Below are 144,179 nucleotides of genomic sequence, written 5' to 3'. Positions count from 1 at the left end.
TCGGGAGGTTGTGGGAGGTGAACTGCAAGAATGAGAGGTTGGACCCTACATACTTTTGGGTCAAAATATTTGAATGTGGGTCACTGAAATCCATATTTTGGAACCTAAACAAAAGAGGCCAGATTTTCAGAGGTGCTGACCAAGTCTGGTTCCCAGTGGAGTTGACAGGATCTGCCACACCTCTGAAAATCAGACCACTTCCATTTAAGTGTCTAGGGGATTGTCTACATGGAGACACTTTGGACAATTAATCCAAATTAACTAAAGGTGTGAATTTAAAGTAATTAGTTAAACTGCATTAAACCCCTGTGAATACTTTCATTCAAATTTGAGGGACTCTCTTTCCACAAAAGCAAAACATTTTGGCAAAGTTGTTAGTTCAGATAAATGACATCAAATTTCCACCATTCAGTCCCTTGACAGGAGCCAGGGCAGTTCTGCTGCACATGGGTGGTGGGATCTACGTAAGGATGTCTCCACCCAGGCTGGGCAGAGGTCCATAGATGCCAGAATACACTGGGTGCGCAGGGGTAGAGGTGGAGATATACAAATAAGAATAGCAAGACATTCCAAATGCAGAAAGGCCCAGCCCCAAATGATGTAATCAGTGGTTCTCAGACTGTGGGGCAGGACCCCAAAGTGGGTCGCGACCCTGTTTTAATGCGATCACTAGGGCTGTCTTAGACTTGCTGGGGTTGGGGGCTAAAGCTAAAGCCTGAGCCCTACCACCCAGGGTTGAAGCCCAAAGACTCCAGCCCTGGGTGGCGGGGCTCAGGTTGCAGGCCCTGTGCCTGGGGCTGAAGCTCTGGGGCTTCATTTTTGTCCCCCGACCCCCACCCAGGGTGGTGGGGCTTGGGCTTTGGCCTCTCAACCCTCAGCTATGGGGCTCAGGTGGTCTCAGGCTTCGGTCCCCACTCCTGGGGTCATGTAGTAATTTTTGTTGTCAGAAGGGGGTCGTGGTGCAAAGAAGTTTGAGAATCCCTGTGTTAACCTCCTAAGCTTACTTTTACAAGCTTAGGTTAAAACTTCCCCAAGGTACAAATTAATTTTATCCTTTGTCCTTGGAATATCCACTGCCACCACCAAACTCTAACTGGGTTTACTGAGAAACGTAGTTTGGACACGTCTTTCCCCCCAAAATCCTCCCAACCCTTGCATCCCACTTCCTGGGAAAGGTTTGGTAAAAATCCTCACCAATTTGCATAGGTGACCACAGACCCAAACCCTTGGATCTGAGAACAATGAAAAAGCATTCAGTTTTCTTACAAGAAGACTTTTAATAGAAATAGAAGTAAATAGAAGTAAAGGAATCACCTCTGTAAAATCAGGATGGTAGATACCTTACAGGATAATTAGATTCAAAACATAGAGAATCCCTCTAGGCAAAACCTTAAGTTACAAAATAGACACACAGACAGAAATAGTCATTGTATTCAGCACAATACTTTTCTCAGCCATTTAAAGAAATCATAATCTAACACATACCTAGCTAGATTACTTACTAAAAGTTCTAAGACTCCATTCCTGGTCTATCCCCGGCAAAAGCAGCGTACCGACAGACAGAGACCCTTTGTTTCTCTCCCTCCTCCCAGCTTTTGAAAGTATCTTGTCTCCTCATTGGTCATTTTGGTCAGGTGCCAGCGAGGTTACCTTTAGCTTCTTAACCCTTTACAGGTGAGAGGATTTTTCCCCTGGCCAGGAGGGATTTTAAAGGGGTTTACCCTTCCCTTTATATTTATGACACGCCCCCCAAATCTCAGCTAGGGTGAAACACTGGCTGGGATTTCTTCCTGGAGCTCTAGGAAAAACAGAGTTAATAAGACACATGCATCTCTAAATATACTACCAAGTACATAAAGACTAACAATATTTTCCACATCTCAAGGACGATTTTAACCAGTTGATTCTGGGAAACTTTCACGGGAGAGTGCATCAGCCACTTTGTTAGAAGCTCCTGAGATGTGTTGGATGTCGAAATCAAAATCTTGGAGAGCTAAACTCCACCGAAGAAGTTTTCTGTTATTTTCTTTGACGGTGTGAAGCCACTTCAGTGCAGCATGCTTGGTTTGCAGGTGGAAACGCTGTCCCCAAACATATGGGCGTAGCTTTTCCAGAGCGTAGACAATGGCGTAACATTCTTTTTCACTGACTGACCAGTTGCTTGCCCTCTCAGACAGTTTTTTGCTGAGAAACATTACAGGGTGGAATTCTTGATCAGGTCCTTTCTGCATTAAAACTGCTCCCACACCACGCTCGGTCACATCTGTGGTTACTAGGAACGGTTTGTCAAAGTCTGGGGCCCTTAGTACAGGGTCAGACATGAGTGTCGCTTTAAGCTTGTTAAAGGCCTTCTGACACTTTTCGGTCCACTGAACAGCATTTGGCTGTTTCTTTTTGGTTAGGTCTGTCAGTGGGGCGGCGATTTGGCTGTATTGCGGTACAAATCGTCTGTAATAACCGGCCAAGCCTAAGAAGGATTGAACCTGTTTCTTTGACTTTGGGACAGGCCACTTTTGGATAACATCCACATTGGCCTGTAGGGGGCTAATAGTTCCTTGACCCACCTGGTGTCCAAGGTAAGTCACTCTGTTTAGGCCTATTTGACACTTCATAGCCTTAACAGTTAGTCCTGCTTCCCTTATGCGCTCAAGGACTTTTTGTAGATGTTCCAGGTGGTCTGCCCAGGAATCCGAAAATATGACCACATCGTCAAGGTAGGTGACTGCATATTCTCCTAATCCCGCTAGGAGACCATCTACAAGTCTTTGGAAGGTGGCGGGTGCATTTCGCAGCCCGAAAGGGAGTACATTAAATTCATACAGCCCGAGATGTGTGGTGAAGGCTGACCTTTCCTTGGCAGATTCATCTAGTGGTACCTGCCAGTACCCCTTGGTTAAGTCCAAGGTAGAGATGAACTGGGCCCATCCCAGTTTCTGTAATAGTTCATCTGTGCGTGGCATTGGATAGTTGTCTGGGCGAGTTACAGCATTTAGCTTACGGTAGTCCACGCAAAAACATATTTCCCCATCTGGTTTGGGAACTAGAACCACTGGAGATGCCCATGCACTTCCAGAGGGGCGGATTACACCCATCTGTAACATATCCTGGATCTCCCGTTCTATAGCAGTTTTAGCTTGAGGAGACACCTGGTAAGGTTGGACTTTAATTGGGTGAGCATTACTTGTGTCAATGGAGTGGTATGCCCGTTCAGTCAGTCCTGGGGTGGCTGAGAACGTTGGCGCGTACCTAGTGCACAGCTCCTTGATCTGCTGTCGCTGCATACGCCCAAGAGTCATGGAGAGGTTCACCTCTTCCACACCACCAGCACTTTTCCCTTCATAGTAGACACCTTCAGGCCACGCAGCGTCCTCTCCTCCCTGAGCTGTAAACTGACAAACCTTTAATTCTCTGGAATAGAAGGGCTTTAGAGAATTAATATGGTACACCTTAGGCTTTCGGTTGGAGGTGGGGAATGCTATGAGATAATTAACAGCTCCCAGGCGCTCCTGGACCGTGAATGGGCCTTCCCACGATGCTTCCATTTTATGGGCCTGGAGCGCCTTTAAGACCATGACCTGGTTCCCTACTTTGAAGGAACGCTCTCTGGCATGTTTATCATACCAAGCTTTTTGCTCTTTTTGAGCATCCTGTAAGTTTTCTTTAGCAAGGGCTAAAGAGGTTTGGAGGGTGTTTTGTAGGTTGGTTACAAAGTCCAGAATGTTAGTTCCTGGAGAAGGTGTAAATCCCTCCCATTGCTGCTTCACCAACTGTAATTGCCCCTTAACCTCACACCCATATACAAGTTCAAATGGGGAAAACCCTAAACTGGGGTGTGGTACAGCTCTATAGGCAAAGAGCAACTGCTGCAACACTAGGTCCCAATCATTGGAGTGCTCATTTACGGATTTACTTATCATGGCCCCCAAAGTTCCATTAAACTTCTCCACCATGTCTTTTGTTTGATGGTGGTAAGGAGTGGCAACCAAGTGATTTACCCCATGAGCTTCCCAAAGGTTTTTCATAGTTCCTGCCAGGAAATTAGTCCCTGCATCTGTGAGGATGTCGGAGGGCCAACCTACCCTGGCAAAAATGTCTGCTAGTGCCTGGCACACACTTTTAGCCCTGGTGTTGCTTAGAGCTACTGCTTCCGGCCATCGGGTGGCAAAATCCATGAAAGTCAGTATGTACTGCTTTCCTCTGGCTGTCTTTTTTGGAAAAGAATCCAGAATATCCACAGTTACTCGCTGAAATGGAACTTCCATGATGGGGAGTGGCTGGAGAGGGGCTTTGATCTGGTTTTGGGGTTTTCCCACTCTTTGGCACACCTCACAAGACTGGACATAGGTAGAAACATCCTTGCCCATTCCCTCCCAGTGGAATGACCCCCCCAAACGGTCTTTGGTCCTGTTCACCCCAGCATGGCCACTAGGGTGATCGTGGGCTAAGCTCAAGAGCTTGGCCCGGTATTTAGTTGGAACTACCAACTGTCTCTGAGGATGCCAGTCTTCCTGGTGTCCACCAGAAAGAGTTTCCTTGTATAAAACAACAAACCTGGATCGATTAGAAGAGCTGAGAGGCAGTGGGTTGCTCCGTGCCGCTGTCCAAGCTCTCTGGAGGCTTTCATCTGCTTCCTGTTCAGTCTGGAACTGTTCCCTTGATGCTGGAGATATCAGTTCCTCATTGGATTGTGGACCTATGCTTGGTCCCTCTGGAAGCGAAGTAGGGGATGGGGCTGTTTCCGTTGACTGTGAACCGCTTTCCGCTGGTGCACTATGTTGGGATTCAGGCTCCGGCTGAGCCTCTTGTGTAGGGTTATTGGCTGCTGCCGGTTCAGGTTCGGTGAGGCCCTCTGGTGTTGAGGTTGCAAGTACTGGATTCAGTGCTGGCAAATGGTCTGGTGCTGGTTGTTCCGCTGGTTCCGGTTCTGGGACTGGTTCCGTCTGGGTCTCTGGGACTGGATCCACTACACAAGTTTGAAAAGGAAACTTTTTTTCCTTTGGGCTGCTGGTAAGCAGGTTTCCAAGTAGTTGGAGGTTTTTTGCTTTGATTTGGGGCCAGAGCAGAGACAAAGGGAATTGTCTTTTTCTGTAGACTGACAATCACTATCAGAGAATAGGTATTCTCGCTGGCACCTGACCAAAATGACCAATGAGGAGACAAGATACTTTCAAAAGCTGGGAGGAGGGAGAGAAACAAAGGGTCTGTGTCTGTCGGTACGCTGCTTTTGCCGGGGATAGACCAGGAATGGAGTCTTAGAACTTTTAGTAAGTAATCTAGCTAGGTATGTGTTAGATTATGATTTCTTTAAATGGCTGAGAAAAGTATTGTGCTGAATACAATGACTATTTCTGTCTGTGTGTCTATTTTGTAACTTAAGGTTTTGCCTAGAGGGCTTCTCTATGTTTTGAATCTAATTATCCTGTAAGGTATCTACCATCCTGATTTTACAGAGGTGATTCCTTTACTTCTATTTACTTCTATTTCTATTAAAAGTCTTCTTGTAAGAAAACTGAATGCTTTTTCATTGTTCTCAGATCCAAGGGTTTGGGTCTGTGGTCACCTATGCAAATTGGTGAGGATTTTTACCAAACTTTTCCCAGGAAGTGGGATGCAAGGGTTGGGAGGATTTTGGGGGGAAAGACGTGTCCAAACTACGTTTCTCAGTAAACCCAGTTAGAGTTTGGTGGTGGCAGTGGATATTCCAAGGACAAAGGATAAAATTAATTTGTACCTTGGGGAAGTTTTAACCTAAGCTGGTAAAAGTAAGCTTAGGAGGTTTTCATGCAGGTCTCCACATCTGTACCCTAGAGTTCAGAGTGGGGGAGGAACCTTGACATGGTGGCAGAGTGGTGGGATTAACCTGAAATCATTTTGAGATCAATTTGAGATTTTTTGAACTAGAAATACAGATTTTAAAAAGGAAATTTTTTTTTCCTTTGGAGCTGCTGGAAAGCAGCTTGTTTTTTCTCTGCTTTGGGGCCAGAGCGGAGACAAAAGGGGATTATCTTTGTGAATTGCCGGTTTTCTTTGCCTGGAGGCAGGGTACTTAACCTCTTGCAGGGAAATTCACAGTCTTGATAAACCAAAAGTTTTTTTTTTCCCTAAAAGTAAATAGGGGGGGTGTTCTACCCATTTGCCTGGAGACAAAAGTGGCAGGGGCTTTTTTTTTTTTTTTAGGATTTTGATTTTTGTTGCCAGAAGGGGGTCGTGGTGCAATGAAGTTTGAGAATCCCTGTGTTAATTGATGCAGCCCTATTTCCATTCCAACATACTTAGAACTTTAGAACAGAAAAGCTCAGTAAAATAAAATTAGTCTGAATGCTACTGGAGTACTGTGTCCAGTTTTGGGCCTGACACTACAAGAAGGATGTGGAAAAATTGGAGAGAGTCCAGCAGAGGGCAACAAAAATGATTAAGGGGCTGGAACACATGACTTATGAGGAGAGGCTAAGGGAACTGGGATTATTTAGTCTGCAGAAGAGAAGAATGAGGGGGGACTTGATATCTGCTTTCAAAGGGGGTTCCAAAGAGGATGGATCTAGACTGTTCTCAGTGGTAGCAGATGACAGAACAAGGAGTAATGGTCTCAAGTTGCAGTGCGGGAGGTTTAGGTTGGATATTAGGAAAAACTTTTTCACTAGGAGGGTGGTGAAGCACTGGAATGCGTTACCTAGGGAGGTGGTAGATTCTCCTTCCTTAGAGGTTTTTAAGGTCAGGCTTGACAAAGCCCTGTCTGGGATGATTTAGTTGGGGATTGGTCCTGCTTTGAGGAGGGGGTTGGACTCGATGACCTCCTGAGGTCCTTTCCAACCCTGATAGTCTACGATTCTATGAAAAGAGTTTTTGAAAATTAAAATATATTAAAATTGGATATAATGTTTTAAAGAGTGAGAAATGTCAATTCCTTTAAAAAAACCTTCATATTGAATACATTTAATAAAGCAGGCTTTTTTGCAATGTTTTGTATTTAAAATTTTGGTTTGTTCCTCTCTCTTTGTGTGTCTGTGTGTGTGTATAATATTATAAAATATGTCTTCTGACATAATCACTTTAAGGTTAGCTTCAGAATGGTGACATACCTGCAAGCATTTCTGTGACACAGATATTAGCCACAAAGACTGTTAGGTTGTTGATAGAAATGGGCAGCTTGGGTGGAATTAAGTGACAGCAGAATGGCAAGTTGGAAATAGCTGAGTCTGTTGTGATTTTGGTTTGGCAGGACAGGCTGATTGTGTTTTCTTTCTTCCATAGCACTCATTCATTCTCTCAAATTCAAAAGGATAACACAGGGGAGAGAAAAATTGAACTTGGGTCTCATGTTACAATTGCAGTACAACTACAGCTAGTCGTGTGAGGTGTCTCAAAGCATAGTAAGTTTGAGGATGCTCCCTAACATATTTCAGAATCAGGTGAGTGTAACCCCAAGGAGCTCACCTACGTCCCTGGAACTCTGTGCGCTGGTAGCTCAGGGAGAGGTGCACCATCCCTGGTAGGAAAGGGGAGCCCAGGGCAGACTCAGAGTCTTGGAGGCAACCAAGAGAGAGAGAGAGAGAGAGAGAGAGAGAGAGAGGAGAGACACTATTTAGAAGCAAAAGGGCCCCTGCCAGCTCGGGGGAGGATAGCAGGCATATCTGTGTAACCTTTGGGTGGGCTAGAGTTTACTTCACTCCCCTTCTCCAGTGCCTAAAATAAAACCCAACTCCCCTAGAAAATCACTGGGAGACTCAGAATTCAGTCACTGAGGATTTTCAGCAAGGATTGCACAGAGTCAACCTCCCCACATTCAGGTTCAAAGAGAACAAAAGGAATGAAATTAATTCTTAAGTACCAACTTTATAAAGATAAAGAAACATAATAGTAATAATAACAATAATAGTAATAATAACTACTTAATTTCTACAACATAACATGGCTACTTTATAATCCACATACATTATCGTCACAGGTGTATATAAACAGAAATAAAGAAAACAATTTAAATCTGAACAGGTCAGTCCCCACAGAAACACACTGAGCTGTAACTTAGAGTTCCCAAAAGCTGAGGTTGAGTTCACCTGAGTCTCAGTTACAGTGTTTGACCACCAAAATCTATACAGTCTGCTGAGCCAAATGCACTACAACAACATCTTCCCACAGCTTCCTCGTAGAAATCTTCAGCTGGAATCCAAGCGGACTCTCCCTCCTCCTCTGCTGAAATCACCCAGATAGTAAAGTCAGCTACCTAATTAACCAACCACGCAGTAAAGTATACAGAGTTAAAAGCCCCTGCTGCAAAATGCTTTAAAGTTAGGAGAAAACAGCCTGCTTTCTGATCCTATGGCTCAGCTTCTCCCAACCCACAAAGGACAAATGGTCTTTCATAAAGCCACTGCCCTCACTACTTGCCCTTATGGTGTCTGAGTCAGACAGCGGACAGCTGACCCTGAGAATAGAGTTTTACCCTGTTATGTTATAGTTACCTCCTGTTTAATATTAATTGCTTTGTTGAATATATTGTGTGTGTTTGTGTTATTTCTTGGGAGTCTCCAATTATCTGGCAAGCAAGTGGGGGTTATCCTGTGGTTAGAATTTTCCTTCCAAGTTGCCCTGGCGACCCTGCCAGGAAGGAATGATGGGAGTGGAGGTACCGATAAATAAATTCACTTGGGAAGACAATAAACAAATTACACCCTGCTGAGCAGGAGGCTGGATCCAGATGAACCCAGGCTTGCCCATCAAAACCTGTTAGGAGATTGTCACTAAAGGAGGAAATCAGGTGGATAGGGGGTGCTACATGAGCGTTTACATTGAAGGAGAAACTTGCCCTGAAGTCTATTTGATGTCATTCTTGCAGATTTTTTCCTGAATGTCTGAGTAACCCATTTGGTCCAGAAGCATCATCCACAACCCAGGATTTCTGTTTTGTAACTACACTTGGTATTACTCACAACTTTCCTATCAGCCTCTCATGTTACTGATGGGGAAAAAGATCTGAAATGGACCAAATAATGCTCAGAGATAATGGCAAAATGCATTCCTTGTGCATGGGAATGATACATGGTGATGGTGGCAATCTCTGGTGTGAAGGAGCAGATAATATTGCTCATAGTCTTCCAAAATGTCAGTCTGAAAGAGGTACTGACTCAGTTGAGGTGATGCATCCACTTCGGCCATGGGATCTGTGCTGCAGCCTAGAATACAGGTAAGGAAGTGAGAAAGGTGAGGAATAGGAACTGGGATAAAGGGGCAGGATCCCCCTTCACATATCATTCTCCTTGTGAGGATGGTGAGTAAAGAAGCCCTCAAGGTTAAAAGCCTGGGAGCTTCTTTAGAAAAAGAGTTTATCAAACACCGGTGCCTAAAAAGGAAGGGCCCATTCCCTGACTTCTAATGAAGGTCCTTGGGGATCATGGGATCTCTGCTGCCTGTCTGCTGCCTGCCCTTAGCTGAGGTGTTACGGCTCTGAAGAAAAAAGGCAGCTGGATTGTCACAACCTGATTTCTAAAAAAATGTCATGATCTCCAACATAAGCTAGTTTGAATCTACACCCTGGATTCATCAGCATTGGATTATTTTTAGGGCTGTCAAGCAATTACAAAAATGAATTGTGATTAATCTCACTGTTAAACAATAATAGAATACCATTTCTTTAAATATTTTTGGATGTTTACTACATTTTCAAATATATTGATTTCAATTAGAACACAGAATACAAAGTGTACAGTGCTCATTTTATATTTATTTTTGATTACAACCTAATACAAGTACTGTAGTGCATTCTCTTTATAATGAAAGTTGAACTTACAAATGTAGAATTATGTACAAAATATAACTGCAGTCAAAAATAAAACAATGTAAAACTTTAGAACCTACAAGTCCACTCAGTCCTACTTCAGCCAATTGCTCAGACAAATAAGTTTGGTTATAATTTGCAGGAGATAATGCTGCCAATGTCTTGTTTACAATGTCACTTGAAAGTGAGAACAGGCTTCCGCATGGCACTGTTGTAGCCAGCATCACAAAATATTTACATGCCAGATGTGCTAAAGATTCATGCTTCAGCCACCATTCCAGAAGACATGTATCCATGCTGATGATGGGTTTTGCTTTAAGATGATCCAAAGCAGAGTGGACCGATGATGTTCATTTTCATCATCTGAGTCAGATCCCACCAGCAGAAGGTTGATTTTCTTTTTTGGTGGTTCGGGTTCTGTAGTTTCTGCATCGGACTGTTGCTTTTTTAAGACATCTGAAAGCATTCACCACACCTTGCCCCTCTCAGATTTTGGAAGGCACTTCAGATTCTTAAACCTTGGGTCAAGTGCTGTAGCTATCTTTAGAAATTTCACATTGGTACCTTCTTTGCGTTTTGTCAAATCTGCTGTGAAAGTGTTCTTAAAATGAACATATATATATACTCATGCTCCGAGACTGCTATGACATGAAATACATGGCAGAATGTGGGTAAAACAAACAGGAGACTTACAATTCTCCCTCAAGGCATTCAGTCAAAAATTTAATTAATGCATTTTTTTAATGAGCATCCTCAGCATGGAAGCATGTCCTCTGGAATGGTGGCCGAAGCATGAAAGGGCATATGAATGTTTAGCATATCTGGCAGGTAAATACCTTGCAAAGCCAGCTACAAAAGTGCCATGCAAACGCCTGTTCTCACTTTCAGGTGACATTTCAGGTGACAAATAAGAAGCAGTCAGAAGTATTCCTCATAAATGTAAACAAACTTGTTTGTCTTAGCAATTGGCTGAACAAGAAATAGGACTGAGTGGACCTGTAGGCGCTGAAGTTTTACATCGTTTTGTCTGAGTGCAGTTGTGTCACAAAAAAAAAATCTATATCTGTAAATTACACTTTCACGATAAAGATATTGCACTACAGTACTTGTATGAGGTGAATTAAAAATAGTATTTCTTTCGTTTATCATTTTTACAGTGCAAATATTTGTAATAAAAATAATAATGTAAAGTGAGCACTGTACACTTTGTATTCTGTGTTGTAATAGAAATAAATACATTTGAAAATGTACAAAAACATCCAAAAATACTTAATAAATTTAAATTGGTATACTATTGTTTAACAATGTGATTAATCATGATTAATTCTTTTAATCGCAGTTAATTTTTTGAGTTAATCGAGTGAGTTAACTGTGACAAATAGACAGCCCTAATTATTTTCCTTCTGTGTGACTGAAATCTCTCTAACCTTTATTGTCTACTTAGGCCTGACTGAGTAGTGGGATGGGGAATACCGGGTGGATTTTCACTGACTCCTCAGTTTTATATACGCTGATATCAGGGTTCATTGGATGGGGGTACCCGGTGATTTCTATTGGCCATTTGCCAAATGGCTCTCAGCTTTCAAGTTTCTCAGTTTTTGTGCTGTTTCTGTTGCTATCCAGTAGATGGTGTCAGTGTATAACAAACTTCTTTAATGCTTGTTTTAGTCCGAAGGTTTAATTCATTTAATGGATTGTAGTTCACGTTCCCTAACTATTAATTGGGATCCCTCTTTTTAAACAAAAAGAAAAGGAGTACTTGTGGCACCTTAGAGACTAACCAATTTATTTGAGCATAAGCTTTCGTGAGCTACAGCTCACTTCATTGGATGCATACTTTTTATACACACAAATCATGAAAAAATGGGTGTTTATCACTACAAAAAGTTTTCTCTCCCCCCACCCCACTCTCCTGTTGGTAATAGCTTATCTAAAGTGATCACTCTCCTTACAATGTGTATGATAATCAAGGTGGGCCATTTCCAGCACAAATCCAGGGTTTAACAAGAACATCGGGGGGTGGGGGGGGAGTTTAGGAAAACAAGGGGAAATAGGTTACCTTGCATAATGACTTAGCCACTCCCAGTCTCTATTCAAGCCTAAGTTAATTGTATCCAATTTGCAAATGAATTCCAATTCAGCAGTCTCTCGCTGGAGTATGGATTTGAAGTTTTTCTGTTGTAATATCGCAACTTTCATGTCTGTAATCGCATGACCAGAGAGATTGAAGTGTTCTCCGACTGGTTTATGAATGTTATAATTCTTGACATCTGATTTGTGTCCCTTTATTCTTTTACGTAGAGACTGTCCAGTTTGACCAATGTACACGGCAGAGGGGCATTGCTGGCACATGGTGGCATATATCACATTGGTAGATGTGCAGGTGAACGAGCCTCTGATAGTGTGGCTGATGTTATTAAGCCCTGTGATGGTGTCCTTTCAGAGTAACAGCCGTGTTAGTCTGTATTCGCAAAAAGAAAAGGAGTACTTGTGGCACCTTAGAGACTAACCAATTTATTTGAGCATAAGCTTTTGTGAACTACAGCTCACTTCATCGGATTCATACTGTGGAAAATACGGAAGATGTTTGTTTTTATACACACAAATCATGAAAAAATGGGTGTTTATCACTACAAAAGGTTTTCTCTCCCCCCACCCCACTCTCCTGCTGGTACATTAAACAATGGCTCTTAATATTCCAAAGTTATACTCTGGTTAGGTGATTATCTTTCAACATTCCTTTTTCCTTCTTGTGCTATCCCATTCCTATCTCTTCTGTTTATGACTTGCATTAGAGAACATACAGACTGGGAGTGGATGGGTCATTACCCAAAGTAAAACTATTTCCCCCCCCCCCCCCACTGTTCCTCAGACTTTCTTGTCAACTGCTGGAAATGGCCCACCTTGATTATCATTACAAAAGTTCCCCCCCCCCCCCAGCTCTCCTGCTGGAAATAGCTCACCTTACCTGATCACTCTTGTTACAGTGTGTATGGTAACACCCATTGTTTCATGTTCTCTGTGTATATAAATCTCCCCACTGTATTTTCCACTGAATGCATCCGATGAAGTGAGCTTTAGCTCACAAAAGCTTATGCTCAAATATATTTGTTAGTCTCTAAGGTGCCACATGTACTCCTTTTCTTTTTACAGTCCTTTATATAGTTCCTCTAAATGCAGTAGACACAATTCATATATTCTTTCATTATATCTAACACTCATCATATCTTTCAAGACTTACGATAGACTGAGACACTATATTAGAGGAACAAGACAGATAATTGAACAAAGAGATATGTCTATCTGATTCATCAGGCAAACAAAATGTGTATCTTCTAAACTGGGATGAAAGATAGAGTCCTGCACTTGGGACAGAAGAATCCCATGCACTGCTACAGGCTGGGGACCGACTGGCTAAGTGGCAGTTCTGCAGAAAAGGACCTGGGGATTACAGTGGACAAGAAGCTGGATATAAGTCAACAGCGTGCCCTTGTAGCCAAGACAGCTAACGGCATATTGGGCTACCACAGTAGGAGCATTGCCAGCAGATTGAGGAAAGTCATTATTCCCCTCTATTCCGCACTGGTGAGGCCACATCTGGAGTATTGCATCCAGTTTTGGGCCCCCAACTACAGAAAGGATGTGGACAAATTGGAGAGAGTCCAGCAGAGGGCAACGAAAATGATTAGGGGGCTGGGGCACATGACTTATGAGGAGATGCTGAGGGAATTGGGGTTATTTAGTCTGCAGAAGAGAAGAGTGAGGGGGGATTTGATAGCAGCCTTCAGCTACCTGAAGGGGGGTTTCAAAGAGGATGGAGCTAGGCTGTTCTTAGTGGTGGCAGATAACAGAACAAGGAATAATGGTCTCAAGTTGCAGTGCGGGAGGTCTAGGTTGGATATTAGGAAAAGCTATTTCAGTAGGAGGGTGGGGAAGCACTGGAATGGGTTACCTAGGGAGGTGGTGGAATCTCCATACTTAGAGGTTTTTAAGGCCAGGCTTGACAAAACCCTCACTAGGATGATTTAGTTGGGGATTGGTCCTGCTTTGAGCAGGGGGTTGGACTAGATGACCTCCTAAGGTCTCTTCCAACCCTGATATTCTACGATTCTATGATTCTATGATACACAGAGACTTCTTGAGGTATCAGGAAGTTTGACCGTTGGAACTTTCAGGTTTTTGGGTCACCAACTCCTAACTGATTTAAACCTACATTTTGTTTTTCCACTCCTCTGGTTCTTAATTAACATGTAGGAAATAGTAGGGGTCTACACAGGAAATTGAGCAGGTATTCTTGTCTGTTGTCTTGCAGTGGTTCTCCTTTCTAGACTAAGGGAGATGGAAATTTTGCCCATAAGTAAATTACGGGAGTCTTTAGTTTGAGAAAATAACAATAGTGGGAAACTTACTTGTCAAGCATCAGTGAGTTCCTTTCCTGGGAATTGTATATTTTAGCTTCATTAATGCTCCCGAGTCAAGATGTCCCACTTCTTGGGGGTGATTGCCACCAGATAGCTAAAAGACAGAGAGAGAGAACTGTAGATTTCAACAACAGATTTTCAAGAAATATTTTAATGTCTATAAACCTTAAAAATCTCTTCCTCCTAGTCCTACAGCTCATATTCCCCTGTTTCCTAAGCAGCAGCAGTGAAAAGCTGAATTTAATGTGATGCTGGGGAGCTCTGCATGGCTTCTACACAAATCTCTAGCCAGGATTGTAGTATAATGAGTGGAACTGGAGGAAGGGGGTCAGGTTTGAAGACGGACCTAGTTTGCTGTGATACCAGGACCCTCAGGAATGCAAACCGGTATCAAGCTGCTTTGTCTCAAATTGTAGGGCCCCAGCCTGTAGCACTGGCCATTCCATATACTTCTATACCTCTGTGTGCTGGTCACACCATTCATGTCTATTAAAACAACTCTGTTCTCCATAAGGCCCCTGTATCTCCTCAATAGGCCCAAGCTTTCCCCACTATCTCTTGATTATTTTGTTGTGGGGTGGGGGGTGGGGGAAATCACCCATTCCCTTCATAACTTATCATAGGACCTAATTCATTCATGATAGCACAGTACATTCTGAAGCCCCTTTTAGGTCTTGCCACTGCTGCCTACTTGAAGTGAAAAAACAGACTGTTTCCCTGAAGGTCCTCCAGGCAGGCTGCACTAGCTCTGCGAAGGCTGATGATGGTGAAGAGGTTGCGAGTGGGTCAGCTAATTGCCTCTTAAGATAGCAGCAGAGAAGAGCTGCAGGACACTGGGCACCCAAAAAGTCAACAGAAGGTAAAGGGTGTGGGAGGACCTGAATGGGGAAGGAGTGAGTAGACCAAAATTGGAATGTCTGTCCAGGTTTTCCCAAAGCTGATAGATCCCAGAAAACCTGGATCAATTTTTGATTGGTAACATGTTTCACTTTGTTTGCCTCTTTTAATACAAATAGTTTCCCCAACTCTCTTTACCATATACAATTCCATTGCTATAAGAAATGAACCAGATGGTGGCAGCACAACCACATACATTAGTAATTAGATAGTAAGCTACGACCAAGCAATTGGTTTAAAAGAGAATTGGATGAACGTAGCCAGAATGCTGAGCAACAGTAACAAATGGAATAAAAGAGAGAAAAGGTTACATTAAAATTAATAAATTACCTTGCTAACATTTACAAGGAGTGACGCTGGATACTAATTTTTTTTAGGCATGGGATTTGGAGTCTAGAGACATGGATTCTGCCAGAGACTTTGTGTGTGATATTGGACTTAAACCAGAGCCAGCTCTAGGGGGGCTCCAGCCAACCCAAAATTTGACTTAGCCCCCCAGTAGTCACCCCTCCCAGTGCAAAGGTCAAATATTAGGCAGACGATACCACCAGCAGCAGCATGGAAGTAAGGGTGGTATGGTATGGCATTGCCACCCTTAATTCCGCAGTTCTGCACTGCTGTTGGCGGCGGTGCTGCCTTCAGAGCTGGGTGCCCGGCCAGCACCCGCCACTCTCTGGCTGCCCAGCTCTGAAGGCAACGCCACCGCCAGCAGCAGTGGAGAAGAGACAGTCAGAGGAAGCAAACCAGACCTAGTTCTGCTGAGAAGGCCTGCCAGATGGCACCCAGCTCAGGGATTTTCCAAGCACCCCAGGGCACAGCAATTGACGGGGGAGCTATTGGGGATCCTCATGGTAAAACGCACAATTGAGCCACGACTGCAGGGTTTGTGCTTCCCCCCTACTATGTGTCACTGAAGGGCAGAGCCGGAGAGCAATGCTGGGGGAGTGTTCAGTGGGCTGAGCTCTCTCTGAGACTGTAGCACCCTTCCTCTGAAGCTCCCCAGGCCATCACTCCAAACTCTTCCCTCTCGCTCCACCTCCTCCAGTTCCCAGTGGCCAGCTCCTCCCTGGCTGGCCTCCCTCTCACTGTCTCTTTAAACGGAACTTGCAGCCATGCTGGGCTGTACCTGTAAACAGCGCCCCCATCTATCAACAGCAGTCTTGCTAATTGTGTCAATATAGCACAGCCCCCTCCAATGTTCTGTCTAGCCCACCTCAGCCCCGCCCACCAGAAGAGGCTGGTGCCGCCCAGACCTAAATCAAAATTTTCAAAAGTGTCTATTAATGTAGTGTGCTTAGATATCTGAAATCCCAACTTGAGACACTTTAAATCTGAGTTTTAGTAGCCTTAGAATCAAAAACACTGAGTTATTTGCTTCCCTCAGTTATAACTGTTTTATATAAATACAACCACATAGTTAATTTTATTTAGTATCAGTGTTCTTTATTGATGCATAAGACACAGCTGCTTTATTTCCAGGACATTTGAGGAGCTGATGTGGGGTCATTATATGGCATTTTGCTTTGCAGTATCCAAGCCTCAGTGCAAATGTTTCTTTTAAATAATAATACATTCTGTAGTGTAAGCCTGGATGGAGACCCATCTAGAAAATCGAACAGAAGACAAGTTGGCAGGACTAAACCTGATTGAAAACTGTAGTGGTGCAAATAAATCTTCCTCACCTCTAGCTTCAGGGCCACATCAGTTTTTTTTTGGATATGCAACTACATTGCAAGTCAGCATGGACCAAACTGACAGTGGCTTTAGTTCTGCAAAACTTTTCAGTTGGTTATTGGTTTTGCACAGCCAATACCAATGGGGGTTTGGAAGTGGGTCTCAATTTATCCAAACCTCTGAAGGTGGGCATTAGGCGTTTCAGAGTTCACTCCTTGTTTTGGCTGATCTTTAAGTACACCATGTGGAGGATAGCATTCCACTTGATCTATTGCTTAAAGAACACAAATGTAAAATGTTGTTTCTTGGTTCTTCCAGTTTTCAGAAGATTCCGTTTTCCAAGATCTCTATCAAGCATTCTTACAACTACAATACCCACTTGTGGAAGTGAAGAAACAGATTGATAGGCCAGAAGAGTTCCCAGAAGTCACCTATTACAGGACAGGCCTAACAAAGAAAATAACAGAACTCCACTAGCCGTCACCTTCAGCCCCCAACTAAAACCCCTCCAATGCTTATTAAGGATCTACAACCTATCCTGAAGGATGACCCAACACTCTCACAAATCTTGGGAGACAGGCCAGTCCTTGCCTACAGACAGCCCCCCAACCTGAAGCAAATACTCACCAGCAACCACACACCACACAACAGAACCACTAACCCAGGAACCTATCCTTGAAACAAAGCCCATTGCCAACTGTGCCCACATATCTATTCAGGGGACACCATCACAGGGCCTAGTAACATCAGCCACACTATCAGAGGCTCGTTCACCTGCACATCTACCAATGTGATATATGCCATCATGTGCCAGCAATGTCCCTCTGCCATGTACATTGGTCAAACTGGACAGGCTCCACGTAAAAGAATAAATGGACACAAATCAGATGTCAAGAATTATAACATTCATAAACCAGTCGGACAACACTTCAATCTCTCTGGTCACGCGATTACAGACATGAAAGTTGCAATATTACAACAAAAAAACTTCCAAACTAGACTCCAGCGAGAGACTGTTGAATTGGAATTCATTTGCAAATTGGATACAATTAACTTAGGCTTGAATAGAGACTGGGAATGGCTAAGTCATTATGCAAGGTAACCTATTTCCCCTTGTTTTTTCCTACCCCCCCCCCCCAGACGTTCTTGTTAAACCCTGGATTTGTGCTGGCCCACCTTGATTATCATATACATTGTAAGGAGAGAGATCACTTTAGATAAGCTATTACCAACAGGAGAGTGGGTTGGGGGGGGGGGGGGGGAAGAAAATCTGTATTTGTGCTGGAAATGGCCCAACTTGATTATCATACACATTGTAAGGAGAGTGATCACTTTAGATAAACTATTACCAGCAGGAGAGTGGGGTTGGGGGAGAGAAAACCTTTTGTAGTGGTAAACACCCATTTTTTCATGTTTTGTGTGTATAAAAAGATCTTCTATACTTTCCACAGTATGCATCCGATGAAGTGAGCTGTAGCTCTCAAAAGCTTATGCTCAAATAAATTGGTTAGTCTCTAAGGTGCCACAAGTACTCCTTTTCATTTTCCAATAAGTGCTTTTAATTTTTTTTTAACATCAGATGGAGTTTGGTACAAATTATCCTCCCCTTTGCCTTGACATAGATTGTGCTTATGTACCACATGTTGCATTGGCCTATCATATTTGGAAGTTAATGTTTCCATAGAAACTAATGGCAACAAGAAGGGACACCCTGTTCTGGTTGACACAGTATTGTGTTCCTGTTATCTTCCACTACTGAACACGCTAGTACTTGCATTTCATCAGCAGGGTACTTACAAAATAGAGTTACCGCTAACAATTAGTTAATCAAAAGCTTCAATATAGTATAGTTTGAATGTGTATTAGAATTTTTATGTGTGCTTTGGAAAGGTATATGCTTTGACTGTATATGCTACTTAAGGAGTAAGGGCCCATTACTGTAACCATTACATGAGTAATCTCATTGAATTTTTTGTGAATATAATATAAAACATACAAGCTGAAAGAATGAAGTAGAGAAGATATAAAAATAAATGTTAATAAAACATTTCTACCATAAATAGAGGTGCTCAAGTACTACAGTGACGAAGGCCAGATAAGCATCTACATAGATTAGAGACACCCACAAAATTAAAAACAAACTAAAAAACCCCACAACCTCCATCCCCAAACTCCTTACCCCAAGAAAGGTCTCAATAACCAGGGACAGGAGAAGACTACAACAAGTCTACTAGAAACCCTCTATGCCCATCTAGTTTATCTGCTAAATTCTTACATACTATGATGATGGGCACTTTAGAAAAATCCTAAAATAGACATTCCCCAATGAGTTATTCACAAAACAAAATTATACAAGAAAGAATCAGAGCAGGTACATTTTTCTTATCACATAGTCTTTGCTTAAGATAAGAATGACTAGACAGTTGAACTATGATCAGATTAGCTCAAGCACCCCAATGAATCTACAGGTTTCAGAGGGGTAGCCATGTTAGTCTGTATCAGCAAAAACAATGAGGAGTCCTTGTGGCACCTTAGAGACTAACAAATTTATTTGGGCATAAGCTTTCGTGGGCTATAACCCACTTCATCAGATGCATGGAGTAAAAAAAAGTAGGCAGGTATAAATATACAGCACATGAAAAGATGGGAGTTGCCTTACCAAGTGCGGGGTCAGTGCTAACGAAGCCAATTCAATTAAGGTGGGTGTGGCCCATTCCCAACAGTTGACAAGAAGTTGTGAGTATCAACAGTGGGAAAATTATTTTTTTAGTGACCTAGCCACTCCCAGTCTTTATTCAGGCCTAATTTGATGGTGTCAAATTTGCAAATTAATTCTAGTTCTGCAGTTTCTCTTTGAAGTCTGTTTTTGAAAGTTTTTGGTTGAAGAATATTGTTGAGAGCAGGAAAGTCTCTGCTTAAAAATTTAGGAAAAACTTGTGCAATTGAGAATGTCTTGTGGAAAACCTTTTCTTTACTTCTTAATTGTTGAAATGACAAATACTTTTGAAAAGCATGTATTTTAATTAAGTTCAAAGCATTTAGTGTAATTTCCTAATATTGTTGCTATGTAAAATGCTGTGTACACCAACCTGAAATCTAATGACCTTGCTATGCTGATTACTAATATAAGAAGCCATTAAAGTATAGAATATTTTTGCTCCCTGAGAATTTATTAGTTATTTGGCAAATTTAAGCCTCTCTTCCCCCACTTGTCAGAAGAAGAAGAATCACGTCATCAAAGATTGTTAAGGAAGTCATTCTTTTTCCTTAGTGGCTAGTTGGATTTGAAGGCCCTCTTGGAGAATTACTGAATTTGAAGGACTATTTTGTGAACTAAAAACTTTTATATAAAAAACAGAAGTGTCTGGACTTTTTTAAAAAGAGAATTTAATTTTCTTGTGAACCCTAGTGAAACTGAAGAAATCTCAGACAATGGACTGAATAAAAATAAAGCGTTACAACTCTAACTTTAAAGGTTATCTGAGACTTTCCTACCAGAAAAGAACAAAGCCAACTAGAAGCATGTTGCATATTCATTGGGCAGACTGCATATTCAGGAGCTGAAGATATCACCAAAACCAACCCATGAAGAACTGAGCCAATGCAAAAAGAGCAACCGAAAATATTTAAATTCAAACCAGTCCTAAAAAGGTGTGTCTTGTGCCTCCAGTAAAATTATGAGAGGGAAAAGGTATAAAATTCTCTCTGCTTTCACATAAAACACACACTCAAAACAGCTCATCTCTGCATGAAAAACTGAACCTGAAAAGTGAAAGCTAAGAACAGGGAAGCCTCAGGAAGCCATCCTGATGACAAACAAGACTTCAACATGGTGAGATGGAAGTAGCCAAAGGTACTGCCAAGGGGTTAGATGTAAAAATCGGATAATGATTTTATTGGCATATGGAAATGCAGTTGTAATTTAAGATGTTAACAGTTTCTCCTGTTAATATCAAATGGTTTGACCCGGGTGACCAAACTTACTGAGCAGCATACGATAATCTTCAGAAGTTCGAGAGCTGGGCACACCTGCCAAGGCTCAGGGCTTCTGCCCTGTGGTAGGGTGAAGGGGCTAGGGGATTCAGCCTTGTGGAAGGTGCCTGCTGGGGCTCGGGGCTTCAGCAAGAGTGGGGCTAAACTCCCGAGTCTTGGCAGGCACCTCCCATGGGACTGAGCCTCAAGACCCGCCCCCCCCCAGGCTTGGCAGAAGCCGCTAGCCCCACTAATCAGCTGCAGGGAGAAGCCCTGAGCTCCCCTCCAGTGTGGTAGGCGGAGAATGGGGGCGGGGGAGGGGGGCTCTGCAAGCCATACTTTAACTGTAAAAGAGCTGCACGTGGCTCGTGAGTCATGGTTTGGCCACCCCTGGGTTAGACCATGTATTCCTGAAGAGGAGACAGGGGCTAAACATTGGTAAACAGAAAAATGGCAGGATTTAGTTGGATGTAAGATGCTCAGTATTCATTAATTGTCCTGTCTTAAGACAGCTCCTTAGATGGCTTCTTCTAAGTAAGTAGTTTAAATATTTTCTTCAATTTCCAATTTAGTTAAAATTGCTTATCTTACCCATTTATAAATTGTTTGTTATTTCTGATGACAAAACAGGATCCACCTGCCCTTAAATAAAATTGTTTTGCCCATCCATAGATAGTTTTAGTTATGTAAGGATATACCAAGAATGGATTCACAAAATCTTTGGGAAATAAGACCTGGGTCTCAATTTACCCAAAGTGTCACCCCAAAGGCAGGCCTGCTCTAAAAGGTATAATCTAAGTTGAAAACTCTCCATAGAGAGGCATACAGAAGAAATAGTAATGGATGTAACCATTTGTGTTGTTTAATGTTTTATTTTCCTTTCTTTAATAATAAAATAGCTCTCGTTAACAAATGGGGTGTTTTATCTTAGTTTTTGTCACGGTGTCCCCAGGGGTGAAAGTGAGCCAGTATGGGCTGGTATGGCGAACGAGTAAGAAGCTGGTACCCTAGGCACAGGGTCAATCAGGGAAGCTCCGTGCACTGTCCCCTTCCCAAGTGCTCCCTCTACAGCTCCCATTGGCCGGGACCCACAGCCAATGGGAGCTGTGGGGGTGGTGCCTTCAGGTGCGGGCAGTGTGCACTGCACAGAGTTGCCTGGCTGCACCTCCACCCAGGGGCTGGACATGGCAGCTACTTCCAGGAGCAGTGTGGAGACAGGGCAGGTAGGGAGCCTGCCTTAGCCACGCTGCACCACCAACCAGGAGCCACCTGAGGTAAGCACTGCCTGGCCGGAGCCCACACCCCGGACCTCCTGCCCCAGGTCAGAACCCCCTCCTGCACACAAACACCTTCCCAGAGCCCACATGCCGCACCCCCTCCCGTACCCCAACCCCCCTGCCCCAGCCCTGGGCCCCACCCCAGAGCCCGCACCCACAGCTGGAGCCCTCACCTGCTCCCACATCCCAACCCCCTGCCCCAGCCCAGTGAAAGCGAGTGAGAGTGGGGGAAGAGGAAGTGATGGAGGGAGGGGAGTTGGAGTGAGTGGGGAGCATGGCCTCAGAGAAGGGGCAAGGCAGAGAAGGGGGGCCTCAGAGAAGGGGTGGAACAGGGGATGGGGCAAGGGTGTTTGGTTTTGTGCACTTAGAAATTTGGTAACCCTAACCTGAGCTCATAGACTGCTTTGCCACTCTGCCCTGATTGCAGGCCAGAGCCTACCCATTGCTTTCCTGCCCTGTCCTGCCCTGGCTGACCTGGGGCTCATAGACTGCTTAGCTGCTTTGCCCTGATTGCTGGCCAGAGCCTACTCATTACTTTGCTGACCCACTCTGGCTGAGGGCCCGGGGCTCATAGACTGCCCTACTGTTCTGCCTGGGCGGAGCACCAGAGCACTAAATGTAGCTAATTCCCCCGTTTGAGCTCACCTTTACAAGCACGTGACAGGAAGAGGCGTGGCCTCCCTCAGCTACTGACAGGGAAGCATGGCCATGCTGCCTACAATGGGCTTTTATCTTCCAATATTTTGAATATTCTTGTTATCCATATAAACATCCAATTGCTCTTTGAATCTTGCTAAATTCTTTGCCTCACAAATTCAACAGTCTAATTCTATATTATGTGAAAACAATTTCTTAAAATCAACTTTGAATTTGCCATCTATTTGCCCGTTGCAGGGTTAATTTATTGTCAAAAAAGCCCCATACACAAACCATAACTCAAATCCCATAACCATAGTGCAGACAGTACGTCACACAGAGCCCTAGCATCCCTCTCCACCACCCAACTTCCAGTTTTCAACTTTCTTTGGTCCTCTAGCTTCAGCTTTCCCGCTCAGAGAGCCAGCAGATATCTTCCTCTGATCCACTCAGCCTTCAGCCATCTCCAGTCTTCTTTGGCCATTGCTTTCTGGCTCAGGAAGTTCAGCTGGCTAGCTCCTTGTCTGGCTTCCTAGCCCTCAGCCCTTCTCAGCCTCCCAGTGCTGGCTTTGGCTCAGGAAGATCAGCAGGCTAGCCCCTCCACTAATTCCTCCTTCTTTCTAGGGAGGTCCTGCAGAAAGTAGAATGCTCTCTTCAGCTTTCCCCAGAGACGGTCTCCTGACTCCAAGGTAGCTCTCACCTGCCCCTTTCTGACTGAAGAAAGGTAACTCTGACTCACCAGGTCTCCCTGTATGTCATCAGGCACTCCCCACTTTATATGGCTGAGGTGCCCTTTCTTAAAACCCAATTGGGGTAAGCTGATGAGTCACAGGTGCATGGGCCCTACTCCCCTTTATAGGACCAGTGTCACCCTGTGACAGACCCAATTACATATTCATTCAAAAAAGAAACCCAGTGAATGGCCAGATAAGGACCCACATGCCCTGCCGTTCACCTGAGCCACCTGTATGACTCCCATCCAAATCCTCCCTGTAAAGAATGCAAGCCACACTGTTTGTGTGACTATGGTAAGAGTGGGGTGCAAGTGTTACACTTGGACTTACTCAAAAGATTAAAAATCAGAACTCTTGAAATCTAACCACTAAGATTATTGTGTCATATTACTCTGGTGAAACCCTATTGCCTTCCTTTGAAGGATGAATTTGGCCTAATGAGTTTGATGAGAATAAAAATGTTTTTAAATGTTAAAAATAGAAATATGTTTTCAGATTGTCCTGTGGATTATATTGAAAAGGTTCATGGAGTGGAAATATTCAGGTCTTCACCCCTGTCAAGATCTTTTCTACAGAGTACAAAGGACCAAGAAAGGCAATAATTTCATTTAGATTTTATCTCTGCTAATCTCTAGCAAATTCAGTCTTTAACAGTGATCTCCGGCCAATATTTTAACAAGAGACTCCTACAAAAGTGTACTCAATTAGCTTGCAATAAACCCTGTATTAATTTTTTTCCTATTAGTCTGTGATAAAGCACACAATGCATGCCATTTGTGTTCAGGAGGAGTGAGAGACCAGGGGATCCATTAATTTGCTTTGGCACTTAAATAATAACTCTCTGATGCCTGTAATCAAATGAGGAGGCAGCAAATTAGGCAAATAAGCTTATATAAAGATGCACTTTGCTAGAAAGGCTTTTTTACTTTTTTTCTTAAAAATATACCAAGGGTATAGCACAGTGTTTATCTTTTGTAATTGGAAGGGAGGGTGGAAACTTTGTAGGGAACTATGGGGTGTCTGCCTGTCCAACTTTTTTTTTTTTAAATGTTGTTTGGTGCTATCTGCTCATCAGTAGCTTTTTATGAGTCCCAGGAAAAAATAATCACTGTTGGGTAAGTTTAGTGGTATGCAGATGAGGGGAAAAGTACATAAAACCAGAGAAATCACCCCAATCCTCCCTTCAATATGGTGGTAGAACTTTTGAGGGATTTACAAAAGGTCTCCCACATCATATCATTGGTTGTATGTGTGTATGTATTTAGAGAAAGAGTATTGTCCTTAACTGAACTTGCATTGTTTTTGAAATGATCAAACAACAGAAGTGTGGAGCTCAGTACTTGTAGCATACATTAATGCCGAAACTGGATGCACAAATACTAAGCGTGCCTTGGAGCACTAGTGACAGATAAACAATACTACCACAAAAATTGTTGGCCTGAGACCTGTCTCCCTCTTCACTTTCTGCCTAATTGCTGGTGGAGATGAAGTCCTGTTCCTGCAGCCTGATTTCCTATGAAAAATATGATTAAGACATATAGACAGGCCAAAGCCGAGGGCTGAATTGTTGAGAATGCAGCTCCATAAATATACCCCAAAGACCTTGGAGAGGTCTATAAATATCAACTCTACATGCTATAGTTGTCCTAAGGTACAATAGACTGTCTATACAGATTGACAAGGCAATTTGGGTAGTCTAGGACTACTAAGAATTAGATGTTATCATATCCTGTTAGCTACTAATTTCTTTCTTTCTTTCTTTCTTTCTTTCTTTCTTTCTTTCTTTCTTTCTTTCTTTCTTTCTTTCTTTCTTTCTTTCTTTCTTTCTTTCAAGGAAAGGAACAAAGATGTGGCCTGATTGTTTCTAAGAGTCTTTTTGCTTTATTACAGTTCCAGTTTCAACATACTGGAATCAATTAGAATTGTGACTGGAATAGACAGATTAAACAAAACCAGTCAAGGGCCAGATTTGTAAAGGTGTTTAGGTGCTTCAGAATGCAGATAGGCACCTAGTGGGATTTTCAGAAGTGTTTTAAAGGAGTTAGGCACTTCTGAATATCCCGCTAAGAGCCTGTCTGCATCCTGAGGTGCCTACACTGGCCAATAGCAAGTAAGAAACACAGGTTGAACAAAGTTCAGGAAGTATGATTCAACCCACTCTAAAACACTTGGAGGGAGGGGGGCAGGAGGAGGAGTAACTAGGATGTCAGAGCAAAGCTGATTGGCTGAATGAGTTGCCACCCTCACAGGGAGGTCTCAGCTTGAAATGTTAACCAATCAGAGAAGGCCATAAACTGAGTATAAGGAGTCAGCTGTCACATTTGTGTGTGGGTAACCTGACAGCAGTGTGGAATTGAGAGTGGAGACTGAAGGGAGAGATCAGAGCAGAGACTGACCGAGCAGAGGGACCCCTGACAATCAGAGGGATTGGTGAAGGAATGTCAGTCTGATTTTTTTGTCTATTTTAAAAGAGTGCTTATGTTTTGTATCTCAATAAATCTGGATGCCTGCTTCTGTGTGTGATCTGCCCCACCCCATCCTGTGAGCGGCTGGCCACTGCTCACAGAATGATAATTGTTAATTGTTCAATGTTTCTTTAATGCTATGTTGTAGTGCTGTTTTATGCATCTGCTTTGGGTACTTGTATGTTACGTTGTAATAAGTCTAATGTTATTATATTAGAGGCCTTATGCATATGTATGAAAAGTTCAGTGTGTACCAACTTGCAACATTGTATTTGTCTCATAGACTGTTTAATCTTCTGAGTCAATTGAATGTCTGAGCTTTAAAAGTAATCCAACTGAGCCTTGTTACTAAGGCTAAGGTTTTGTCCTGGTTATTTTTAGTAAAAGTTAGGGACAGGTCATGGCTTCTGTGAATTTTTGTTTATTGCCCGTGACCTATCTGTGACTTTTGCTGCTGCGGTTCCATGGTTTCCACAGCCACTGTGGTAGCTGGCAGCTGTGGGGATCTCCCTCTGCCCGTGGCAGCTGGAAACTGCAGCGGCGGGCTCCACCCAGGGCAGCTGGGAGCTGCAGGATGACCATATTTCCCAAAGAGAAAATGGGATACTCCCAGCTGCTCGCTCGAGGCATCCCCATTCTCCCCCTGCATGGCCTGTCGCTGGAACCTTGCAGGGGACCCCCAGTTGCTTGTCGCTCCTGTTGCCTGTTGCTGGAACTCTGTCAGGGCCCTGCTGGTTGCCAGCTCCAGAGTCCTGCAGCCCTTGGGGCTGAAGCAGAGAATGTCATGGAGGTCTCTGGAAGTCACGGATTCTTATTCACACCCTTACTTATTACCTATGATACACTGTAATTTTTTTCCTTTCCTTTCTTATTTTACTGAATAGTATACATTGTGACCTTTTCTTTTCCTTTCTTTCTTTCCTAAATATATTGTAATCACCTACTTTTCTCTCAAATAAATAAGACTTTGTTTTCAAAGTATTTCTGTTTGTGTGCCATTCTTGATCTGAAGGCTGTATCCGTGTCCTTTCAAGGGTTAGCAGGATTATCTGGCTCTGGGGAGTCCTCTGTGGGTCAGAGACAACCCCCTTGGCAATATCCTGGCAATTCCTTTAGGGTGGATCACCACTTTTCTCCCCATTTGGATAGGCAGGCGAGTACTGGCATACCTTAAGTCCAAATAGTGTGGTAACATTACAGGGATGTTTCTAGGAGGTCTTGTAGGACCAGTTCTTGGCTTAGTGCTGTTCAATCTCTTTATAAGTGATCTAGAAGAAAATACAATAATATTGCCAGTAATGTTTGCAGGAGGTCAGTTATACAAAGGAATCTGGATCACTTGGTAAGCTGGGCTCATTTGAACAACTTGTATATTAATACAAGGTCACATATCTAGTAACAGAGAACATAGGTCATACTTACAGGATAGGGGAACTGTGTCCTGGAAAACAATGACTATGAAAGGATCACGATGGATAATCCAACTTCCCAGTGTAATGCAATATTGCCAATTTCAAGTGTTCAGATATCACTAGATAAGCCCTCAAAAGATTGCATTAGCTCTTTTTGCCACAGCATCACACTGGGAGCTTGTTTGAGTTGTTTGTCCACAATGACCCCAAATCCTTTTCAGCGTCACTGCTTTCCAGCATACAGAGCCCCATTCTGTCAGCATGGCCTGCATTCTTTCTTCCTAGATGTATAACTTTGCATTTGGCTGTATTAAAATGCATTTAGTTTTCATGGACTCTCAGGTTTCCAAGCAATCCACATTGCTCAGTATGTCTGCTCTTTCCTCATCATTATTTACACACCATCAATCTTTGTGGAATCCACAAATTTTTATCAGCATTGATGTTATATTTACTTCCAGACCATTGATGATAATGTTTAAAGAACGTTGGGTCTAGTATCAATCCCTGTGGAACCCCTGGTCCAAAACACCCCTATTTAATTATGGTTCCCCATTGATGACTATTTTTGAGATCTGTCAGTTAGCCCATTCTTAATCCATTTAATGGGTGCTTTGTTGATATTGTAATATGCCATGCTTTTAATCAGTGTGGTGTAGTACCAAGTCAAAGACCTTACAAAATCAAAGTATAATATTCCATCTGCCCAGTTACCTTTATCAACCGACCTTGTGAGTGCATCCAAAAATGAAATCAGGTATGTCTGACAAGACCTATTTTCCATAATACTATGTTGACTGGCATTAATTTATATTCACATGCTTTAATTCATTATAAATTGAGTGCTATTTTGGCTGGTATTGATGTCTGGTTAACCAGACAATAAATATCTGGATCATCCCACTTACTCATTGTGAATATTAATACAAGATTAGCACTATTCTAGTCTTCTGGAATTTCTTTGCTTTTCCAAGGTTTTTTGAAAATTAACATTAGTGGGACAGAGAATTCCTCAATTCTTTTAGGACTCTTAGATGCAAGATATTCAGGACTTCTGATTTTAAAATGTTTTTCCCTAGTAGATATTTAACAGCCTCCTTAATTACTAATGGCCTAGAATGGTCTTTTGCAACATGTGTTAACTCATTATGCTTAACAATCTATTCCACCTTGTATTTAGCAGTGACACTGTGCATACTTTTCTCAGACTTGAAGAAGAGCTCCATGTAAGCTCAAAGGCGTGGTCTAATAAAATATATTCCCTTCAGCACCCTATGTCTGGAAGATACTTCATCATCTGTATGTGGTATGAGTACACCATCCTGATCTTGAGCTTGGATTGATTTTTTACCTGGAGCCAGCTGCTTTTCTTCCATGTGCTTATTTCTCTCAGTCACTGGGACATCAAGCTGATGACACTATACAGCTGGATGTAGTCAGCATATTGGTGATTCTGGGGCCCACTGAATCTCACAAAAATCTGTCCGTGGTCTTGCATATATATTGAAAAATAAAGGACACAGGATTTAGCTTTATAGAACTCCTCTTGGAAGATGAGCAATTGTTCTTTCTGAACAGAAGGATTGATAGCCCTCGTAATTTTACTCAAGCTATTGTATCTGCAGATTGAGAAATATTTATCCTGAAAGAATGTCTTAAATCTGTAATCTGGTAGTAGAGCATGTTTTTCAGCTCATAAATCCCATGGGACAGGATCATTCTGATGCTTGAGTCAGGCCTTCCATGGAAAAACATGTCAGATTCCTCTTGCTGCTAGACTTGATCTCAGTTTGTCATATCTTTAAGTAATTTTTAAAAGAAATCTTATAAATGGAGAGGAAGTCAGGGAAGGGATCAGAGCAGGCAGGAGCCATGGTCAAGGTAGTGGGGCTGAGGTGGAAGCCAGGTTTCCTTTCCTTTTCCATTCTAAAGCCTTGATAAAGCCAAAGGGAAGGAGTGAACTGTCTGTGATTGTCATATTTGTCATTACCCATAGCTAATAAGAATGTATTGTCATAAAAAGGGCTAAATTGTACTGTGGTATTTAAGGTTATCAGTCCTATTTTATTTTTTCTTTCAGGGAATAATAAGCAAATTGCCATTTCTAAAATTATCCAGGCTGGGAAAATATTCGTCATGAGTTCTCCTTTAGCTTTGCCCAGATAAGAGGATGTTTCCTGTTACTGTCTTCTTTTTCCCAGGGGTTATTCTGACCCCGTCCACCAGATTTCTGCCTGCTATGAAAAAAGCTTTTATACACTCACTCATTTTCCAGTGCGTGCACTCGTGCGCACACACACACACACACAAAATAAATAAATAAACCCCAGCCCGCCACCTCCCAAGAAATAGGATCAAACAAACAGTGTATAGTTTGGTAGAGTCCCTAGGAAACACTAACTTGTTGAGATGCCATAACTTTAATAGTGGAGATACCTATACAAATTGAACTAGGGTGTGTTGGTTCCTAACATAAACAAGTATAGAGAGAATGTTGATATTTAAGATTAGCTGGTTCCTGAGTTTAGCAACTAAAACTGTGGATTGATTTTAATATTGTATTATAACTGCAATATACAAATACTTCTAGCAAATTATATATATGTACACACATGATACTGTCCATTTGTGTTCAATACAAAACAGCTTTACTTTGTACTTTAACAGTGAATTTACAAAATTAATTTCTATCCATCCAATTATTTAAAACTTATAGGCAAGAGAGAAAAGATCTGGTTTGAGATGAGATTTGGAAAGAGGTGGAGGTGACATGGAGACACAGGAGGGCTGCTCCATGTAGCAGGAGCTGCAGAAAAGGAAGATTTTGAACTAACAGTAATGATGTGGTGGAGCAGGAAAGAGAGGAGGTTTTTTAATGCTAAACAACATCAGTGTAAGGGTCTTGTTTCGTAATCAAATGTATAAATAATTATATCCAAACAGACATTTAAAAGAATACTATAGTTACAAAGTCAAGCACTTCAGAGTTAGGAAATACAAAAATTAAGGTTGCTTGTGACATCATAATTAGACCTCTTGTATGTATGCTTTATGTTACAGTCTCAAGTTACATGATCATATACTATTTTGTTCCACATGGCCCCCAGGCCTTATTTCCTGCACACTCTTCAAACTCTGCTCTGAAGGCAGAATGATTAATTTCCTCCTGGACATTTCTGTGGCACTCATGACTACGGTATCTGAGTGCTTTACAAACACTAATTTATTTTCACAAAACCCCTGTGCGGTGAAGGGCTAGTATTCCCATTTTACAGATAGGGAACTGAGGCACAGAGAGGTTAAGATTAAAAACTGTCCATTAATTGTAAGTGCCCAATTTGAGACCTTGGGCCTGATTTTTCTGAGTACTGAACATTATATAGCACTTTATATGTTCAAAGCACAGCTCCCTTGGACTTTAGCTGTAACTGTGAGCGCTCAACATTTTTGCAAGTCAGACGGTTGCATCTCAAGTCTGGCATCAAGAAAATGAGAAACACACTATTAGTGGCCATTTGTGAAAAGTTTGCTTTATGTCAGTTGACCAGCATCACACAGGAACCCTCTGGCAGAGGCAGGGGACAGAATCCAGTTCTCCAGGGCAGCACTGAACTGTCTTAACAATAAGACCATTCTCTTTTATATGCAGTCCCATCCCTCATTTACTACCCACCTCTGAATTTCTGCAATAGATGAAGCAGGGGATCCTGTTTACAAAAACCTGTTACACTGCCCAACCCTGATTCATCCCCAGCACATAGTCCAGCCTGCAGACTGAATAAGGCTGGGGTCCTGTGGGAAAAAATGATATGTGATCATGTAACTAATGACTGTCATAACACATAGGTGCAATGTGGCAGGACGAATTAAGGTTGCACAAGCACTTACACCTGTGCAAACTGAATGTGAAATGCTCCAGTTCTGATTTGAACTCCCTTTGCACTGGTGACAATGAAGACACAAGGAGAGGAGCATCAGGCCCAGTATGTTCTGAATTCCAGAACAGCGTTCACACTTCTGAACTCATAATCATTTGTGACTTGGTTCTGTAGCCCTTGCTCGTGATGGATAAATACTTACAGAAATGGCTTGTTAATGCACGGATATGCTTGTTCACGAGTGATTTTTACAGCTATTCATATGGGAACAGCCATCCCCATACTCATGCAAACTGAAACCTATTGAGGCAAATGCTGATAAACAGCAACTAATAAGGGGAAACCCCTTTGGGGACCGTCGAGGGATCGGCAATCAATAAGGGGAATCAAAATGGTCAGTCAACCATTCAGAATTCAAATGAACATTCATGAACGCTGTTTTTTCAGTATTCAGCCAGCTCTATGAGTTTCAATATAGAATGCTGAACGGTAAATAGTTTTAACTATAGCAACACAGTAAACATTGAAGGTATCTGAAAGGGTGTGTCTATACTGCAATCCAAGGTGCTGTTGCAGCTCTGGAAGATGTACCTATACTAGCTTCACCTATATAGCATGGACAAATCTAGCCGTGTAGGTGTCGTGGCACAGGCTTCAATGAAGGCTGTACAAACCCAACCAGAACCCTGGGTACCCTCTCTGTTGCTGAAGCATATGCTGTAACATGTAAGCTGCTGTTCTATGCTCCTCAAATACTTCCCACACACAGCACTGGGTGTTCAGCAGAATTGGCTCCAGTGAGAGAGGGAATATTTGCCAGGACATTGTAGTTTATTCCTTCCTTTTTTAGCTGTGTTTCATGGGAGTTTTGATGTCCAACTGGACAGACCCCAGATACATTATTACTTAAGATTTTATTAACAGGTATGTCTGGTTCTGTACAGGCATTTTTTAAAAAATGACTGTTGCTTGCCTCAAGTTCTGTGTTTAATTTCTTCCACTGCTCTGCGGTTAGTGCTGTCAAGTTGCATTTTCGAACACCTTGTGTTTATAAAAACAAATAGAAAAGGAGTACTTGTGGCACCTTGGAGACTAACAAATTTATTTGTGCATAAGCTTTCTTGAGCTACAGCTCACTTCATCAAAAGCGTATGCTCTAATAAATTTGTTAGTCTCTAAGGTGCCACAAGTCCTCCTTTTCTTTTTGCAAAAACAGGCTAACATGGCTGCTACTCTGAAACCTAAAAAACAATAGTAATTGATTTGCTTTGTACTTTTAAAAAAGTTATTGTCTTTTATTATTATTTCTTTTTTAATGGCATCCAGAAGTGTGCTAGATGCCTCCCAGTACAGATAAAGACAAATCCCTGACCTAAGGAGCTTACAAAAGAAATATAGACATGATGGTACAGTAGGATCACAAGCCATCATTACTGGCACCACTCTAGTAACAAAGTCCTTGTGATGGGAAACACAAAAAGAGGACAGTAGTGGTAAGGGACTTGGCTTAAGGACCGATCCAAGGGCCATGCTTTATAGTTACTCTCATATAAGGCTTCTATTTCAGCATGAACTCATTTATCCAGTGACCACCTTCTAACCCGGTTTACCAGATGCATATTGTAGCGATAAAGGGAAAGGGTCTGATTCTCCATTGACTTGTATCCTGTCTGGTTATTTATGCCTGTGCACTGTGATTATAAATGCTACCAAATCAGAATTCACCACTCATTTATACTGGTGGCAATGTTTTCCAGCCACTTTGCACAGTTGTAAAAGACTGCACAAGGTGCAAAATAATAGAGAATCAGGCCAGTGAGGCCATTCTAGACTTTTAAAGGTGGGAGGGAATAATATTGAGCAAATCATTGAGTGGTATTAGGCCAAAAAAGCTTCTCAGCAGAGCTTTGGTTTTATTTATGTTGAATTGTTTCTAATGCTAAGAATGTACTTTAAATGCGAGAAAGGAGAGAAGAGATGGCGCTTTCTCTGTAAATAGCTCAAAGAAACTTGTGACATATAATTTATGTACTGATGCTGCATCTCACTTTAGTGAAGAGACTATTTACAACAAAATGGCTGGAACACAGGGGGACTGCTATAAAAGACAAGTAACATCCAAATCCTTCTAAGATAAGTCTGGGAATGAAAGCTTGACAGCCACTTTCAGTCCAAGGAAATGTCTGAAGAAGTAACACAATCATTAATAATAAATAATAATAATAATTAATAATAAAAAGCAGAGACACAGCAGTAACAAAACATCAGTCATCCACCAGTAAAGGAAATAAACAGCATATATAATTTCACCAGTATAGGCCAGCACTTTGTAAGGAGAGGTAATATTTGACCAACATGAATAACTATAGCAGCAGTTCAAAGGCAGACCCATTAATTTCAGCATAATCTAGTAACTGTTACGTGCTTTAATAAATTATGTCCATCTTGTGTGTAATCTGGATGGACTGCAAATCAGGCATATATTCAGCCTGTATTTTAATACTCAAGTATCAGAAGGGTAGCCATGTTAGTCTGGATCTGTAAAAGTGGCAAAGAGTCCTATGGCACTTTATAGACTAACAGACATATTGGAGCACTTCGACATGCTTTCGACGAAGTGGGTATTCACCCACGAAAGCTTATGCTCCAATACGTCTGTTAGTCTATAAGGTGCCACAGGACCCTTTGCCTATTTTAATACTGGCAGTTTAGGAGCTGACAAGTGCAGATCATGGTCAGACGCAGTGTGTCAGACTCCCTGCGAGCTTCCCCCTTGAAAAACCCCTTGCTGTATAATTTCAGGTCTACTTATGCTGGTGTGGAAAATATTCATTATGAACAAGATGTGGCCATCAAAAGTCATTTCACTCATGATCACTTGCTGAATAAATGTTTTCATCTAGTCTGATACCATGGAATAAGGTATCACCAATGATAAAACACTTAACGTCTTAGAGCAGTGTTTCTCAAACTGGGGTTTGCGGACTCCTAGGGATCCCCAAGTGTACCCCAGGGGGTCTGCGCGTTCACTCCCTCCCTCTCCCTCCCAGCGCCTCCGGCACACTAAAAGTCTGGCAGCGCAGTGGGGCTAAGGCAGGCTTCCTACCTGCCATGGCTCTGCACTGCTCCCAGAAGTGACTGGCACATCCCTGCATCCCTGGGGAGGGGGCAGGGACCTCTGTGCACAGCCCCCATCCCAAGCACTGACTCCACAGCTCCCATTGGCCCCCAACTGCTGTCGGGGTGGTGCCTGCAGATAGCGGCAGGGCATGAAGACCCCCAAGTCCCCGTGCCTAGGAGTTGCTGCCAGAGGGATGTGCTGGTAGCTTTTGGGAGCCGCCCGAGGTAAGCGCTGCCCGGCTACAGCCTGCACCCCTCATCCCCTCCTGCACCCCAACCCGCTGCTCCAGCCCAGAGCCTGCATCCAAACTCCCTCAGAGTCTGCACCTTGCATCCAAACTTCCTCCCAGAGGCCGCACCCTGAACCCCCTCCTGCATCCAAACTCCCTCCCAGAGCCCACAGTCCCTCCTGCCCCAGACTGGTGAAAGTGAGTGAGGGTGGGGGAGAGTGAGCGATGGAGGAAGGGGGGATGGAGTGAGTGGGAGGGTGGGGGCTCAGAGAAGGGGGTGGGAGAAGGGCTGAGCAGGGAGGCTAGAAGGTCCCCCAAAATTTTGAAATCAAACTGGGGATCCTCGATTGCTAACATTTGAGAACCTCTGTCTTAGAGGATCTGGGTTAAATCAATGGAAATTAGGAGCACAACTAAATATAAATAAGGGTGATAGAACTAACTCCGCAGAGTACAGCAAATCCATGAGTAGCTCACTCTGGTCCAAGCGATGTTCTTTGAGATATTGTGAAATTTAGTTTTTATTAGTTCTGGGAAACCAGTTTCATGATAACACCATTAGGAGATGGCTTCAAACATAATTTCAGTGAAAATAAACCCAATGTTATCAGGCTTTGTACTGCCAAACTTCCAAAATTAACATACTGTGAACTTGCTGGAGAGAAGAAGATCTGCATAGCTTATGCTGGCATGAGTCTAACCTCTCTGGTTTTATGGCAGTTTAACTCTATTACCTTCAGTGGAGTTGCACCTGACTTACAAAAGTGTGAATGAGAGAAGAATCAGGCCCACTGGATTTGTTTTAATATCAGTTAGTAGATTTTACCCATTTCTTGCTCGTTCCTATTACAACTTGCATTTAAATAACAAAAAGAAAAGGAGTACTTGTGGCACCTTAGAGACTAACCAATTTATTTGAGCATAAGCTTTCGTGAGCTACAGCTCACTTCATCGGATGCATACTGTGGAAAGTGTAGAAGATCTTTTTATACACATAAAGCATGAAAAAATACCTCCCCGCACCCCACTCTCCTGTTGGTAATAGCTTATCTAAATTTTTTCATGGTTTGTGAGTATAAAAAGATCTTCTACACTTTCCACAGTATGCATCCAACGAAGTGAGCTGTAGCTCACGAAAGCTTATGCTCAAATAAATTGGTTAATCTCTAAGGTGCCACAAGTACTCCTTTTCTTTTTGCGAATACAGACTAACACGGCTGTTACTCTGAAACCTGTCATTAAATAACAAAGGTGTAGAGAAAAATGTATTTAAACACGGAACACAAAAGCTCTAGATCTTGCAGTTCTTACTAAGGTTAGCAGAACTCCCATTTGCTTGAGTCAGTATGAATAGGAACTTTAGGATTTGACGTACCCAAGGTTTTCAAGTGACACCTTTTAATCTCATGGATTTTTGTCAGTTTTGGTAAAGTGACTGTGCCCAAATAATCCCTTGTTTTAGAAAGTTTTCATCTACCATTTACTTGCAGTTAATTCTTAACAGCCAGTTTCACCAGCATACTCTCTTTGCATGCTCTGAATCACTCTGGTGAAGCAAAGCTGCAACAAACCCCTCTTATCCTGACAATTCAACTGGGTTGACAGCTCCGCTGTGGCCTGGATCCACAAAGGGATTTAGGCACCTTAACTCTGTGTGTTGAAATGCCTAACTTTTAGGCACCTAGAAGAACACTGGAATCCACAAAGCCTGAGTTAGGTGCCTAGGCTTCCTATATAATGCCTATGAATGCAATCCGCAAAAGCCAGCATGCTTGACAGGGAGCCATTTAAGCTAGTCAATGGGAGGTGCCAAGGAAATGGATATGATCTAACCCTCCCCCTTACGTAAAGTTAGGTACTTAGGCTGGTGCTGCAGGGAGGCACGTATCTCTGCTTAGCAATGCACAGCCAGGAATCCTTTTCCTGGAAACAGAAGGCTGAGGTGCCTACATTTTTGCTTGTGAGTGTGAGTTAGAGGCTTGCCTTGCTCCACACAGAACAGCCAAAAAAGGAGCAGGGGTGATGGCAGCAGTGCTTATAACTTTAAAGCCCAGTGATTAAAGCACTCATCTGGGCTGTGGGAGACCCATCTTCAATTCCCCCATCTGCTTGATAGGGAGAGAGGATTCCTACAGGGGTCCCTCATACCTCTTAGGAAAGGACTCTAGCCACTGAGACATGGGATATTCTGATGTGTGTGTGTGTATGTGTGTGTGGGGGGGTTCCTGATGATTAGGGCACCCACTTAGGAGGTGGATGACCCAGAGGCCAGTCCTGCTACTCCACTGATTCTGTAATTATTTATCCAAAGTAGAATAGCTTCAATGTGAGGCAATGAGGAAGCCCCACTTCAAACTATCCTATAGCCCAGTAGTCGGAGGACTTGCCTGAGAGGTGTGGAAGACCCCTGCTCAACCGTTTTTTCCCCATCAAGCACAGTGGGGAATTGAACCTGGCTCTCCTAAATCCCAGATGAGTGCTCTAACCACTGTGCTAAAAATTATGAAGTGGGTAACACCACCTCCTCTGCCCAGATTTTGAATGGGGTCTGATCTGGTAAGTGGTCTCTGAGCACGCCTATTGGATTGAGCCCCACAAGTGAGGTGAGCAGTGGGGCACCGATCTTTCCCCAGTTTGTGGATCACAGTGAGGTCTAGATGGGACATAGGCATCCAGATGCCTAGAGTCAGGCATCAGTGGATATGCCCGGAGGCAGAAATGTAGGTGCCTAGAGAGTTTTATCCTGAAAATGTAGGTGCCAAATGAGTTGAGGCAGCTATAGCGTTAGGCAACAACTGAGTAGGGGTTTTGTGGATTGCAGTGGAACTTAAAACTGGGATTTAGGTGCCTAGTTACCTTTGTAGATCTGGGCCTGTGTCCCTGCACTGGTGGGACACAGTTGGAGTGTACTGTAGAATTTGGTCTGGAATACTTTATTGGGTCCCCATTTACTACTGGACAGTTCCTGAATACTCTGGATTGGTATTTTAGAGAGTGCTGTAGTTTACTTTCTTTTCCCATCTAGAATAACAATGAAGTCTTTGTAACTGGGTGATCTGCTCCTTTAAGGGTCAGGGGATCTGGGACCAGGTCCTGTTGGATTATCAGACCCAGCTCAGAACAGGTCAGGTGATTCCTACAAAGGGCTGAAGAAGCTCAGTTGAGGAGAGGAGCTGTAGGAAAGAAGTTGGGTCAGTTGTCTTGTCCTGGACAGAGGGAAGAGACACCAGGGGCCTCTGGGCCCCTGCAGCCTGCTTTAGTCAGGGGAATAATGATGTCTGTGTTACTTTCATAGACTCTTAGAAATGTACAGCTGGAAGGGATCTTGCAAGGTCATAAAGTTCAGCCCCTGTACTGAGGAGGCTGGACCAAGTAAACCTAGACCACCTTTGACCGGTGTTTGTCAAACCTCTTCTTAAAATCCTCTGGTGATGGGAATTCCACAGCCCTCTCTTGGAAGCCTATTCCAGAGCTTAAGTACCCTTATAGATAGAAAGCTTTTCTTAATATCTAACCAATCTCTCTTGCTGTTGATTAAGTCCATTACCTCTTGTTCTACCATCAGTAGATATGGAAAACAATTGATCACAGTCCTCTTTATAACAGCCCTTAGCATATTTGAAGACTTATCAGATTCCCCTCTCAGTCTTCTTTTCTCAGGACTAAACATGCCCAGCTATTTTAACCTTTCATCATAGATCAGGTTTTCTAAACTTTTTATCATTTTTGTTACGCTTTTCTGGACTTTCTCCAATTTGTCCACATCTTTTCTAAAGTGTGGTGCCCAGAACTGGATACAGTACTCCATGGAGGCTTCACCAATGCCAAGTAGAGTGGGACAATTACCTCCTGTGTCTTACACATAACAGTCGTATTAATACACCCCAGAATGAGATTTGCCTTTTTCACAATTGTATCACATTACTGGCTCATGTTTGATTTGTGATCCACTATAACCTCCAGATCCCTTTCAACAGTACTACCACCTACCCAGTTATTCCCTGTTTTTCAGTTGTGCATTTGATTCTTTCCTTCCTAAGTGTAGTACTTTGCATTTGTCTTTAATGAATTTCATGTTGTTGATTTCAGACCAATTCTCTAATTTGTCAAGGTTGTTTTTAATGCTAATCTTGTCCTCCAAAGTGCTTGGTTTCATCTGTAAATTTTATAAGCTCTCCACTCCATTATCCAAGTCATTAATGAAAATATTGAATAGTACCTGTGATCATGAAGGGGTGGGGTAGCTCTCTTTTATGGACACCCAGCCAACCAGTTAGCTATAAAGTCCCTCTTTGTGGCTGTTCTCTTCTTGTTTTACCTTTAAAGGGTTAACAGAGTCCCCCAGGTAAAGGAAAGGGAGTGGCCACCTGACCAAAAGAGCCAATAGGAAGGCTAGAACTTTTTAAAATGGGGAACCAACTTCCCCTTTGTGTCTGTTGTCCTTTTGGAAAGAGGGGAACAGTTATGCTATGAGAAGCTGAAAGCCAGGTATGAGCATAGATCATACCTAGAACTACTTATTTGGAACTCCCAAATTTGTAAGTAGATCAGGATTGTTTAGAAAGATGTGATTAGGTTTATTTCTTAGGGCTTGTGGACTCCTCTGTGCTAACCCCAGATGCTTTTGTTGGCTTGTAACCTTTAAGCCTAACCCCCAAGAAAGCTATTTTTGGTGCTTAATTTTTGAAATTGCTCTTTTAAAATCTAGCGAAAGCCGAAGTTCCAGATGAATTTTCTTTCTTTCTTTTTGTTTTTAATAAAATTTACTTTTTTAAGAACAGGATTGAATTTTTGGTGTCCCAAAGGGTTTGTGCATGTGTTGTTTAATTAGCTGATGGCAACAGCTGGTTTTCTTTGTTTTTTCTTTCTCAGCTCTTCCCCGGGGATGGGTGTGAAAGGGCTTGGGAGGGTACGCAACAGGAAGGAATTACCAAGTGCACCTTTCTGGTTTCAAAGGGTTTCTTTTTTTTTTTGCATTTGGGTGGTGGCAGTATCTACCCATCCCAGGTCAGAGATAAACTGTAACCTTGGGAGTTTAATACAAGCCTGGAGTCGACAGTATTAATTTTTAGAATCCTTGTGGGACCCCACCTTCTGCACTTGAAGTGCCAGAGGGGAATCAGCCTTGACAGTACCGGACCCAGGACTGACCCTGGTGGGATCCTGCTAGATACATCCTTCCACTTTGACTGAAAAGCATTGATTTGTCCTGCTTTTTGAGGACAGTCTGTGATGGGGGTGACTACTCCCACACTCACCCCGCAGGGTTTAATGAAGGGCAGAGGGGTCAATTAACCCATTAGGCAGCTGATTAAGGAGGCTTAGCTGGGCAGGAATAGGCCTGGCCAATAAAGCCCAGGAGCTGAAAGCATAAGGGGGTGCTGTAGGGTTGCCAATTTTCTACTTGCACAAAACCGAACATGGTTGCCCTGCCCTGCCCTGCCTTGCCTTGCCTCTCCTCCAAGACCCTGTCCATTCCCTGAGGCCCCACCACCTCTCACTCCATCTCCCTCCCTCTGTCGCTTGCTTTACCCACCCTCACTCACTCATTTTCACCAGGCTGGCTCAGGGGGCTGGCATGCAGGAGGGGATGAGGGCTCCAGCTGGGGGTGTGGGCTCTGAGGTGGGGCCAGAAATGAGGAGTTCAGAGTGTGGGAGGGGGCTCCAGGCTGTGGATGTGGGTTGGGATGCGAGAGGGGGTGAGGGCTCTGGGTGTGGGCTATGGTGTGGGGTGGGGATAGGGGATTTGGGGTGCACGAGGGGGCTCCAGGCTGGGGTTGAGGGGTTTGGAGTGCAGGAGGGGGCTCTGGGCTGGGACAGGGACTTAGGGTGTGGGCTCTGGGTGGGGGTGTGGGTTCTGTGGTGGTGCTGGGGATGTTGGGTTTGAGGTGCAGGAGGGTGCTCCAGGCTGGGACTGAGGGGACTGGAGGCATGGCCAGGTGGCTCTGTGCACTTCCCCTTCTGCAGGTGCCACACTTACAGCTCCCATTGGCTGTGGTTCCCAGCCAATGGGAGATGTGGGGCGGTGCTTGGGGCAGTGTGCGGAGCCCCCTGGCCACCCCATACATAAGAGCCACAAGGGTGACATGCTGGCTGCTTCCTGGGAGCAGCACGGCGTGGAGGCTAGCAGGGAGGCTGCCAACCCCGCTGTGTGGTGCCGCCAACTGGATATTGAATGGCCTGGTCAGCAGTGCTGACCAGAGCCACCAGGATCCCTTTGCAGCTGGGAGTTCCGGTTGAAAACCAGACACCTGGTCACCCTAGGGTGCTGGGAAAAGACAGCCTCTGCTAGGAGAAAGAGAGGCGTGAGTGGGTCACTCCCTGGGAAGAGGCTTTGAGAAATGGTAGACCTAGGGAAGAAAAGGGGAACTAGTGGTAGGAAGAAGCCTAGAGAGAAATCAGTGATGCCAGAGAGAGAAGGCCCAGACTGCTGAGCTGGGGGTCACTGGACTGGAACCCAGAGAAGAGGGCAGGCCTGGGCTCCCCTACCAGCCATTGGCAGTGAGTGGGAAGACTGCCTAGGACTAGTGAGGAGCTAAACTCCCCCGGAAGTGGGGGACATGGCCAGTGCCGGGACATGGCCAGTGACATGGCTGGAGGGCCAAGCCATGAAAAGGACACTGTGGTTCCTGAGGCTGTGAGAGGAACTGCAGGCAAATGGAGTGTTGCAAATGACAGATGGGGAGTGTCAGCCTCCAGCAAATCCCCAGAGTATCAGGAGGCGCAGGTCTGGCAGTGAGCGATGTGTCCCATGACACAGTCTTTCAACAAGTTTGTGTGAGTTTTGTTTATGAAGAATACAACTGTAATCTGAGGGATGGGCCTGAATAGAGTTTGGGGTGTAATGTTAGTCCTTAATGGCCTGGTGGGGGCAGGCCAGTGGCCCTAAAAATCTCTCTGAGGAAAGATAAATAGCTACCAACATACTCCATGTAATGTCTAACCATGCATAATACCACTTGCCTTTAATTTACAGTGTATTCCTCTGTGATTTGTCTTAGCAACATGTTTGCTCACCCTCTTACCCTGAACAGTAGCTTCCATAGGGCTAGAGGCAATGGAAATACTCTGGTTAAACAGATGTTTTTGATTTCCCCTGAGTGAATGTTGCACAGAGAAACATTTCTTGGATTGTTCCATACCAAAAAATATCTTCAAATTGTTTATATTTAGATCTTGATAGAACTAAAAGAGTTACTGCTTAAGAATAGCCTACCAGTGTATTGAGTCTTTGTGCTTGGAGTCTAAACCATTAAATAATGGTGCTTTGAAGTGTACAAAAACAAAACTCTTAGCAATATATATATCATACATTTGAATTGCCAGTAGTATTTCTGTCTGCAAAGTGAACAACAGTGTGATATTAAAAGACCAAGAACTGATATGTTTGTTGTTTTGTTTTTCAGATTCTGCTCTGTTGTTCTCTAAGGACAAATTAAAATGAAGTGCAGTAAACCACAGGGTAACTCACTGGTGAGTGTGTTATAGCTCTGCTCTGTGCCAATCCGGAGTGAACGTGAATCTTTTACATCCCCAGCCAGTGAGGTTTAGCTCAAGCTACAGCAGCTTGTGCTTTTAGCTCTGGAGGTCCTTGGTTCAATCTGCGTGTGTTGGTATGATAGTGGCGGCACCTCAGGCTCACTCTGATGAGTTTCAAAACTATATAGCCCAACTACTGAGTCAGCATTAGCTTGTGGACACCATCTGTCTGCCATAAGTACTTGTATGTCCCCCATGACCAAAGTATCTGAACAACTCATAGCACTCCTGTGAGGTAAGGAAGTGAGGTTATTCCCATTTTACAGATGAGGAAATTGAGGCAGCAAGAGGCTAGGGAATGTCAACACTGCCCTACAGTTCAAAATACAGGGGGTGTGAATAGCAGTGTACCACAACTCCCCTGTGTGGACACTGCAGGGGCAAACTAAAAGATTCCTACTTGACATTAATGTTATCCGGATGGAAGAGGACTAAGTTAAGGCTATCTAGGAATCTTTTAGTTCATGTCCACAGCATCCACATGGGGAAGCTACAGTGTAGCCCTGCTATTCACACACCTCTACTCCAAACCGGGGAGGGGGGTGCGAGGGGAAGGGGGGAGAGTATAGACAAGCCCTAAATGGCATGCCCAAGGTCACAGAGGAAATGGGTGGTGGAGCAGGGATTTGAATGTAGTTTTCTCTAGTTCTAGGGTAGTATCTCTAACCATTGGCCATCCTTCCTCTCTACAGAATCAAGCCTCATCTTCCTCAAGAAGAGGGGAGGCATATGTAATTCAAATAGGACTGAATTCCAAGTTCCGTACTCAGTTTATATTCAGTAATTGGTCCATACAGATGTTTCAAAGTAATTGATACATGTCACAGGTCTAACCATTTTTTTGGTTATGTAGGGTTTGTATGCACAAAGTCTGATGTACCAGGATCTACAAACAAAGGAGGGGGGGAAAAAAATGAACAGGGCAGTTTCTTATGGAATTAAAAGTGAGACTGTACCATTTAGAAAACTTGGATGTGGAAATGATTCCAAAATCCTGCAGACTTTTTGAGGTCCCTTCCAAATCTACATTTTTATTAGTCTATAATAAATACAGTTGTGTACTTTCTTTACTTACAAGTCTAACACACAGTCATATTTTAACTTTCATTCTAACAGTTTAAATGCACTCTGGCAGCTGTATGTAAGATAAGGCATGAAGGGTGAGTGTTTGCTGGAGAAATGGAAGCTTTCCCTATATGACCTCAAGTGGAAAATCATTATTTGAAGTAATCCTATTGTAGATCTTCCAAGACTCCTTCAGCACTAATAATACACCTAGTATCCCCAATCTTTTGTGAAGTCTTGGTGCTGATGGACTTATGTATGTATTTTCACACAGAGGTGTAGCATAAATTTGTTTTTAACTTGCTTCTCCAAACAATTTTGTATTTGGAGGTATTTCACATTTATTAATCATGTTTATTAATGTGAACCTAGGGAACCAATCAAGATCAGGTCCCATTGTACTAGGTAGTGTACAAACACAGAGCAGTAGCTAGTCTCTGCCCCAAAGAGCTTACAATCTCACTAGGGAAGACAGACGTAGGAGACAGGAGTATAACACAAAAGCAGAGTGAACAATGTGCTGGTGGTAAATGGTACTTTAGTGCCATTATATTTGGAGATGTCTGTGGGCTGGAAGGGGGGTTTAGTTAGGAGGGGATAACTGAAACACAATGAAAAGTAAAGTGAGAGAGGACATTGAAGGAAAGGGAGTGCGAGGGACAGAGCAGGGGGAAGAGGAGGGCCGGTGTGGAGTGATTATGAGATATCTGAAATTCTTGCTACACTGCAGCAAAGGAGTGGAAAAGATCACTATCCTGCACTTTCTTTTTGTGCAGCCACTAAAAGAGATCTCTCCAGGATCCTTTTAATACTGGGGAGATACCAACTTTCTTCAGGCAAACAGCTATAATTTAACAACTGAACACAAGAGTGGCCATACTGGGTCAGATCAAAGGTCCATCCAGCCCAGTATCCTGTCTACTGACAGTGGCCAATGCCAGGTGCCCCAGAGGGAGTGAACCTAACAGGTAATCACCAAGTGATCTCTCTCCTGCCATCCATCTCCACCCTCTGACAAACAGAGGCTAGGGATACCATTCCTTGCCCATCCTGGCTAATAGCCATTAATGGACTTAACATCCATGAATTTATCTAGTTCTCTTTTAAACCCTGTTGTAGTCCTAGCCTTCACACCACCTCAGGCAAGGAGTTCCACAGGTTGACTGTGCGCTGTCTGAAGAAGAACTTCCTTTTATTTGTTTTAAACCCGCTGCCCGTTAATTTCATTTGGTGGCTCCCAGTTCTTATATTATGGGAACAAGTAAATAACTTTTCCTTATTCCCTTTCTCCACACCACTCATGATTTTATAGACCTCTGTCATATCCCCCTTAGTCTCCTCTTTTCCAAGCTGAAGAGTCCTAGCCTCTTTAACCTCTCCTCAGATGGGACCCGTTCCAAACCCCTAATCACTTTAGTTGCCCTTCTCTGAACTTTTTCTAATGCCAGTATATCTTTTTTGAGATGAGGAGACCACATCCGTACACAGTATTCAAGATGTGGGCGTACCATGGATTTATAAAAGGGCAATAAGATATTCTTCGTCTTATTCTCTATCCCTTTTTTTAATGATTGCAACATCAAGAAACACCCCAACATATATGTTCCAGGCTCCTGCCTTCCCTATCAGAGTTGAGCCCTGTTGAACTATTTCTGCTCCAAACATAAGCCCAATATGTCATACAAGTGGGGCTGGTGAGTGAATAGATGCTGTGGGGCTGGTTGCTCACTGCCTTGAACAATGTGTCATCATTTGTACCTCTGTGAAGTGGACGTAAAACTCCACTGTTCTGATCTGGTAACGTTTTATGTCCACTTTGCACAGAAGTAAACTCCTGCAAAGGCTGCAAGGCAGTGGAAAATCAGGCCCGGAGAGGCTGAACAGTGATGAGAATGTAATGTGTGATGGAGGTTTGATTTCCAAGTGTGATGGTGGCACCATTTATGCAAATGAGACAGGCCTAGCGACGGAAATGTGGTTCTTCGTTTTTTTTTGTAATGAGTTGATTTTTCTCTTGCTATGTAAGCTTAACAAATAAATTAGAGAATGTGATCCTTATTCACCACTACATTACTCCAGTTTTATGCTGGTGGTGTTTCATCCATTTCAATGGACCGATATCCGTGTAAAACTGGCGTATCTAAGTGGCGAGTCAGGCTCCTGTTTCCCACTTATCTGGTAACAATGTCAAATGTGTGAATGAAAGCAGTAGGCATTAGTGATGAATGTACTGTAATTCATTTTACGTGAAAAAGAAGGAAAGAGCTAGGTCAAGCAGAAACATTCAAAATGATCTTGTAACTGGAATTAAAAAAAGCAATTGATTCATGTTGAATTTTCATATTTCAGCTTGGATAACTAGCAAAAAATGTTGCTGAAGCTGAGATTAGAGTCAGATGATGTAACTCACTACATGTTTTCCCGTGCTTTGAAAATAAGGAATTTGCTTTCTTCTGACATGGAAGCTAAATCAGAGGAACTTAAAAAGAAAATACGTCTGTTTATGTTGTTTGTAAATTGGAACATTCTTGCCCCAGCAACTCATGCTGCCTGAATAGACTATCTTCACATGGACGTGCTTCCCTTGACAATAAAATGAAAACATAAGTTTGTATCATTCTCTAGAATCTATTTAAGGAGTATCTTGGTATTTAAGGTCACTAGTTTTCAAACAGGAAGTGGAGATACGCTGTGGGAAAAATCTCTAATGTAAATATTTGAATATTGATATAGTAAAAAAATCAACCCAACAGAAAGGGACCAAGAAGTAAGCTCAAATTTTATACCCTCAGACAAATCTAATAGCCATTTTAGATACATCAGATGACTTAATGAATGAAATATAGTGGACAAGGTACCATATTTGGATTTCCACAAAGTATTCAGTTGGTAACTCACAGGATATTGTGCCACACAGAAAATGTATAAGGAAGGTGAATAAACAGTAGCAGCAATGAGAGGAAAAACACTATAATCTGTATTAGAAATTGGTTGATGAACAGGAAACAGAGAAATCTTAGTAGTAATGACACATATTTTTATGTATTTATATTGCAGTAGCATCCAAACTGAGTTCAAAGGTGTGATCAAAAGCAGCATGGAGGTCAAAGGGATGAGGATCATTAAGAGGCCCTGAGATTTGACCAGAAAGAGATCTCTAGAGAGTTTGATAAGAGCAATTTCAGAGATCTGATGAGGATGGAAGCTAAAGTGGATAGGGTCTAGTATAGAGCTGGAGAAGATGAACTCAGAGCAATAGCTGTGCCTAGCATGCTCAATGAGTTTAGAGGTGAAGGGAAACAGGGAGAGAGGGGAGGGGAGGGGAGGGGAGTTGAGGGAGAGCTTTTCAGGCTGGGGAGACCTGTGGATGTTTGTATAGTGAAGTAAAGGAGACATGACAGTGAAAGATAAAGGAGGGGGTGAGAATGGTAGTCAGTGAAGACAGTAGGTAGGAAAGGCTAGGGGATGAGAAGGTAGTGGGGAGAGGGGAAGGGAAATTAAGGAGGGAGATAGTGGAGGATCTTGTATATCTCTTTGAAGAAGGTGGCAAGATCCTGTGTGGAGTGGGAGGAGGGGTGAATGTTCAAGGAGGGAGTCAATGATCACATATAAAGTGGTGGGAGTTGTGGGAATGAGATTCAGTGAGGGAGGGAAAACATTCCTCTTTGGCAAGGAATCTGATAGAAGTGAAGGAGAGATTCACTTGGAAGTGAAGTAAGTACAGGCGGTCAGAAGTGTGAGCTACTGCAATGGGCAGTATTGGATTTGGGACCCATCTTTAACATTATGTTAGTAGGAGAAGGTGTACATTTAACAGTCATCAAATTTGTTGACACAACCCCAAATTGGTAGGGCAGCAATCACACAAGACTGAATAGCAGTGTTCTAGAACAGTGGCTGTATGAAGTGGGATGAAACTGAGAACTAAGAAATGTTAAATCACTCACCCAGAAAGGAGACAAATAATAGACTCATAGAAATGGAGGGCTGGAAGGGACCTCAGGAGGACAGCTAATCCCTCCCCCCCAACACATTGAGGCAGGATTAAATATACCTAGGCTATCCCTGACAGGTGTTTGTCTAATCTGTTCTCAACCTATTTGCCATTGTGGGCCGCATCCACACAATATATATGCTACCTGTGTGGCCCTGAGAATGTCACATGGACTGCAGCTGTGTGCTGACTGGGCTGTAAGCAATCCCCAGGCCGCAGGTTGAGAACTACTGACCTAGACCATATCTGACAGGGGTTTGTTAGAAACTGGGGGGCATATCCACAAAGCATCAAGTCCAAGAAACACCTGGGTGAGAGTAGAGAGCTTGTAACATAACATCATTGTGAACAAATCTTTTTGGAAAGTATACGTAGGGAAATAACACATAACCTAGGGTCCTTATCCTACACTTTATAATGTAGGCAGGCTGCTGTGTCCATGTGAAGTCCAACTGATAACAGTAGTCTCTCCTTGTGTTGTAAATTTCTGGTTCAGGGCTTAAGACAGCACTGGGGCATAGGCTGTGGAGCCAGCTGGGCTATACCCTGACCGCTTTGTGGCCCGGCCAACTCTGAGCCACACTGCAATCTGTCATGCAGGGTTACAATGTGACTCCCTCAGATTTGGAGGGGGTGAGGATAGGGACTCATTGGCCAGGTGGGTCAGGCTTCTGGGATGGGGATGGCAGTGGAGGGGCAAGAGAGGGGAAGAGGAGGGTCAGTCGGTGGAGAGGAGGGTAAAGCTATGAGCCCCCCCCCCACTCTAAAAGGCACTGCACAACCTCTGTTGGAGCCTTCAGACAGACTGCTGCACGGTATTGCCAACTCCCTCGATTTCATCATGAGTCTTATAATATTTTGTGCTTTTCTTAAAGCCCAAGCTCCTTGAATCATATGACTATGAGAAGCTCAGCTTTCTTTTCTTTTTTTCTCTTTTGAAGTGAGACTTGGCCTGCATGGGTGCAGAAAAAAACTGGAAAATATGATCCATAATAACTGAAAACCAGCAGGCAAATAAAAGGAACCCAAAATGTATTATTTTAAAACCAATCTCATGATTTTTGAACACTTGGGTTTAAGACTATGGTTTTGGTGTGATTGTAATACAATGTACACTATTGCCTCTCAGAGTTTATATATACGCACTTTGACAAAATACAAAGAATGGCAACAAAAATATACAGTTTTATATAAGGACTAAATTTATATAAGGAAACTAAATTTATATTGACTAGAAAAGACCTAACAGACTGATATGATCACTGCTTATAAATACCTCCAAGGTCACAGTACAGCTGAAAGAAGGGAATTATTCACTGCTTCAGAAGATGGTAGGACAGGGATCAATTGCCTGTAGAAAAAGCATATGAAAAGTTCTTAACAATAAGAATGTTAGTATAGTATGTCAGCATAATAATTAGTGGTGGTTGAATTGCCGTCGCTACAGCTATATAACAGATGGCAACCTGATGTACAGGAAAAACAAAGGATTAAAAATCCTAACTAAATATATTCAGAGATTCTCTTTGGAAAACTCTAGATTATAACTGTGTGGAGTGTGAAGCATTAATTGGTCATTGCATAGAATAGGCAAACGTGGTCATTCAGACTTCAACAATGGAATAAATATGCACAGTGAAGGTTTGGGAAATGGTGTGTGGTTTGGGTGTATGACTGCATGTGCCCATGAAATGAGATAAGGAGAAGGAACAGACAGGTTCCTGGGAAGGAGCCTATGTGACTTAGGTGACCAATCATACAACCCAAATAACACATGGTGAACAGCAAACAGTCAGAGCAGAGAGTCTGCAAACAACCCCCAGCCTGGAATTAATCATCATTAAACTACTCAGTGAACAACAAGTATGGTATGAAGAATCGGTTAGCAACTGATTCACACACACCAAAAGAAGGGCTATATAATTCATAATTAATAGTTCACCAATTTTATACCACAGCACATTAAAACAAAGAGTTGACTCAGCAAATGCTGAGTTTTATTCCTCAGAAATAAACTTTTAAAACAGTGCAGCATTAAATAGAAGGGATCAGCTTGCTTTCCATTATATACTATATCTATCGACTGAGTTATCCTGTTCTCATTACATTTTCAATTTTTTCCTCCGACCTCATCATTTGGTCACTTATATCAACTTAATTTGCTGTTGATCCTTTGTATTGTCTGTTATAAATGTGTGCTTCTAAAATAGGATTTTTTTCCTGCGTTAAGCTTTTCCACTGGTAGCTTCAAATCTTTGACCGCAATCATTTGCTGTTGGCCTACTGGGATTGCTTAGTGCATCACAAGTCTGGATGTACACCAGTTATTATTAGTTATAGCCCCTGTGGGGTCATCCACACAAACAAAAAAAGATTACCCAGAGGAATTTACAACCTAATTCTCATCTTTCTGGAAAATCCTCTGCTGTTTTGGATGAGGAATATACTAAACAATACTATTACAGTAAATCGTGACAGATTTGGCAATTTCCTGCAATATGTTTGAATTAAGTTCGTTTCTTTGGGATCCATTGGTTTAAATGGTTTATATATTATTGTGGGCCAGGATTGTATGTAACCTCTTGAGGGGGGAGACATGACAGATATGAGACCTGGAGGTACAGAAGACTATATGGAACACTGTGCCAGACAAGATTGGACTTTTGGAACAAAAAGTGTGAAGTGGATTTCCTGAGGAATATCTTGGGGGAGGTAAATGCAAATTCCCCCCATCTGTTATGCAAAAACTCAGCCTTTTGAAGCTACATGATAAGGAGTGAGCTATTGTCTGCTGTTCCACATGAGGCCAAAATCAAAGGCCCTAGTTGTATAAAGGAAAGATTGAACTATTCATGGTGGTTCTGGTTCTGAATCTGAGACAGTTATGAACTTGTAACTATGGGGAAAACCCAGCTGGGGGCTTTAAAGGAAGAACTGACACCTACCAGTGCTTTTTTTAGTATGCATGTAGGTTCTTTTATTGCTTTTAATATATTTTCTCTGTAATGCTTTCACCTTAAGAATAAATGTGCTTACTTAGAAAGATCTGCATGGTAACTTGCAGCTGCTGACAATTACAACTGTTCAAAAACTTCAGAGAGAAAGCAAAGCACTCTACCCAAGAGAAGTGAGGGTCGGAGAGCTAATAGCTTTGAGTGGGTGCTCTTGGTGGGCCACAGAGGGAGAATATCAGGTGCAGTTGCCCTGAACTGTGACAATTCACATAATGGTGCAATTAACAGGCCATACCTCAAGTACAATACAGTATATATATTAAAGGTCTGAGGATCAGGTATTAGCAATGCCCAAATTACTGTGATTTCAAGGTCATAAGAGGAATTTCAAACATATTGCAAATTTATAGAAAATGGCTTTTCCATTGCTATATGGCATGACCTGCGGATCCTAAACATCTTGGTGGAGTCAGAGTGTGACTATGCATTTCTGCATAGTACTATACATTCAGAATCGCCAAGTTATATATATGATAATAATAATAGTAACTCCAGTAATATAAAATATTGGTCAAGGGTTTAATAGTTCATAATCAACTTTTAATCTGCCCATAAGACTTTCACTCCTTTTCCTGATTGTTGTGATTGTAATGAAACTTTTAATGTTTTAGTAACAACATGAACTGTTATGCTCAGTAAGAAAAATTACAGGAAGTAATCTTTGCTGACCTACAGTGATGAGATGTAGAGTTGACATATTAGCTTATTAATTTCAACTGTGCAAATCTTTGGAGGCATAGTGACTCACAGCCCTCCGCAGCTAGCCCATGTTGTAAGTTTGATTCCCAGCATCAAGTATGACATCTGGAACTCATGTGATAGTTAGAGGCAAGTGTCTGGATTGTTGGCGGAAGGAGAAAGCCCAGATTTCATTTTCTTAATGAGAAATGATTCACCTCCCGCAACTTGCAAAGAGGATGCTCACATTTGCACTGTTGATAGTGGAATATAATTTTACATATCAGCAGTTACTGGGTCTGAACTTTCTCTAATTTATGCTGCTATAAATCAAGATTAACTTTATTGAAGTCAGTGAAGTTACACTTGTGAAAGATATGAATCAGGGTCATTGTATTTATGGTTAAAATTTTAGGAAAGTGCAATTATTATTTTTAAACAGATGTCTTCATTTCCTTTAAACAATCATTGTTGGCTATTTAAAATCAGCAATTCCATGATAAACTCTGTTTTGAGAAATTTAGAACTCAGCCACAAAGATGACTATAGTTCATTACAACTTGGTATATGAATTATCTGACAGACCATTTAGAAAAAAAAACATTCAAATGAGCCAGTTTATCTATTTATGTCTATCTTGAATAGAAGGGTAATAGCACTTCCTAAGTAATTAGTTTACTGTTCTGACTAATCATTTTTGGTATTTAAAATACTAGAGGCCTGAGGTAGTAGAATTTAGAACCCACTAGTAATATTTGCACAGAGATGTGTGCCCTACAGCTGGTCAATATTTTTTTGACAAAACACTTTTTCATTTAAAAAAAAAGTAAAAGGGTTCCATCAAAACCAAAATGTTTTCATTTTGTGGTTGCTGAAAATTGAAACATTGTGATTTTTCAAGTTTTTGTTTTTTTGATGAAATCCCAAAACTTATTGTGGGTAACCAAGTATTCCCAGACCTGTTCTAGTGTCCCCTACCGATTTGCTATTATGCACAAGTAAGCTGCATTGGGCATGATGCTACAAACATTCCTGTGATGAATGTTACTCAGAGGCATAAATGTTTCCAAGATTGAGATAATTAAAACATAAAGCAAAAATATAATCCTTTGAGATCAACAAAACCTTCTAAACATTTATAATAGACATTACAAAATGTTTAAATAGGGTAAATATTAATAATTCCCTTTTTGAGAGGTCCTGTGCAGAGGAGTCACAAATACCATGTTAATACCACAATTCCCCTCCCCCCCATTTTTGTTTGCTTCTTCCTAATGTTATTTAAAAATATCAAAAGAAATAAAATCTCCTAGAAGCCAAAGCTGTAGGAAACCTTGTCACCGCTGGCAAAATATCATGTTATCACAAGAAACCCAAAGGGGGCAAATTGTTTTTCCTTTTTGCCTTGAGAGGTTTTTTTGTTGATAAAGGAGGGGAGATTTCTGCAGGCAAAACCTCCAGTCATATAGTTCGTTACAGCTCCTTGTAGTTACTGGTGTAGTTTACAACCTCAGAGCCCTGTTGTGAACCCCCAAACTCTCATCAGTGAGCAATTGCTCATGAGTAGTCTCAGTTCTGCCATTGACTTCAGTGGAGCCAGGATTTCATGCACTGACTTTCACTTGAACATTTTTGAGTCAAAACATGACATGTAAATGAGTAAATATTAACCATTTCCTTTATGTAGTGTCCCGTATATTATAAATTACTTGTAAGAGCAACTGCTCAATGACTTAAATTAAGTCACTGTTGCTTTGCATTAGTTTGACTGTTCTTATGCATATTCCCCATTGTATGTACATAGGAAGTATCCCTCAAGTGGAATCATTCAAATTGGTATTTTTATGCAAACACCGTATATTGTGATACAATCATTGGTTATCTTATGTGTTAATTTGTAACGCATTAGGGTTGAGGAGCATGAAATGACATATGAAAACAGCACGTTCACTTGTTATCCTCAAAGATCACATGGTGTCCTGTCTCCTTGGTGGCTGTCTCTCAGCACACTATGGAAGAAAAATGTACTGGAACTTCTTACATTATGTGTCTGGTTCTCTATAATCTGAGAGAGTGAGCAAGGAACTTGTGTCACTGTAGCTTCAGTCAGTGAGAAAGGAACTTGTGAGTCATTTCTCTGGAACGGTAATTAATTCCCACTGAAAAAAGTCTCTGACTAATGATCTCTCAGGAAGTCAGTCCTTAAACGAGCAAGCAAGCAATGGCTTAATAAACCCAGGGAATTAATGAGCCACGATCTATAAAGAGTGCTTTAAAAGATTCTCTAAAAGAAACTGTTACTGTGCTCTAAAGTAATTCTTTTTGGTCATCTGTGGCCAGAAAAAAAAAAACGTATTTGAAAATAGATCATATTTGGATATGAGGGAAATTTAATAAATGTATACTTGTCTTCTACTGAACAGTACAGATCTAATCATGGTGGTGGGTTTAGAACTATGAATTGATATGGCTTACATAGACACATGATTAACACCAAACTTTACCATAACTTCAATCAGTGTTTTTCACTATAGTTAAGATATTCTGATAAAAGTAAGAGCTAGAAGCAGGATATCTTGCTGTTATGTGTATGGCTGCAAATAAAGATGGATCCAAACCGAGATCCAAATCCTCCCCAGATCCCCAGACTTTGGTAGTGGGGTTCCAGAATCCAAATCAACCTATGAATTTCACAGCTGTATCTATTGTGGGCTGACCTGGACAACATAACTGAACAGCCATGAACTTTGGAGGTGAGTGATTAAATCCAGATCTGGTTGTAGATCTGCATTTATCAAGCTTGGCTCCACCTCTAATTTCAAGTTATTGGATAGAAAAGCATCCTCCAGTGGTAACATCTTGGCTTAACAAAATTTGAGAAGTATTGTCAAAGGAAATGCCCATTGCAAAACGCAATCTGGAAAAATATTCAGAAATTTGGTTTCTGAATTCACAGGAGTCCCCATGGATTCAGTGGAAGGCAGGAACTTCGCTGTTTTCACAGCCTGTAGCTCTTCTTTGACTGATTGCCCTTGTGCATTCTGCTCTTGGGTGTCTATATTGGGTGGATCCAGTGCCCTCTTCTGCTGTGCACCACTGTGTGCAGATAAGAGGGCAGAGAAAGCTCCCGAGTTCTTATGTACTGCGTGTGATGGTCATTGGTACCCCTGTTCTTTGCCAGAACAGTTTTCCCTCAGTGTATGTAGTACAGTTGCAATTTAGTAGTTATAGTTAGTAAGTTTAGTTGGTTTGTTTAAAAAAAAGTGTTTTGATTCTCCCACCTCCGCATTTCGGAGTTCTGCCACCAGCATCACGGCATGCCCCGGTCTCCAGGCGTGAAGCTGTGCGTTTTTGCTCAAAGTCTATGCTGGTGAGCAACCTGCACAGCAGTTGTCTTAAGTGCCTGGGCGATGCGCACATGAAAGATTTGCCAGAAATTCAAGCCTAGAATGAAGAGGATAGGGAGGCTAGGCAGAAATTCCTGCGTCGATAGAGGCAGCACTCAGACCACCCGTGGAGCCACCTGGATCTGACTTGGTGCCGAGGGGTGCAGTTTCAGTGAAAAGCACGCCTTCAGTGTTGTCAGAGTCCCAACACCATTCTTCTTCACCTATGCCTAGGAAGAAATATGTCTTCCAAAGTGGCGCCGACTGGTGGCAGATCTCCACCCTGCAAACCTGGAAAGTGAGGCGAGAAGGAGTCAAGTAGAGTGCATCTGAAATCTAAGCACTCCTCCTCCGAATCAGTGCCTACGCTGGCATAGTTGGCTCCTGCGCCGGAGAGGGCACCATTGTGTCCAGTGTCAGAAGTGGTGCTGTCAGCTTCAGCAGCACTGCAGCAGACAGATACGCTCTCAGAGCTGACCTCCCTGGAGGCATTTCTAGTGGTAAGGAATTTGCTCGGCCTCAGTGCTGGTATCACCGATAGTGCAGGAGTTGGCTGCCTTGGTACTGTTGAACCATGTGGCACCAACATCAGCCGTGCAGCACATGGTACTGCACCACCTGCCTATTACCGGGACAGTCAGCCCATCATTGCCAGCTAAGTGGAAGCCAGCAATGTTGGTGATTCTTGGCACCGGTCCCCAGCACTGACTGGAGCAGCCCTTCCATGATTGGAGGAAGGGGACTTTTCTTCATCAGACTCAGAGGTGGGATCTTTTATCTCACAACCATGGAGCAGAACCCTCCAGTCCTCACACAGATCCTCCCTCTCTGCATACCATCGCAAACCCGCCAGTGGAGATACCATGGGAATGTGGCCAGGAGGTCACTGGGATCCAGCTTCTTAGCAGTGGCCCTTTTGGAATCCCTGAGGATTTCCCCCAGCTTCTAAATCCTCCCCTCATCATGGCTCCTCAGTGCCCTTGTCCAGGCAGGGTCAGTCTTCGCACCCAGCTGCCCCATAGCCAGTGTCTGGTACCATGCCCAGTACTGAGCATCAAGAAGGCCTTGTCTACATTACTGCTTAAGTCAACATAAGTTATGTTGCTCAGTGGTGTAAAACCCTCACCCCCCAAGTGATGTAACTTGCATTGATTTAATACAGTGTCTACACTCTACTACCTTGGCGGGAGACACTCTCCCATCGACATAACTTCTGCCTTTCATTGAGGTGGATTAATTAGGTCAATGGGAGAGCGCTCTCTTGTCAACTTATCACATCTTCACCAAACCTGCTAAATCATTGCCGCTGTATCGATTGCAGCAGCACTGATTTAATGCGATAGTGAAGACAAGCCCAAAGAGGCACTTGAGGAACCAGAGGAGCAGCCTGTGGAAGAAGTTGAACCACTTCCAGTCTTGGCTTCCTCTTCATCCTTTCTGGGCAAGGCAGTTTCCTCAGAGGCAATTTCACCTCATCCTGATGATTACAATTGTTAGAGAGTGTGGTTTCAGATTTGGGCATTCAGGTCAAGGAGGGCATTCGTATCATCTCCTGGTAGATGTGTCTTCACTAAAATGTCTATCTAGGGTGGCACTGCCAATCAATGAGATGATATTGGAGCCTACATAGACACTATGGCAGAGCCCATCTTCATTTCCTCCCACCTCCAAATGGGCGGAGCACAAGTACTATGTGCCCTCTCCAGGGTTGGATTATCTTTACTCCCATCCACCTCCGGAACTATTAGTTGTTACAGCAGGTAATGAGAGAGACCTTTTGGGGTATCAGGCTGCCACCAACTCAATAGGACCTGACAAAAAAGAGGTCCCGGGGTTATCGACACAGGCCTCCCCCCATTGCTGCTCCAACTCCAGGCCCTTCAAGACACGTGGGAAGTGCCACACAATCATTTTGATGAGCCTCTTGAGGATGCCATGCAAGTTTCCATGTTTCCAGGCCCTATCTCCCCAACAAATGGTTTGCAAATGTCCCACTTCTTCAGTCCTTGGCCTGGATTACTTTGGACTAGTGGATCGTGAACACTGTGGAAGTGGGATATATCCACCAATTTGTTTCTATCCTTCCCTCCCCATCTCTCTTCAGGGACACTCTCATCAGGAGCTCCTTCACCAGGAGGTATTATTTCTCATTTGTCTGGGGGCTGTAGAGGAGGTTCCACACTGTCTCAGAGGGAAGGGGTTTTATTCCGGCAATTTCATGATCCTGAAAGTGGGGTGTATATGTGTCTCAGACCAGTTTTAGGCCTGCATCAACTTAACAAATTCTTAAAAAAGATGAAGTTTTGCATGGTCACCTTCACTTCTCTTGTCCACTCCCTGGAGACTGGTATGCCACCCTCAACTTAAAAGATTCCTACTTCCATGTGGCAATCCACCAAGCTCTGAGGAAGTACCTCAGATTTCTGGTAAATCAAAATAATTAGTGGTACTACCATTTGGCCTGTCAGCAGCTCCCAATGTTTTTACAAAAGTTATGGCAGTAACTGCCTTCCTCAAAAGATCAGGAGTCCAAATTTACTTTTACTCAGATGACTGGCTTGTCAAGGGTTGATTCTGTGTAGCTCTGATCCAGTCAACTCAGGCCAGACCTTTTCTTCCAGACTGGAGGTTTCAGGGAATTCAATCACTGTAGATCTCAAAGCTCTCTCGGTCACTACAGCACAAAACTGTTTGAGGCTCCTGGAACATATGGCCTCCCGCATTTATGTGGTTCAATACACTAGACATTGCCTCAGAATTCTACAAGGCTGGCTGGCCTTAGTCTACCCATTGAGCCATCACCATCTAGAGTCGGTGGTGAGGGTGCCTTCTCATATCATCACCTCCCTAGATTGGTGGACAACTCTGGATAATGTATGTCTAGATGTTCCCTTTGGCCGCCCACAACTGATGCTCACATTAGTGACAGATGCATTTACCCTTGTTTGGGGGCCCCATCAGGATTCTCTATAGACTTAGGGTCTATGGTGTGTAAAGCAAAGTTCTATGAACATCAACATCAGAGACCTGAAAGCTGTGGGATTGGTGTGGCAAGTGTTTCTGCCATAGATCAAGGGAAACAGCTTGTTAGTTCTCACAGACAACACAGGAACTATGTTCTATCTCAACACACAGGGAGAAGCCCACTCTTCTCCACTCTGTCGAAGCAACTCTGCTTGGGAACTCGGCATTGCCAATTCAATAGGTCTAGAAGCTTTTTACTTACTGGAGGTCCAAAATGGTCTGGCAGATCATCTGAATAGATCATTTATGAGTCACCAAAAATGGTCTCTTAACCTGGATGTGGTCACATACATCTTCCTTTGATGGTGGTTTCTTCGAGTAGACCTATTTGTGACAAGGACCAACAGAAAGTGTCAGCCGTTCTATTCCCTAGGAAGCCACAGCCTGGGTTCCCTAACAGATGCATTCTTACTACTTTAGTCAGGCAGGCTCCTCTATGCTTTCCCACCATCCTGCTCATTCACAGGGTATTACTAAAGATAAGATGGGATCAGGCCAGAGTTGTACGCATAATCTCAGTGTGGCCTGTCTACGATGGTTCTTCACTCTCCTATCACTGTCCAATCTCACTTCCACTAGACTTGGACCTAATCTCACAAGATCATGGTCACCTACTCCACCTGAGCCTGCAATCTCTTCATTATGGCTAGATGTTAAAGAGTGTTCTTGCTCAAAAGAAGTTCAAGAGATCCTCCTAAATAATAGAAAGCCTTCTATTAGGGCTACTTACCTCTCTATGTGGAGATGTTTCTCCATTTGGTCTCGCTATTGAAGGGTATCTCTGTCCCATTCTTTGGTTCAATACATAATAGATTACTTATCGTACCTGAAACACCAAGGGTTGGCTGTTAGTTTGATCAAATTACATCTGGCGGCTATTTCAGCATTCCGTCCTAAAGTGGATAATTGCTCTATTTTCTCTAACAACATGTCCATAAGGTTTTTGAAAGTCCTAGTCAAACTGTATCCTCAGGTGCAAGACCCCATTCCACTTTGGGATCTAAACTTAGTGTTGTCAAGAATTATGGATCCCCTGCTTGAGCCTTTGGCTACTTGCTCTCGGCTACATCTGTCAGTGAAGGTGGAATTTTTGGTTGCCATCTCCTTGACCAGAAGACTCTGAGAGCTGCATGCCTTAATGTCTGGGCCCCCATATGATGTTCTTTAAGGATGAGTTTTATTTGTGTCCTCATCCAAGGTTTGTCCCAAAGGTGCTGTCTGTCATCTTTCCATATCAACCAACTTGAGTGTTCCGAATGTAGATATGGCAGCTATGGCCAATTTATTGTTGTCAGTGGCATCTGATAGCAAGTGAAAGTAAGACTGTCAAGTACCTTCCACTTACACCATGCACAAGAAGGCAGAGAGCTGAATATAGTTCTCAATGGTCAGGGAATAAAGCATGATTCACACCCACTCTATGTAGGTGTCATGTTGGATAGAACTCTCACATATCGTGACCATCTTACGAAGTCAGCGATTAAGGTCAAAACACACAACAACCTGCTTGGAAAACTGGTCAGAATGACATGGGGTGCCAATGCTCAAATGTTACGGATTTCAGTGTTGGCACTATGTTATGCAGTGGCAGAGTACTGCCCTCCAATATGGACTTGCTCTTCTCACACAAAGATGATCAAAGTACAATTTAATTCCAATGTGTGTATTGTTTCAGGCAAACTTCAATCTACTCCTCTACCATGGTTACCAGTTCTCTTCAATATTGCTCTGCCCAGTGTTCACAGAGAGGAAAGCGTAGCAAGACTTTGCAAGAAATTGCATGATATGCCACATCTACCATTAAAGACTTGTTTTATCCACCACATGGTCATCTGTCCTCATAGCACCTGTTGTGGATAAGTTTACCAGGTGAGGGATTTACAGTAGAGGACAGGTGGCAAGTTTCATAGTCTTCAGAGAAAGGAACAAATAATTATTTTGTCTCAGATTCCACTCACGTCAATCTGGATTTGATTTACTGTGAAGGCAATGGAGCCTTCTGAACTGGTTTCTCTGATTTCTGGACATGGAATTTGAATTTGTGCTGCAGTGTAATTTTGGTGGCATTTGAGTGACAATCCACAATGTCAATGTGGGCAGCCACAAACCATGATACACATTGTTGAGGACTGCAAAATGACTCGACTTCCTGGAGGTCTTCATGCCTTGAACATTGTTGATAAGAACGCTGTGGCTTGGCTTGACTGGATTGCATAGGCCATATAAATAAAACATCAACCAGCCAATTTATTTACCTGCATTCTGCCCAAAGTCACATTCAAGTAGGGAAGAGAAGCATTTGCACAACCTGGACATCAGAACAGTTCTGGCATTCTACCTTGACAGAACTAGGCACTTCTGTAAGTCCTTCCAACTGTTCATAGTGGTGGCAGATTGTCCTTTTATTCTATCAGTCTTCACCCAGAGAATTTCTTCTTGGATAGCCTCTTGTATACACATGTGCTGTGACCTGGCCAATGTCACCCCACTGAGCAGAGTCACAGCTCATTTAACAAGATCACAACTGGCCTCGGTGGCTTTTCTAGCATGTGTTCCAGTTGTGGACATTTTGTAGAGTGGCAACCTGGTCCTCAGTCCTCTTGTTTGCTTCTCATTATACTGTTGCTCAGGACTCCAGAGGTGATGCTAGATTTGGACGAATTGTTCTCCAATCTTTATTTTAATAGACTCTGATCTCACCTCTGGTTTTCATGGCTTATGAGTCACCAAGAGTGCATGTGCAATCACTTGAAGAAGAAAAAAACAATTACTAACCTATTCAGTAACTGTTGTTCTTTGAGATATGTTGCACATGTCCATTCCACGACTCGCCCTTCTACTCCTCTACATTGGAGTTCAGCAAGAAAGATCTGAGTGGGGTTGAGGGGTGGCATTACCCTTTTATAACTGCATGCAGTGATGTGTGGCAGCAGACGGTGCTCAAGGTGCCCAATGAATACAGCTGAGGGAAAAGTTTCCGATGGCCGTGCACTGGGCTCACAGAAACTCAAGAATGGAATGGACGTATGCAGCTCATCTTGAAGAACAACAGGTTATTAACTGTTTTTTCCCAAACCCTTTTAAGTTAACTTCACAGAGATTTCCTTCCTTTCTAGTCCACTCCAACAGGAGGGAGCAACTGGGTCTGAAATTAGGATCTGTTTTTAAACACTGGGTCTACGTATGCCTCTGTAATACACCTGAGGAATTGCCACTGAAGTTACAGGGAGGTGTGTGCATTATGATAGACCTGGCTGTGCTGCTGTGCTTAAGGTTGTATCTCATAGGACGAGAGATCATAAAGCATTTTTATGTATTTATATAAAATAAATGTAAACTATTGTAAGATGGGGATCAGCATTTGATTTTCTGTGCTGTGCAATTTTAAGATTTACCAAATTTGTAAACTTTATTTTAGGCCTGTCAAGCAATTAAAAAAATTAATAATGCTGTTAAACAATAATAAAATACCATTTTATTTAAATATTTGTGGATGTTTTCAACATTTTCAAATCTATTGATTTCAATTACAACACAGAATACAAAGTGTACAGTGCTCACCTTTTTTTTTATTACAAATATTTGCACTGTAAAAAACAAAAGAAATAGTATTTTTCAATTCACCTAATACAAGTACTGTAGTGCAATCTCTCTATCATGAAAACTGAACTTTCAAATGTAGAATTATGCACAAAAAATAACTGCATTCAAAAATAAAACAATGTAAAACTTTAGAGCCTACAAGTCCACTCAGTCCTACTTCTTGTTCAGCCAATTGCTCAAACAAGTTTGTTTACATTTGCAGGAGATAATGTGGCCCGCTTCTTGTTCACAATGCATCTGAAAGTGACAACAGGTGTTCACATGGCACTGTTGTAGCCGGTGTCACAAGATATTTATGTGCCAGATGCGCTAAAGATTCATATGTCACTTCATACTTCAACCACCATTCCAGAGGACATGAGACCATGTGATGATGGGTTCTGCTCAATAACAATCCAAAGCAGTGAGGACCCACACATGTTCATTTTCATTGTTGGAGTCAGATGCCACCAGCAGAAGGTTGATTTTCTTTTTTGGTGGTTTGGGTTCTGTCATTTCCTCATTGGAGTGTTGCTCTTTTAAGACTTCTGAAAGCATGTTCCATACCTCGTCCCTCTCAGATTTTGGAAGGCACTTCAGATTCTTACACCTTGGGTAAAGTGCTGTAGCTATCTTTAGAAATCTCACATTATGTACCTTCTTTGCATTTTGTCAAATCTGCAGTGAAAGTGTTCTTAAAACAAACATGTGCTGGGTCATCATCCAAGACTGCTATAACATGGCAGAATATAGGTAAAACAGAGCAGGGGACATACAGTTCTCCCCCAAGGAGTTCAGTCACAAATTTAATTAATACGTTTTTTTTAATGAGCATCATCAGCATGGAACTATATCCTCTGGAATGATGGCCAAAGCATGCAGGGGCATACAAATGTTTAGCATATCTGGCACATAAATACCTTGCAATGGTGGTTACAAAAGTGCCATGCGAACGCCTGTTTTCACTTTCAGGTGACATTGTAAATGAGAAGCGGGCAGCATTATCTCCTGCAAATGTAAACAAACTTGTTTTTCTGAGAAAATGGCTGAACAAGAAGTAGGACAGAGTGGATTTGTAGGCTCTAAAGTTTTACATCGTTTTGTTTTTGAGTGCAGTTATGTAACAAAAAAAATCTACATTTTTAATTTGCACTTTCATGATAAAGAAATCTCACTTCAGTACTTGTATGAGGTGAATTGAAAAATAGTATTTCTTTTGTTTATCCTTTGTACAGTACAAATATTTGTAATAAAAATAATAACATAAAGTGAGCACTGTACACTTTGTATTCTGTGTTGTAACTGAAATCAATATATTTGAAAATGTAGAAAAACATCCAAATATTTGAAAAATTTCAGTTGGTATTCTATTGTTTAACAGGGCGATTAAAACTGCGAATAATCATGATTCATTGTTTTGAGTTAATTGTGTGAGTTAATTGTGATTAATCAACAGCCTTACTGTATTTCAACACTTACCTTTTTTAAGCAACACAAATTTTGATTAGGTATTTTAAAAACCGAAAGTCTATGAATCATTGCTGGGGATAGGATATCCAAATGTAATGAGAAAACTGGCAAGAATTTTCTTCTGATTTGGAACAAGAATTGGATAACAAATCACCCTAATGTAACTGGCTTAAATTAGATACATTATTAAATAACATGGGGCATGTTTAGAAGAAGCCAAAAATCCCATTTCAGTCTTCTCTGTTTTCTTTCTCTGGAAGTGCTCCTGTCTATAACTCAATTAGAATGGAGTTTGCTTCTGCAGATTACCTTGGTACTTGATATAAATCTTTAAGTTTAAAAAGCTTCCCACTGGAGGTAGTCAGAAATTTTCTGACAAAACGAAGTTTTTTCAGAAAACGGCAATTCACTAAAAGCAACATGTTTTGCTGAATCTATTACAGGTGGCAGGGAAGACTCTAGGAGCTGGTTCCAAGACGTGCAGGCTCTCAACTCCACAGTAGAAACCCTGGAAGTCCTGAGAAGTCCAGCTTGAGTGTGGAGCCTGGCAAGCCCTAGAACCCTGGCTGCACCTGGGAGTCTGAGGGCAATAAGGTTCCCTGCCTGAGAGCCCCTGAGTGAAATTGATGTTCTTGTCAATTCCACAGTTGCTATTCAGTGAATGCAGTATTGAACCTGACAAGACTGTCAACATCCACATATTTAGTTTCAGGAACACTGTATTCTGGTGTTTGCAAAACAAAATTCTGGGGAGATCTCTGGAGAGATCTTCTGGGGAGATCTTGGAAATTGTTGGTAAATTTGTTCCAAATGGGAATGAAAGCAAATTCTGAAATACTGAAACTTCTTGCAAACCAACCCCCCCTCCCAAGTTTTGGCCAGCTGTACTTCCTATAGCCGTGGACTGCTGGCCTGGCCCTTGTGTGGTCCAGCAGATAGAGCACCAGATTAGGAATTAGGAAACTTGACTTTTCATTTCTGAACACTGGCTTTGATTTGCTGTGTGACAATGAGCAAGTAACTTAACCTCTATGTGCCTCAGTTTTCCATCTGTAAAATAGGGATAATAATGCTTACTCACCTTTGGAAAGCACTTAGTAGTCTAATGCTGAACAACACAATATAAGTGTTTGCCGATTTTTAGTCATTTAGGTTTTTTTCTCTTTAAATCTTGACATTAGCACAAGCAGTGTCTGTGGTCCAGAGTGTTTCTTCCTATTTCTGGTACACTTGTAAGTTGTGACTTTTTTTCTGGATACTGACTTTGGTCCAGTGATCCAACCTTTTGTGACCTCCAGGCTAGATGATTGCAATGCAGTCCCCAAAGAACACATCAGCAGGTTGATTCAAAAGCTTATGTTCTCAAGAGCAGGGACATCCATGCCCTGTCAACTTCATGCTCTCCTTTTTCTCAGCATGTACTCATCAGGGATTTAATTCTACACTTCAAAACCTTCAATAACATTGGGCCAATTTAGCTGTGGGAACATCTGTTGCTTTTTTCTCTTGTGGGGGCCACTGAAATCTGCAAGGCTGGAACTTCTGACTCCCTATAGTTTAATCTTGACAAGGAAGCAGTTAAGGCTCACTTTGTTGATAGCCCATGACTTTGGAATGCTCTCCCCCTTCAGCAGTACTAAAATCCATCCTCCTTTTTTGTGAGGTAGCAGACATTTTTGTCTGTGGCTTTTGTGTCAGTTTGTGGTATTTCTTGCAGAGTTTCCTGTTACAGAAAGGAGGGTGGTAGTAGTTTGTTCATATATTGTTATGCTGATTCAGGCTTTTTATCTGGTAATGGGATCCAGTTCTTGATTTTTAGTTTAATGTTGTAGAGTTTTTGGATGCCTCTTGACTAAAGCATTTCTGTGTCACCTATTACTGTTGTTTGCCTTTATTGAGTATGACAGGGTGCCTGGTGCTGCATTACCATAAAGTGCAGACACTCACAATGAAACCTGTTCTGAGCCAATTTATACCCATTAACCTCAAGTGTATAAATCAGTACAGGATATGGCTAGGTTCCTTCTCCAAGCTGTTTACAGACTAATCTCTCCACTATGAAGAGTGATTCCATAGCACAGAGGGGTTCCATGCAAACTTTATACAGTGTCTGAGGGCCTTCTGGAGGTCAATATACATACCACATCAATCCCTGCTCATGTCTTGTCCCTTCCTCATAACTCATGGAGCGCTGTCCATAGGCTCTGGTGTCAGGCTGACAGGTGCCACAGAGGTGACTACCGCACACCCTCCTTCGGGATGGGAGGTGTTGACAGGAAGTTTATTGGATAAAAGTTCCTCTAATGGGTACCTCCAGGTGATGACTGAGGTGCACTGCTGGTTTCGTGGTGAGAAATTTGCATTGCTCCTGATTGAGCAGTACTTAGAGTATAGATAAATAGAGGCTTTCAGCTTCCATCGGCGATAAATAAATGCAATAAAAGATAAATCTTTTTTTAGTACAAAAAAAGTAGTACAAAATCACACAGTGTGAGAGGGGATAAAGAATTGGCTTAGTCATTCAAAACAGAGGACACTTGTGAGAGAAAACATTTTGGGACGGAAGGATCTGTCTAATAGCTTGGAACAGTTTGGTTCATAATTAATATATATATATATGGGACACTTAAAACTAGACTGGTCAAAGCACTAAAATTTTACAACAACAATGCCCTTTTGGCAAGCAAATTGGCTTTTTTCCGCAACAGGTGTTTATCATCCCTACTTTCTGGTATTCTGTGCCCTGGAAGAAAGAACATGGAGGAAGGTGATAAAATGTTATGATACTTGAAAATTAGATGGATGCTCAGGGAACAGTCAACATAAAAGAGGAAAGAAACAATCTGTTCCATATTCTAACAGCAGAAGCAGATGAGTGACTTAAGCGCCTGCCTGTCCAAAATAAGGGCCTGATCCAAAGACCATTAAAGTCCCTGGGAGTCTTAACTACTGACTTCAGTGGACTGTGAAATAAGGCCCATTTAACATAATCAGACCAAAGGATAAGTAAAGAATACATTGTACTCTAGTAGTCAAATGCTCAAAGGAAATCAATTTCTGGGATGTATAAACATATAAAAAAGAGGCATAAAGCCAAAGCTCAAGAACACTTAGTGTTTTATAAGGTACTTGTGAAAATTAGAATATTGTAAGGATTTCCTGGGTACAGCTATTAGTGGCTAGATTTAAAACTACTTGTTCATTTTTCTAAGCCCAGTATGTAGATTTCTTCATACATCCTTGTGGGTGAAAAACCATGACCATGCAAAAACTCAGCCCATACATATTAGATTCCTTTAAAAGCAGATGATGAACATAAAGGAGAAGAAAAGCAAATCAAATATTATTTTCCAATATTTTTAGTTCTTGCTTTGTGATACAGTGTCACTGTGCCATATGCAAAATCTATCTACCCTCATGACTTCCTGGTTCCTCCTAACCAGCCCCAGTGCACACTTTTCCTTCTATACAAATTTTTTCCCAGTGTGCCCTTCTGGGGCTGTTCATTTAAATTTGGCAGAGCCATGCAGTTGCAGCCCTAGAGTAGCCATTTGGTCACTGCCTGTTGCATCCTCCTTTTCCAAAGGGTAAATATGTTTTAATGTGTTATAGTCTTCTCCCAACTTTCGTTTCCTGTTCCTGAAGAGGGTAGTACATTCAGACAACGCTCTACACAAAATAAGTGGGCAGGAAGGAAAACACATCTTGTTCCTTATGAAACATGCAGGGATTGCTATTATTTGTGATAAATAGCTAACAAGTTGATGGGGGAAAAACATCAAGGAAATAAGAGGAAAAGTAGCCCGTGAAATCTCAATTGGAAACAAACAAAAAGCCACAGGAATCTATAGTGAGATTAAAAAACCCTCCAGACTTCTAAACACTCCTTTCCACTCTGACATGTAGTATTTCTTTCATCATACAATAGAGACACAGTATGCAGGAGGACTGAGAATGCTTTGTTTATAGTCCACTCCAGACATAATCCAGTTGTGAAGAGCTGAAATCTGCATTTGGATGCAGATATAATTAAAGCATAATAATCATAATTTATATTTGTACATTACTTTTAATCTCAAAGCATTTTCAAATGCACAGAACCGATTAAATGTAACTTCCTCTGGCACAGGAGATGGAGACCAAGCGGAAAAGACAGGATCTCTGCTTTTAAGGGCTCATCCAAAAGTGGATCTTGAGAGATGAGCACCTGCAGCTACCAATGATTTTAGAAGGAGGTGCAGGTGCTTACGACACCTTTCAGGATTTGAGCCATGCATAATAAGCTATGTGGTCTCCAATTCAGCTACTTCAGAAAGATGAACTGAGTTAGGCTTCCTGCTGTTTGAATGTGCAGCTGTAAGAATTCAACTTATTTGAGCATAAGCTTTCGTGAGCTACAGCTCACTTCATCGGATGCATACTGTGAAAGTGTAGAAGATCTTTTTATACACACAAAGCATGAAAAAATACTTCCCCCCACCTCACTCTCCTGCTGGTAATAGCTTATCTAAAGTGATCACTCTCCTTACAATGTGTATGATAATCAAGGTGGGCCATTTCCAGAACAAATCCAGGGTTTAACAAGAACGTCTGGGGGAAGGGTAGGAAAAAACAAGGGGAAATAGGTTACCTTGCATAATGACTTAGCCACTCCTAGTCTCTATTCAAGCCTAAGTTAATTGTATCCAATTTGCAAATGAATTCCAATTCAACAGTCTCTGCATTTAGCCATATGGAGTGGAAATCTATCAACTGCATGAAAAAACTTGTACAGATACAGACATCATCTTCCTTTCCAAATGCAAACAGATGGACATCGTACCAAAAGAACTGAAGGTAAAAAATCCATTACAATCTACATACCACACAGACTATGCTTACAGCTTGTGCTACACGCTCTCAAAGAAACTGCGGAACCACCTGATCAACATCCTCTACAGCAAACAGGGAAAGATAAAGAATGAGCTCTCAAAACTGGATACTCTCATAAAAAACCAACCTTCCACACAAACTTCCTCTTGGCTGCACTTTACTAAAAGTAGACGAGCTATTTACAACACACACTTTGGTTCTCTACAAAAGAAAAAGGACACTAAACTTTCTAAACTACTACATGCCACAAGGGGCCACAGCAATGGTTGCCTCAACCCACCCAGCAATATTGTTAACCTATCCAACTATACTCTTAGCCCAGCAGAAGCAGCTGTCTTATCTCGGGGCCTCTCCTTCTGCCTCTCCACCCCCACAAACACGATACAGTTCTGTGGTGACCTAGAATCCTATTTTCGATGTTTCCGACTCAAGGAATATTTCCAACACACCTCTGAACAACATACTAATCCACAGAGACCTCCCTACCAACACTACAAAAAGAAGGGTTCTAGGTGGACTCCTCCTGAAGGTCGAGACAGCAGAGTGGACTTCTACGTAGAGTGCTTCCGCTGACGTGCACGGGCTGAAATTGTGGAAAAGCAGCATCACTTGCCCCACAACCTCAGCCATGCAGAACACAATGCCATTCACAGCCTCAGAAACAACTCTGACATCATAATCAAAAAGGCTGACAAAGGAGGTGCTGTTGTCATCATGAATAGGTCGGAATATGAACAAGAGGCTGCTCGGCAGCTCTCCAACACCACTTTCTAAAAGCCATTACCCTCTGATCCCACTGAGAGTTACCAAAAGAAACTACAGCATTTGCTCAAGAAACTCCCTGAAAAAGCACAAGATCAAATCCGCACAGACACACCCCTGGAACCCCGACCTGGGATATTCTATCTACTACCCAAGATCCATAAACCTGGAAATCCTGGGTGCCCCATCATCTCAGGCATTGACACCCTGACAGCAGGATTGTCTGGCTATGTAGACTCCCTCCTCAGGCCCTACGCTACCAGCACTCCCAGCTACCTTCGAGACACCACTGACTTCCTGAGGAAACTACAATCCATCGGTGATCTTCCTGATAACACCATCCTGGCCACTATGGATGTAGAAGCCCTCTACACCAACATTCCACACAAAATGGATTACAAGCTGTCAAGAACACTATCCCCGATAATGTCATGGCTAACCTGGTGGCTGAACTTTGTGACTTTGTCCTTACCCATAACTATTTTACATTTGGGGACAATGTATACCTTCAAATCAGCGTCACTGCTATAGGTACCCGCATGGCCCCACAGTATGCCAGCATTTTTATGGCTGACTTAGAACAACGCTTCATCAGCTCTCGTCCCCTAACGCCCCTACTCTACTTGTGCTATATTGATGACATCATCATCTGGACCCATGGAAAAGAAGCCCTTGAGGAATTCCACCATGATTTCAACAATTTCCATCCCACCATCAACCTCAGCCTGGTCCAGTCCACACAAGAGATCCACTTCCTGGACTCTACAGTGCTAATAAACGATGGTCACATAAACACCACCCTATACCGGAAACCTACTGACCGCTATTCCTACCTACATGCCTCCAGCTTTCACCCTGACCACACCACATGATCCACTGTGTACAGTCAAGCTCTGCGATACAACCGCATTTGCTCCAACCCCTCAGACAGAGACAAACACCTACAAGATCTCTATCAAGCATTCTTACAACTACAATACCCACCTGTGGAAGTGAAGAAACAGATTGATAGAGCCAGAAGAGTTCCCAGAAGTCACCTACTACAGGACAGGCCTAACAAAGAAAATAACAAAACGCCACTAGCTGTCACCTTCAGCCCCGAACTAAAACCCCTCCAACGCATTATTAAGGATCTACAACCTATCCTGAAGGATGACCCAATACTCTCACAAATCTTGGGAGACAGGCCAGTCCTTGCCTACAGACAGCCCCCCAACATGAAGCAAATACTCACCAGCAACCACATACCACACAACAGAACCACTAACCCAGGAACCTATGCTTGTAACAAAGCCCGTTGCCAACTGTGCCCACATATCTATTCAGGGGACACCATCACAGGGCCTAATAACATCACCTGCACATCCACCAATGTGATATATGCCATCATGTGCCAGCAATGCCCCTCTGCCATGTACATTGGTCAAACTGAACAGTCTCTACGTAAAAGAATAAATGGACACAAATCAGACGTCAAGAATTATAACATTCATAAACCAGTCGGAGAACACTTCAATCTCTCTGGTCACGCGATTACACACATGAAAGTTGCGATATTACAACAAAAAAACTTCCAAACTAGACTCCAGCGAGAGACTGTTGAATTGGAATTCATTTGCAAATTGGATACAATTAACTTAGGCTTGAATAGAGACTAGGAGTGGCTAAGTCATTATGCAAGGTAACCTATTTCCCCTTGTTTTTTCCTACCCCCTCCCCCCCCGATGTTCTTGTTAAACCCTGGATTTGTTCTGGAAATGGCCCACCTTGATTATCATACACATTGTAAGGAGAGTGATCACTTTAGATAAGCTATTACCAGCAGGAGAGTGGGGTGGGGCGAGGTATTTTTTCATGCTTTGTGTGTATAAAAAGATCTTCTACACTTTCCACAGTATGCATCCGATGAAGTGAGCTGTAGCTCACGAAAGCTTATGCTCAAATAAATTAGTTAGTCTCTAAGGTGCCACAAGTACTCCTTTTCTTTTTGCGAATACAGACTAACATGGCGGTTACTCTGAAGCCTGTAAGAATTCAAGGTATTTCAAACTTGATCCTTAAGAATAGTCACTAAACTCTCCTTGCAGTGTTAGTTGCCTTAGAGGGAGCACGTGCCTTTCAGATAGGTGTTGGGGGAGAGACACATGTTTAAATAAGACAAAGGAGAAACTCACATTCAGAATCTCACTGTTGCATTTGCAGAGTGGATAATGGGGAAGGAAGACAGTGGGATATGGGCCAGCAGAGAACAATGAGAGCTCCTTAGTCTAGGATGTTGAATTCTCTTACTGCGTGCAGTCTTCTAACTCCCCACTTTCCCCGCATCAAACTTGTGCATCCATGAAAGGGCCATGCAGCATCTGGTCTCTAGTGGCTGTGGCAGGGTAATGGGAATGAGGACTCTTAGGTTCCAGTCCTATCTCTTCCACTAACTTGCTATGGGCAGGTCACATTCTACATTTCTACATTTCAGTTTGCCCATCTACAAAATATTTCATAGAGGGCTGGTTACGTTTAATGAATTAATTTTTAAAAGTGCTTTGGGATCTTCAGCTGAGAAGTGCTGTGGAATATTTCTTATTTTATAAATTAAGGGTATCTCAGCCTCCCAAATCATAGGGTTAGAAGGAACCACAAGGGTCATCTCGTCTAACCCTGTCAAGATGTAGAATTTGTTGTGTCTAAACTATCCAAGACAGATAGCTATCCATCCTCTTTTTGAAAACCATCAGTGAAGGAGAGTCTATGGCTTCTTTTTGTCACTGAACATTTCTGCTAATAATTGACAGTAAAAGTGAGGTGACACCTCACTTTTGTGTCTGCAATGAGATGCAATTTAAAGATAAGTATCAGGTCATTAGGCTTGAACTCTTGCACCTTATGGTTGCTGTTTTTTATTACAAATATAGTGTTTCAGAAGGGCATGCCACATTGGAGACCTATACACTGTAGGGTGGGGGACTGGGCTCCTCCGACATGTACTGTTTATTTGAAGAAGAAGAAGACAGAATGAGCTTGTTTCAGTGTAGCAGCCTTGTTAGTCTGTATTCACAAAAAGAAAAGGAGTACTAGTGGCACCTTAGAGACTAACCAATTATTTGAGCATAAGCTTTCGTGAGCTACAGCTCACTTCATCGGATGCAGTGAATGCATCCGATGAAGTGAACTGTAGCTCACGAAAGCTTATGCTCAAATAATTGGTTAGTCTCTAAGGTGCCAGAATGAGCTTGGTGACTAAGGGCTTGCCCATACACAAAAATTGCCTCTCTTTAACTATAACAGTTTAACTATTTCAGTCAGAAACCAGAACCCTAACTGTAATAGTTATACCAGTACATAATTTGTGAGTAGGTAAAGCCTTACTTGTTTGGATGGGACCCTCTTAGGCTGCATAAATTGCAGGTAATTAGATCAGATGTGTAATTAAAAGTGAATTGGCACAATGGAGGATCAGATGAAATCCAACGGAGCACCATTTGAAACTCTTCAGTATTGAACCAGAGCTACCAGAGAGTTACCTTGATCATAAGCCTGATTAGCTGAACTCAGCTTGACCAACATTCTATTTATCTGGATGCCTCAGGAAAAACTTCCTCCACACAATTTAATTTTTGTTAGTTAGTTTTTATTTTGTGTGTGGTGTGTTTCTATTTCTTTAAAACACCAACTGAACATGAATTAACCACTGTATGACAGAATTGTGGAGCCTGGTGTGCAGCAGATCTGTAGGCCTGCGTAAACTGGCAAAGAGCAAATGTAATTGTGCAACAGATTTATTTAAAATAACAGGCCTGAGATAATGGCTGGTTATACCAGCTGATGTTTCTTTTAAATTAATTTTCAGGACTAAACCTGTTGTTAGACATTCATTCCAACATGCTTTAGCTGTATTGATGAATGCATGGGGTAACAGATTGTTTCCATACTTACTGTCACTGCGTCAAATGAGAATTGTAGTGGTACATACAATCTTATTTCTGCTAATGAAGGTAGCAATGCTTTGTGTAATTTGTTCATCCCTGAGGGGTGTTTATTGTATAGTTGTAAATGCTATTGTGTTGGTAGTGCTGTTCTACATTAGCAGTTGCATTAGTTTCCTGCTATATTTTTTCCCCTCCACTTTTCTCTGATATGGAACCTGAGTCTGCCTCTGTTGAAATTAAATTACTTTAACTTCCATGAATTTAAGTGGGAGCAGGATCAGGCCCTTAATGACTGCATTCATATGTGTAAGGGTCTAGGTTATATGGGGAGGTTTCACAGCAAAAAGAGAACTAAGTGGGCAGCTGGAGGATTCCCTTTGTATAGGGAAATTCCTGCTTGGTGTAGGACCAGCATGGCTAACTCAGTGTGACCCCTTCCTGAGCCCTTTGGTATAGGGGAGGTGCTGGGAATGCAGCCACAGTTCATTGCATGTCAATTATTCCCACCAGTAAAGCAGCTCCTGGGTCACTGTTACATTCTGATGCAATTTAGAGCAGCTTTCAGGAGCATTCTTGTGCCAGGGGCAGAACTACCTCCTGGCTGCCTCCCAGGTTTGGCATAGGAAAGAACTGTGTCAGAAAATCACTTGTATTTCATCTCCCCTCATGCACTGAACATTGCTTTGGTGCACGTGGGTATTCAGCTGTGTGTGTGTGTGTGTGTGTGTGTGTGTGTGTGTTTGTGTGTGTCTGAGTCTTGCTTTCAGAAATTATGGTCAGTTTCCTCCCAGTTAACAGTATTGCAGAGCTGAGAAGCCAAAAGTGTCTGAAGTCTGTTACAGGGTGTGATGGGGTGTCTCCCTCCTCCATAGGCCCTGAAGGGGTTAATGTGGGCCTGAGGGACTAATTAGGGTACCTGGCTGTACCTGGAGGGACAGCCAATCTTAACTAAACAAGAGGCTCAGATGGGCTGGAGTAGATTGGATTATAAAACCAGGCAGTTTGCAGCAGAAATAGGCTGTAGGGAGAGAGGCTGCAGTCCCTCTGGGAGCAGAGAGGAGGGGAGGGGAGGGAAGGGTTCTCACTCTCACTCTCGCTCTAGAAGAAAGGTCATCCCCTGAGTTGTAGGGAGAGAAAGCTTTAGAGGGATGGGTAGGAAGAAGCTTAGGGAAACAGCAGCAAGGGGTAGACCTTGGCTGCTTGCTATAGAGTCCCTGAGCTGGAACCCAATGTAGAGCTCAAGCTTGGATTCCCCTACCAGCCACTAGGAAGAGGTGCAGGAGCATTGGTGATGCCATCTGGAGAGACTTTATTACCCCGGAAGGGGAGGACTAATGTGACTTGGCCAGAGGGCTAAGTTATGAAGGTGAGGCACTGCAGCTCCTGAGGAGCAAGAGAGGGGCCACAAAGCGAGACAACAGGCTGAGTAACTGCAAAAAGAGGGCCTCCGGCTGGCATAGCTAATTCCCATATGCGGCCAGAAGGAGGCACCCTCGCACTCAGTAGAGCACCTGTATCAGTGGGTTTTGCAGACAGGAACTTGCAGTGTCCTGCTGGCAGCCAGCAGGTGAAATACACAAGAGAAATACTTACTGCTACTGCTGAAGTAAATGAAGTTGAGCTCATGACACAGAGGAAAAGTGAGAACCTACTTTTCCCAAGGGACTCAGGGTCAGAGAAGAGAATCTTGAGTTTCTCTTATAAATGCTGCAAGCAGGTGATGGCTACTACTGCTGAGCATTCTTTGAAAAATAGCTTCCAAAGTCAAAGGAAAGTCTAGGGAAAGGTACTGGGATAGGGTTATGTGACTTTTCGGCCAGTTACTGGCCAGTTGTTAGTGCTAAAAGTTATTTACCTATTTGAAGACCAGAGTGCTAAACTATTTTTGGTCACATTACTCTTTTTCAGCCAAATGGATTTTATCTGGCCAATGAAGAATGTAATTCATAGATTCAAAACCAGAAGGGACCATTGTGATCACCTAGTCTGACTTCTTTTGTAACACAGACATAGCACTTCCATTAACTAATTCCTGCTTCAAGTCTAATTGCTATTGTTGAACTGGAGCATATCGTTTAGAAAAACATCCAGTGTTGATTTAAATATTTCCAATGATGGGGATTCCATGACAAACATTAGTAAGCTGTTCAAATATGGACATGAATGAAATCATCCATCATCTGCTTCCAAGTGGAGTAATACAATGCACTCCTCATCCAATTTTAGCTTTAGAGAATCAGGAATAAAACAGAGCAAAGATCTGCCTGAAACATCTGAGTAAGTTTCTCAAATGATTATCTTCACATTCCCATTTTGCTATCCCACAGACAATTCTTCCATTTTCCTTTTACCAACTTTGATAATTGAATTTGGATTGGTGCACACTGAGGAACTTTCTGGCCTTATAAAATAGAGGACAGCAGGATTAGAAAGAAATAAAATGGCCTCTCGCTGTCTGATGGTTCTTCCACCTTTGGGCAGCTGTCCTTCTTATTCCATGACCAGCTTCAGTCTTATAAACTATGATCATCATCCCTTTGACAAGCTAAACAGCTTGAGCTCCTTGAGCCTTTCTCTGTAAGGCATGATTCCAATCCTTTACTCATTATCATGGCTTTTCTCTGAACTCTCCCTAATTTCTCAAAATCCTTCTTGAATTGTGGGTATCCGAATTGGACACAATATCCCAATAATGGTTGTACTAGTGTCAAATACAGAGTTAATATAACTGTTCTACTCCTGCTTGACATTCCTGTACTTATACATCCAAGAATTGCATTAGTTGTTTTGGCCACCGTGTTGCACCAGGAGCTCATGTTCTTCTGATTATGCACCATGACCCCAAGTATTTTTCAGAGTCACTGCTTCCCAGGATAGAATCCTCTGTCTTGTCAGTATGGCCTGCTTTCTTTGTTCCTAAATGCATAACTTTACATTGGGACAATTGAAACACATTTTGTTTGTTTGCTCCCAGCTTACCAAGGAATCCAGATCATTTCCCCAATCTTTGTATCATCTACAAACATTATCAGTGATGGTTTTTTTTCTGTTCAGGTCATTCATAAAAATGTTAAAAGGCCAAAAACTGATCCCTATAGGACCCTACTGGAAACACACCTGCTTGTTGATGATTCCCCATTTACAGTTACGTTTTTGAGACCTGTCAGTTAGCCAGTTTTTAAGCCATTTAATGTATGCCATTCTGACTTGGTATAGTTCTAAATTCTTAACCAAAATGTTGTGCAGCACCAAGTCAAATGCCTTACAGAAGTCTCAGTATATTATCATTAACACTATTACTTTTACAAATTTGGTTGATACCAAGTTAGTATGACAAAATCTATTTTTCCTCAACCCATACAGAGTGGGATTAATTATATTACCCTCTAATTTTTTATTAATTGAATCTTGTATCACATGTTCTGCTTTTCTTTTTTTTTTTTTTAAATAAGGTTTAAAGAGCTGAGTGATTCATTAAGTAGGAACACAACTTTTGCTTCCCTTTACCCTATTTCATATTACCTTGACATCTAAGGGTCTCCCTCAAATATTCTAAATATCATCCTCCAAACTCCATTACACTCATTTCAAATGATCCATAAACATTGGGTTGCTCAGAAAGTGCTGGAGAATTGTTTTGAAAATGGAAAAGCATCAGTCCAACCTTGTATATTGCAGAGTTGTAGCTGTGTTGGTCCCAAGATATTAGACACAAGGTAGGTGAGGTAATATCTTTTATTGGACCAACTTCTGTTAGTGAATGAGAGAGAGAAGCTTTCAAGCTTACATTGTGTAAGCTCAAAAGCTTGTCTCTCTCTCACCAACCGAAGTCCCACTTGTGTCTCCTGTATACTATTCCCTATGTCCATATTCCCTTCCCTCCTTTCCCAGCACGCATTCACATGTGTCATTCTTCTTTATGTTGGAAAATAGCTTGACCCTCTTCTGAATTATCTATTGTACTCCGATTACATTTCGCAAAAGGTGGGAAGACACCTTTTTTTTTTTTTGGTAGGGGCTGTAACATTTTGCTCAACTGACCTGAAATTTGGATCACTAACCTGCCCCCATACTCTCATGGATCACAGCAAATTTCAAAGAATCAGATTAAGGATGTGAATTTTAGAGCACTTAGAGTTGACCTTTTCAATAGAAAAGTCTTTTCCACCTTAACTATAGCAGAGCTAGTGCTCTGCGACAGTAACCATATTGTTCTGATAACATATGGCTTTATGAGGAAAAAATAACAGTGTGCTTCCTATGGAAAGGGAAGGTATGGTAAGATGGAATGAGAATCAAAACAGATCGTGGAAGCCAAGACTGTGTGACCCAAAAGAGCAGTTCTATTCTGGCTCAGAAACTCAATCTGCAAATGCCATATGGCCAGGATATCAAAGGGCCTGGCTTCTCAGCTTAAGATGATTTGGCATGATTTAAAGTTCAGAACACTTGTTCACTTCTTTTGAAAAGAAATAATGTTATAATTGCTGATGAACTTGATGGTCTTTGAAGTTGTTTTGATTCTCAGAATGGAAATACAGCCCATGTACAGTACTTCTACATCTACAAATAAACTAGCTGTCTGCTCTAGCCTTCACTAAGAAAGCAAATGGTATGTACATGGCCGCAGAATTAATGATGTTCCACTGCACAAGGAAGTGAGCAGGTTTTTGGGGAGCCTAACAGGGAGATACAATTATTAATAGGAAAGCAAACTTGATTTTTTTATTTGTGTTTAGGGGTCTTGAGATGGGTGCTCTGAAAAAGAAATGGGTCAAATCTCTCCTTTTTCTCTAGTACTAGAAGCATGGGAGTTGCCACTTCCAGGGGGACAAGGACCAGGAAACACGTCTTGCAAATGGGCTCTTTTACCTAAAGAATGGACTCAAGAAATGGTGCAGAATAGGCTAGCTTGATAACTGAGGCTAAAACAGAGATGGGGAGGTTTTTTTCCCCTAAATTCAAGGGATTTATCACACAGCAGTACACAAAAATAACTAACATTTATATAAATAACACCAGCCCTCTAAAAAAAAAGCAACACCTATTTCCGGAGTAGGGAATGAGCCTCTTGAGTCTGCCTTAAAGCCTGCTAGGAAAGCGGAGGAGCCTGGGGCCCAAATTTTCAAAAGTCAAGATTGCTAAAAATCATAAGATTTTTTTTTTAAAAGAATAAATTTTGGTTCACATTTCCAAGCTTTTCTCAGAAATCATGAGGGCTAAAAAATTTCTTTTTTAAATGAAAGCTGAGATTCTTATGCAATGTCATGATTCCAGCAGCTGGAGCTTTAAGAAAAACTCCGAATGTAGCAAGATTCATGATAAAATGGTGAGCTGGCAACAAACTTTTATCCTACCTTTTTTTCTACAGGGAAACTAAGACTTCAAATGTTATCTGACAAGAAAATGTGGTTGTCCAAGTCCCCAGGCTATAGTCACATTTCTCCAAATAAATTAAAATGGAATACTGTTGCTATGATTGTCTAGAAGCATTTCTTGCTTTCTGTTTTGAACTAGTGTGCCGACTTTTCTCATATTTATTTTCTTCTTAATTTGTCAGGTTCTCACTTGATCTTCTATAGTTAGCTTTGTCCTTATTTACTTTTCTTATTATTTTGTTATGTTTCATTTAGAGGGATCATTCTGTCATTATTTATAGATTTTTATATCCCTTTTCGGGACAGATTATACGAGAGACTCTATACAGAATAAAATTGTATTATAGTACAATGTCTCTGCTGGGTGCAGTAACCAAACTCAGTGCGATAACTGTGAGAACCTTTTATAGTTGTCCATTGACCCCATGGGTGAAATCCAAAATAGCAACTCTGCAAATTCAATAAACATGATCCAAGCCAAAACCAGCAAAACAAGCAACGTAGTATTGGATTGAAGGGAAGATGGTTGATGGGAGAAAGAAATTATATAATGCCTAGTCAGTGTCACTGTCAACCTCCTTTCCTCACTTTATTCAAATTTGGCGTTGTTTTCATCTCATTTTAAATTAAAGAAATCCAGAACCAAATCAATGTCATCTGCCACTGAGTGGAGTGGAGATGACACAGATGTGAAGGAGAGGTAGGCAGCCCTGAAGTGGATATGAGTAATGGAAAGCAAACCAACGAAATGTTTGAAGAAGGATTTGTTGGGGGATGCTGTAGTTTTTCATGAAGCATTAGTATTACAACAATAAAGTGCATTACCTGCAACTAGACTTCAGTTAGGCTAGGGGAAAAGCAGCTTAATTTAAATTTGATTTATGGAAACAAAGGCACATTTTTTAAAAAAAAATCCTCTGTTCTCTATAGACATCAAATGGAATTAGCTATCCTCCTCCATTTGTGGGATAGTTTCAATGATACATTTAAATTCAACAACAGAAAATTCTTCTTTTCCATTAGTATATCCCATTGAAATCAGTGTTCAACACTTCTAAAAATAAAGCCACTTATCAGGAGCCTAATTTTAGGCCCCAATTTTCTGAGAGTCTTGACTTGTATGTTTAAAATATATAGATAGATATTTTGGTGTTTCTCTCTCCCCTTGCCTTCCATCCCTGTACTCTTAGTATTAGAACTGAGTGACTTTTTTCAATCAAAACTTTTTTCTGGCAAAAAATACACATTTGTTGATGCTGAAATATTTTGAGAATATGTGTCAATTTCACCAAATCGTCCGTTTAGAAAAAAAAGCCTTAACAATTCTGCAAAAATTGCTATGTTTCATTTCCACATTTTCAAAACAGAATATTTTGATTGTTTTTGTTGACAAGCCTTTTTGTTTCAAAATTTCCCTTAATATTTTTTAAAAATAAAAAATTTTTGAAAATGCTGAAAACAAAACATTTTGTTTGGCCTGAAATAATTCCGCCCCCCCCCCCCCCCACTGACTTTTCAATTCTCTGAAAAATTTGAATGTTTTCATTTTCGGTCTGCCTTGAAATGAATTATTCTTCCCGATTTGCCAATGTACCAAAAAATCCTTTTATTTCCCCAGCCCTACTTAGTATGTTACTTGTAATTCTAGGTCCTAATTCTGCAAACAATGCTATGTGAGCAGATCTCTGTGTGTCACTCCGTGACTTCAATGAAGGATCTATATGGGTGCAAGAGTACGCCCAGCCAGAAGCTACTTGTCGGATTGGGAACTTTTTGGCTAGGTTTTATGTCTAGCTCACTTAGTAGAGCAATGACAGTGTGGACCTGATCTTTGTCCCTGGGCAGAACTGTAACATACAATAATGAAGCATGAGTAGTGCTTAGGTAGAACAGTAATATTAAAGAGCTTTTAGATCTTTAATATAATAAACATTTTGTCATTTCTGAAAAAAAGTGTTAATTGTACTGTTAATTTCTGATACACCCAATCATAAAGATGAAGCAAATGGAATGGAGCTCTAAAGACAATGTTGAACTAAGTTCTATAGATCTACTTTAGAAAAAAAAATAGAGCCAATTGCACAGACAGAGGGCAGATACTGGTAATTTTCTGAATTGCTTTGTGATGCAGAAAATCCTTTTTGATCTGCCCTAGCAGCTTTTAGCCCCTTTACAAGGTTTTTTCTTGGGGTGGGGGGGAATTGTGTTTGTTTGAATTTTTTTTAAATATGGATTTTTTTAAATTAAAGCTCTTGTAAGCATAAAAACACTTAACATAGAATCTTTTTGGTACCAAGGATCTACCTGTGTGTTCCTGCTCTATTAGGAGATTTGAACTGGCTTCATTGGTAAAAGGACTGGGCTTTGTAATTAAAATCTTTAACAGTTATGTACACTTTTCTTCATACCCTCCAGAAGAAGTTAAGGCACTGCATAAAGGTTTATTATTATTATTATTATTATCATCATTATTTATTATTATAATTATAATTACACAATTATAAATCACTGAGCAAATATCTCTAGCTCTCCTCTGCATATGGGAAGTAGTTAGAAGGATCCCCTTGATATTTATTATTCTCCAGTCTTCTTTTAGAGACTCTGATTCTGCAAAGCCTTTTATACATCAGGGACTAAAACCACAGTATTCCCCTGCCATTGTTTGATTCATCTCTCCTTTTTAATGGTGTCACATGAAGTTTTATGCAGAAGTTCACATCAAGAGTGTGTATTTGGACTCCTTTATCAATAAAACTTGACTTTCCCCTATAGCTGATTTCTGGACCTGACTCCTATAGAGAAGGACCTGACAGTCGCAGGCTTCCTCAGACATGGCCCCTGCTGGTCCTACCCATCGCCTTTTTGGCAATGGGTTTGCACTACAGTAGATAGGGTTAGACCCTAAAGTTGTCTCCACCTCTCTAGCTACCAGTCCACCAGACCTCTCAAATCACCCACTCCTATCTCAGGAATGCAGTAAGCAGGGTCGTGTGGTGAATCCCTGGGTAATGTAGAGCCAGCATAGCTGGTTCTAAACACACTCTGCTTCCAACCTCCCTGTTGCAAGGAATATTATGAGGCGCAAGGGTTGTGGTTAGAATGCCCTTGTGCTCCAGTGACTCCCAATCAATGTAACAGTATCTAGGAGGCTTTCACAGCCAGTATAAGTTAGAGCAGCCCTAAGTCCACCCTAATTTGCACCCCCGGTTGGATCCTGTGTCAAGCAAAACTCAACTGTACTCAAGGATTGGGACCGATATGTTACAGAGGATCCAGCCACATGCACCAAAAGTATCAGATTAGATCTTACAACATGTAGTGTATGCTAAATGTGACTCAGTCTGGTCCCTAAAGAGAGTTCTAAGTAATACTCCAAAATGTGTCAAATGTAATAGCCTTCTATAGAATATTTTAAACAATCTGTAGAATTTAATGACGAATTATATTTCTGTTCTAGATTTCTATAGATGGCTTAACAATTCTATAGAGGAACAGTTACTTTTCTTTATGAATTTCTATAGGGTTTTTCTATAAGGATGCTATGGTTATTGCTCAACTGGAGATCTCTCTATTTGGATATCTTTCTGACCCACAAGTGCATTCAGTCTCCTTCTCCATGGATGTGCCCAATTGTGAATTAGCATTACAGTTAGCAAGTTACTAGTTAGTTCTTTGCAAGTTTGAACATACTGCATTTTAAACTGAATATGACTATTTTGAGGCAAATGCCATGAAAAGCATCTATTATGCTCCATTTAGGAAGTAATTATCCATAGCCATGCAGACTATGAAAGCCCTGGATGATCAAGGTTTCAGGTGTGAGGGGAAGCCAGCCTCTTTAGATGACAGACCATGAGCCTGCTGAGCATGTACATTAGAAACACAGAGCACACAGAGTTCCTCCACGGATCACTGCAAATTTGTTCTCTTCCTTCATACTGCCATTTTCTGTGTTGAGCACCTCTCACTGAGACCCACACTTACAAGCCCAAACTCATATACTTTCTCTGACTTTCTCCTACATCTTATCCAGCCACCCAAAGTGAAAATGGTGTGATCAGAGAACTTCTTCACACTCCCACTCTCAATCTTTCTGTCACACTCCCATCTTCATGTCCATTTTTGACTGAGACTTCTTTTTTGCTCTCATCCTCTGACCCTGCTGTCTGTTTCATTAAACCTATCCCATTGGAACTCTCTGAGCTCTGTATGAACATCTGGTTGCCAATTTAAATTTATTAGAGTAAACTTGGACTCCTCAAATTTCCTCTTGGAGCCTCGCGTTGCCTCTTCTCTTTTCTCTTCTCTTCTCTTCACTTCTTCCTGTCACAGAAGCAGTCTTTGCCCTGAAGATCTTAAAGTCTAAACGGACAAGACAAACAAAGGGTAGGGGGGAGAGAAAAAGAGAGAATATCTGATCAGATTTAACAGAGCTCTGCAACCATCATGTTAGTTTCATGATGTTTTTGCTTCCCTTCTCAATCACCTCTCGGATTCCACAGACTCACTTGCAAGAAAGTCTTTATGTTAAGCATTTAATTTTTAAAACTTTTCTCTGAGGCTGAAGTTTGCTGAGAGAATTGCTTGGGGTTACCTAAGAATTATTCATGTTGTTCCCTGGGATCAGACAAAAATCTTCTTCACCGATTTAGGGATTTCTGATTTTGACAAAGTACAATTTACTATTAATGAATAGCAGAGTTCAGGATGAAATATTCCAGACAAATCAGTTCAGGTTGAATTGAATGGGCAGCAATGATATTCTCTAATGTGGATTTAAATTACAATGAGAAGCTGATTGCTGAATAAGGGGAACTAGTCACAAAAGATGTTTATAGAAAATCACATCTACAGTGCAGCAGAGTGCTGATCTCTGAGATTAAACAGGAATAAAACACAAAACCAAGAAAAAACTGAGACCCGGAACAGTGAAATGATTACTAAAATAGATTTCCTTTTTGTTTTAGGTTTCTTTTTATTTATTTTTGAACATGTTTTATAACAGAGTGTAATATGAATTCAAGTGCAATTGGCAGAAAAAGCAGTACAAAGTCATCTGTCTTTATTTTTCATATATTGTGACCTGGAACCCTGCTCCCAGCACTCCCTAAACATAATATAAATAGTTCCTCCGAGACGTGATAAACGATTGTGAAGAAAATTGCCTCAGTTGTAGCACTGTGTGATGCTTTGGCAGTTGACTTAATCTCTGAATTCCAGAAAATTGAGATTATCAAGTGTTTCCAAGGGAACAAATCCAGCCTGCAGGTTCTATATGTCAGTGCGTAGAGAGTATTACTGTAGACAATATTAATTTTGTCTATAAAACTGATTTTTGCTTCCAATAACTGTTTCTTCAGTGGAGAATATGTTTTTCATAGGCATTGAACTTTAATATGCCCATTAATAAATGGCACAGTATAGAAACAGGAAATTAATTTTGATTTTGTTATTTAAATTTGTCAGTCACCAGGCCCCTAAAAGGTAATTCAGCTGTAACCCCTGCCTGCTTGGTGTGGTGCTCTGTCCCCCTCTAGTGGCACCCAGCCCAGTTAGAGATGGATGAGTCTGCGACAGCCTTGGCAAAGAGCCATGTGACTTTCAGCTCATGCAGTAGAGGTTCATACACTAAACTTCAGAGGTCCTAGTTTTGAACCCACCCGCTGACAACCAGGTCTGTGAACGTTACGCAATTGATAATTACGTAATTGATGATTTAACTGCTACATCACTAAGTTTCCTACCAAAAGGCTACATGCTGGGAGAGCTTTGTCTTTGTGACTGTTTCCCAGTATGTTGTTTCTCTGTAACCACAAGAATCAAACGCTGCCAATCCCTGAGCAGAAATGAATGTGGCCACGGGAAGATTCAGCTAGTACAGGAGAGGTAGCATGAAAAGCTTTTCAAAAACTCTGAATCGTACATTTCTACTCTATTATCTATGGCAGCTAGGTCTCATTTTTACAGCTCTGATCAACTCATTGCTTTAAATAAGAAATTAGGCAACTCCTGATTCATTGGTAGATTGAATAATCTATTTCTAGGATGAAATATGGAATCTCAGTCTGTCTTAAATAGGAGGTATTGATTAAACAAAACTACGATAACCACAGCCACAAACAGGATTCCACACAGCTTGAGTTCCAGCTTTAATCCTTTTGATTACCAGGGACCACTTCCTGTCTGTAAAACTATATAGTACACTGTTGAATGCAGTGTTGTAGCCATGTTGGTCCCATGAAAAAGAGTTCTGTGTAGTTCAAAAGCTTGTGTCTCTCACCAACAGAAGTTGGTCCAATAAAAGATATTACCTCACCCACCTTGTGAAGATGCTTATGGCATTTGACTTTTGGAGAACCTCCAGGTTGGTAATTTTGTCCTGCCAACAGATCCCCATAATGGTGCGCAGAGACTGCCTATAGAGACTGCCTCTGGCCTCTGGATATGCCATTTGTATGGTGTCCAGGTCTCACAGCCATAGAGGAGAGATGTGAGAACAAAGGCATTATAAAGTTTTATTTTTGTTGAGAGGGTTATGTTATGGATTTCAGGACTTTGTTATATAGCTTTCCTAATGACTGAGAAGTTCTCTGTGTCCTATTCGTGATCTCTTTATCAAGAGATCCATCATTGGAGATGTTGCAGCTGAGATAGGTAAACCTCTCAACTTGATTTAGTTGGATTCCACAGATGGAGATGCTCGGGGATATGATAGCATGGAGTGGTGAAGATAATTGGTGTAACACCACAATTTTCTGCAGGCTGATTGTGAGGCCAAACAATTTTGATGCTTCAGTGAAGCTATCTGTGATGCACTGGAGATCTCCTGTGTGTGTGAGGCGGGCACAATCACCTGCAAAGAGTGCTTCTCTTATTAGCAGTTCTGTTACTTTTGTTTTTGCTTTAAGCCTTGAAAGATTGAAGACTGAACTGCCATGTCTGTATCTGATGTGTATGCCTCTGTTGAGCCCATTTGTAGCATGGTTGAGGACTTGGGTGAAGAAGAGGTTGAACATACAGGAGCAAGGACACAGTCTTGTTTGACTCCACTTGAAATGGAAAGGAGTCAGTGAGATCTCCATTAAAAAATACCTGACTTTTCATCCCCTCATGAAATAAACAAACAATCTTTACAAGTTTTGTTGGGCAACAAAGTTTGCTGAGGATCTCCATACTCCTTCTCTACTGACTGCACCAAATGTTTTTGTCAGAGCACTGAAAACCCTGAACAGATTCATGTTTTGTTTGACATGTTTTTCTTGTATTTGCCTGATACTGATGATCGTGTCTGTGGTGCTACGACCAGGTCTGAATCCGCACTGAGTCTCAGGTAGATTGGCTTCTGAGACTGAAATCAGTCAGTTCAGGAGGACATGAGCAAAGATTTTTCCAGCGACAGATAGGAGAGCTATCCCATGGTAGTTATCACAGACCATTTTGCTGCCTTAATTTTAAATAAAGGAATAATTGCGGCATCTCTGAAGTCTTGTGGCAGTTCTTCATTGTCCCAGATGTCAGTAAGAATCTTTTGGAGTGTTGTTACCACCTTTGGACCCACAGATTTATATTTCTGCTGGTATTCCATGTCTGGCAGAGGACTTTCCTGAACTCATCAAACTGATTGCCTTTTTTATTTCTTCAAGTGAGTGTGGTGAGTCAAGGGGGTTCTAAATAGGCTTTTGAGGTATATGATTCATAGCACTTGTTTCAATTGAGGATGGTATGTTCAGTAATTGGCTGAAATGTTCAACCTATCTCTGTTCCATGCCATGTTTATCTTTGATGACTATCCTCCCATCGGCCATCATGAGCGAACATGTGCCCACCTTTGAAAATCTGTAGACTAGCTTCAAGGAATCAAAGAACGTCTTTGTTTCATTTGTTTCTGCGTACGTTTGAGGATCTTCTGCTACCTTCTCCCACCATTTATCTCAGATCAAGCGCAGTTGTTTTTGTGCCTTGCTTTGCACATGTTTAAATCTGTCTCTCTTTGAGGTGGATTGAATATAATTTTGCCAGATTGGGAAAGCCTCATTTTTTTTCTTTCAAGAGTACTGTGATTTCCTCATCATTTTAATCAAACCAGTCATGGTGAGCCCTTTTCTTCCATCCCAGGACATCAGTTGCAGTTTTTTGTACTGTGTCTTTGAATTCCTCCCATGAGACAGGGCTATCACCAAGGTTGGTTTCTAGTGCACTTTGTAGCTTGTCTCGATAGGATGCATGGTTTAGTTTAACAATATCAGGAGATGGCTTGATTGTTTTTGGGCGTTTCAGGCATGTGGGTACAATGTGGCTTCTAGTGACTGAATAGCTTACTGCAAGTAACCATATTATTAAAGTATGTATTTCAGGAGGAATATTTATTGGGTTGCAATATTTTAGAGACTATAATTATAATTCAGTAATTGAATCTTGGGTCACTGAAGATATGTAGTTTAGTTAGTAGTAGGGCTGTCAATTAATCACAGTTAACTCACGTGATTAACTGAAAAAAATAACTGCAATTAAAAATTAATTGCAATTAATCACACTGTTAATAGAATATCAATTGAAATTTATTAAATATTTTTGGATTTTTTTTACATTTTCAAATATATTGATTTCTATTACAACACAGAATACAAAGTGTACAGTGCTCACTTTATATTATTTTTGATTACAAATATGTGCAAAGTAAAAATGATAAATAAAAGAAATAGTATTTTTCAATTCATCTCAGACAAGCACAGTAGTGCAATCTCTATCATGAAAGTGTAACTTACAAATGTAGATTTTTTTGTTACATAACTGCACTCAAAAACAGAACAACGTAAAACTTTAGAATGTACAAGTCCACTCAGTCCTATACCTTGCCCAGCCAATTGCTAAGACAAACAAGCTTGTTTACATTTACGGGAGATACTGCTGCCTGCTTCTTATTTACAATGTCACCTGAAAGTGAGAACAGGCGTTCGTTCACATAGCACTTTTGTAGCCAGGATTGCAAGGTATTTACATGCCAGATATGCTAAACATTCGTATGCCCCTTCATGCTTCAGCAACCATTCCGGAGGACATGCTTCCGTGCTGATGATGTTCGTTCAAAAAATTGTGCATTAATTAAATTTGTGACTGAATTCCTTGTGGGGGAATTGTATGTCTCCTGTTCTGTTTTACCCACATTCTACCATATATTCCATGTTATAGCAGTCTAGGGTGATGACCCAGCACATGTTCGTTTTAAGAATACTTTCACTGCAGATTTGACAAAATGCAAAGAAGGTACCAATGTGAGATTTCTAAAAATAGCTACAGCACTTGACCCAAGGTTTAAGAATCTGAAGTGCCATCCAAAATCTGAGAGGGACGAAGTGTGAAGCATGCATTCAGAAGTCTTAAAAGAGCAACACTCTGATGTGGAAACTACAGAACCCGAACCACCAAAAAAAAAAATCAACCTTCTGCTGGTGGCATCTGACTCAGATGTTGAAAATGAACATGCATTGATCTGTTCTGCTTTGGATTATTATCAGGCAGAACCCGTCATCAGCATGGATGCATATCCTCTGGAATGGTGGTTGAAGCATGAAGGAACATATAAATCTTTAGCACATCTGGCATCAGTTACAATAGTGCCATGTGAATGCCTGTTCTTACTTTCAGGGGACATTTTAAATAAGAAACAGGAACCATTATCTCCTGCAAGCATAACCAAACTTGTTTGTCTGAGCGATTGGCTGAAGTAGGACTGAGTGGACTTGTAGGCACTAAAGTTTTACATTGTTTTATTTTTTGTTTTTGTTTTGAATGCAGTTATTTTTTGTACATAATTCGACATTTGTAAGTTCAACTTTCATAATAAAGAGACCGCACTACAGTACTTGTATTATATGAATTGAAACATACTATTTCTTTTGTTTTTTACAGTGCAAATATTTGTATTCAAAAATAAAAAGAAAATGAGCACTGTATACTTTGTATTCTGTGCTGTAATTGAAATCAATATATTTGAAAATGTAGAAAACATCCAAAAATATTTAAATAAATGGTATTCTTTTTTTTAATTGCTTGACAGCCCTAGTTAGTAGCATTGGTTGTATTGTTCTGTCCAACTGGATGTTTGTTCTCTTATGTGGAGAATATTACTTTCTCTCTATTGCTTGGGGGGACTCTGTAGCTAGCATTTTTGATGATCACATATATGATACTTAAATGTAGATTGTAAGCTGTTCAGGGTAGGGACAGTCTGTCTGTTGTGTCTGTAAGTGAATAGTACTACGGGACCATGATTCATGGTTGGGGACCTTAGATGTTATTGCAATACAAATAATAAATCATAATAAAGTGATTTGAGTATCTACAGATAATTGTCAATAAATACTTAAAGGGTGCTCAAACATTAAGGCAGAGGAATCATCTGGTGAGGTATACATAGGCATAAGTAGGAGTAATATGATGAAAATAAAAAAGGAACATTTTAGGTTGAATATCAGCCACCTCCTTCCTACTCCATGTGCTCCTAACCTGGGGTTCCCCGCCATAGTATCCATGTAGTTATAGCTGCATTGGCCCTTCCTCTCCAGTTGGCATGTTTAGACTCCTCCACATGGTGCAGAGGATGAAAAGCCCTCACTATGGCTCCTCTGCTAACAGTTCCCAGAATAGGCCCATTCCTGGATAACTCAGGGCCCACACCTGGGTGAATGTCATAGACTCATAGGACTGGAAGGGACCTAGTCATCTAGTCCAGTCCTCTGCACTCAAGGCAGGACCTAGTATTATCTAGACCATCCCTGACAGGTGTTTGTCTAACCTACTCTTAAAAATCTCCAATGATGAAGATTCCACCCCCCCCCCCCAAGGCAATTTATTCCAATGCTTAACCACTCTGACAGTTAGGAATTTCTTCTGAATGTCCGACCTAAACCATCCTTGCTGAAATTTAAGCCCATTGCTTCTTGCCCTATCCTCAGCGGTTAAGGAGAACCATTTTTCTCCCTTCTCCTTATAACAACCTTTTATGTACTTGAAAACTGTTATCATGTCCCCACCCCCCCCACCCCTTAGTCTTCTCCTCTCCAGACTAAACAAACCCAATTTTTTCAATCTTCCCTCATAGGTCATGTTTTCTAGACCTTTAGTCATTTTTGTTGCTCTTCTCTGGACTTCCTTCAATTTGTCCACATCTTTCCTGAAATGTGGCACCCAGAACTGGACACAATACTCGTATATAATGAGCCAAATTCTCCACCGACATACACACTGTGCAACAGCATCAGCTTTTTGTGGGTTTGCACTTAGTTGTAGTGAAAAATTTGGCTCAAAATAAACATCTTTACTTTTAATAGGGAACACCACAATGGAAATGATTAAAAAAAGAAAAATAAACAAAATGGACAGTCTAACCCTTGGGAAAATACTTAAAAAATCCCTTTAGAGACCAACAGTCTTTTGTTAAAGAAGTATTTGATCTGTGTGGAGTTCAGGTGCCATTGTTTTGTGGTCCTTCTAGTGAAATTATAATACTGATGTCATAGGTACATTTTGGTACATAGGTCATGAGAATGTGACTTACAAAGACGTATTTTTAGCTGAATCAATACATATTTATGAGAAGAGTATCTCTTCACAAAAAGGGCTTGTAAATGATGTGAGACTTATTTTTTTCCCACAGGCTGATACACATATGTTGCAAACATCAAGGACAAGGATGGCCTCTAATCCCAGCAGCTACAGACAGCTGGGTAAGTTAAAACATAATTCTCTTGAAATTCATTGATAGTTGGCTTTGCTACTATCAGTTGTTTTGCTCTGATACCTACTGAGAGCTGTGTAAGTTGAAGAATAGCCTGTGATTACATTATATTATCCACTGTACTGCACAATGGACTGAAACAACTAGTGTCCCATCAAAAATTGTTCTACAGTGGAGAGGAAGCAAATTGCCGCTCAGCATATGTTGCTTTAGGTTTGTATCTTTTCCTTTCTCAGCTAGAAGATAGTTCAGATAGAAGTTAGTGTCGGGTAAGTGGCACATCTGATTGCCTCAATGGCTGTGTATGAACTTCAGGGCTCAAGGAGAGGCTCCACAGAGAACTGTTTTTGTGAGTGGTTATTCCAGACTTACAAATAAAGGAGAGACAGGTCCACAAAAATATTCACAGTTCTAGGGCTTGTACTCACTCAGTACATATGTCATTCCCTGGGTATGCCTGAAGGGGAATATAAAACAGGATTTCTTTTACAGCCATCACCTTTCTACTTTCTTGGGTGCTTCCATACTGGAGTTCATGAGATTCTGCGTCATGTTAGAGTGGGCAAAGATTGCTTAGTGGGAGAAAAAGAGAAGGTGTTTTAGCATGCTTCAAGTTCCCAGAGGAATACCTCTCACACAGCTGTTGCTGTTACCCTTCACTGAGTTTCCTGGTTTTGATCTGAGGCTAAGACCCAAATCTGCATCTCTTCATCCAGGTTGCAAAATAGGCCTCTTTTTAACAAAGCTAAGAACGATTTGATAACACCTGTAGTCTGTCACTCAGACATTGAGTCCCCTCAAATTAAAGTTTTATTAGTAAAGCTAATAGGAATGCACTCAATGGTAGTGATTGTGAAGAGGGAATCGTAAAACAGGCTGACCTGTAATCTCAGATGTGCCACTTGCACATCCCCTATAGCTGAACACTGCAGCAGTCAGAAAGTCACTACATTCTTTGTCTTGGATTTGGATGAAAGTGCAGAGGCTTCCCACAGTACTAGTACACCACTAGACAGACCAAACATCAGTGGGGATTATACTAAGGATAAAATGTTATTACCGTTTGTTATATTACGGTGTCCAAAAGTGTGCTAGGTAATTCACAGGGCAAACAAAGATAAAATCCCAGCCCCTTACAACTTACAATCTGTTTTTAGATGCTATGTGGCACAGAGAGAGAATATGGTGAAGAAAAAAGGATAAGGGGTTACAGCAATAAGACTGTGGCTATTCAGCATGTTAAAAATGGTTAAAAATATTGATTCACTTCTTGTGGCGTTCTCAGAATTAAGATTTATGGTGAAATATGAACACAGAGGAGGCAGTAGCTTGGCAGAGCAGAACTGGGAGGGCGTTCTATATGTGAGAGGTTGGCATAAAAGCATGGAGATGGTAGAAGCAGACAAAAAAGCACAGAAGCTAGAGCCACTGGTGAGGCAGAGGATTGATTTAATAAGAGGCTGGATATGCAGGGAGGGGTGTAAGGCCAGGACCAGTAGTTCAAACTTGAGACAATTGTTCAGGAAAAAAGTTTTGCAGGAGCAAAAGCTTAAACTTGAGACTTGAGTCTTATGGGTCACTCCCTTCTTGTTAACTGTTAATAAATTGGATGTAACCTATTGAAATGGTTGCTGCAAAGAATAATTCAGTGATTGGGGGAAGAGGCAACCTCAAAAAGTAGAATAAATTCCCAGCATTATATCCTTGTAGCAATGCTGCCTGTTCCATTGAGACCCTCAGGTCCTATATTGTTGATCAGACTCACACATAACAACATGATGAATCCAGTTACATATTCAGGACAGACTAAATCTGCTGTCAGTTAGAATAAACTCAGCACACCAGGATCTTCACCAACAGGCACATTAATGACTTCCATCTGTGTGTCAGTTCTTTCAGCTTCACACAGCAGCAAGTCTCTGACCTAGCCCGTACAACTTTAGCCTTTTGAAATATTGTTCACTGACTGAATATAAGAACAGCCATGCCAGAGAAGTCTTGTAGCTTGTCTCCAGGACTGGCCAATGACAAATGCTTCAGAGGAAGGCATAATGCTCATTATGAAAAGCTATACCAGTGAAGGGGAGGCAGGTACTCATACAGAACCGTGAAGAGCATGGCATAAGAGATGAAGGAGAACAGACAAAGGGAAGGCCAGGGGGAAAGCTTTCCTCAAAACAGCTAGTGACCTCCAAGGACCTGAGTGTCTGAGGTGCTGAGCATCTCCTGCAAGGAACTCCTACTTCAGTCAGTTGGAGATGATGCTCATCACATTGCAGATTTGGGCCATTAAGTTGCTCTCCTTATAGAATTCCCAAATCCCACACCCCTTCCTGTGACAGAGAACAATTGGCAACCTTACAAATGTGTGCTGATATCTGGCAGGACTATCTATAGTTAAAAGAATGTATGTTAAAAGCAGTCCAGAATACCAGAGGACATAAAGCTAAATTGGCCTGATCCTGCTAATGCAGTGTTTGATTGCCTGTGTTCTCATAAAGAAAAGGAGTACTTGTGGCACCTTAGAGACTAACCAATTTATTTGAGCATGAGCTTTCGTGAGCTACAGCTTATGCTCAAATAAATTGGTTAGTCTCTAAGGTGCCACAAGTACTCCTTTTCTTTTTGCGAATACAGACTAACACGGCTGCTACTCTGAAACCTGTGTTCTCATAGAGTACACAAGCTGCATGGATATACTGTAAAAAAAAAAAAAAAAAAAAAAAAAAAAAGAGAGGATGCTAGTAAATCCAGAGTTGGCTAAAACAGAGGAGAACAATCTCTTCACACTATTTTACTGCATGTCCATGGAAGCCAACTGACAATCAGCAAAACTGAGGCTTGGTGTCTTTAATAAAATGCAATGCACTAAAATAGATGAGTTCTCTCCATATAGTGTGAAATGTTAAAAATTGTACTTATGACAGGTAAGTGTTACACAGCACTGCACTACTACGTCTCTCTCCCACATTAAGAAAGAAATTTAAAACATTTTTTTCCGAAGTTACCTTTTTTGGAAGCACCATGAGACCCAATTTTTATTACTTGTCTCCTCTATGGCAGGCCCTACAGATGTTTTTGTATTTTAATTATGGTAGTTTTATGATAATATTTCATAAAATTTTAAACTGTTGTAAATGGGAAGCTTTACTAATCAAATACCATGGGTATAAACTCACCATGAATGACTTTATAAAGGAAATTAGAAGAAAGTTTCTAACCGTCAGAGGAGTGAGGTTCTGGGACAGCCTTCTGATAGGAGTTGTGGGGGCAAACAACTTAATTAATTTTGAAGACAGAGCTCCACAACTTTATGTATGACGGGGTTGCTTGTGGTGGTGGAGGGAGGGCTTGGCAGTCCTGTAAGACCCTTCGGGTTTATGTCTTAGGTTTCTAAAATCTCATGCTTCAGGTGGTTATTGGCAGGGGTCAGGAAGGATTTATTCTGGGTTGTGTATATTTTTTGTTTTGTTTGTCTCCTTTCTGTGAAGCATCAGGGATGGCCAGGGTGATGACTGCTGGATAGGGTGGCCTGGTGCTCTGTGGGGTACTGAGAATTCTGTCTCAGGTGCTTGGCTGGCTGATTCTTGCTCACATGCTCAGCGTCTAACTGATTGTCATATGTGGGGTCAGGAAGGAATGATCCCCCAGGTCAGATTGGCAATGACCTTGGGGTTTTTTTGCTTTCCTCTGCAGCATGGGGTGTGGGTCACTTGCCAGAATCATCTGGGTACATCTCACTTAACCAGTTTCCTGCCGTTGTGGGGCCTTGGGCATTGGTACACCTCCTATTGTCTGTCTGCAGCACACAATAGCTTAGTCTCCTGATAGTTGTAATACTTCCGTTTAATTTTGGTTTAGGGGTTTAGTGTGAAGACGGCTGGGTAGTATTGGTGGCCTGTAAAGTACAAGTAGGGGTCAGACTAGGTGATCTGGTGGTCTTGTCTGGCCTTAAATGCTAGGAGTCTGTGGTTAATATTAAGGGCCAGTTTCTGAAGTGTTTACTTCTATGTGAGCAGTTACTCACCTGAGCAGTCCCATTGACTGATTTTCTTTATTTACTGTCTGGTTCACAATCTAGCCCTGAGCACTAAAGGAAAACAAATGCTAAGCTTGTAAAATATAGTCAAATAAATTCTTTCTCTGTGGTATTCAGATGAACTGCCTGTATTCTAGGCTGGAGGGTTAGACAGTCAATGGGTTTCCTGGGTGTTACGTGGGAAGAATTTGGATCTCTGTCTATAAATTTCATTGCAGGCAGATAGTTCTCTGTAGTGTATATTTAATACATTGCATGGAGAGACATTGTCGATGAATGCCTGCTGACTAGGTTCAGCGGTGGCCTAGAAGAATTGCAGCATGCCATTGAAGATGCCATCGCTTGGCTAGACAGCTATGCACACGCTAAATAAATGGAGATATAGAACTGTAAGGAATCTGTTTCTTCATGTTTAGTCCTGTACCATTACCATTTTCCTTCCCTTCTGTTTTATTCAGCAAACTCGGGGCAAAGATGGCATGTTTTGGTTTTTGTCGAACTTTTTCAGTCTGTTTTTGATTTTGCAAAGCCAAACACACGGGTGGTTCTTCTAATTCAGATTTCCTTTTATCCAAATTACCAGAGTTCACTGGGATGAAAAATTCTCATTTGGGCCTATTTTTAGCTTTTACATATCAGTGTGTGTTGCAGAAGGAGCTGGAGAGCATTCAGGACTAAGATTCTGGTATCCTGGAAATGTTTGTTTCCCCAGATTTTTATTTTTTACTGTAAATCACAGTTTCTTGCCTTCTGTCGAGGTTCCTTCTCCACTCTGAACTCTAGGGTACAGATGTGGGGACCTGCATGAAAACCCCCCTAAGCTTATTTTTACCAGCTTAGGTTAAAACTTTCCCAAGGTACAAACTATTTTACCTTTTGCCCTTGGACTTATTTGCTGCCACCACCAAGCGTCTAACAGATATATAACAGGGAAAGAGCCCACCTGGAAATGTCTTTCCCCTCAAAATCCTCCCCAAACCCTACACCCCCTTTCCTGGGGAAGGCTTGATAAAAATCCTCACCAATTTCCATAGGTGAACACAGACCCAAACCCTTGGATCTTAAGAACAATCAAAAAGCAATCAGGTTATTAAAAGAAGAATTTTAATTGAAGAAAAAGTAAAAGAATCACCTCTGTAAAATCAGGATGGTAAATACCTTACAGGGTAATCAGATTCAAAACATAGAGAATCCCTCTAGGCAAAACCTTAAGTTACAAAAAGACACAAAACCAGGAATATACATTCCATTCAGCACAACTTATTTTCTCAGCCATTTAAACAAAACAGAATCTAATGCATATCTAACTAGATTACTTAATAAGTTCTAAGACTCCATTCCTTTTCTGTTCCTGGCAAAAACATCACACAGACAGAGAGAAAACCTTTGTTTCTCCCTCCACTCCAGCTTTGAAAGTATCTTGTCTCCTCATTGGTCATTTTGGTCAGGTGCCAGCGAGGTTATCCTAGCTTCTTAACCCTTTACAGGTGAAAGGGTTTTGCCTCTGGCCAGGAGGGATTTTAAAGGTGTTTACCCTTCCCTTTATACTTATGACACCTTCCCAGAATAATTAGGAAAATATATGGAACCCTGTCTGGAGAGTTTTCCCTTTTCAGTGTTTATGTTTTTTTCAGAAAGTCATTCTTGATTTATGTACTTCCAGTGAGATCAGAAACTCGGAAGATTTGAGGAGACTGTATTAGTTCTTTTAAGCTCAGGGTCAAATTCTGATGTCCTCATTCAGGTTTTATTCATTCCTCATATAACACACTGGCCAAGTGTGTTTGTTCCCCTCTAACGCTTGGTCCACATAGAGGCAAAGCCAAGTGTTCCATCCATAGTTTCCACCTTAATGTACTCAGCCTCTGCTGAGCTGTGCTACGTTCAGAGGGTCTGCATCTCATTGCTAAATTTTGCTTCTCTGATGCCCCCCTTGTAGTGGACCTACAGAGGCTATCAGGTACCTGGGAACTTTCATACCACTGGAGAGGGGGTGGGCTTTGATTCTTTACTCCAAGACTTAAATACTGTTTCTACATCAGATCAGTCCTGTTACCCACTATTCTCTGCTTGGCAGTGCTTGGCCCCAGAGCTTAGAGGCAAGCCGCTTTCTTTGTTCCTGGTTTGGCCTATGGGAATCCAGGGTTCCAGGACATCTCCCTTTCTTTGTAGTATCTGTTTTTCTATTGATGCAAGAGGCTACTCAAGGGAGACCTTTCTATAGCCTGGTGGGGGTCTGTGCAGGTTGATGGTTAGTTGCTAGGCTCCTCACACCACTCCTATCTTGTCTTTAATGCTTAAGTTATGTACGTGTAGTAAAGGATTTGTGCTGGCTGTGTGCATGTGTCTTCCTGGGTGTTACATGTATGTGCACCCCTATGATGTGAATGTGTTTATAATAAAGCTATATAATTTAAAAAAATGAAGAAAAACAATCCAATTTCAGTTCTCAGATACTTGATTATTAAGAGCTTATTGGCTGGAATAAGGCAATAAACTAATTGCTTATAAACAGATGACTTGACTTCAGGAAGCTGTTTGAGCATAGACATTTCAGGGAGCTGCTTAAGTATGCTAAGTTTTGTTATTACTTGAACCATAGAGTAGACAAGCCATATTTTATGCCATTTTGGACACCCGGTCTCAAAATTGGAATAAAGAAGTGAAGTCTAATGTCATATATAGTGAAGCTGCCAAGAGTACAACGAAGAAATATCATATACATGGCATGGTTAAATGATGTGAACGGTGAACGCTTTGCAGAGTTGCCTACTACATTTCTCCTTGAGCATACCCTGCTGGCTGAGCCACAGGAACTCACTCCCATTCAGACTGGACAGTGTTTATGGCTTTTTTCCAGACTGAAGAAGCAAAGTCAGTCAACAGCAGGGGGGGAGTGTTCAGAGCATTTGGAGGCAAAGACAGCTCTGCCTGCAAGAAATGGAAAGAAAAAAGAACCTGTTACTCATGGAATATAATGGTGGTCATTTCACATTCTATTCTTCACCTTTGGGAATGTGATTAAGTACAGGATCGACTTGCAAATCATAAAAATACTGAACTGGTATAAACATAAACTGAAATCTGAACAGACTTTAGGGAAAGGAAATTTGTTTGGCTTGACCTGTTAATACAAAGTCAAAATACCTGTTAGTGCCCACCAGGTACGGGAAGCAGAACACCTTCCATTCAAATTAATAGAACTCTTCAAACTGTGTGTGGGGAGGAGTGGAGGCAGGGGGAGAACTGGATGGGATGGGAATTACACTTCCATTCACACTTAATTTATACAGCTGTCAGAAAGCTCACGTCTTTCTCGTGTGACTGTTGTATTGTCGGGATCATTTTGCCACTGTCAAATCCTGTCTTTGAGACATACTTTGTGCTTGTATGCTTGCCCTGATCAATAAGAACAGTATGCAAGTACCCAAGGCCCACTGCACTAATTAGACATAGATGTTCACTCCTTGTGTCAAGGTTCCTCCCCCACTCGGTAGGGTACAGATGTGGGGACCTGCATGAAAAACCTCCTAAGCTTCTCTTTACCAGCTTAGGTCAAAACTTCCCCAAGGTACAAAATATTCCACCCTTTGTCCTTGGATTGGCCGCTACCACCACCAAACAAATACTGGTTACTGGGGAAGAGCTGTTTGGACACGTCTTCCCCCCCAAAATACTTCCCAAAACCTTGCACCCCACTTTCTGGACAAGGTTTGGTAAAAAGCCTCACCAATTTGCCTAGGTGACTACAGACCCAGACCCTTGGATCTTAAGAACAATGAACAATCCTCCCAACACTTGCACCCCCCCCTTTCCAGGGAAATGTTAGATAAAAAGCCTCACCAATTTGCATAGGTGACCACAGACCCAAACCCTTGGATCTGAGAACAATGAAAAAGCATTCAGTTTTCTTACAAGAAGACTTTTAATAGAAATAGAAGTAAATAGAAATAAAGAAATCCCCCCTGTAAAATCAGGATGGTAGATACCTTACAGGGTAATTAGATTCAAAACATAGAGAACCCCTCTAGGCAAAACCTTAAGTTACAAAAAAGATACACAGACAGAAATAGTTATTCTATTCAGCACAATTCTTTTCTCAGCCATTTAAAGAAATCATAATCTAACACATACCTAGCTAGCTTACTTACTAAAAGTTCTAAGACTCCATTCCTGGTCTATCCCCGGCAGAAACAGCATATAGACAGACACACAGACCCTTTGTTTCTCTCCCTCCTCCCAGCTTTTGAAAGTATCTTGTCTCCTCATTGGTCATTTTGGTCAGGTGCCAGCGAGGTTACCTTTAGCTTCTTAACCCTTTACAGGTGAGAGGAGCTTTTCCCTGGCCAGGAGGGATTTCAAAGGGGTTTACCCTTCCCTTTATATTTATGACATCTTGAAATAGGTGTTAAACCTCCACCATAGATGGAAAACAGATCACATATACCAGTTGGTGTAAATCTTTCATGACCATTGCACGCCTTACCCATGACACTTCTCACCTCCTATACTTCAAGGACTGTGTTTGCTATTTGCTTGCTGGTCATGCATTTGGATTGTAAAGAATCCCAGTTTCAAACTGAGACCCGTATGTAAGGTTTTTCTCACTGAGTTTTCACAGATTTTATGAATGTAGTGTTGTTGTAGCCATGTCAGTGCCAGGATACTAGAGAAACAAGGTGGGTGAAGTAATATCTTTTACTGGACCAACTTCCATGGGTGAAAGAGACAAGCTTTCGAGCTTACACCGAGCTCTTCTTCAGACCAGAAGAAGATGGATGGATTTTATGTCAGTTTATAATTTTATCAGTAGAATTAAAAAAACTGTCGTGTCTGGCCTCTCTTTAAAAAAGCGTTGCGTGCACACACACACACACACAGAAGTGCATGCTTGTTTGTGGGAAACTAAGTACCTTCCATTTTAGAAGTGCTTAATTTTTAACGCCAGGCCCTCATCTAAAGAGGTAAACCTCTGGTTGGTTGATAACATTAATGGGAACAACCATTATTTGCACTTTGGGTATGTCTTCACTACCTGCTGGGTCGTGATAAATCGACCCCTGAGCGTTCTCCTGTCGACTCCTGTAGTCCAGCGCTGGTAAGTCGATCTAAGTATATCGACTTCAGCTACATTAGTCACGTAGCTGAAGTTGCATAACTTAGATCGATTCCTCCCCCACCCCCCAGTGTAGACCAGGGCTTTGGGTAATGACATGGCTAACAGATGAAAGTGACATGGATCCAGAGATCAGTGATGTCAAGTTCTTTAGGATTGCATTGTGGTGGAAGTGGGGCTGCTTTTGTGATAATTTATGAATTCGGTAGTGTGTCCTGGTTGTAGGGATGTTTACTATATGAAAAAAGTAGGCTGTAGGAGAAAACAAGGCAGGAAATGAGATGATGGCTTGAGATAGCCACCCATCTTCCTACACGTAAGGGGCTGTGCAAGAACCTTTCATTTTGATGTTCTACCTCCAGCCCCCTGCACAGCTCAAGGAATTGGTTTTGAGCAGCAAGGTTCAAGTTTGTGAACATAGGAGGACATTGACCCCAGGTAGTTTTAAAGGAACACTTCTTCAAGAGGGGAAGAGACATCTGGGGGAATTAGACTGACACCTAAAGCCTGCAAAAAGAAAAGGAGGACTTGTGGCACCTTGGAGACTAACAAATTTATTTGAGCATAAGCTTTCATGAGCTACAGCTCACTTCATCGGATGCATTCAGTGGAAAATACAGTGAGGAGATTTATATACACGGAGAACATGAAACAATGGGTGTTACCATACACACTGTAATGAGAGTGATCAGGTAAGGTGAGCTATTGCCAGCAGGAGAGCGGGGTCGGGTGGGGACGACGACGACGAAACTTTTGTAGTGATAATCAAGTTGGGCCATTTCTAGCAGTTGACAAGAACGTCTGAGGAACAGCAGGGGTGGAATAAACATGGGGAAATAGTTTTACTTTGTGTAATGACCCATCCACTCCCAGTCTTTATTGAAGCCTAAGTTAATTGTATCCAGTTTGCAAACTAATTCCAATTCAGCAGTCTCTCGTTGGAGGCTGTTTCTGAAGTTTTTTGGTTGAAGAATTGCCACTTTTAGGTCTGTGATCGAGTGACCAAAGAGATTGAAGTGTTCTCCGACTGGTTTTTGAATGTTATAATTCTTGACGTCTGATATGTGTCCATTTATTCTTTTATGTAGAGACTGTCCGGGGCATGCTGGCACATGGTGGCATATACAGATTGGTAGATGTGCAGGTGAACGAGCTTCTGATAGTGTGGTTGATGTGATTAGGCCCTATGATGATATCCCCTGAATAGATATGTGGACACAGTTGGCAACGGGCTTTGTTGCAAGGATAGGTTCCTGGGTTAGTGGTTCTGTTGTGTGGTGTGTTGTTGCTGGTGAGTATTTACTTCAGGTTGGGGGGCTGTCTGTAAGCAAGGACTGGCCTGTCTCCCAAGATCTGTGAGAGTGATGGGTCATCCTTCCGGATAGGTTGTAGATCCTTGATGATGCGTTGGAGAGGTTTTAGTTGGGGGCTGAAGGTGATGGCTAGTGGCGTTCTGTTATTTTCTTTGTTGGGCCTGTCCTGTAGTAGGTGACTTCTGGGTACTCTTCTGGCTCTGTCAATCTGTTTCTTCACTTCAGCAGGTGGGTATTGTAGTTGTAAAAACGCTTGATAGAGATCTTGTAGGTGTTTGTCTCTGTCTGAGGGGTTGGAGCAAATGCGGTTGTATCATAGAGCTTGGCTGTAGACAATGGATCGTGTGGTGTGGTCTGGATGAAAGCTGGAGGCATGTAGGTAGGCATAGCGGTCAGTAGGTTTCCGGTAGAGGGTGGTGTTTATGTGACCTAAAGCCTGGAGATTTGGGGTGACACCGGTTATGTCTATATTTGAGCTGAAGGTGTGATTTCCCACTTGGGTAGACAAGTCTGCTTTGACACTCCCCAGGGGACCCTGGGTTGTGAGGCACCTCACCACTATCTGCCCTTAGCATGAGGGAGTCTTGTCCGTGTCTGCTATGGATCAGCTCCCTGAAACCACCAGCCTGTGGCAACACAAGCACTGCCTTCCAGGCATCAGTCTATTTGTAGAGGTAGTGACAGGCACACACCAATCCCTGAGTCCTGGGAGTATTCCTTGTAGTTTCCCATTCCTCATCCACTGGGCACTCACAGAATTACCAGGCCTGCTGTGCCTAAAGGGACAGTACATATACCAGCTGGTAAGATTCAACTCAGGACACCACTTGGCTTAACATCACAGCATTTGGATATAAGAAAACAAGAATAAGTTTATCATCAAATATTCACGATTACCCAAATGTCTGGTAAGAATATTGGAAACAAAGGGTTACGTATAAAACAAAATCATAACGTGCTTTCTGGAAACTAAATTTACCTAACAAGTTACCCTCCTGTCTAAACAAGTTTATCTCACCCAACGTTCACTCCAGCATTTTCAACCCAACGCTGGCTAAGACCCCTCTTTCGTGAAGCAAACATACTGTCCCTTTATTTCTTAGGTGAAAGGTGACAGGGTGTTTTCTTTGTTCCCCAGTTATAATAAAGCAAATCTTTGATGTGCACCTCAAGATAGGGTTCTCCTCCCCGCTCCTGTTTGTTTCTTCCTGTTACTTTCTCCCTTTGAAGTATTTACAATTCTTCATTAACATTCAGTACAGATTAGTGATAAAGAGGCCCATTGTGAACTATACAATACTTAAAAAGAAAAGGAGTACTTGTGGCACCTTAGAGACTCTCCTTTTCTTTTTGAAAATACAGACTAACACTGCTGCTACTCTGAAACCTATACAATACTTAATTCACATGGAAACAGCCGGCTAGATAAACATTTCTTGTTTGACAGGAAACCTGTTTTTCACCTTTCCTGAGGACCAGTCCCTAGACACAGACCTTACAATTTTCAGTGTATATGCATAACTCCATACAGAACATCTGTATATGGATTTCTCAGAGATAACGATGACTGGTGTCACACCGGCTTTGATTTGAGATCTTTCTAAACATTCTTTAGTGAACTAGCCTGTACCTACCAGACTCAGGAGATCCCTGTAACCCGTATGCACTAAGAGGTTCTTGGGTCACAGCTGCACTAGCTCCGCTTGAGCTAGTACCTAAAAACAGCAGTGTGTCTGCAGCAGCATGGCAGACACTCAAGCCTGACCCCTGAGTATGTACTTGGCTGGCCCGAGCTACCACCAAGGCTGCTGTGGACACACTACTATTTTCAGATGCTAGCTTGAGCCCAGCTAGTACTGGGAATCACATCTCCCAGCTCACATGTAGATGTACCCTCAGAAAGGGAGGGTAATGCCTATGGTTTGTACCGAAGTATGGTAAGCCTCTGGGTAAGGCAGACATACATATAGACCTTTTGTTGTTCTAAAATCCTTTCTCTTAATTTGTTCTTTATTCCTATTGTTAAGATTAAACAATGCTTTGGTTTAAGAAGGCTGTCTGGTCACTGTATTCACCACGGGTCGGGTGGTGAATACAGAACTGAACGCACTTGGACCTGCAGGGTAAGCACAGTTGATACACAAGGTTCTGTAACCCAGGGCCCAACCAAACAGTGGAAGAATCATGTGAGTCTACTCCAGAAGAGATAAAGGCCCCTACTGGTGGGATGCACTCAGAGAGATCAGAGAGGGGTCAGAGGTGCAGCTCTCTCTGTAACAGTGACTGGTATAATAGTACGAGTTAGAGTTACAGGAATTGAAAGGGGTGAAAACCTCACACAGAGTCAAACTCAGCAACTTCTGAATGTTACTCTCTAACAGCTGTGACTACTAAAAAGGGGAAGGAAGAGGTGGCAATTTTTATAAATGTTTCTTTATTAAATGGATCAATCCTATTTATGCTTTTCAAAACATGAACTTCTGTTCGTTTTTGGAAACACCTAGAAGGCAGGGGATTAAGGGAACAGGCCAAAGCTATGCAAATGTGTGCAGCTACCTGCTTCCTCTTCCATCTTTAGAGGCGAAAGGTGTTCCTGGCATCTCCAAGGATAGAGAAGGGTGTTAGCATTTACTGGGAAAATGAATTTGACCAGAGTAAAATGTTAAATTTGCTGGGCTATTTGTGATGTGGCAGCCACCACCTGTTTTAACTCTGCAGCTGCTTTTATTACTCAGTGGCTATTTTCCCCCTTGAGGTATCTGATGTAACTGCCGTTAACATAAATTAAAATGATATTTGCACATCAGATGGAGTCTAGATTGCAAAGATTGGGAATGACAGCTTTAATGTTTCCTGCAAAGTAGTCTGGGGGAGGCTGAGTTTAGTCACACTAGTTAGTCCCTTCCCCGCCACTTGCTCCTGATATCCAGGCACTTAATCACTTAGTACAAATTGCTGTTTTCAGAACCACTGCACCTTTACTCAGAGGGGAGAAATGCATTATATTTTCTATTGTGTTTGATTTAACCAACACTAGGATTTAGACAGTTACTAAAATATGAAGGAATGTATAATTCCTTCTTGGGCAGTCTTGAAAATGTGCTTTGAGACAGAGAATAATTCTGGAAACACTTTACGGTCATCTGAGTGCAGAGGACCAGGAAACATTAATAAATGGATCTGGTCACATTTTGCATTAAAGTAATTAGCCATCATATTCAAATTAGTCTCTACTTAACTAGGTGCCAAAGTCATTTCTGTTTTTGGGTTAAACAAAACAAAACTACAAATATTTTTACAAAATTCATTGTTATTAGAAAAGTTCTCATGGTTTATTTTTTAAAAAGTGATACTATTTTTTATTTTGGATTTACATATTTCCCAGCTTTGTTTGCAACCCAAATGCTGCAACTTTGTATTATTGCAGCTAATATGAGAGGCTTATTTAGTGAAACTAATTAGGAACAAGAGAAATTGTGACTAGTTCTACGTTCATCATTGTCTGTCTGAACTAAAAGAAGTGCAAAAAGTAGGCAAGTAATATACCTGTGGGAAAGTGAGTTAGTTTTTATAATGTCTCTGTTTTAATAACCTAGGAGATAGCTATTAACGTAGATGAGTGGTTTGTTTTAAAATATTTTTCTGAAACTGAGTATTCTTTAAAGATAATGAAAATTTCTCTTTGTTTCCTTTTACCTGTCAACACCTGCATTCAGGGTCTTTGCCGAATTTTTGCAACAACTGAAATAGCACAAATACTTGCATTACGCAGAGCAGAGAGTTTCCCTGCATTCTTCAGACCAGTGGTCCTTAAATGTTTATATATTATGACCCACTTAAGACTAGAACCTCTGCTAGACCAACTCCCTTTCCAACCAACTGATTCAATTTTCCCTATGGCAAATATACTATTTGGTTTAATGAAAAAAATATGAAGACCTCATTAGGAAGACAAGATCAATATAACCTCTAATACAATGCATGCTACTCTTTGTTTCCATTCTCCTAGTTTATTCATTTGGTCTTTGCTTCCTCTTCCCAGACGCTAGGAAATTACATTTATTAGGACCAACTCTCTCCTAGACTAATAGACAGCGGACCCCACTGCTCCAATCTTTCTAAGTCTCTTTGCAGTTTGGTAGGATCTTCCTGTATATGCCACTCCTCCAATTTTGGTGATCATGGTTGAATTTACACTTACCATCCCCAAAACAAAAACAAAATCAGAACAACCAAAAAACCCCAACACAACCAAGCAACCAAAAACGGGCTGAGAGAGGCATGAAACAGTTGTGTAGCTCTTGAGATTTTTAGATGTCTTTTAGTTGATCAAAAAATAATCCATTAATTCTTGAAAATTGATATGCTGCCATTTGGACAGAAGCAGCACTGGCCTGCCAGTGGCCCACAGACTGTGTACCACAGTTTCAGAAGCAGCATGGTTTAGAGGTTAGGATACAGGAGACAGTCTCTAGTCCTGATTCTGCCATTGGCCTATTCCGTCATCTTGGACAAACCACTTCACCTCTTAGTGCCTCTTTTTCAATATACGTTTAAAAACAAAACACCCCCCTGGGATAATGATACTTCCCTTTTGTGAAGCTGTATGAGAACTACGGATGAGACATGTTATACAAAAGCCTATTATTAATAATCTGTTCAGACAGTTTTAGCTGGTAGTGACAAATGCGGAACCTTGAATTCAGATCTTGCTGGGTAAGTCTAGAAGGAGATTATTTTCAAATTACCATTATTTTGCTTAGTCTATCTTTAAAGTCTACACATGCATTCTGTGAATATTGAGGGATTTTTCTACTTTTTAGATTTATTTCAGAGATGGGTTTGTATCAACCCCCCAGATCTCCTGAATACTCAGAACTTTGGAGACATTCAGTCCAGAACCAGACTTTGCAATTCTGGTTCATCTTTAACTTAAAAGCTGTAGAGCTTTCCAGTTTTCAATAAAACCACTAAACTGGTTGCCAAAATACTCTACATTGATATCTTTTTTGCATCCAAAGAGAACAGACTAGACCAACTTCCTTTCCCGTCATTTTCATACTGCCTTTTCTCAGACTGTTCAATTCCTCTTACTTTATATCCTGGTACATAGTACCCCAGATGCCAGAGGCAGAAGTACTTTGATCTCAGGCCATGCTCAAGTTAAATTACCAATAGATGCTTTGTGCTTACTCTACATCTAGAGGTCATGGCACATTAATCTGAACTTTGCAGGCTCTCGGCTTTACATCTGTAGACAGTGAAAACAGTTTAAAGAAAGGAACGCAGTTCAGTCCTGTGATCCAGTCCTGTTGTGGGAAAAGGCTAACGCTGCCCACAGGAGGGCTATTATCTTCTAGTCTAAATGAAGAGGAAACAATTAAACCTCAAACTGTTAAAGCTCAAGAGGAGAATTAAGGAGCTGTAGGAACAATTTAAAAAAAGCCGCTCAGCTAAGATTAAAAGAGAATTAAAAGCAGCAGGGCCTGCCTTCTACCAGATTTTAAATCAAAGATTTGTTTGAGACTTCCTACTAAGAGTTGTATATTTGAAGGCCACACAGACCAAGGTAGAAAAATGCTTTCAAAGTTCATCAAAGGATAATATTTTCCATCCCTGTAATTACAGATGGGCCCAAACCAGAACTCCGGATCCATGAACACCTGACAACTTTGAGGAAGTTTGGATCTGAACTCCAAGGATCAGGCCCATCTCTACCTGCAATGAGCCAAACGCTTTGCCAGAAACAATCATGTGCAATGGGCATTAAAGGAAAGCAGCAATGGGATACATAAAATAGCTTCCAGTCACTTAATTCAGTAAGTGTGACTAAATCAGCAAAGTGTGACTAAATCACTAACATTTTTTATAAATGACAACTGGGAGAGGATTTTTCAAAAGCAATCAACATTGGCCTTACTCTGCTCCTACTGAAATCAATTAGCACTTTAACACTGATGTAAATTCAGAGCAAAATTAGGCCCTTGCCAGTTGTATAACTTCCACTGATTGCAGTGGGAACAGAGGTAGGCCAATGCTGAATGCTTTTGAAAAATCACCCACTTAAATATGAAAAAATGAAGCAAGTAAGATCGGTGTTGTGAGGTTGAGGACATGTGCCAGGGCAGGAAGATCAGAGCTGCAGGAAGAGGTACAAGGAACAGCAGGAGAATTCCAAAGAGCTCTTGTGATAAATTCTGTAGTTTTTCTGGGGTTTATGGATGTACAACAGCAAACAAAAGCAACAACAGAAAAAAGACACAGAAAAAAATATATAACTTACCTAAAAGGAATTTTGGAATTCTCCTGCTGATATGAGCACCTCTGGTTGTAGCATCCTGTCTTGATTTCTGAAATTATCTTATATTTTTTGTTGAGAATTGTCATTAAAATGGCAGCTCATGTGGATTAAGTGGCTGCCAGTTTCATATCATTGGAGAGTTTTTTTAATCTATAGTTTTGTAATTTCCTGGTTTCTTTTACCTTTTCTGATTAAGTGCATTTTCTACAGTTATCTATAGCAATAGTAAAAATTACAGTAGTAGTCCTTTGAACATCATTATCAGTAAGTTTCCTTTAAGAATTCTAATAACATTTTTACATTAATGGACATTAGAGGGGATTGGTTAGAAATTTAAGCATCTGGTATTGGGACCTGGCAATATCCTTGCAAACTTTCATGAGCTATACCTGAATTTTGTGCAGCTTACTGTTGGGGGCTGGGGTGTCTTTCAGAACAGATTTTAAGAAGTTCAGATCTGCACTGGTTTGCATTGAAGTTATGGTCCCATATAGTTTTTGGTAAGAGATGACGTTTACCATAGTGCTCATGGTCAGAATTTCCTCTCCCACCATTGTGCAACGTTTTCTACATTGGTTGTACTCTTAGCTGCTACATTCTCCGCAAAAGCGGTTACTCATGTATATAGGTTTTAATGCACATCAAGTTCCTTTGGAATGAAAAGCACATGTAGATAGATTGAACTGGACTATGATAAGTATTCATCAAGGGTAGGTTAGATTCCTAAATAATGACAAAGTGAAGCAGAGCTAAACATGTGTAAGATTCAGGGATAACAATTATCGCTAGAGATGAGAAGGGGACACCATAGATGGGCATAGCCATATGATATTGGTATGTTTCCTAATATTTTACCAATTATCTTCTAGAAAATGAGGAAACATGGGTTGATGTTTTGGGAAAACACATGCCCCTGTGTTGGAAGGCACTTAGGACATATTACAAATCTCATTTAAATCTTTAAATTGACTTAGACAGGTTTTTGTTTAGCGCCTTTAATGAGTTAATGCTGTAGGTCTCACTACACCTGGTAGTAGTGATGTTACTTCTGGATTATTCCTAATAAAGCACTTACCTCTGTTATGACCACATGCTCCTGACTGCATGACACAGTACTACAACCCCAATGAAGCTATTACATTACTGAAGAAAGCAGGCACTAAGAAACCTTTATTTTCAGTAGTGGCAGGTGTCAAATTATTGTTTACAATTGTTTTGCTTTTTGCTACATGGAATTGCTTTGAACTTGTCACTTGATTTCTTCAGTATGTTGGCATTCTGAAATTAACATAATGATGCCTTTTATATAAAGTAGTCATTATTACTGTTCACATTCCTTTTTACCTTATACTTATTTACCATGGTTTCATAGTGAAATGTATTCTTCCTGTGATCTGATAGAAAGTGTTGAGCCATCACCTTAATAACACTAATTAATTTGAGAGAACAACTCAAATTTAGATGGTGTCTGAGTCAAATCTGTTAGAACTTGGTTTTAGTCAATATTTTTTTTCAAACCACAGCCATAGGTTTTCTCTTTGCTAGTAAGTACTAAGCAAAGGGGTTACTTACTGACTGCCCATAACAGTGTAACTCATACACCTTCTGGGTGCGGTGTTCTGTCCCATCTAGTGGCACTGAGACCACTTAGGCCATGTCTACACTACCCACCAGATCGGCGGGTAGTGATCGATCTATCGGGGATCGACTTATGGCTATTGTAGACGCGATAAATTGATCCCTGATCACTCTGCTGTCGACTCCGGAACTCCACCAGGGCGAGAAGCAGAAGCGGAGTTGACGGGGGGAGCGGCAGCCATTGATCCCACCCCGTGAGGATGCGAAGTAAGTGATTCTAAGTCAATCTAATATACGTTGACTTCAGCTACGCTATTCTCGATCGATCCCCTCCCCCCCGAGTGTAGACCAGGCCTTAGAAAGAGATTAATGGGTCTGTTCTACATCCTTAGCTAAGGGCCATATGGCTTTAAGCTTATGCAGTAGAGGTTCATGCACTAAGCTCCAGAGGCCCAAGATTCGATCCTGCCTGCTGATGACCAGCGTCTGTAAGTGTTAAAACAGCGCACCTTATTTTCCATTTTTTTCATCGTCATTGTTCTGTGGAATTTGATTGTGGAGATACTGGGCAATTTGAGTTCCAGAGCTCCTAATATGAACCCAAACTTATAGCTTTACTGTAGTTTGGCTCTTCCTCTTCATCTCTGCCCTCACATTAGCCCAAATCAGTATGCAATGTCTTATGGGCAGTGGAATTCCTTTTCTGATGCAAACACATCTGATATAGTGAGATGAAAGCAAAGATGATGTCTGGCTAATTACACTGCATGGTGCATGAACGTTATTTTCTTTATTGTTTTATTTTAATCTCATGTCAAAGTATCTTTTTAAGATATCTAATGGAGGTGATAAGTATGAGACATATGATATAGGTAATTCCTAATAATTCTAAATACCTTATCATGGAAGTTTGTTGGAAAATTTCTGTTGACACTAGTTTCAACCAAAAACTAGAAATAGTTTTCGCAAAAATGTTGTGAAAATTGTACAGCTGCTGACGTTTGTATATTGCTCAGGTGCATGCACAGGTAGGTATTTGCATTGGTGCTGTGCGTAATCATCAGGAGTGGTTATGTCGATGCAAAATACAGTGCATCACTGGTAGCTCTCTGAGTGTGGCCTGCACTGCCATGTGACTCAATGCCTTGTGCATATTAAGTGTTTTTTGTGGGATACCAGTGATTTGCCTAGGGACTTCTGGGAGCTGCCACTTTCTTCAACCCATAATACTTTTAATATCCCATATTTTCTCTGCTTTTTAAAAAACTCCTACAGTCCTGTGCGATGCTTTTAGTTCTCCACCATCTCTCTGACAGAAGCACGGACCCTTCAGAGCACAGGTCTCATGGGAATTGTTAATACAGGACATATGGTACTCCTGTATCTCCAGAGCTCGAATTAGTATTGTTACAACTGGAATTGCAAAGAGGAAGATGCAGAGATGTTCAAGCACAATAACTGGATGCTTATGGACATAATAAAAAAAGCCAGATTGCTGCTGGCATTCACTGGGCAGCTCCACACAGTGGTTTACGGCTTCTGGGTCCTAGATTTGAGCACTGATTGGTGGAATCACATCATACTGAGGATTTGGGATCACAAGCAGTGGCTGCGGAAGTTTTGGATGTGAAAGGCCACGTTCCCAGATCTGTGTGCTGAGCTCATCCCAGACCTCCAGAGCAGGAACAATAAAATGAGATTCAATGACAGTGGAGAAACAAGTGACAATCACACTCTGGAAGCTTGCAATGCTACATTGTTGTAGGTTAGTGGGTAATCAGTTTTAGAATTGGAAGATCCACAGTGGGGACTATTGTCATCCAAGTGTGTAAGACCATTAAGCAGCTCCAGCTGCACAAGAGTGTGACTGTCTGTAAAGTACAGGAAAACGTGGATAGATTTGCAGCAATGGGATTCCTGAACTGCAGTGGGGTAATAGCACACAATCTGTATTCTGGCACCAGCCCACCTTGCCACCCAGTACATCAACAGAACAGAATACTCTTCTATGGTTTATGCAAGTGCTAGTGGATCACCAGGAATGTTTCCCTGATATCAGCATGGGGAGTTCAGGGAAGGTGTATGTTGCTCACATCTTCAAGAACACAGGACTTTTCAAAAAGCTGCTCACAGGGAAGTGCTTCCCTGAATGGTGGATTACCACTGGCAATGTCAAAATGCCAGTAGTGATTCTGGGGGATCCAGCCCATCCTTTGCTCCCCGGGGGCATGGAGCCGTACACTGGCCACCACAACAGCACCGCGGAAGAATTCAACTATTGACTCAGCAGGCTCAAAATGACTCTTGAAAGTACTTTTGGCAGATTAAAGGTAGGCTGGCATTGTTTGCTCACTAGATTGGATCTTGACAAGAAAAATATCCCCAGGATTATAGCTGAATGTTCTGTACTGCATAATATCTGTGAGGTGGAGGGGGAAAGGCTTTTGCCAGTGTGGAGGGGCAAGGTGGAGTGGCTGTTTGCTGAATTTGACCAGCCAGACACAAGGGTTATTAGAAGAGTCTAGCGTGGAGTTAGGCTGCTGAGGGAGGCCTTAAAAGACCATTTTAACAGTCAGACCCATCACGTTGTCTGATGCATTTATGAAATAGTGTCTCCTGTGGGTATTTACTGAGATTAAATAAGGATGGGTCTTTGCCTCCTGCTTTGAATTCTGTAATGCTTGAGCAGACTAATAAAGAGTTTGAGTTTCCAAAAATAGAACTTCATTGTGTGCAAAGAAACAGGCAACAAAATTAAAGTTGAAACAAAGACACGAGGTTAAAAAACTTTTACTGACACTATAGCAGAAGAATCATACTTTGCAATCCCAAGTAAAAATGGAAATAAGCAGTGAATATTTATGTCCATGTATCTAAAAACTACTTTAATGTAGGTTGTGACTACATATACACTGAGCTGTAGTTTTCACAGGTTGGTGTGTGTGTTGCTGTTGTTCTCATTGTCTAGTGTGACTAGGGTAGGTAGGTCTTGCATGGTAGGGGTAAGGAATGATGTACACCATGCTACAACCTGGGGTATGTTGTGGGGGTGTCGGGAGCGAGGGCCAGGGAGTTCTCCAAGGATTGGAAAGCTGTTGAGTCCAGGGTCACTGGACGTGTCTGTCAGTAATGCTCCGCAACATCTGAGTTTGTTGCCTGAGCAAACCCATTATGTCCTGGTGCATTTTCCAATGTACCTCTTCGTCCTTTTCCCTCCTCTGTCGCAACCACTCTGTCCATTCTCACATCTTCTCCATGGTCCTGTTCAAATGACCTCTCTAATTCCTGAGTTCATGGTCCAAGGCTATAGAGGGTTGCAGTGTTTTGCAGAACGTTTCCTCTGTAGTACTCTTCTTTCTTCTCCTGAGTTGGGTCAGGCATTCAGAAGGCACCGCTCCAGGCCACCACACCAGAGGCTGCTGGTTAAAACAGACCGCTACGTCATTATATTTACAATCACCACAGCAAGAAAGATACATCTCAACATTCCCTTACTTTATTCCCATTAATACATTTAAGAAATGCTAACTGTCAATTTAGCTTTGGAGCACCTCACTACAGCACCACTCTGCAGCTCCAACCATGGCGAATGGGAAGGCAGGAGGAGTGCTGTTACCTGGAAACTAGTGCTGGGTGCTCCTCTCCAGATGAGTGTATGGAAAGTGCACTAAATATTGGTACTGTTTTCACCAGTGGTGGTGATTTTAGACAATATCTCACTCCTGATGATGGGCAAAGGCACAGAGAACCTATCTGCTATCGGTGACCTGAAGCTGCCCGGGGTTGGATGCTGCTAGCCTGTTTGCTGCAATGGTGCCAACTGAACTCATCATGGAGTGGCATGGGAAAATCTCCTATAGCAGCGGAGGAAACAAACCTGTCTCCCCAAGTAATCTTCAGGAGAGGATTACGGAGTATTTCCATCAGTTACATCGAAATCTCGCAAGAGAATAAAAGGGACATCCCTGCTTAGATAATGTAATACACCTGGCCCTCTGTTCTTTTGCATAGAGACTGTCCGATTTGGCCAATGTACATGGCATCAAGCATTCTTAAAACTACAATACCCACCTGCTGAAGTGAAAAAACAGATTGACAGAGCCAGAAGAGTACCCAGAAGTCACCTAGTACAGGACAGGCCCAACAAAGAAAATAACAGAACGCCACTAGCTGTCACCTTCAGCCTCCAACTAAAACCTCTCCAGCGCATCATCAAAGATTTACAACCTATCCTGAAAAATGATCCCTCACTCTCACAGATCTTGGGAGACAGACCAGTCCTCGCTTACAGACAGACCCCAAACCTGAAGCAAATACTCTCCAGCAACCACACACCACACAACAAAAACACTAACCCAGAAACCTATCCTTGCAACAAAGGCTATTGCCAACTCTGTCCACATATTTATTCAAGTGACACCATCATAGGACCTAATCACATTAGCCACGTATCAAGGTTCCTTTCCCACTCTGAACTCTAGGGTACAGATGTGGGGACCTGCATGAAAAACCTCCCCAAACCCTACACCCCCTCTCCTGGGGAAGGCTTGATAAAAATCCTCATCAATTTGCATAGGTGAACACAGACCCAAACCCTTGGATCTTAAGAACAATGAAAAAGCAATCAGGTTCTTAAAAGAAGAATTTTAATAGAAGAAAAAGTAAAAGAATCACCTCTGTAAAATCAGGATGTAAATACCTTACAGGGTAATCAGATTCAAAACATAGAGAATCCCTCTAGGCAAAACCTTAAGTTACAAAGAGACACAAAAACAGGAATATACATTCCATTCTGCACAACTTATTTTATCAGCCATTTAAACAAAACAGAATCTAACGCATATCTAACTAGATTGCTTATTAACTTTTTACAGGAGTTCTGACCTGCATTCCTGCTCTGGTCAGACAACAAAAGACAACATAGACAGAGAGAACCCTTTGTTTCCCCCCCTCCAGCTTTGAAAGTATCTTGTCTCCTCATTGGTCATTTTGGTCAGGTGCCAGCGAGGTTGTCTTAGCTTCTTAACCCTTTACAGGTGAAAGGGGTTTTCCTCTGGCTAGGAGGGATTTAAAGGTGTTTACCCTTCCCTTTATATTTATGACACCACGCTATCAGGGGCTCGTTGACCAGCACATCTACCAATGTGATATATGCCATCATGTGCCAGAAATGCCCCTCTGCCATGTACATTGGCCACACCGGAAAGTCTCTACACAAAAGAATAAATGGACACAAATCTGACATCAGGAATCATAACATTCAAAAACCGATAGGAGAACATTTAAACACTTCAACCTCTCTGGCCACTCAGTAAAAGATCGAAGGGTGGCAATTTTGCAACAGAAAAGCCTCAAAAACAGACTACAATGAGAAACTGCTGAGCTTGAATTAATATCCAACCAGATACCATTAACTTGGGTTTGAAAGAGACTGGGAGTGGCTGGGTCATTACACATATTGAATCTATTTCCCCATGTTAAGTATCCTCACACCTTCTTGTCAACTGTCCAAATGGGTTATCTTGATTATCACTACAAAAGTTTTTTTCTCCTGCTGATAATAGCTCATCTTAACTAATTAGCCTTTTTCAATTCGTCTGGCAACTTCCACCTTCACTGTATGTGTATGTGTGTATATATATATATATATATATATTCTTATTATATGTTCCATTCTATGCATCCGATGAAGAGGGCTGTAGCCCACAAAAGCTTATGCTCTAATAAATTTGTTAGTCTCTAAGTTGCCACAAGTACTCCTGTTCTTTTTGCAGATACAGGCTAACACAGCTGCTACTCTGAAACCTAACAGATCTCTGTGTGCATGGAGCTGGCATGGTCAGATGCACTTAACAAAGGTGAGAGCTGGTAGGTTAACTTACAAACGTGGTCAATCAGAAAAAGGCATTTTAAAAACACATGCATTTTTTTAAAGGGAGGTATGGGAAGCAGGTTTCCAGTGTCTGTGATCCCGCGGCAAGAGAGTTTACTGTTGCGGAGATAGGGGCATTTGGGTCAGCTGCTGGAGGACTTTTTTGGAGATAGGAGCATTTGGGTCAGCTGCTGGAGGACTGTTAGGGTCAATGTGGGGAGGGACAGATCAGGGGTTTGCGCATTGGCCTGCTAAACCCAGGGTTGTGAGTTCAATCCTTGAGGGGGCCATTTAGGGGTCGGGGCAGAAATTGGGGATTGGTCCTGCTTTGAGCAGGGGGTTGGACTAGATGACTTCCTGTGGTTCCTTCCAACCCTGATATTCTATGAAACTAGTGCAGTGTCTACATTATAGGTCAACCATGGCTCTGTGTCACTGTTACAGGGTGCTTACATTAGCGGGAGACAAATTTTGGTTGACATGCATAAGCACATGCACAAGTAGGTTCACAGAAGTTGACCTGACTTTGTAGTGTAGACCAGGCCTCAGTCCCTACTGTCAGAATTAGCCGATAAAATAGAGGCTCCTAAGAGAGGTTTTGCAAAAGTTTGCAACACCATTGCCATCCATTATTTAGGTCCTGATCGATGATCCGTTGGGTGGACACCCCCTATGCCTGCATGGATATGCAATCCATTTCATATTACAGGAGAGGGGTAACCTCCTCTAAAGTCAATGGAGTTAAACATTTGTCAAATAAGTGTACGTGAAAGCAGAATCAGGAATTAGACATATTCATATATACTAGCGAAATATTCCAAAGAACAATATAACCTGTGGAAAACTTGAACACAACTTGGAATATATGTATATATATATATATAGTGTATATATGTGGGTATATAGGGAGAGAGTGGTTAATGACTTCCTATCTATCTCTAACATTACATAAAAATGCAAACAACTCTAACTCTGCAAATAACTTCAAGGAGACGATATTCTCTTCTCATGGCATATAGTGTTTATATAAACATAGTTGTTAAATACAAGCGTTCTATGCCTCCGTAAGAACCACACACTGTTTCCTCTAGCAGGGTGGTTTCTCTTTGGATGAAAAATTGTTGACAGAGTCAGGCTATTTTCTTGGTGTTATTTATTTATAGATCTACCCAAACCCTCTTTCCCTCAGTAGCAGTATGAACAGATGGCATGCAGGCGGACATCTGTTACAGAACTCCTAGCTAAGGCACCCCAGCCCTGTCCCAAGAAGCAGCTGTCCTCGTGCCTCTGCTTCTCCTGTGGACTCTCAGCTGACTGGACATCGTATCCTTCCAGAGGCTGCACAGAACTCAGTCTTGCCCCCCACTTAACACACAGCTTTCTCCCACTCATCAGCCCCTGAGGTTGGAACCTACGAAATCCTGTTGGCTACACTCTCTCTCTCTGTCACATGGACTGGTCAGGCGGCCTGAGCCTTAGCTACTTTTTTTGGTGTTCACCTGATCTTCACTAGAGTAGCACCTCAGCTGCGTGTTTAAACCCACCCCGCCCTTTCCCTTAGTAAAGTCCTATTCCTTGCATCAATGACCCCAGTGCCTGAAAAGCAATTATAAATAACTTTCCATGGAACTCCAGAACCCAAATGCCTACATAATCTGTAAAATAGTTACATTTCCATTCTGGACTAATGACTAATGGTTAAAAAGTCCATAAGCAACATCTCTGTCAAAAACACATTCAGCTAAAGCAATGTAGTGGTTTAATAACACACAGAACAAAACCAAAATAGTTCAGATAAATGAGGTCTATCATCTATTAACTCATGAACAGTCCCCCCCACATTTCCTGGAGTCTATAATTCTGTTTATATATGACTCCTTCCCAAATGTCTGTGATTCTTGAGCAGCAACTGAATGGCTATTGCTTCTCCCAAATGAATGTTTGTCATTAAGAATCATATAGCAGTAAATAGTCTGATCATTCAGTGTTTTATGGGGGTGGGTACTGATTGCTTTAATTCAAATGTTAGTGTATGTCTCATCTGTGGATTATACGAAAGAGCCCTTAGGAATCCATAGTTAAGAGAAGCAAGGTGCTTTGATCATTTTCAATCCTGATCCTGCAAATACTTGGGCATGTTGTGAAGCCCTGGGTTTCCATCTCGTTACCTGCCTTGTTGAATGTGTAAGTGGGTTATTAGTGAGATGCTATGGGTTACAGTGTCTACGTATGCTGATGACACACCACTGTGTATTTCCATCCCATCTGACCCAGCCAAACTGATTGATTTCCTTAACTGGGGCACAGGTGAGTGCTAACAGGCTGAGACTCAGTCTGTATATGGCTGAGATGGGTTCATCAAGAAGATGTGGCAAGGAATAACATCTGCCTCTTTGAGAGAAGGAACCTGCTTTTTGTCATTCAGCCTAGTGGTCTCCCAGAATCATAGAAACATAGCACTGGAAGGGACCTCCATAGATAATCCAGTCCAGTCTTTTGTACTCAGACAGGACTAAGCATTATCTAGAAGTACACCATCTTTGACAAGTTTGTCTAACTTGTTCTGGAAAAACCTCCAATGACAGAGCAGATTCCCAGCTGCTATTAGGTAATCTGGTGAGCCTTTGATTGGATGGTCCACATCATTATCACCATGTCCAGATCACAACTGTCATGGGGGTACACTCTCCACTGGGACACCTCCTTGTGGCTTATATGGGGATTAGCTCTACATTGGTCTGATGTTTCCTCCTTCAGTTGCTCTCACTGTGGTCTCAGTCTCTCTCTCTTTCTCTCTGGACTCATGTTACTCCCTTTCATGACTCAGCCCCATGGCCAGGTCACTATAGTCCTCCCCTTCCAGGGTATCAAAGTCCTTCCAGACCAACTGTCCAGTTGGTGTCTCCCACAATCCTGTGCCACTTCCCAGTGGCAGGTAGGAGAACCCAGGCCTGCCCACTATTCTGGGTTCCAGCCCAGAGACCCTACAATCAGCATCCAATGTCTGTACAATCTTTAACCTGGCTGATCTTTCCCTGGGCTGCTTCCTATACCATGTCCCACAAGCTCTCTTCTCCACCCTTCTGGATAAACATTTCCCTCAGTATCAGGTTCCCAGGGCTTCTTTCTTGCCTTGGGTTCCTCTTTTTCCTTTCTAAGCCCAGAGAGTGACTCCTGATTTCCACATTGCAGCCATGTTCTGCTGAAAACTTCCTTGTTTTATACCTTAGCCAGCTTCTCAACCAACAGGGCGTTATTAGCCACTAGTCATTTTCAATCAAGCCAGACTCTCCATCAGATGCGGCATATAGAGCTAATTTCTCCTATCTGTGCCACCTTAACCTCTTCCAGGCTGGTGTGGGATGAACATCGCATCTCAACCACCATGGCCAACTCAGCCATCTCAGTTGGCTCAGATGGGTAAAACTAGTCTTAGGGTATGTCTACGCTGCACTTGGGCTAGAGCCTTGGCTCTGGGACTCTCCCCCTTTGCAGGGTCCCACCGATGGACTCCCACCTGAGCCCAAATATCTACACTGCAATTAAACAGCCCCATAGCCAGAGCCCCATGAGCCTGAGTCAGCTGACACGGGCCAGCTGCAAGTGTTTAACTGCAGTTGAGACATATCCTTATAGTCCTCCTGTGTCTACATATTTATGGCATTAACTCAGTTGTCCCACTCCCAACACCAAAGAAAAGAAGAACCTTTGAATTACTGTTTCATTAGGTCAGGAAACAGGGTAACACACATTTAAAGATGACGTTGTCTTATCTTGTTGAGTAAGACACAACCTGTTTGTAATATGGGTGTAATATTTACCCAATTTTCAAGTGGTTCAGTGAGGCTTAAAATTTGTAAATTACTTTGACCTACTCAAATGAAAGGTTCTGATTAAACTCCTTCCATGTGTGTGTTCCATTTTCTTTTAAATTCTTTCTAAATTCCCTATTTACTCCTAGTTTTGTTTGGAAAAAAGTCCCAACATTGTATTATGGCCCCAGGCTTTTGAACTTGTTCCTGACGTAAAAAAAATCTGTTGACGTACAGTTTCTTGTAATAAATTTGAGAATATTTAGTCACCTCAAAAATCTCTATTTTTCTCTAATAAGAAGAAAAGCAGTTTCCTTAGCTTTTCTTATAGCTGGGAAAGAATTCTCTCAGGTAGCTCACAGTCTTTCTCCATCTAGTGTCCCATCTCTGGCCATTGTAGATATTTGCTAATAGCAATCACAGATGGGCCATATGCCATTGTTGGAAACCTCATCATACCAGCCCCTTCATAAATTTACCAAGCTCAGTCTTAAAATAAGTTAAGTTTTTGCCCCCATTATCCTTTTGGAAGGTTCTTCCAAAACTTCTCTCCTATGAAGTTTAGAAATCTAAACTTATTGATGGCCAGCTTATATCCCTTTGTTCTTGTGCCAACATTGGCCCTTAACTTAAATAACATTTATCTCCCCCTGGTCTTTATCCTTCAATGTGTTTATAGACAGCAATCATATCTCCCTTCAGCCTTTGTTTTATTAGTTTAAACAAGCTAAGCACCTTAAGTCTCATTTCATCAGGAAAGTTGTCCATTCCTTTGATCATCCTTGTAGCCCTTCTCTGTACCTGTTCCTATCTGCTATGAACCATGGCATGGAAGAGCAATTTTTTAAAAAGCAGCTACAATTTAATTTTGTAAATTAAGAAGGGGTGTCTAGGACAGGTGAGCAAATGGTGAAATGATTTAATTAAATCATTACTGTTCACCTAAGGGTGAAAATGTAGCATTTTTACTATGGGAAAAGTCCCGCCCCCCACTGGTGTTGTGTGCAGTACTGAGTTTAAACAACTGAGGGAAAATCATAATTGTTGTGAAACATCCTGTAGGAGTCTGGAAAAATGAATCCTGCATGCTGCCATTCAAGAGATGCGTATCTATGTCGGGAAGTGTGATCACAATTATCCAAAAAGGTCATTAAATCCGTATGCCAAGGGGTTTACATAAAATATTTTGCAGTTGCCTTTTATGCAGTGTTTATCTGAAGATCTCAAAATACTTTTTCTAAATGTTGGGTAAGCATTATCCCATTTTAGGCCACAGAGACATGAAGTCTTGACTGAGATCACACAGCAGGTCAGTGACTACACTGGGGTGGAATAGAATCCAAGTGTCCTACCTCCCTTTTCCCAGACTTAACTATTATAGTTTGTTCCTTCTGTCATGTGCCATGTCAGGCACATGCTCAGGAGCAACGGAAATGCAAGCCTCTGGGGCTCTTTTAAGTTGTAATGGGAAAAAACTTAGTTGAGAGACTCAACAGCTGATAGTTTGGGCAAATTGGAACAGAATTACATGAGCCCAGCAGAAGTTACCTCTTGCTTTCAGGACTATCCACCTGCCAGAATTCAAAGTCCTGCTGTAACCCATGCAGGTGTTAAAGATCTGCAAAAGAAGGCAGCAAGAATTTCTAATTGTGGACAGTGTTTGGCAACCTAAAGTTAGGGGTTGCTGCTGCTGCTGCTCACTATAATAGTGAAACCAAATGTTATATAGGAGACTTTGTCGTGGGAAGAAATATGTAGTTTCGATATCAGGAAGACCATTCCAATTAAAAGCTCTATTTGGCTATGACACAGTTTCCTTAGGGCAGTGGTGGAATTATAAGCACCATCATTTGAGTTATATAAAGCCTAGAATCATAGATATGTTGGACTGGGAGGGACCTTGAGAGGTCATCAAGTACAGTCCCCCATCCCTCAGCTGAGGCAGGACCAAGTATACCTAGACAATCCCTGACAGTTGTTTGTCCAGCCTGTTTTTATCAAATTCCAAGGACAAGGATTCCACACCCTTCTTAGGTAATCTATTCCAGTGTTAACTATCTTTACAGTTAGAAAGTTTTTCCTAATATCCAACCTAAATCTCCCCTGCTGATAAGTCGATTACTTCTTGTCCTGCCCTTGGTAGACATGGAGCACCATCTTCAACAATTGAACACTGTCTTCTTTTTGACAATCTTGTAGATGTTTGAGGACTGTTATCAGGTCCACTGGTAACTTTCTCTTCTGTAGGCTAAAGATGCCCAATTCTTTCAGCCTTTCTACATAGGTCAGGTTTTCTAAACCTTTTATCATTTTATTACTCTACTCTACTCTGGACTCTCTCCAATTTGTTCACATCTTTCTTAACACATGGTGCCAAAAACTGGACCCAGTACTCCAGCTGAGGTCTCACCAGTGCCAAATAGAATGTTACATTTACTTCCCAGATCTTACATATGACACGCATGTCAATAAGCCCCAGAATGCCGTGTCTGTAACAGCATCACACTGTTGACTCATTCAATTTGTGATTCACTATAAACTCCAGATCCTCTTCCGCAGTATTACCACCGAGCCACTTATTCCCCATTTTGTAGTTGAACATTTGAATTTTTTCTTCCTAAGTGTAGTACTTTGCAGTTGTCTTTATTAAATGTTATCTTGTTGATTTCAGACCAATTCTCCAGTTTATCAAGGTCCTTATGAATTCTAATCTCATCCTCCAAGGTGCTTTCAATCCTTCCCACCTTGGTGTCATCTGAAATGTTTATAAATATACTCTCTATTCCATTTTCCAAGTCATTAATGGAATAATACTGGACCAAGGACAGACTCCTGCAAGGCCCTGCTTGATATATTTCTCCCAGTTTGATAGCAAACCACTGATAACTACTCTTTGAGAATGGCCTTTCAACCAGTTGTGCACCGAGTTTTTCGGAATTTAATCTGGATCATATTTCCCTTGTTTACTTATGGGATCATCATGTGGGACTGTGTCAAAAGCCTCACTAAAATCAATGACCGGACAAAGCATAGCACATAGGTTTGTTGTGAGCAATCCTGTCATGGCAAGAGATGGACTAAAATTATTGCTAGTTGGAGGTGGAAAGGTTCTCTGATTTTCTGTCTTGGTTTTCCATTCAGGTATAAGATGAATCTATCTTAAATTATTTATAAGCAACAGATAACATTTGTCTTTTGAAAAAACAGAAAAAGAAAAAAAGGACTTAAATGTGATTCACAGACTATAAAGGCAGTTGAAGGGCATAAATCCACACCGTGTAGAGGTCAAGCATAGGAGTTTATTATGTACAGCGCTGACGGAGTGTCATCTAGCTTATTAGGCTCAGAGACACTGCCAATTAATTGATTACAATGGAATATATGGATTTTTCATGGGCAGGGAAAGTAACGGGGTAGGCAGTTCCACACCCCCGGATAGGTCTAGCTGCAAGACATGATAGCACAGTAGCCAATGGTCAAAAAGTTACATAATGTCTCCGCCCATGGTCTCAATGTTACCAAATTAACAGTTAGCATTTAATTAATACTTTAATAAATGTATTAGTCTAGAATATATGTTGGATTTAATTTGGGGTCCATAGGAATGAAGTAGCTCCTTTGATTGTCCAACAGATACATATCTAGGGGTAAAAGCAAAGAAACAGTGACAGTATATGGCAATAAAGATTGTCTTTCAAGTTGCTTATTTGTGTTTTAAGGCAGACATTGGTTCCTAGGAAAAGAAGGTGGGAGGAGGCCATATCTTATACTGACATGTTCCAACCTTTTCATAAATTTAAGGTTGGATGGGTGGGAAGAACATCTCCCTACAGAAGAAACTAACACAACAGAAACAGGGTTTCTTTGTTCTATTTGCAACTTTGAATAAGACACAATTATTGCCCCCTACATATGGCATTTTGCTGACCAGGCATATCTTAGCAAAAGCAAGGTTATCTTTGGTTATTTTGCTTTCTCTTAGCTATTGCTAGGCCTCTGACCTCTTGACCAAACTCTGGAGTTTGGGCCTGTACACAAATCCATATACTAGGTTATTACATCAGCAATGGATTTTAACCCTTCAGTCCCTCCTCTTGACCCTAGGGTTTTCTAACCCGCCAGGTCAAATATACTAATTTTAATGCACCCAGTCTATTTTGGAGTCACCGGTAAAGCACCAATACCATTAGGAATGTCAATATAGACACTCGCACATACCTTGACAAAACAGCACCCAGATCCATCTCCAGGGGACCTTATCACCTGAGATGGCATTGCCCATGATCATCGCTTTAACCTCCACTGTCTGGTTCCGTGCCTTTGAGTACTTTACATCGGCCTGGTCCACGGTTTCCCCTATCAGGGTGTACCTCAGACGGCCTTCCCCAATATGCCTCGGGCCTCGGCCACCAACTCCTTGATCTTCACCTGCAGGGCCTTTAGACCTCCTCTAGATACTTACTGCTGTCGTGCCATTCCGGATTCTACGTTAGGTTGCCTATTATTGGCTGAATACGGTGGAGCCGCATCCCGTCAACAGTCAGGGTTACCCTTTGGGGAACCAACATGCACATGGATGGATGCCTTGAGGGGCAGGGTTTTCCATTTAGCTCGATGGAGTGGTTTTGGGCAGTCACACACCAGTATATTTATTTGGACCAGCTCCGTGTGCACCAGTTTTTTAGTGATGGCCACTTCGAACCTAGACAGATTCGTTAGAGTATAGTATGGGCATGTACACATTAGAGTGGGTGCAACATTCACTAGGATACAATGCTCTTTCAGCGACCTCGGAGTATGCAACGCCTTTTATCTTAATAACATGAGCCCTCCTTCATACTGGCAGGGAGGTCACCATTCTGGCTTGCTGTAAATGAGGGATGCCCAGAGGTACTAAAAGGTTAAAGAGTATACTGTGACCTGTCCAAACTGGTCTTTGGACTCTCATTGATTCTCTGTTTTTTTATGCCCACAGAGAGGTACTGGGGAGATAGGGTTCCACTAACTCCATTAGGGCTGGGTGGACCTGGCCGTCAAGGAGATCGGTTACAATTCCCTGTGTGATGATGGCCAAAGTTTGTCCTACTCTCCAACAACTCTCCTCCAGTGCCTTCATTTTAGTAGTATTTATTAGCAGGCAGGTGACTTCGTGACCCAGGTATTTTGTTATATTCAATGAGGTGGATACAGAGGTTGACAGATCCTTTCAGCTGTCTAGGATCAATCGGCTGGCCCTATGAGTATCCAATTCTCCCGGAGCATTAGAGATTACAGCGTCTGCCAGCCTTGATTTAAGTTGGTCCCTCCTCTCAGCTTGGTGTGCTATGGTATAGATGTTGCTAACAGAATTACCTGCACCGAACCATCCTGCAAGGGTATCTAGTAATCCCCTCTTGTGTCTGGTTAAGCGTTCACCAATTTGGTTTGTTAGGCTAGTAACATTTCTACTCATTCGAGGCCTGACCTTTTCACACTGCCTGTTCACTTCCTGTAATGGAATACGCACCTCAACCCTGTAAGTGTGGAATACCACCGAGGTGAGGACTGGTAGTGCTGATCCTATCGTTACCAATCCTGGTTCTGGAACAGGGATTTGTTCAGGGCATGACACACAGTCAGGTGGTTCCACTCTGTCTCTGATAACTTGGTTAATTGTTACCAGTCGTGGGCATTCTAATTTGGGCCATTGTTTAACAAATTTATGCCATGCCTTTGGGGATACCTCCGTCTGTGCTTTAAGTGGTAAGCCCCATTCTGAATTAACAGGCCTAACTTCCACAGGTACCATGTCTGTTTAATTGGCACATGATCTTTCATGAGTGTTTGGTTTCTTTCCCACAAAATCCCACACAAATTCCAGTATCGAGGTCTGTGTGTTTCCTCCCCAGCCATCATGGCAATATGCCATGTAATTGTGTTCAAATGAGGGGTAGCCCAGGACCTTGTAGTCCCCTTCACTAGTAGTATGCAGCTGTCCCCCTTTAAAGGTAATCCGGACACTGGTTGCATTAAGTACAGACACTGTCCCTCGAAGAGGGCCACAGCATCGTCTAAGGGTGTTACCCTGCACCTGGCACACTACTTGTGTCCTTCCTCATGCACCACAGGGACAGCGGGAGCCACAGCAGGAGCCTCGCCATGGTCGCTCTGGTTGTCCTGGTCACCCTCCAGTTCTTCCTCCTTCACCTTCTTTTGTTTACCTGTGGAGACACTTGTGGAAACATTGTTAGTATTGACAGATGCTGATTTAAAATAGTAAAGCATCTTTTTTTATAGAGGGCCACCATCAGTGTTTCAGGGCAGCTCTCATTTGTCTCCACTCCAGATGAGCTGGAGACTGGATGGCAGGGAGCAGCAGAGCCCATATGCACTCCAGGGCTACTGGCTCCTCCCCCCCACGGCTTATACCAGAAGTGATTTTTATACACACAGCCTTGTTCTTCCAATTTACTTTTTTCTTCTGGGCTTATGGTTGCATATAGTTTTTAAAATTTACTTCCTCTTCGTGCACTACAGCTGCACAAACTATAATAGGACTTGCTTGTGCAATTTCTTTGGCCCGTTTATTTGCCCAGTAATTTTCTTTTTGATTTTTGCTTGAGATTTTATTATGTGCTTTTATCTTTACTGCTGCCAGTTCGGATGGTAGTTTGGCAGCTTCTGTTAGTCTTTGAACTGCCTCCATATTATTAATTGGCTTGCCAGTTGTTGTTATAAAACCCCTGTGTGACCACACTTCCATGTAGTCATGTACTATTCCGAATGCGTATCTGCTGTCTGTGTATACAGTGAGCTTCTTGCCCCCCCCCCCCACTCTCAAAGCTTCAATGAGGGCTGTTAGCTTTGCTTCTTGTGCTGACTTTGATCCTTCCGTCTGACCTGAGGCTATCACTGTCCCATCACTGAGTACCACTGCCCATCCGGTGTGTGGCACTCCATTTTCATACTTTCTTGATTTATCTACATACAGAATTATATTTGAATTCTTTAATAGCTTTTCTTTAACTCTCCCCAAGACTTCCTCTTCTCTATTTATAAGACATTCGTGAACCTCTCCCTCTATGTTCAGACATTCAGCTACATTTATTCCTTTGTCACTTACTATAGAGAAGTTGGGGTTTTGCAAGCACAATGCTGATTTTCACTGACTCCTGCGGTCATCTGTTACAGATCTTAGCTGCCCGGTATTAAGGAGATTAATAAGTGTATGGGGTGTATGTAGCATTAATTTCCCTGTGAGGGTGTATGATTCACAAGCTTTTACCATCTACGTAGCACAATCCAGAGCAGCTACGCACTCCACTCCAGTTGTCCTTGGGATACAGGGGGTCTCAAGGTAGATAGGTATGCTACTGGAGGTTGCTTATCTCCCTGAAGTTGTGTCAATACAGCTGAGTATCGAGTTTCACTATGGCTGCAGTAAAGGTGGAACGGCTTTCCTATATCTGGTAAACCCAGGCTGGGGGCAGAGGCTAAAGCCTGTTTTATTTTTATAAATGCCTTCTCTTGTTCTGTGCCCCATATTACTAACTCATTTGCAGGCTTTCCTTCTCTAGTGAGGCTTTGAATTTGGTTCCGCTACTTTTGAGTACTCCCAAATATATGTTCTACAGAAATTGAGGCGTCCCAGCACCTTTTGGACTTCCTTAACTGTCTGTGGTTTTTTTTAACTCTTGAATTGCTTGCTTTCTGTTTACTGTGAGTGCTTTCTGTCCCCGTGATATGTTATGCTTTAGATATAAAACTTGCTGCTGTTGCAATTGAGCTTTCTTCTCGCTTAATTTAAATTCTGCCTCGCGAAGATGTATAAACAGTCTGCTTAGGGTTTTTAAATGGTCCTTTTTATTTGAACTGGCAATTAGCAAGTCATTTACATACTGCAATATTACAGTATCCCCTTCCAAAGGCACTTGTGCTATTACTTCTACCATCACCTTGTGGGAGATAAAGGGAGAATTATGGAACCCCTGGGGTACTCGGGTCCAAGTGTACCGCTGGTCTTCCACTGTAAATGCAAATTTCTCCTGACTTTCTTTTGCAAGGGGAATACTCCAAAATCCATTAGCTATATCCAAGACTGAGAATACGGAGTGTCCTGGTTTTAGCAAATTAAGGATAGTGGCAGGGCTTGCCACAAGAGGATGTGCCTTTGGAGTCACCCGGTTAAGGTGGGTATTGTCTATAGTTAACCTCCAGGTCCAGTTTGGCTTTTGGACGGGCCAAATTGGGGAGTTAGTTATGGAGGTGGCTTTTTTAATTACTTCTTTAAATTTTAAATTAGTGACTATAATTTTAACTGCCTCTAAGGCTTCTGGTTTAATTGGATACTGCTGTGCGCTTTATGAGTTGACTGTTCTACAGATATGGGCTTCATGTTTACTAGCCCACAATCTTGTTTATCTGTTGCCCACACTTTAGGGTGAAGAGAACACAGTGTTTCTACTGGACTCCCCCCCGGTACTATTGCTTACTACTGGCAATCATGGCTATATTTTGAGATAATTTCTTCTGTTTGGACCCTTTGGCCCATTTAATGCAGCTAGCTCTGGGGTTGATTACTCCCCCGAGCTCCTTAAGGAGATTTATGCCGCAAATTGTGTCTCCCTGCTCGGCAAACCCAAATTTGACTGACTGTGACTATATCTTTAAATTCTATTTTTACTGGCTGGTTTAGGGTTGCTTTTAATCTTCCTCCTCCCACCCTTCAATCCATATGGTTCGACAGGTGAGGGGGAGATCTTGGCTGGTTATTGATACCAAGGCTCCTGTGTCTATTGACATGTTGCATGGTCGGCCCCCCACTCGTGCATTAAGAAACATCCTGGGGTTGCCTTCAGTTCCAGCCACAGAGGCTGCTAATACCTATTTGCTAGCCAGGAGTTTGAGCAACTCCTGGATTTGTTTATTTTTTTCTTTTTCTTGGGTACTAGTTGTATCAGGTTTATTCTGTTTGTTTGGCCACTGGCCCTCCTTACCATCCCCCAGGGTGGAAGCAGTCTTCCTTTAAGTGGCTGCTCCTTTTACAATTACTGCATATTTTGATTTTATTTTTATTTTTACAGTTACGTGCTAGATGTCCAAGCTTTGCATGTGAAGCAGGCAGTGGTTTTGATTGCATGAACTGTTGTAATTTCCTCAGAGGGGGTGGTTGCTGCTACCTTCCGCTTTTTCCAGTGTTCTACTTCTGTGGCCCATTTCATTACTGCTGAGTATGTCTCTCCCACTGAGATGCCTAATGCCAGGACCGCTTGGTGGTCTGCAGACAGCCCTTCCTTTAGGATTTGGAGGAATACATCATGGTCTCGGGATGTTATATTCTCCAAACCCGAATAAGCTCGGAATGCATTCCATTTCTTTTCAGCATAAGACATGGCAGACTCCCCCTCCTGATGAACCACTGATTGAAGAGCCCCCCAGTTGGTGGTCTGGGCTCCTAGCTCACGAAAGCTTATGCTAAAATAAATGTGTTAGTCTCTAAGGTGCCACAAGTCCTCCTTTTCTTTTTGCAGATACAGACTAACAGGGCTGCTACTCTGGAACCTGGCTCCTAGAGCAGCAGATAGTGCATTTCTGAATTCTGTTACAGTGACGGCTTCTGGGTTTGGAATTCCTGCTGCTTCTCCAGCTTGACCCCCTCCCGCAGGGTTGGGGTTATGATCTTCAGCCCAGTGCCCCGTCTCCCATTTATCTTCTAGGTTGTCCCACACACCCCTGGGGCATTTACACTTGACTAGGATGTGAACATCTTTCCTATGGAGGCCGTGTATTTCAGCCAGGCCATCCAGCTTGTCCCAGAACTCAGTGTTCTCGTTATCTCGTTTGAGTTTGGGTAAATCAGACAGTAACGCCTGTTTTTCCTGGGGGGTGAAGGGACGGTAGATTTCAGTTGTTTTTGTCCTGAGTCCCCTTACTGGTTCACCCTCTGCATTAACATTTCTGAACCTCTTTAACTACATTTTGATTGCACATGATGGCATATATCACATTGGTGGATGTGCAGGTGAATGAGCCTCTGATAATGTGTCTGATGTGATTAGACCCTATGATGGTGTCCCCTGTATAGATCTGTGGACACAGTTGGCAACGGGCTTTGTTGCAAGGATAGGTTCCTGGGTTAGTGGTTCTGTTGTGTGGTATGTGGTTGCTAGTGAGTATTTGCTTCAGGTTGGGGGCTGTCTGTAAGCAAGGACTGGCTTGTCTCCCAAGATCTGTGAGAGTGATAGGTCGTCCTTCCGGATAGGTTGGATGGGGTTGGAGGGGTTTTAGTTGGAGGCTGAAGGTGATGGCTAGTGGCATTCTGTTATTTTCTTTGTTAGGCCTGTCCTGTAGTAGGTGACTTCTGGGAACTCTTCTGGCTCTGTCAATCTGTTTCTTCACTTCAGCAGGTGGGTATTGTAGTTGTAAGAATGCTTGATAGAGATCTTGTAGGTGTTTGTCTCTGTCTGAGGGGTTGGAGCAAATGCGGTTGTATCGTAGAGCTTGGCTGTAGACAATGGATCTTGTGGTGTGATCTGGGTGAAAGCTGGAGGCATGTAGGTAGGATTAGCGGTCAGTAGGTTTCTGGTATAGGGTGGCGTTTATGTGACCATCGCTTATTAGCACCACAGTGTCCAGGAAGTGGATCTCTTGTGTGGACTGGTCCAGGCTGAGGTTGATGGTGGGATGGAAATTGTTGAAATCATGGTGGAATTCCTCAAGGGCTTCTTTGGCATGGGTCCAGATGATGAAGACGTCATCAGTGTAGCACGAGTAGAGTAGGGGCATTAGGGGACGAGAGCTGAGGAAGCGTTGTTCTAAGTCAGCCTGTCAAGGTTCCTCCCCCACTCTGAACTCTAGGGTACAGATGTGGGGACCTGCATGAAAAACCTCCTAAGCTTATCTTTACCAGCTTAGGTCAAAACTTCCCCAAGGTACAAAATATTCCACCCGTCGTCCTTGGATTGGCCGCTACCACCACCAAACTAATACTGGTTACTGGGGAAGAGCTGTTTGGACGCGTCTTTCCCCCCAAAATACTTCCCAAAACCTTGCACCCCACTTCCTGGACAAGGTTTGGTAAAAAGCCTCACCAATTTGCCTAGGTGACTACAGACCCAGACCCTTGGATCTTAAGAACAATGAACAATCCTCCCAACACTTGCACCCCCCCTTTCCTGGGAAATGTTGGATAAAAAGCCTCACCAATTTGCATAGGTGACCACAGACCCAAACCCTTGGATCTGAGAACAATGAAAAAGCATTCAGTTTTCTTACAAGAAGACTTTTAATAAAAATAGAAGTAAATAGAAATAAAGAAATCCCCCCTGTAAAATCAGGATGGTAGATATCTTACAGGGTAATTAGATTCAAAAACATAGAGAACCCCTCTAGGCAAAACCTTCAGTTACAAAAAAGATACACAGACAGAAATAATTATTCTATTCAGCACAGTTCTTTTCTCAGCCATTTAAAGAAATCATAATCTAACACATACCTAGCTAGATTACTTACTAAAAGTTCTAAGACTCCATTCCTGGTCTATCCCCGACAAAGACAGACTGTAGACAGACACACAGACACTTTGTTTCTCTCCCTCCTCCCAGCTTTTGAAAGTATCTTGTCTCCTCATTGGTCATTTTGGTCAGGTGCCAGCGAGGTTACCTTTAGCTTCTTAACCCTTTACAGGTGAGAGGAGCTTTCCCCTGGCCAGGAGGGATTTCAAAGGGGTTTACCCTTCCCTTTATATTTATGACACAGCCATAAAAATGTTGGCATACTGTGGGGCCATGCGGGTACCCATAGCAGTGCCGCTGATTTGAAGGTATACATTGAGGACAAAGTCACAAAGTTCAGCCACCAGGTTTGCCGTGACATCATCTAAGGCATTGGCACCTTGACAGCAGGATTGTCTGGCTCTGTAGACTCCCTCCTCAGGCCCTACGCTACCAGCACTCCCAGCTATCTTCGAGACACCACTGACTTCCTGAGGAAACTACAATCCATCAGTGATCTTCCTGAAAACACCATCCTGGCTACTATGGATGATGAAGCCCTCTCCTCCAACATTCCACACAAAGATGGACTACAAGCCATCAGGAACAGAATCCCCGATAATGTCACGGCAAACCTGGTGGCTGAACTTTGTGACTTTGTCCTCACCCATAACTATTTCACATTTGGGGACAATGTATACCTTCAAATCAGCGTCACTGCTATGGGTACCCGCATGGCCCCACAGTATGCCAACATTATTATGGCTGACTTAGAACAATGCTTCCTCAGCTCTCGTCCCCTAATGCCCCTACTCTACTTCCGACAGTGGCCAATGCCAGGTGCCCCAGAGAGAATGAACAGAACAGGTAATCATCAAGTGATCCATCCCCTGTTGTCCATTCCATCCTTTGTCTCCCTGAGGCTAGGGACACTATCCCTGCCCATCCTGGCTAATAGCCATCGATGGACCTATCCTCCATGAATTTATCTAGTTCTTTTTTGAACCCTGTTATAATCTTGGCCTTCACAACATCCTCTGGGAAAGAGGTCCACAGGTGCATTGTGTGAAGAAATACTTCCTTTTGTTAGTTTTAAACCTGTTGCCTATTAATTTTGTTTGGTGACCCCTAGTTTTTGTGTTATGAGAAAGAGTAAATAACACTTCTTTATTTACTTTCTCCACACCAGTCATGATTTCATATAACTCTATCATATTCCCTCTTAATTGCCTCTTTTTCAAGATGAAAAGTTCCAGTCTTATTAATCTCTCCTCGTATGAAAGCTGTTCCATACCCCTAATAATTTTTGTTGCCCTTTTCTGAACCTTTTCCAATTCCAATATATCTTTTTTTGAGATGGGGTGACCACATCTGGATGCAGTATTCAAGATGTGGGCATACCATGGATTTATATAAAGGCAATATGATATTTTCTGTCTTATTATCTATCCTTTTCTTAATGACACCAACATTTGGTTAGCTTTTTTGACTGCTGCGGCACATTGAGTGGATGTTTTCAGAGAACTATCCACATAGATGCCAAGATCTCTCTTGAGTGGTAACAGCTAATTTAGACTCCATCATTTTATACGTATAGTTGGGATTATGTTTTCCAATGTGCATTTTTAACATTGAATTTCCTCTGCCATTTTGTTTCTCACTCACCCAGTTTTGTGAGATCCCTTTGTAGCTCTTTGCAGTCTACTTGGGACTTAACTATGTTGAGTAGTTTTGTATCATCTGCAAATTTTTCCACCTCACTGTTTACCCCTTTTTCCAGATCATTTATGAATATGTTGAATAGTACTAGTCCTAGTACAGACCCCTGGGGGACACCACTATTTACCTCTCTCCATTGTGAAAACTGACCATTTATTCCTACCCTTTGTTTCCTATCTTTTAACCAGTTGCCAATCCATGGGAGGACCTTCCCTCTTATCCCATGACAGTTTACTTTGCTTAACAGCCTTTGGTGTGGAACCTTGTCAAAGGCTTTCTGAAAATCTAAGTACACTATATCCACTGTATCCTCCTGGTCCACATGCTTGCTGACCCCCCTCAAAGAATTCTAGTAGATTGGTGAGGCATGATTTCCCTGTACAAAAACCATGTTGACTCTTTCCCATCAAATTTGTTCATCTGTGTGTCTGACAATTCTGTTCTTTACTATAGTTTCAACCAATTTGCCTGGTACTGAAGTGAGGACTACTGGCTTGTAATTGCTGGGATCACCTCTGGAGCCCCTTTTAAACATTGACATCACATTAGCTATCCGCCAGTCATTTGGTACAGAAGCTGATTTAAATGATAGGTTACAAACCACAATTAGTAGTTCTTCATTTTCACATTTGACTTCCATCAGAACTCTTGGGTGAATCCGATCTGGTCCTGGTGACTTATTGCTGTTTAATTTATCAATTTGTTATTTATTATCTGTTACTTAGTAAGTGCTGGCAATGTGTTTGAGAGGAATGATGACCTTGTGTGTATGGGGCTGGACTAGGTTTCAGGTTCATAGACGCTCATAGAATCATAGGACACAAAGAACCTCAAGATGTCATTTAGTCCAGTCCCCTGCAATCATGGCAGGACTAAAATATTAGTTAGACCATCCCTGACAGGTTATGAGTTCAATTCCCTGCTCTGCCACAGCCTTCTTCTGTGACCTTCAGCAAGTCACTTAATCTCTGTCACAGTTTCCCATCTGTAAAATGTTAACAGTAATATTTCCATTCTCCCACCCTCCAACTGTTTTGTCTCTTTACTGTGTGTTTGTACAGCACCTAATACAATGGGGGCTCTGATTTTGGCTGTGGCCTTTAGGCACTAATACAAATAAGTAATCATGCTCTGTAGAAGACAAAATGAGTCTCTGCCCTGAGGAGGCTATAGTCTAAGAAACAGACACAAGGAAGAAACGTAGAGCCAGGAGTAACTTTAATAAAAGAAGATAGTACTTCAGCTCACATCTTGTGGGCGTAGCAAATGCAGGGAGTTTTTAGTAGGGACCAGAAGTGGGATAGGGAGGTGTCTTGGTAGATTGGGATTGAGTTTATTATACGTGAAAGAAGGGTCCAGAGATGGGAGTGTGACGAAGACGGTAACAAGGTGCAGGGCTCCTCTGTTGACTCACCCTGTTAGCAATGTATAAGGCAGCTGAAAAGATGCTGAAGTAACTGTTTAACTCCTCCTGGAATATTAGGGAGAGGGAGCTAAAGAACTAGAATAGAGGAGACCTTGGAGAGAAACCATTGGTACAGCTGTGCGGGAGACAGAACTTTCTCCGGGGGCATTCCAAGACTGTGCAATGAACTCCCTCAGGAGATAAGGAACATCATAAACCTCATCACTTTCTGCTTCAAGTGCAAAGCACATATCTTTGACCTTGCCATCTCTAGAATAAACACAAAGCAGCAGGTATAGTTTATATATTTTTTAAAAGACACACCCTCCCAGAACAAGACATTCCACTGCACATGTTGTCCTCGGGATAGGCTGGGAGAACAAACATGTAGCAGATGTGTAGTCATGTTGCTTAATGCATGACTGGAATGTACTCAATAACTACAGTGATAAGCATGGTAGAAAACCTATATAGAATAGCTAAGCTCAAGGAGGAAGCTTAAGTTGATCTGTTACTATTTTTGAGGTAGCAACAATACCAAACTTTGGTGGGTTACTGTGAATGTGGGCATTAACCCACAGTGTGAGTCTGCTCAGTTAAGGATGAGGTAGGGAGTTAGGGATTCACAAAGGTACTTAGGTTCTTGGCTGCTGCATAACCATGTAGGTTCCTAAATTTTCTCAGCATCTAAGTTTTGCAGTAAAAGTTTCCTCAGCATCTATGTTCCTTCCTCTCGGCATACGCACTGCTGCCTCCCTCAAGGAGTCTGCACAACTAAGCCCCAGAGTTATCCATAAACCATAGGAATGAGAGTTGTTCCTCTGCCTAACTTGTGTGTGAGGCCTGATCTCATGTGTAAACTTGCACAGAGGCTGCCTAACTCCCCACAAATCAGTTGTAGGAGGAAGCACCCTTATAACCTTTAGCCAAGTGCTTAGTGCATTCATCTGGGATGTGGGAGACCGCTGGTTCAGATCTCCCCTCTGTTTGCTGAGGGGAAGGGATTTGCCACTTGTCAGGTGAGTGTCTAACTACTGCCCTATAGGATATTCTAATATCTCAATCTCTCTTGTTGAAGTTGTTTCACTTTAATTGGATAATTGATTACTTAAATATTAATTGGGCCAGAGAGTGAGAATCATTCTATATCCCAGCAGTTAGGGCACTCACCTGAGAGGCGGCAGATCCTGTTTAAATCCTTCTCCTCATCAGGTAGTGGGGGGACTTGAAATGGTGGTTTCCAATATCCCAAGTGAATGCTCTAACTATTGTGTTGAAGGTTATAAGGCAGGTCCTCCTCCTCCACAGGCCGTTTTGTGCTGTGTAAGGTGGCCTCTGAACCCCTCTTTGCAGCCCCAACTTAGGCTCTGATCTCTATGAGAGGGGTGGAGCTTAACACACACCCCTCTTTTTCTAGGTGCCTGGAAGTTAGACTTCATGATGCTAAGCAATTTGGAGACTTTTTTTTTAATACCTTGTTGATTATTTCTGTCTACCTACTGCAGAATTGTAAGCATCAATCTGACTAGTCACTAAAGTGCTTTCTGTGAAAGTAATTTGCTGTTAAGAAATTAACACCAAAAATATTAATTAGCAGTAGTTCTTATGTATGTAGGTGGATCAGTGTCTTTCAATAGTCGCCCTTTGATTATACATTTGAAAACTGGGCCCATAAGGTAAATTTTTTTCATTGTGAAAGAGGTTAGCAACAAGATACAAATTGATGAGCACCCTTGACTTCAACTGAAGTCCATAGAAACAAACCAGCTGTTTTGGAAACAATCAGAATAAGGTTCTCTGCACAACTCAAGCACTGCATATGGGCAATATTGAGGGGACCGTGGGCACAGACTATCATGTGAGGTTATCTATCCACCTTACTCTTGGGTTGAGTGCACCTCTCCAGCTCCTTCTGCAGCCCACCTGCTTAGAACCTGAATACTTGGTCTCTGTCCAGGAGAAGTGAACTTCACCCTACCAGACACCTTCAAGGACAGTAAAAAGGAAAACAAATCAGTATTGCAATCAAATAATTTATTAGTTTTGGAAAATTGTCTGTGGTGTATGCTGGTTTTTATGACTTTATGGTTTTATGGTTTTTATGATATTTATTGATTTTTTTCCCCTTTCCATCACCTTCCCTAACTACCACAACAAAAAGGCTTAATGGGAGACTGGATGGTTCAGAAGAACTGAATTAGTGTCTTTCATTTCTAGGTGTAGCTGGTGTGGATCCTGCCCTTGAGGTAGTGAATTAAAGTTTAGGCTGGAATTAGAAGACAGTTTGGGAACAAACAACCTACTAGTTTTAAGATGGAGTTTGGTAAATTTATGAATGGAATTATATGATGGAGTTGCCTGCACCAGCAGGTGACTGGACTCGATGATCCAGTAGGTTCCATCCAGTCCTGTGTTAAAGTTACCATTTGAAGGCCATAACTGATATGAAGTGCCTGTCTCCTGGACAGCCCAACTTCCTTATCAGCAAACTCAGAAGAGAGTCCTGCGATGAAATCCGAGATCTGTTGAAGCCAATGGTAGTTTCAATGGGGCCAGGATGTCACCCCTAGGATTTCATGAATACAAAGCCTGAATTACACTGCAGAACAGATATGTGGCATGTTGGCTGGACGTTGTGGGAGAGCCTGTGTTTCTGGTGCTCATGCCAAAACTGCTTTGTGGAAGAACACTCTAGGGCAGTGGTTCTCAAAGCCGGTCTGCCGCTTGTTCAGGGAAAGCCCCTGGCGGGCTGGGCTGGTTTGTTTACCTGCTGCGTCTGCAGGTTTGGCTGCTTGAGGCTCCCACTGGCCGCGGTTCGCTGCTCCAGGCCAATGGGGGCTGCGGGAAGCGGCGCGGGCCAAGGGACGTGCTGGCTGCCCTTCCTGCAGCCCCCACTGGCCTGGAGTGGCAAACTGCAGCCAGTGGGAGCCACTATCGGCCAAACCTGCGGACACGGCAGGGAAACAAACCGGTCCAGCGCACCAGGGGCTTTCCATGAACAAGTGGCAGACCGGCTTTGAGAACCACTGTTCTAGGGAACTTTAGACTCTTAGGGCTGTAAACCAGCACCTTTCACCACCACTGTTTTCACAAAGTGAGAACTGAGGGAGAAAAGAGAATCTCCCAGATGTTACTGTAACCCTTCTGCCCGTCAGAGTTGGCAGCAACAAGGGCCGGGTTCAATATCTAGGGGTTCCATTCCAATAACACAATGCAAACCGGCTCGAGCCCCCACCCAGTGACCTGGGACAAATATATACCACCCCCGCTGGGCGCCTCCAAGAGGCAATACTTCCCCTCTCGCAAGCACATAGTCTGAATGTAGCAAAAGCCTTTTAATAACAGAGAGAAACAATGTGGCATTATGTTGGGGAAACACCACCAACAGGATTCATAACACAACCCATGAGCATAAAAAACCCACCCCAGGCAAATTGGGGCATGCCCCTTTCCCTTTGGTTCTTGAGTCCAGCAACCCCAAATCACCCAAAGTCCCAAAAGTCCAATGCCCCAAAAGTCTCTGTCCCTGGTCAGGGCAGCCCCAGAGTTCGAAAGTTTATCTGCGGAGCTTTACCTCCCAACCTGGGTGGAAATGGGACGGGGGTAAGAGGCACCTTACATGATCTGAAGCTGACCGCCCCATAGCGGCACTCCGCTCCGCCAGCCGCCCCACGAACTCCTTCGCTCCGCTGCGCTCCGCTCCGCCAGCCGCCCCACGAACCCCTTCGCTCCGCTGCGCTCCGCTCCGCCAGCCGCCAGCCGCCCCACGAACCCCTTCGCTCAGCTGCGCTCCGCTCCGCCAGCCGCCCCACGAACTCCTTCGCTCAGCTGCGCTCCGCTCCGCCAGCTGCCCCACGACTCCTTTGCTCAGCTGCATGACCCACAAGCAGCTCCTGCCATCCACACACTGCTCCGCGTCGAACTGCTCCACCAGCCGTCCCGCAAACTGCTCCACAATATATCTTCAGGCTCCCCCACTACTTAACACAACACTCAATGATTTCAGCTCTTAGGTGAATTCAGCTTGTAGTAGGGGAGCCCTAGTGCTGGTGCACTGTCAGCCCAAAGTGAGCTCAGCAGCCTGTAACTAGACTTCTAATGAAATCAAAATTAGCTCTGATATTCCACAGTGGAGAGAGGAGGAAGTGCAATTAGCATGTAAGGCCCTCACCAAGGGGCCCATGCCACCAAGTATTAATACTTGTCCCCAGCCTCTCTCCATTCACACAGTTTTGGAACCCATGACCTTTGCCTAGCGAGTGCTACTTAGTTGATGGTGAATCCCTCCATCATAACAAAAGGCCACGTACAGTTCCAAGCACAGTTCCCATAATCAGGGTAATAACAATTTATTCTTCCTGCCCCAATAACAGAGACACTGGGGATCCCACAGCAGCCAAAGTGACCATTTGGGCAGCTATGGTCTCATTCTAGGCGGGGTGGGTGTGCCTATGCAAATGAGATCGGCCCCTGAAGTTCTTTTCCACAACTTGCCACACCTCACCACCAGATGTCAGGGTGGAGCTCATCCTGACTCTGCTTACATTACAATATTTAAATGAAAGGATTTTTGACCAAACAAGGTCTCCTCACTGCCAAAATCATCTTCTTTTAATGGGAAAATGAGTTGTTTGGCTCCAAGAGGACTGTTTTCAAACACCACTACAAAATGGGCAATTCATCATTAATCAGAAGCTAGAGGATCAAAGTGCACCTGTGTACTGTTTATCATTAGTTCAGCAAGTGCCTTTATCACAAGTCATGTTTCAAGGGAGTGTTCAAAATGAGAATGAACTTGTTCCTTGGAGCTGGAAAGTCCATGAATAAAATAAGACCATAGGGGAGAAAAAAGATTTGGTTCTGAAATATTTTCTCATGTTCATTTTAGAAACGTAAATTACAATTCAATCAAAGTGTCTACAAAACCCTAAGTGCAGTGCCTGGTAAGGAGGGATTTGTAGAACATCAGTGGAGTTCTAAATACCTTTCAGCAATTAGCAAATCCCTTAGGAATACTGGTGACAGAGCTGCAGAAATTTCAGTGTTTTTCCTTGTTAAAAGTACTATACACTTGGAAAAGACAACTGTGTGTTTGCCATGTTGCTTCTGTGACTTATTTATTTATTGTTGTGAGAAGGAAGGAATGTCTTTTATATGTTACTTGTACTTGAGGTTTGTTGTATCCAGTTCATAACATTTAGATAAGTCAGGGATCAGACCTGTAAAAACTTAAGTACATGAGTAACTCTCTTCATGTGAGTAGCTAGAGCAATGGATTGGAGCTAGATGGCAGATTTCACCTTGAGTTCACTGGCACTGTTCCCTGTGTGTACATGTATTTGGGAGTACTTTTAAATGAAAGTAGTCAGTTTAGTAGAGAGGACATAGAAAAGGAATTTGCTCCCCAGTATATGCTGTATTTAAGAATTTACAAAATGGATTCAGTAAGAAGGAAAAGGGGAAGTATGGCTCTTATTCAGCAAGGCACTTTTGTATGTTCTTTCGTTAAGCATGGGAATGATTGCATTGAAGTCAATGGAACTACTCATATGCTTAAAATAGGCACATGTGTGAGTACAGTGCTGAGTCAGAGCTCGTAAATATAAGCTCTTGTACATATGTAACTTTGAACTATTTTACAGAAGGGGAAACTGAGGCAAAGACATGAATGATTTCCTTAAGGTCAAATGAAGACTAACACTCAGGACTGCCTGCTGGCAAGCCTTGTGCTTGTTCCTCTAGACCAGTGTTTCTCAACCTTTTTGCTGGGGCTTGCTGCCTTCCTAAACTGTGCCAGGGAGATCTCAGGGACCGGCACTGGTCCTCAGACTGGTCGTTGAGAAACAGTGCCCTAGACCATACCACCTGTGTGTTTTATGTGGGTGCCAGTCTCCTCTTTCATATCTAAACAAACACAAAATTAAAATAGTAATAATGTAATAGTAACCAGGTCAATGGACTTGAACCAAAAATTTGAATAGTTGTTTGTTGTTTTTTTATTAATCATGTTTATTACAGCAGAGCCTAAGGATCAACTAGGAATGGGGCCCCACAGCGCTAGACACTATACAAACACACATTCGTAGACAGTCCCTGTCCCGAAGAGCTCAGAATCCAAATAGATGAAACAGACTATCTGAGTCATTTGATGGAGATTCCTAGATCCAAATGCTCCCTATAGTTTTGACGCTAACTTGGATCTAAAAACTGGAAGCACCTGTATAGTGGCTAAGATGACAAGACAGAAAGCCCACAAGAACAGACCTTCTTGGGAAATGCTATTTGAAGAAGGCACAAACATTAAGAACAGCTCTTGAGGACTTGGCGGCATCAAATCCAAATCCCAGCCCTGATTTGAACCTGAATGCTAAGCCCTAGTGTAATGCACATTGAGATCTGAACACACCTTCTGGAATTTATATTTCTATAACTCTAGACCAGCTTTTCTTAACATTTTGTCTGTTTTCTCAGAACACAGCATTATCTCATTAGATAATTTTCAGCCTGCACATAATTTGTTGATTTAGCAGATACATTTTTATTAAATGAAACTTTAGCAGTTAAACTTGGCCTCAGAAAAATGACATTTATTTATTATTCATTGCATTATTGGGAGTGGAATTTTTCTCATAAAAGTTACTATATCAGACAAGCCCTGGGTGTTTAGAGTAATATACTTTTATTGCAAGAAGAACCCTGTAAAATATTGCAGTGTACTGAACTGTATTGTTTGTCCTTTGTGTTCGAAGGTGACCATGACATCACTTTTTGGTTTGGTGTCTGTGGACACATGAGTGGCTGATCAGGCCAATCTGAGTTTTGAACTGTCTGTGGCACACTGAACAAGAGGTGCCGCTATGGGTTGCTTGATTAACAGCAGACATGCTGCTGTTGTGAGATTTACATTGTTGATGCTTCTGCTCTGCCTCAGTTCTCCTCAGCTCATGGACTGTAGCTCCAGTATGGATGAGCCTCCCCCAGGTAGAACAATCTTGAGTGAGATCTTCCCAAAACTCTGGGTCAATGTTGAAATGCCCTAATGATAACTTGAGGGAGTCCTTGAAATGTTTCTTCTGGCCTCCCTCTAGCTCACCATAAAAGATCTTTTTTGGCAGTCATTCATCTGACATTCTGCTGACAAGGCCTGCCCATCTCATCTGTGACTTCATCAATAGAGTATGGATGCTTGGAATGCCTGCCGATATGAGCACCTCAGTATCTGGAACCTTGTCTTGCCATCTTATCCATCACCAGTTTCCTCGGGCAGCCCATATAAAATGATTCAGTTTCATGGCATGGCATCTGTACACCATCCAGGTTTTGCATGCATACATCACAATTGACAGGACAATGGCTTTGTAGACCTTCAGTTTTGTTTGTTGACTCATGCCTCCACTCTCCTACACACTTGTACATAGTCTGCCAAAGGCCACACTTGCTGTGGCATTTGACGTGTTGATTTCATCCTTGATGTGAACTGCACGTGACAATGTACTGCCAAGATAGGTGAACTTGTCCACTGCCTGGAGGGTTTGGCCATTCAGTGTGACAGTAGACTCTACATAAGACTTTTCTGGTGCAGGCTGGTACATCATTTCTCTCTTCTTGATGTTGGTTGTGAGACCAAAGTTGTAACAAGCTGAATAGAAATAATCCATATTCTGCATGTCAGACTCACATTTGGCATTCAGGGAAAAGTCATCATCACAAGAAGATCAGGAACAGTCACTTCCTGTACCTTTGGCTTCACTTGTAGTCTCCTCAAATTGAAGAGTTTACCATCAGTCTGGTATCTGATGCCAATCTGAGTGTCATAGTCATGAAAGGCATCTGTAAGCATGGCAGAGAACATCATACTGAAGAGGGTCAGGGCCAACACACAGTCCTGCTTGACTCTATTGGTAACTAGGAATGGTTCAGATAACACGCCGTCATCTTTAACACGAGCGAGCGTGCCATCGTGTAATTGCTGAACCATTGCGATGAATTTCTCTGGGAAACCAAATTTTGCCATGATTTTTCAAAGGCCCTTCTGACTGACTATCAAATGCTTTTGTCAGGTCAATGAAAGTCATGTACAGGTTGGAGTTCTGTTCCTGGCCTTTCTCCTGAAGTTGTTGAGCTGTCAACACCATGTCTGTAGTCCCACAACCTCTCCTGAAGCCACATAGAGTCTCCAGTAGAAGCCGTTGTTCAATGTGTTGCACAAGATGATTCAACAGAATTCTGGTGAGAATTTTGCTGGCTGTTGACAACAAGGAGATGCCCCGATAGTTGTTGCAGGATTGTCTGTTGCCTTTCTGCTATCATTTTGGAGCATATTCCCTTCCCATCCCTCAACAGTGTTCAAAATACACTTCTATGATGAGATTATCATCATCTTCCTCCTCTTGCCCCTCCATTACAGCTGTTTCTATTTTTGCCCTCTTGGTGGGCACACAGTATTGTACTGTTAAGTGTCACCTGTAGAAAATGTTAAACTGCTCCCAAGTGCGTTTGTGCTCCTGATTGTGTACACAGCTGCATATGAGACTTGCGCAACTCACATGCATCTCTTTTTGTAAACTTTCTCATCCGAGTCTTAACTAGCAACAGATAATGGTGCTATGAACAAGACTCTTCATTCTCAATTAATGTACAATTATGTTTCTTGAGTAAAACTGCTAATTTTAGCACTTAGAGAAATCCAGTGTTAACAATCCTTCTGCAACAGCTGTGGAATTTATTTCACATTGACAAAAATATTCATAAACTATGGTCGAAACAAGCCATTTTCTGCTTATATTTCAGCCTCTCCATGGAAACAGTTGGCAAAGTTATTGTTTAGACAGCCAAAGTTAAAGATTGAATTATCATAAATAATATTAGTAAGCAAATAAACAAGGTTAAAATGGCTAATCTAAAGCCACTTATGCAAAAAGGTAAACAATTCAAAGAACAGTCATATCTGAGAGGATCTGCTCTCAGATTTACGACCTTTAAAAAATAGCACAAACTTTCTTTATGCAGCATGAATGGTGATTGTGTGCAGGGACTGAACATGACTCTCTCAGTAAGTCAATACCCTTACATTCAGATCGTAAACTCATCTGGGCAACGACCAGGCTTTTGTTTGTATCTTGAATACTGACCATATAATAACAATGGAAGGAAATATGGATGTGACACTACGCCCCATAGTCTTCATAGAAATATTGTTATAATATGATTTTGGCATAACTAAGATATATTTTATGCAAGATGGGTCATGTGAGATATCATTGGAAAGGTTATGATATATTGACTATGATTATTCTCTTTGTATGCATGTATCATTTCTGTATCTGAAGTTAGGAATATTGACTATGTAACAATTACAACTGTGTTTACACCTAGGGAACACCCACCAGACAGTATGCAATCAGCCTGGCTGGGCCATTAGGGAGAACAATAGGACTCTGTAGATGCTAATCTCCCATCTTTCTGAGAAGCTTCCTGGGATGCTGCTTTGACACTGAAGGGTCATGTGATCATGTCACCTGGTACTGGACCCCATCTTGGCCTACTAGTATTTTTCCACTAATAGGGGGTGGGGACCAAACTGGGAAACAAAGGATTCCCGCCATATATAAATCCTATTTAAGGCAGAGAAGTGAGTTAATCAAAGTTCATTCTTCATTGAATCCCCACTGAGGGCTTGTCTACACTGGCAACAGCTGCTGCAGCGCTTTAACGTGGCTTGGGTAGTTACAGCACAGCACTGGGAGAGAGCTCTCCCAGTGCTCTACAAAAACCCCCCTCAACGAGGGGTGTAGATACCAGTGCTGAGAGCGCGGCTCCCAGCCGCTGGTGCACTGTCTACACTGGCACTTTACAGCGCTGAAACTTGCTGTGCTCAGGGGTGTGTTTTTTCACACCTCTGAGCGAGAAAGTTGCAGCGTTGTATAGTGCCAGTGTAGACAAGCCCTAAGAAACAAGGACTGAGGAGGGGAGAAGAGCTGAGCACAGGCCAGAAAAGGTGTCTGGCCTGTGAAAGAAATGCCTAAAACAATATTTAGGGTGAGAAATTCCTACTTGTAACCAGTTTCTTTATTGTATTAAGCTTAGTTTGTGTGTTTTACTTGATCAGTAATCTGCTTTGATCTGTTTTCTAAACCTTATAATCACTTAAAATCTATCCTCTGTAGTTAATAAACTTTTTTTTTGCTTATTCTAAAACTCAGTTTGTGTAATCCATAACTGGGGACGGGCGGTGTGGCAGACAGCTTTGCATATCTTCTCCACATTGAGGAAGGTGGTGATTTTCATGAGCTTACTATGTACAGATTTCTGTGCAGCGCAAGACAATACAATTTTGGCTTTTCACCCCAGAGGGGGTGTACACTTGAGTACTGGGTAATCCCCTAGCTGATTCTTCCCGTGCAGAGCTGATTTCAGTGTCTGTGTCTTTCTGCAGCTGGGCATGTCCCTACCTGTGTGTGTGCTAGAGGAGGCTTGAGTTCCTGACACAGCAGGACAGGGTGAGGGAGCCCAGGGTGGTGGAACGGGTGGGCTCAGTGGGACCCCAGTACATCAGATGGCACCCTGGAAGGGTGTGTGTGTGTGTGGGAGGCAACCCGTCACAACGGGTCTCCAAGCTGCTGCAAGTGACAACACTCCTTTTACAGCTATATTTGAATAATACTGCACTTGTGTTGTCTGAGCACAAATACCACAAACAATCTCGACATTTGTTTCAGCTGATATTCATGAAAATGAGGAATCTAGTACCAGTGGTTTGAGCCAGCAAAGTATAGAAAGGTGCGGTGCACGGTGCTTCATCCAGCTCTGTAAATCATCTGTTCAGGTCCTAAGCCTGTTGTTATTAGTTTGTCAATAGCTATGCTAAACTGCGTGAAGGTTTTATGAGGAGTTCAGATGGTTGCTAGAGATAAAGATGGACGATGCTGAAGTTGGTTACTTATTCCCAGTTCCTTATTCATGGTTCCAGCTCCTTATTCAAATTATTTTAAAATACATCAGTATAAGGTTAATTTTTAAAAAAAATCATCAATTTTAGGATTTTTTTTTTTAATTTCAAAATTCTGTGGTAGAAATGCCAGTCCTCCGTTTGACAAAGTCTGTGGAAACATATAAAGTGGTTCCAGGTGTTGTATGTTACCTCAACAGCTTTTTATATATAATGATAATATCTTTACTTTAATAAACTCTACTATTTATGCAAGTAATTTTGATGACTTCTATTGAATTAAACAATATTTGAAACATTATTTTAAATATTAATACTATATTCAAGTTGTGTGGAAAAGTGGTACAGAAGAGAGGGCTGAGGAAGGATTGTCCTGCTCTACTTGGCACTTGAGGCCTCAGCTGAAGTATTGTGTCCAGTTTTGAGTGCCAGGCTTTAAGAAAAATGTGGACAAACTGGAGAGAGTCCAGAGGAGAGCAACAAAAATGATAAAAATGTTCGAAAAGCAGACTTATGAGGAAAGGTTTAAAAAATCTGCATTTGTAGTCTTGAGAGAAAAAAAGACTTGGTGGGGGGGGGGAGGACCTGATAATAGTCCTCATACGTGTTAAAGGCTGTTATAAAGAGGACAATTGACTGACACAGTGAAGTAATTGCCTTCATCTGCAGCAAGGAAGATTTAGGTTAGCTATTAGGAAAAACAATCTAACTGCAAGGATAGTTAAATTCTGGAATAGGTTACTGGGAGGTTGTGGAATCCCCATTATTGGTGGTTTTAAAGAGATGGTACCATGCTTTAAGGAACTGGGAATAAGGAACCAACTTCAGCTTTGTCAAGGATGGAACAAAACTCATTTTCACTTGTGAGTTAATTCACAGTTAATTCCTCATGCAAAAGTTGGTACCTAATGACTACCTAGTCCACCCATAAATTACATTTTATCAGTAGCCAAAAACCCCCAAATACTTTAATCCTATAGTGATTGTGCTGTTTTAAAAACTCTTGAGTGCTGAGATACAACATGTGGAAAATTGGGGGAAATATTTGTTTTATTTTTTATAAATACCATACACCTCGGTGTATCTGTGTGATACTATCCTGCCTGAATGCACGGAGGTCAAAAGGGTTTGTTTAAGGAATCAGGGAGGAAAGGCAGAACAATGCCCTAGATAAGATCACCTCCTGGTCGCCAAGACTGAGAATCTGAAGAGCAAAAGGTGCTGATTGGTTAAAAGGTGCCCCGTCAGAAAGGGAAGGGAGAAGTGGTCAGCCAGCTGATACAGAGAGAACCTGTTGCAGTCTGATCCAGAGACTGACTGAGAACCAGGGTCTGCAGCAAGCAGGCTAAAACTTCATCCCCAAGGCTAGGTCTCCTCTATCTAGGGGCTTGTGGGCAGTGCCAACCATAGGTAAGACAATGTGAATGTAGGACTCTTGGTTCTATGATGAGCCACTTTTGTGCTCTTCTGGTTCTGGGTTATTGCAGGGGACAGTGAGGGCCGCAATAGAAATTAGAAGAACAACGAGGAGTCCAGTGGCACCTTAAAGACTAACAGATTTATTTGGGCATAAGCTTTCGTGGGGAAAAAAACCACTTCTTCAGATGCATGGAGTGAATATTACAGATACAGGCATAAATATATATTGGCACATGAAGAGAAGGGAGTTACCTTACAAGTGGAAAACCACTGT

The sequence above is a fragment of the Eretmochelys imbricata genome, chromosome 1, assembly GCF_965152235.1.
Source record: "Eretmochelys imbricata isolate rEreImb1 chromosome 1, rEreImb1.hap1, whole genome shotgun sequence".
In the NCBI taxonomy this organism is placed as follows: Eukaryota; Metazoa; Chordata; order Testudines; family Cheloniidae; genus Eretmochelys; species Eretmochelys imbricata.
This window is presented reverse-complemented; position numbering follows the sequence as displayed.